General features: G+C 40.3%; 2 protein-coding genes and 1 non-coding gene across 3 annotated transcripts; 1 reads left to right on the top strand and 2 right to left on the bottom strand.

Moving 5' to 3' along the window:
• Positions 1-522: 522 nt before the first annotated feature.
• Positions 523-62,656, bottom strand: OTOP2 (otopetrin 2). Its single transcript, XM_058172894.1, has 7 exons — positions 62,419-62,656; positions 10,424-10,862; positions 9,486-9,619; positions 8,394-8,452; positions 7,410-7,528; positions 4,334-5,220; positions 523-2,720 (listed from the first exon to the last, which is right to left on the bottom strand). Exons 2-7 carry the CDS (start codon positions 10,836-10,838, stop codon positions 2,550-2,552), a joined length of 1,785 nt encoding a protein of 594 aa, XP_058028877.1. The 5' UTR covers positions 10,839-10,862; positions 62,419-62,656; the 3' UTR covers positions 523-2,549.
• LOC131193753 (U6 spliceosomal RNA) lies at positions 9,155-9,257 on the bottom strand. The gene has a single exon (XR_009154011.1). It is a non-coding gene; the product is annotated as a U6 spliceosomal RNA (small nuclear RNA).
• On the top strand, positions 17,127-29,211 carry USH1G (USH1 protein network component sans). Its single transcript, XM_058172895.1, has 2 exons — positions 17,127-17,290; positions 27,966-29,211. Exons 1-2 carry the CDS (start codon positions 17,127-17,129, stop codon positions 29,209-29,211), a joined length of 1,410 nt encoding a protein of 469 aa, XP_058028878.1.
• Positions 62,657-144,179: the final 81,523 nt, after the last annotated feature.

Genomic DNA, 144,179 nt, shown 5'->3' on the forward strand with positions numbered 1-144,179 from the left:
AAGGTTGGAGACCCCTATCATATATGATTATTAGATTTAGGCAATACGTTGTTGCTATAGTTGTTGTAAATGATAAGTTCACAGATTCAGAAATAATTGCGGAGAGATATCAAATAGCAAGCACTTAAATATATTCATGAATTCCATGTCACCCTGACTGTGCTGGTTAATGACCACAATAAAGTCTTTCATTGTTTAGTTTCATTTTTGAAATCAGTCCTTTCCCAATCTCCATGGTGGAAATAGCACCGTTGATCACAAAGACTGTTCCTCAACAGGGTGTTTGAAGGAAAACCAAGACATTGTAACACAAGTAAATAACCTGATTCTAAACCCGTGTAATGGACTACCTTTGCCTTTCTTTTGGCTTTCCTATTCTGATATCTACCTCCTGTCATTATGCCATGCTGACTGCAGCCAGATATTTTTCCTACGGTTCCAAAGCTGCTCAGTGGGAAAAAAAATTATTGAAAGCAGGTTAACGAAACAGAAAAATAATAAATTTCAGAAGCAAATAAGATATGCAGGACAAAGTGGAACAATTTCCTTTTATTCTATCATCTGAGATATTTTAACTTCTGCGGAGCCTGTCATCTTTACTCAAGCCATTTTCCAAAATCACATTTCTTTCCATTGTAAATACAATTTCATAAGAAAAAAATGGGACTCTTAAACAGTGCAATTAAATAACTATTATGATGATCAACTACAGCTCTAGTTAAATTCTTCCACAGATTGAAATATGTCAAAAATTCCTCTCATTAGCACAGTTGTTACCTTTTACACTGGAAAGAATTAGATAAGCTCAGTTTTGGGCCATCATTAAAAAGCGTCAGAATACTTCTAGATACAATCCAGTATCAAAGGGGGATTTTCCACCAGATTGGCTTTACATATGCATAAAGTCAAAGATAGTGCTACTATCCTGCTGTGCATGTCAAAGACTGAATTCAGAAAGTCTAACATTGTGGAGAATCTTCTAGTCCTGTTCAATTAATCACCACATTAATCAAATAAGATCTTCATAATCTGTTATTGAAGCTGGAATAGGGAACTCTAATCTTGAAAATTAGGACCAGCAAAATTTATTTACTTTTTGGGAATGAAAACATGTATTCTATTAATTTCTCCTGTTATCAGTTCTGGTTTATGGTCATAAAAAATTAATCTACATGTTTTAAATTTAATACAAAGATGCACAGAACCTGCTCTACTGGTACATCCAAATTTAAGCCTAGGAGAGATGCCTCAACAGTGGCCAAAAAAAGAGAGGATTTTCTAAAGCTATCCTCTCCAACCTGATTGCCAAAGTTCCCATCGCTCCAGCAACATGTCCAAAACTTTTAACATGAAGATAGAAGGGGACAGAAAATAAGGTTTGATGCATGTAAAGGGATAACAAAATTAAGTAAGGTTATTATAAAGGAATAAACTCCATAGGTTCTCATTGATGGCCAATTTCTCTTTTTAATGCTAGGAGGGCTTAGTAACACAATGATAATCTTAAGTCAATGCAGAAGACCTGGCATTATTTATATGACCATTATCCTAAGATGTGAACTACTGTATATACTAAAAGGTGCATGTGTGTGTTTGTGTATAAGATTTTGTTAAGGAAGCACTATCTAACTAATCTAGCTCTAAACTGAGTTGTAGATACTTCATATCATCATCCTAAAAGAGATCCTCCAATGGGATATGAAGGAGAACAATATACCCCTTGCTACAAACTCTGAGGTGAAGCAGCGGAGGAAGTACCACCTTTGGCAGGCTGCCAGTTAAACACTGCTAGAGGATTAAGCTTGGGCATGCGGGGAAGTGTTTTCCTTACGGTGGTTTTCTGGGGCTTCATTTCCCTTTTAATTATCACAATGAGAATCAATAAATATGTACATTTTATAAAAATAGGCTCATTAAAAAAAATCAAAGTATCGTTAAAAACTAACATTTCTTATTACGCTCCTGACAGAATAACCCTTTAGATGGACTCATACAGTCGTCAGGCCCTGATTCAGGACAGCAAGGAAGTCCCATCGAAACCCAGAATGGCTCCAGGATTCTTCTTATCATGTATGAGCTTTAACAGGATTGTATTCCTGAGGCCTTCATACATCACTGGAAAAGGAATTGAAGGGTCAGGAAGGAATCTTATGAAGCCATCCAAATGACACAAAGGCACAGTTACTTTTAACAGTCTTCAACATTCACAAAATTCTTCTTTCAAGGTGTGACTCCTCAGACAGCTCTACTCAAGTCAAAATGTCCTTTAAAGTGACCAGGAGTGAATCTAAGCCTATACAGGGTCCTTGATGTCTGCATTTGTTTTGATAGAAAACAAAAAATAACTGAAGATGATTATCAAGAAAAGGAGTCATTTAAATAGAAAAAAAAGGGGGATTTTGTTTCAGCTATTGTCAGTGATAATGCCCATCAAACCATTGGGCCTGGCGCCCAAAGGACTTCAACCCCCTCAGTGCAGCTCTTTAGGCTTTCAAATCCTGGGTGGTATGAGAAATGTGGTCTCTTCTAAAAAGTTCTTCATTTCTCCATTAGGACATGACGTAGACTTCTGTTAAGCTAGCAACAGCATGCATGCGGTAGAAGATGCCGAAGGGTAAGCAGATGTCCACAATAGCAGCCCACATGGGGTAGCCATAGAATTCAAGCTCTGTGGTATTATCAAATTGCGGCCGGGCTCCAAATGCAGGCATAATCCAGAGCTGTTCGGGAAAGAGACAAAAGTAACAGCACTGTCAGAAAGTAAAAACAAGGAAGAACGAGACTAGCGAGGCACAGTTCTTGATGCAAGAGATACCTCGATGCAAGATTAAACACAGGACAGTCTGATTTTAAGAGCATCAGAAACTATGACGTCTAAATATAAACATTTAACTGACATGCCTCTGCGTCCCTGAATTCTTAAGGCAATGATAGTGATCCAAAGGAGTGTGAAGTACCCTAGAACAGCGTTTCTCAATCTTGGTGGCTTTAAATTGTGTAGACTGCTGGTTGCCGAATTCCGGGAACTGAATTCTTGAGCAACTCTGGGTAGCTCAGAATAACAGCAAGATTGAGGAACACTGCCCTAGAATTTTGTTAATTTTGATTTACCTCAAATATCTATGCCTAATGGACAAGACCCATAAATCTTCTTGTGCAGTGCCACAATCTACTCCCCCCTCCTTCATGCCAGTTTCCCAGAATTTTTCATGAGTGCTAGATGTATATTTCCATTTCCTTTTCCACCACAGAAAGGGTATTACAGCCTTGTCAGGATAAAAATGATGGATGATCCATTATAACGTGTCTTGAGTTCTCTAGAGAAAAGTTGGAATACAACTGCACAAAATGTAAAAATCAGTAATTTATTCAAACTACTTTGGTGCAGTCAAATATGTATGAAAAGCATCAAGAACTGCAAGGCAGCCTTTCACAAGACGAATTCAGCTTTTCCCTTCGTTTGCAATGTGTGCAGAACAACACACCTAATTGTTGTTTATTACTCAGTCCTGCCTTTCCTCTTGCTGCTTGTGCAGCTCCTTTTATTTTAAAAAAGGTGCCACATTTGTATTTATTTGTACAGCTTTTAAACAATTGAAAAACATCTGGAGGAGGAGAGGGAGATGGCTTTGCACTTACTCCGCTTTCCACCAAAACTCAGAACTAGTTTCTCTTAATATAAAATCTGGGAAACTGAACACCATTAAACAGAATCTAGAGAATATTAATTTACTATAACATAGTTGTCAAGTTATGTGCAATTGCTACTCTCTTTAGAATGCTACTTTTAAGAAGGCCAGGAAGAAGTGGATGGCTCAGCTGATCCTTGGCCTTTTTTTGGGATATAGGCATCACCTATCAGATGATATATTTCATACTTCTCTTCCTCTCCTCTTTGTTATCTACCAGTGATGTGAAGCATAGTAAAGAAAACAATACAATGTCCCATGTTTCATTTCCAAGAAGAAGAAAAAAAAGAGAACTGAAATAGTGGTAGCAGCTCCATGTCTTTTCTATTTTCTAATTTGTTTTTCCTTAGTCTATCCTCCCTTCGTTTTTTACACTACTACTCCCAACATCCCTAACTAACTTGGCTGCAACTCTTGGGCATGTTTGCTAAAGATTGGGTGTGTGTATGTTTGTTGAAGTTATAGTTGAGACAATTCAATAAGATCACAAAGCTTTGTGTTTCAGTGTGAAGGTGTTTTGGTGAAATAACAGGATTGAAGCTAGCTCTACCTTTTACTATTTGACAAGAACAAAGGAATCCTACTCATCTACATACTTTTGCTGACTAATCCAATTTTGGCTCAAATAAAATGGTCCTACTTACAATTACATTACACAAGAGCAGGAATAATGAGCTTTCTTTTAAGAATCTCCTCCGCCAGCTCACTTTCTTGGAGACACCGATGGACCGTGTTATTTCATGAGGAGCCTGGATGGCTAGCCCTGGAGATGTTGCTGATAAAGCGTTTCCATTTTCAGGGATGCGAAGTGATACAGCATTTAAGTTGACAAAAGTGAGACCATAAATGTCCTTCTCCTGATGGTCCACTTTGCTTTCCCCTTTTAAGGGCTGCCGATGGAGGCCTTCAATTACGAAAATGTTCTGGAAAGTGTGCTGGGCAATCATCAGCAAGGAATAGGTCAAGTTGAGGGCATTGATCGTGTCCCTTGGTGAACTGGCCACAGTGGCCACAATAGAATAATAGGAAATGGCATATTGTCCTAAGGCTGCACCCATTAATAAGGCCACATCAAGTGTTCTAGTTGGATTCTTCTCACGGTCCATGTCTCTCTTGTCAAATCTGTAAACAATGGAGCCACCCACAGAGACGAGCGACATCAGGCTCAGGCAGACAATATTGAAAGTGTAGTACATGGTGAGCACTTGATTCTTCACGTTAGCTTTGTTTTTCGAATTGATCTTGATTTCATACACAATCAGGATTGCTATGCCAGATGCCATGATCAAGAGTCCCATTATGAAACCCAAAAAGTAAGTCCTCTTGAAAAGCTTAAACTTGAGGTGATGAATATGGTTGGAATGGTGGTCCATGATGCGGCCAACGTTCTTCCACATTACATAGATCATGGCAGAAGCAAACAGGCTGTACTCAATATTGAAAGGATACAGCCAAAAGTAACCATTTTTGAAGATTTGGCAGATGTTACTTTTGCAACCACAGTTGTCAGAGAAGCCTTCTTTTAGATCAACTGCAGAGAGAGAAGGAAAGCAGGTCAAGATTAGCTCAGGAAGTTTTGTTTTTAATTTTTTTTGATTGAAAATGACATTGATCAAAAATTTTGAATGGTACTGAAATAAGAGGACTATTCTCAGAGCCAACTCTTATGATCTTTCAAAATTCAACCGAAGGAGATTTTTGAATTACTTTTCAATCTCTCCTCTCCTTCAAGGGGGATTAAACCAGGGATGAAATCCAGCAGGTTCTGACAGGTTTTGGAGAACAGGTAGTGGAAATTTTGAGCAGTTCGGAGAACCAGCAGTGGAAATTTTGAGTACCGTATTTTTCGGAGTATAAGACGCACCTTTCCCCCCCAAAAAGAGGGTGAAAATCTGGGTGCGTCTTATACTCTGAATGTAGCCCCTTCCAGCTTCTCAAACGGAGGTTATAGAGGCTGAAAAAAAGCATTAGGAACAGAGCTTCAGAAAAGCAGCCCCCAAACAGAGCTTCAGAGGTTTTTTTTCTGAAGCTGTTTCAGACGCTTTCAGAGTCAGAAAAAAAGCAAGGCACAGAGCTCATAATCAAGGAACCTGTTGCTAAAATTCACCTCTGGAGCAGCTGATTGGAGGTATTCCAGGAGGCAGATCCACCTGCCAATCAGTTTTTTTCTTACTTTCCTCCCCAAAAACTAAGGTGCATCTTATACTCAAAAAAATACTGTAGTTCAGAGAACTGGCAAATGCCACTTCTGACTGGCCCCAGAATGGCGTGGGAATGGAAATTTTGAAGTATCCTTCCCCTGCCACGCCCACCAAGCCACACCATGCCCACCAAGCCACATCTATGTTTCTTCATAGCCACTGATCTATGTTTCTTCATGTATTATTCTTGTGATATGCATTACGCCCACAAGTATCTCTTTTACCAAAATAGAGATTATCTATCTGCCTGGTTCAATAAACTCATGAAGAGATGTCCTGCATTCTTTTTCTTTAATAGATCAAGGAGGAATGGACCTGGAAATCTTTTCTGCAACTGCCCCATCAATAATCTGTATGACCCACACATTCCCATCTCTCTCCAGAACAACAAAAATCTGGCTTTTTAGGAAAGTGGATTTACAGTTTAAATACAGTAATATAGATTGTCTGGAGACTTGAAGTATATTTGGGCCAGCTGATTATATTTTTATTGGTTTATAATATTTATCTTATTCTTTAATGGATTTATTTACATGTTAGCCACCCACTCTGGAGCCATATGGCTAATTATAAAAAGATGAACAAATAAAGGACAGGTAGTCTTCCACTTATAATAATTCATTTAATGACCATTCAAAATTACAATGGCACTGAAATGTGAGACTTATGACCATTTTTCACACTTATGACCTTTGCAGCATCCCCATGGTCACGTGATCAAAATTTGGACACTTGGCAACAGGTTCACATTTATGATGGTTGCACTGTCCTGGGGTCATGTGATCCTCTTTTGCAACTTTCTGACCAGCAAAATCAATGGGGAAGCCAGATTCACTTTACAACTTTGTTACTAACTTAGCAACACTGGTGATTCACTTAACAACTGCGGCAAGAAAGGTTGTAAAATGAGGCAAAACCCACTTAACAAATGTCTCACTTACCAATAGAAACGTTGTGCTCAATTGTGGTCATAAGTCAAGGACTACCTGTATATGTGTTTATTTGGGATCGAGAAAGAGATAAGCCTCGAAGGGTTTGAGCTCTACATTCCTTTATTTTTTTTAATTTACTGCCTCTGTTACTTGTTACCTGTTAGACTGTGTCCCTGTTTGATAATGATCAATGCGAGGAAAGAGAAGAGAGAACCCAACCAAATCCTCCTAACACTGAAAGACAGTTTTCCATAAAGCAGGGGTCCCCAACCATCGGCCCACTACTAGGCTGCAGCCTGTTGAAACTGGGCTGCACGAGTGATGGGCAAGTGTGCATGTGCACACGCATGCAAGGCTCCACTCGCATGAGTGGCGGGCCAGTGGTGAGCAAGCATGCATGCCCGTGTGAAGTTCCATTGTGCTCACATGCTGTGTGGATGGAGTTGTGGATGGAGATGTGCACGGGTACTCCTGCCACTCACACGTTGGGCCTGGTTGCCAAGGAAGAAAGATCGTGGACCTCTGCCTTAAAGTAATGCCCTCTAGGTTCATTTTATCACAATTCTTATGTTTCCCAGTCAACGTACCCATCCGGTGTGATATATTTCCATCTGGTTTTTTTGATTCAGCCTTATGCACTGATTCATCTGTTACAGCTGACATCCACACTGCTAGATTGGTGGTTAAGATGAGCATCAGTCCACATCTATCATAGAAAAATGGAGAATTTTGGTTTAATGAATAAGCTCTGTTCATTCCAAACACCCAACCCATCTCTGGAGACAGAGCAAGTAAACAGTAGTGATCAACCTTAACTGAAATACTTTAAGGATATTAGTAATTTAATTACATTCCAAAATGAGTCTAACTTTTCTGCTTGCAAATATTTCTCAAAAAGCTTCTTCCTTTTGATATAAATTCTTTTCGGTTGGCTAATATAGCATCCTTAGGGCCTGTCGTATTACTCTGTGCACCATGTCATATTACAGAGTAGCAATTGGCAAGTGATTGTTCATTGTACTAAATGAACACAGTAGACTAAACTATAAAGCAGGTTTGATATAATTTTAAAAAACCATGTTAAAACTAGGACACTACCAAAATGTAAAGGAAAATCCTGGCTGTGTTATTATTCATTTTTATTTATTAATGAAATTTATTTGCTGCCCATCCTGTTTTGAAATGAGTATCCCACCCATGGATTAAGGATTTAGGGGCTCTCAAATTTGGTAAACTTGGCTCTCCAAGTTTGCCCACTTTTACTCTAAAGCAAGAAAATACTCTATTCAGAATTATCACCAGCTGTGATATTTAATCTTTTTACATCATATTACCCAATGGAAAAAAATTCAGAAAAGTGAAAAAGACAAGTCCTCCAGAAATCCTTCCCAGATCCAACATGACCCTTGGAAAAGGTCTTTTACTTTCTTTGTTGGACATTATCGCTAATATTACTACAGATAATGCACTGAGATTCTGTCTGCCCAAACCCATCCTATTTTTCATTCAGTCAATGACACCTGCAGCTTAACAAGATTGAAAGACATATTGTTGAATGATCTTGATCTTACCTGGTAAGATCCAAATGTACATGAACACAGTCTTTGGCAGAGACCCACAGAAAATAAGTCTGGAAAGAAAAAAAAATGCAAGTTTTAAATTTGCTTTCTATAGCATCTTGTTATCCTGGGCATGACCAGGATAGAGTTTCCTCGATTTATTGGAACACATTTTGCAAGATTTTGCTATCCAAATACTAAAACACTTATTGTTACTAATTACAACATAGATCCCAGACTTTTTGATATATTTCAAGATTTGTTACATTTTAATTAGCTACCACATCTCACAACCAGATTATAGATTATTTAATGTTGGGAAGCACCAGTCTGGCAGGGAAGAGGGATTAAGCATGGAGCTAGCCTGGAGTCACTGTGCAACTGCAAAAGGGCTGTGATTGAAGCCCCTCCCCTCCTCTTCCCCCCCAAGTTCCTTGAAGCCTTATCTAATTGTTCCCAGAAGTAGGCTGCCAGACTGGGTAGATTTCTGTATTATAGATAGAATCTAATAAAGTAGCTAGTTTAAATCCTGCACATGTGGGTCTGATTGTTTGTGCCTGACATTTAATTATACTTGAAATAGTTATTTATTTATTTATTTAGTTAGTTATTAATTATACTTGAAATATTTATTTATTTATTTCGTCAAGCATGTATAAATTAACAGATATTAACAGATATAAACACGATTATGAATACAGGAAATGGATACAGATAAATGGGGACAGTAGGACAGGGGCAGTAGGCACGTTGGTGCGCTTATGCAAGCCCCTAAAAATATGGAACGCTTCACCAATTTGCGTGTCATCCTTGCACAAGGGCCATGCTAATCTTCTCTGTATCGTTCCAATTTTAGTATATGTGCTGCCGAAGCGCATATATATATTGGTGCACACAAACCAATTGTTTTCCTATGCTTATTCTAAGGAACAAAATATTACTGCAATTCAAGCTACCTCTTAAACTGAATAGCACCCTCCTACCATTTAAAGTCTATTCAAGCTTTATCTAGCTTTTATTTTCTCCCTGCTCTATGCCTCCCCCAACCAATTAGTATTTGATTGCATATAAATATGGTTAAATATATAACAGTTACAAACTCACCTGGACAATTACAAACACAGCCTGCACAATTGGATACATGATTTTGATGACTGGTACGCACTGGTAGTAACTGAAGTATCCTGTCTTGAATATATCCATCACCAATGTGAGGATTGCAAACAAGACCAAGCCACCTGTTTTGGAAAACAAATGTCATTATCTTCCCATAATAAATACACAAGCCAAACTCTTTAATTTAGTTCTATGAAGCTCACAGCCAGGACAAATCTTCCTCATCCCAGGAAAGAAGACAAGGGATGCCCCAATTCTGCCAAAACCCCAAGCCCTATTTTATTGCACTACTAAACTTGTAAAATTGATTGATTAGTCTATAAATCTTCCCTTGAGCAAGTGTGGTGTCCAACTTCAATGTTAGGGTTAAACCTTCTTTTCTACAAATAATGTTTAGGAGCAGCAGCAGTCTTTCAAATCCTTAGGGCTAATTTATTCCAGAAGTAAGCACCATTTCCAACTTTTCACTGAGCCCTGAGAGACTTATGATAGACTTGTTATCATTTTGCTCAGACAAGAGACCTGAGTTGACTGCTCACTTCTATAATTTTCAATCCATACTCCTTGTATGCTTGTCCAGAATACCATATTTAATCGTATCTTAGCTATACACAATCAAGCTTGAAGTGGATCCAAGACCTAGCTTAGGAGCTCCCTGAACATTAGTGAGCTCTAATTAGAGCCTAACTCTCCAGAGCTGTGATCAATTTGATTCACAGTTTCCTTCCGGGTACTCATTTACTCACAAGCATTTAACATTTTGAATCTTATAAATGTGATGGGAGCCACTGAGATTTTTTTTTAAACAAACATGGGTAGGACTGATGCACTGATAAACCCAGCACTCCTCCAGCATGACAATATTGGCTGTGCTTTGCTTTGCCTCTTATCAAATCAAAAGTATGCTTTAACCAGCGTCTCCTTACCTCTTAGCCAGATAGGGCCTGCGTGATTGTCTTTGTAAGGGATGGCAGCCTGCCGCTTGGAGGTACTGAAGATATAGAACAGCATCCAGATGATGCCAATCAGCATCACAATGGTGAGCATGAAAAAGGCATCATAGTCATGCAGTTTGACATTTTTGAATGCCCCACCACTGACAAGAGTGCATGCTAGTAGCATCAGGTTGATGGCTAGCAGGATAGAGAAAACACGCCCGCCTTTTTTCCAAACTTCCTTGGGGCTGTGCGGCAAAGAGATAGAGGAGAATCTATGTATATGTTGGCCAACAGGTGGTAAATGATCAGGACTAAAGCTGCTCTTGTCATCCTTCTGGCCGGAACCCATGATGGAACCTTCACGTTTGATCTCACTGTCTTTCCTTGAAGACACGTTGGTCATGGTTTAACCGACACTAAAATAGAGCTGCCAGCATAAAGGAAAACAGAGAAAGAGAGAATGTGAGAACACTTCAGGACAAAATATATTCTTTTATACCAGAGTCCAGGTTTCTTTCAAGTTTAGGCTAATGGTGATAAAATGGTTTAGACTTGAGTTTAACTCATAGAATCATCTATTACAATGTCCTTCCTGTCAAAGACTACTTCAGCTTCAATTGCAACAATACACGAGCAAAAAATAGATTTAAGCTTAATGTTAACCGCTCCAATCTTGATTGCAGAAAATATGACTTCAGTAACAGAGTTGTTAATGCTTGGAATACACTACCTGACTCTGTGGTCTCTTCTCAAAATCCCCAAAGCTTCAACCAAAAACTATCTACTATTGACCTCACCCTATTCCTAAGAAGTCTGTAAGGGGCGTGCATAAGAGCACCAGCATGCCTACCGTTCCTGTCCTATTGTTTCCTTTCATTATATCCAATTAATATAGTTATTACATACTCATGCTTATATATATGCTTATATATTGTATAGTTATTTCATGCTCATGTTTATATATACTGTGTGACAAAAATAAATAAATAAATAAAATATTAGGCAGATGGAATGGAAAGCTGAATTGCAAAATGTAAGTCTAGATACAACCTGAGTCAGGATTTCTCAATAAAATTTGGATAGAATTTCTTATATAATCCTTTCATTTTGAATGAAAGCCCATTTTGTTGTTCATATCTCATTATGATAGATGTAACGACTTACAATATTTTGGTGAGACTTCTTTTAAATGTATTTATATTTAAAAAACCCTATAGAGGTATTTGTTTTCTTACCTGCTGAGTGAACATTCTCTTTCTCTAACTCTAACAAATCAATTTCCCTTTTGATACCTTATTTGTTGACCAACAATTTAATTAATTTTTGAAATTGAGGCCTCCATTTTCTGAACCCGATTCAAACCACATCATGATCCATCAGTGAAAAGCTGGAACAAACTCTGAGCTTCCATCATCTCTTCTGGAGCTTGTGCCTCCAGATAAGCCTGGCTTATTTCTCAGCTGTAAAGTCAGGCTCATTATTAACACATAACAAATCCACTATGTGCTTAGCAAGCTCCCTTAATTCCTTTTCTGGTCTGCAAGAATTGGGGCAAGCTATTTTGGACTGGAGACTATGGCTCCCAGAAGAACAGAAATCACCATAGACAAAATGCCATACTGCAAACACTTCTTTACACCGAATCAAAAGCAAAACGTATCTCAGGATATGCATTGAGGAAAAACAAACCTCTAATTCAAGCCAATAAGAGATAATAAGGGGTCCTTGGTGCTCTCTGAGCTTGCTTGTTTTCTTGCAGACATTTTATTATCCTAACTAGGTAACATCATCAGTACTAGCACTGATGATGTTACCTAGTTAGAGTAATGAAACTTCTGCAAGAAAACAAGCAAGCTCAGAGAGCACCAAGGACCCCTCATTTCAACCCTGAGCTACAAATATTCTCCTTTAAAGATAGATATTTTTTTAAAAATTTACATTTATATCCCGCCCTTCTCCGAACCATTCAAACTTCTGTTCTGAACCATTCATTTGCATCACCATACATCACCAGTCTATGCATGTCCATTCAGAAGTAAATCCTATTGCAGTCACTATGACTTAGTAGTCCCAAATCACTAGGTTTAAAATTGGGGCTGTATAAAACACGAGTCCCATGGAATGAGAGGGACACAAAATGAAAATAAAAAGTATAAAAGTTAGACCCTTTACTAATATTAATCTCAGCATCTATATAGCTAGGCAGATGAGAACGAGAACCATGGTTTTAGCTGAGCATCATTCCACCAACCTTTCTAACTTCAAGTCGGCTTGTTGTTCTCACCACTTTTGCACAAGCTTCCTTTTTGCCCCAGTTCACAACAGCCCTGAAATTTATATTTGTTCGGATGTCTTTTGATTTACACCATTAGTGAGGTTGACAGGATTGCTTCATAAATGTCTCAGAAAGGCTTACAGGACCCATTTTGTGCCTGAAGTAGGTTTAGGGGGAAAAAAACACCACGTGAGAGATATCGGGATCAAGGTTACTTGATATGAAAATGGGAAGAAATCATCATAAAAAGCCTGCCAACAAAAGCAGAAGTCCAAAAATTTATAAAAAGCTACATGGGAAATTGTTCTTAATTTAGAATCTACCTGTCAATCCTAAAAAAAAAAAAAGGTTCTCTCACGTGACACTTCTGCATGTCATGTTTTCTAAAAGGCAGAAGTCTAAGGTAACAAAAACTTCAGATGCTGATGTTTGTATGTTGAAGGACAACCTTGGACCTTTTTCTATGAGGTGTCAAAGATGTGTGTCCCTTCCCCTCTCCCTTCTGAAACCACATCAAGCCAGACTTTTACACGATGACTTGCTAACTAAGCCATAGAATCTAATTCATACATTTTGTTGAGCCAGTATAAACCCCATATTGGTGTAATGTTATATGTAAACCAGCCATTCTCTGGAATAAGTCACTTCCCAACTGATGTGACATTCAACAAGAGGATGAACATTCAAGAGCTCCCCCCCCCCCCAATTTTGAACACAGTTAGGTTAAGGTAACATCCTTTGCAAATAACCATTGTTTGCATTTGAATACTCTAGACTAAAATGTAATTGCATATTTAATGGGTTTAAGTACTAAGCAAACTTAGGTAATTCAATAAATTACATCACAAAGGTTAGTGTGCTATATAAACAACCATTGTGACTTAATTAAATTCTAGATTAAAGAGTTCTGGATTCAAGTCCCCTGCTTGGACACTACGCTCCCAGATGGACTCTTGGCCTACCTTACATATTTGTTCCAAGAGAAAAGCGCAATGGGAAGAATGCCTAGGGAAAAGGCCCTGAATTCTTATAAAAAAAGGCAGAAAGTAAATCTAAGGATATAAATTCCAAATTAGCAAAGATATGCCTAGCAGTAAACCTAGAAAAGTGGCAGACAGGTCCAGCAGGCATTGGGGAAGATGTTTACATCTATCAGAAGAAAAGCCTCAGCTTGCTGCTCCCTCCCATTGGGGAATTTATAGCCTTCAGACTCCCAGCATTCTCAGACCACACAACCAATGGTGACAAAGGCTGCAAGCTGTAGTTCCGGCAATATTTTGAAGCCTGTAAGTTTCCCATCCAATTAAAATTTGATCTGTGCAAATCACCAACTGAAGCTTTTTGAGATGATGATAGTGATCAACTGCTAAGGCCCACTACTGTTAAAGAGACACTGTTGAAAAAGGGATTGTCTTCCTTCCATTCTTTTTTAGTGCAAGAAACAATTACAGTTGGGAAGTAAATGTATGCTATTTCATTTGAAAGCCTAGTGTTTTTTTTTGTCAGAATTTCACATCTTGGATTACTTGGAAGTTTGTTATTTTTCCAGCAAAAGTCAGGAATAGTGACTGTTCATTAATCAATGTCATGTCACCTTTGCATCTTAAAGGGAAAAAACTTAAAAGTTGTTAAGTTTCCTTAGCTAGTCTTTAACACAGGGCTGTCAAAGTCCCGGCCCATGGGCTGGATGCATCACGCGCTGTCCATGCCCACACCTGGTTCAGCGAAGAAGAAAAGTCATGATATGTCATGTGACACCATCATAACAACGTGAGTTTGACACCCCTGCTTTAACATATCATTAATTCAAAAAGGAAGAAACTATTGGAAGAAATAATGCTTCTGGTAATTAATATTAAAAACAAACATAAGGAAAATGTCCTATAAATAATAAATAGTTTGCCAATTGTCAAAATGCTACAAGAGTTACAAGTTTGCATATTTTGTGTGTGCTGTTGCTCAGTTGTGGAGTTTGGATTTTATTTCTCATAAAAGGTTCCCCATGAATTTTATTTTCCAACTAGAGCAGACATTTTAGCTGCCCATAGCATTACTTCACCGTTAGGATGATATTGGGCAGGTGATGAACAAATACGTCAATAGCTTTCAGGCTCTCAGGAAGTCTGAACCGAATGACTTTTAATGCAATTGTTAATTGATAATATATTTGTAATCTAATCCTATGAATCTTCATTTACTACCTAATCGTTTCCTTCCTTCCCCCACTGACCCATTTAATTTAAATTTTACACAGATCTGATGAAATCAGCTGTAATTCCGGAAAACCCATCCCTATTAATTTAAATTTTACACACATCTGATGAAACAGCTGTAATTCCGGAAAACCTAATGCAACGTATTACTGTACTCTGGAAAGGTATTATCAGACTGTTTCTACTTCTCCTACCAACAGATGGCGATAGAGGACCAACTATTTCCAAAAAGGGCTTTGTCATTCCTGTGTGGAATTCAGTTCGTTAATTTGTATTTAACAGCTAAAGATTCTGTAAATACACAAACTGAAGCACGTTGGAGTAGTGTTTAAGAAAAGGGGAAACCCTGAGTTATAGCCCTGCCTTAGGCAGGAAGCCAGCCAGGTGACCTTAGGCCAGTCATTCTCCTTCAGCCCTAGAAACAAGGCAATCTTGCCTAGTTGCCAGGAGTCAACACTAACTTGAAGGCATATACTCTACCTGCAAAGACAAAAATATATATAAAAAAATACATAAATGCAACAAAGATGTCTTGGATGACGCCCCCAAAATGAAGATTAACTGAAGGCTATTAAATAGTAAATGCTAAGCAGCATCTGCCCAATCTTTTCTGAGCTCAAGAGCTAAGCAGGATTGCCTGGGTAATGCATGGATGTGAGACCATATGACTATACGCTAGACTGAGAGATCATCAAAGAAAGCTAATCATATCCATATTGTTCCAAGAAAGCTATTTGGAGACATCTTTTATTAAGTGTGTGGCAGGAGGCATCTATGTACTACCGGTATATCAACAGGAGTCAAATTTGGCATAGTAGTATATTTTTCCTTTAGTGTCAAGTCCAGATATGTTATTGCTTAATAAATGACATCTCTGATAGAAATTTCATGCAGGCTGATTTGATTTATATTGGTGTAAGGGAAGGGAAACTTAGTTAATTTAGAGCTGATACGCTTTTGTGTCTAATTTTATCTAAACCCACTGCAAAGCTGTGACCAATAAAGGATCTGTGTTCCACACATTTATTTATTTTTCGCATTTCTGAGTATACAGGTGAAATATAAATTATAGTTCCATGCAGATGTGTGTATCTGTATTGTTCCCATTCTCTTCTAGTCTATCATCAATGCATTGACATGCTACTAGAGATTAGACTGCCTTTAGTAGCCCATGTGCAAAGATGGTGGCCTGCCATGCATCTGTTGGATATGAGCTCATACCTGCTGTTGTATAGCTGGGTGTCCAGTGTCAGACTGTCACCTGGATCCATTCTCTAAATGACTTCATAATGCTGGCCTGCATATAATTAATCTTTTGCTAGGCAGAGAGTCAGTATGGTATATTGTTTAAGGTGCATCAGGGTAGAAATCCAGCAACTGTGAGTTTTACTCTTGCCTTGGACACCAAACCAACTGGGTGACTTTGGGCCAGTTCCTCTTTCTGAGCCCTAGGAAGAGGCAGTGGAAAAACATTTCCGGAAATTCTTTTCAAGAAAACTGTGGGGACTTGTCCATGCAATCACCAGGAGTCAACACTGACTTGAAGGCCTGTGCACGCACGCACGCACCCACACACACCAATCACTGGCCAGCAGTAGGTACTACTAATAAGGGATAAGAGAATTTAAAGTCTAAAGTGATTGTGTAATAATTGTGTATCTCTCTTTTCATTCATTCCCCCTAAAGGGGAAAAAAAAAAGGATAGCAGAATTGGTGAATAAACATGGGGAGGTTCCATGTAGAAGGAGATAAATTTCTGAATATTTTCACTCTCTCTGCCAGAATTCTTTGGATGGGACAGAGTAACTCTGGAATAAAACTTGAATCCTGCGCCTGGATGAGTCTAAGTATTCTGAAGTGCTACATTCTTGATTTAGCAACTGTTGCTTTAGCAATTCAAGCCAAGGTTACCAAAAGCACATTCCCAAGCAGATATTCCCACCAGGTAAGTGGCCCAAAGGAGACGTGTCTTCTGCGAGGGGCTAGCTAAGGCAAAGGAGGGAATTTTTAGGACCCAGGGGAATCCACAGCAAATAATATGTCTTCAATATGAGGAGTTTCTGCCCTCTCCGGGCAGGGAATCTCAAGTATCCTGGCAACGGAGCTCCCTCCTCCCTGACAGCTGCTTTCCTAGAACTCTGTTGCCATCTCCGTGCGTGCTGTTCACCCTCCCTGTGACATGGGCAAGCTTTAAGGCTACACCATGAATGACCAGTACCATCGTGCAGCCAGAGATGGCTATCTGGACCTGCTGAAAGAAGCCACCAAGAAGGACTTAAATTCCCCTGATGAAGATGGCATGACCCCAACCCTGTGGGCTGCCTACCATGGCAACTTGGATGCCTTAAGGCTGATAGTTAGCAGAGGGTAAGTCTGATGTTTTGCACTGTTCTGTTTTTGTTTTCACCCAGGCCTCAGGAGGGAAAGTTTCGTTCATCCTTTCTTTCTGGGTATCAAATCCACTGAACCTTGCCGGCCACTGAAGTGACAGCAGCTTTCATTTGTACCTGGTGGCAGGTGAGATGCCCTGAGTTCATTGTTGTTCAGGAAGGGCAGGGTTTCAGGATATGCCCATGTAGGAAGATCTAGATGTATTGACAGTATGGAAAGCAGACAAGCTCTGACTTAGGTCAGTTCCTTTGATATTTTTCCTCCTCACCCTGTCCAAACTTTTAACAGTTGAATGTTTTGCTTACATTGGTTTAGAATGGTCTCCAACACACCCAAAAATTTTTTGCAATCAACTTCAGTACTCCCTTGGATTTTACTGAAAGCTTGGATGGGATGAGCTCCTCGGTGTTCTCTTTTGCTGTTCATGGATTGGCTAAAGAGATACATATCTTAACTGAGGGGAAGAAACTGTTCTGAGCCTTCATTTTCATTACAATCTGAAGAAATATTTCATAGGCTGAAAGTCAAGGCTGGAAAGGATTTTAAACAGCATCTATTCTAATCCCCTGCCCAATCCAGGACTCCGTTTAGCATCTTAAGCATCTCCTTTCCAACATCCATTGAAGGAACTGGAATGATTAGAATTGCCAAGAGAGTTGTGATCAAAGCCAGTTTGGATACACAGTGCATATCTGAAAGTAATCAGACTCTCTTCACTTTTGTCAATTTTGTTATGCTGCAGCCTGAATCTACAGTTGTTGAAATTCATTTTTTCCCCTCATTAATCTAAGTACACCAGAATGATAAAGTGAAAACAGAATTTTAGAAATGTCTATAAAACACCTGCACAGCATGATTCTGCCTCTATCATGCTTCACTGTTGGGTTAATATTGTGCAGGTGATGAGCGGTGCCTGGTTTCCTCCGGTCATAACATTTAGAATTGAGGCCAAACAGTTCAATCTTGGTTTCATCATACCAAAGAATCTTTTTCCGCACAGTCTGACAGTCCTTCAGGTGTTTTTTGCAAACTCAAAGAGGGCTTTCATGTGTTTGGCACTGAAGAATCATGTCCAATCAATTTAATTTACTACAGGTGGACTCCAATCAAACTGTAGAAACATGTCAACAACAATCAAGAGAAGTGGGAGGCACCTAAGCTAAATTTCATGTATTCAAGTATTCAAAGTATCTGAATATTTATGCCAATGAGATATTTCAGTTTTTTCTTTTTAATAAATTTAGACATTTCTAAAATTCTGTTTTCACTTTGCCATTATGGGGTATACTGAGTTAATGAGAAAAAATGAATTTCAACAACTAGAATCAGGCTGCAGCATAACAAAATTGACAAAAGTGAAGGTTTGAATACTTTCTGAATGCATTGTATGCATTTATTGTCTTTGATATAATCAGTGTTTATATTAACTATTGAAAGAGTAATGAAGGGAGGAGAAAAATTCTCTGGAAGGTAACAGAATTATTAGAGGGACTTCTTAGATTGTTCTTCTTGAGGTAGGACCCAAAAGCTGAGTTTTACAAGTGGTAAAAGAGCTGGGTTACTTGTTATGGTATGGGTATAAGTTATACCATACCATAACTCAAGTTATGGCCATTTGTTCAACAACTGAATAAGGGGGATTTATGAACAGTTCCTGGAGTTATGGCCTTTGCAGCATCCCCATGATCATATGATTGTGATCTGAGTGCTTGGCACCTGGCTTGCAATTACAAATCAGAGCAAGACATATTCACAGGATCACGATTTGCAACCTTCCTTGTTGGCTTCCTACAAGCAAAGAGAGTGAGGAAGCTGGCACGGAAGGTTGCAGGTTACAGGTTTAGCTCCTGTAAATTGCTCCCATTGCATTTCCCCCAAGGAGTCCTAGTACAGCATAGAAGATTCCAAGGAATCCTGTACTCTGCAGCACCCTTCTGCTCACCTGTCCTCCATCATGTGTCCCCGCCCACGACATCTCATCCAGACTCCTTATCTGGGATTCCCATTTCTTTTCACTTAATGACCCACGTGTCTTGGGGTTATAGCAGCAACCAGGACTTCCAGAATTGCTGTTGATAAGTGATGCGGTCATGTGATGTTGCGTTTTATGACTGCTTTGCTTAGCAATGGCAATCCCAGTCCTAATTACCATTGTAACCTGAGGAGCACCTGTAATACTTCTGTGTGATACAACTGGTCGTTTTCCCATTTTGTAGTTGAACTAGTAGTAACAAATCAGGGCTTGCCTAAGGCAAATCATTGAGTAATGGCATCTTTTTGAGTTCTTTCCTGTCTAAAATACATTGCAATGGCATCACTGGCCCCCAGATTTGGGGGGCAAAATAAGATTTTCACAAGGCCTTTTAAATTCATGATTTCACAAATAAAATAATAAGCGGAAACAATAAGGATCCTCACACCGAGGATTTTTAAAAATATTATTTTCATGACTGATATTATAACACACATGCTTGTAAGAAATCAATGTTTCTCCTGACTGCCAAGTATGAAAACTATCTCAGATGTGCAGGCCCCTGCGTCTCTGGTTTTTCCATTTATATATTTTCTTGTGTTTTTGGATTTCTGAATTTTGCTGGATTCAGAACCCCATGGTTTTTAAATATGTGTGTACTGGACCGAATCAAATAACAGAATTCTCTTTAAGTGTCACAATTGAGTAAACCAGCATTTTTCCTTTCTTGCTGGAATTCATATCTCTTGCTTCAAAAACACAGCCAAAAGCCGTAGGATGAAGTGGAAACTCAGAAATCCATATAATTCTGCTCCAATGTAAAAGGCATAGAAGTTGGTTTCTGCAGAAAGATGCTCTTAATACATACAAGCTGGAGTAAAATATTTCCAGCAAAGAATCTTCCTCATGGCCTGGCTTATGTTTAATGAACTGAAAAAAACCACGCTTGCTGTCTGTTGAGGAATACAGTACTAAAAATGCTCCTGCCCTTTTGGCTAAGAATCTTATTAGGAAATGATAGATAGTCCTGATGTTTTAAAATAAGCTTCCATCATTGGCTGTGTTTTATTGGGGGAGAAGAAATATTTACAGGAACTTAATTGAAATAAACAAAGAATTTGCAAGAGAGAGGAAGAAAGATTTACTATCTTAAGAAAAGCCAAAGCATTGAAGTTCAACATCAATCAATATTTCCCTTTCTAATTAACAACAGTTTCATTTTCTGTGTGGTCAAAGATGAAATTTGAAGAGAATACGACCTGCGATTCAGAGAACTGTGGGCTCAATTATTGAGAATGCTTTTGCCCTTTGCAAAATTTCTGGGGATTTTTCTGAGTCAAAAACAAGCAGCAGATGTACTATGGGTACAGAGCTAGTGAGAAACCACATGGATCTATCAATCTGGTTTCTTCTTCAAGGCCAGGTCTGCACTTGTACCTAACCATAGCACAAACATATTTTGGCAACATCCTTTTTCTGTCATAGCTTCCATGATCTTGCTTCTATTTCATCCCCAGCCTATAAGCAAGATGGACTTAAGTCATCCTTAACTTTAGCATTATTGAAATAATGTGTTCGCTGGTACTCTGACACCATCCAAGGGCAGCCACCAGATGTGCAAAATATGCCAGGTTTTGCCACCCTTCACCGGTGAATTGAAGCAAGGTGGTAGAGAGTAGAGGGATTGGGAACAAGGGCAACACATTTCATGCTGGGAGATACCCTTTCAAGAATGGATGAATTGTGTATCAGGGTCTCAGCTGGTCTCTTTCTTGTTCTGTACTTTAATCATGGTGGCTCAACTGTATGTTCACAGCCCTTGCCCTACAGGTAAGAAATAGGATGCAATATTCCTGCCCTGTATTACATAACAGATGGATGGCTTGTGTATGTAAAACCCACAGTTGTTTTTCATCCAGCACAGGCACTAGAGGGAGGCAGGATTCTGCCTAGTTCATTAGCTTCACAAAAAGCATCTCTCCTCCTCCTATCGTGCTGTAATGAGGGGCAAAAGTAGAATTAATGAGATGGCTGGAAAAAGGGAGGTGAGTCAGCATTTGCTGAGCAAGATCTCTGTTCTTCACTGCAGGCCGTTGACAGCCTCTTCAGTGGGGTGTCTGTGATGGGAGATACCAAAGCTGATGATTAGCAGAGGTCAGCCAGGAAGGGCTTCAAGAGATGACAGAGAAAAGACAGCCTGTTTTATTGGCAACCTAATTCTCTCTCTTCAGCTCCTCTTGAGTTATTCCTGAATGACAGTTGGGACATTCAGTACTTCAGATATAATCTGTCAAATCTGGCATAGGACACAATTTATATGATTTATATTGATATATTGACCATCATTTGTGTTGTAAATGTTGTACCTTGATGAACGTATCTTTTCTTTTATGTACACTGAAAGCATATGAAATTCCTTGTGTGAAATTCCTTGTGTGTCCAATCACACTTGGCCAATAAAAATTCTATTCTATTCTATTCTATTTGGAAAGAATATGTATTGGATTTGAATCTCATTTGCTCTCTTTGTAGGAGGACGCAAAAACTTATGATAAAATCTGTGGTATGTTTATATTGCAGGCAAAGGAAAATTAAATACTGATGGAAGAAACGATTCAAAGGACAAAAGTGATACTGATGTATAGATAATATGGTATAGACAATCCAGACACACCCTGATACTGATAGAAGTGGGTGTTAATAGATTTGGAGTACATCTTCTTCTGTGTAAGAAGGAAAAGGGAGCAACAACCTGAGACTCACAGAAGAATTTGTGTTTTTTTTTAGGACTGTGTGGCAATTAAGAAATAAGTTGGAGAAAATGCTTTGGGGTTGGTGAGGATATGAACATAACACTGCTTTGCAACTCCTTGAAGCAGCTGCATCTTTTCTCAGGATGACATGACTATCTTATGCTGCTGCCTGGGAAACAAGATGCCTGTCATATTATCTTATACATCAGTATCACTTTTGTCCTTTCAATCATTTCTTCCCATTGGTGTTTAATTTTCCTTTGCATGCAATAGAGTACCACAGATTTCATCATAAATTTATGCATCCTCCTATGAAGAGAGCAAATGATATTCTTTCCAAATTGTAAGAAGTGCCATATTTTCACCAATATACACTCCAAAGTACCTTTTGTGATTGAATGTGAAGATCTGCGTAACCCCATTTCTTTGAAAATTGGAGAAATGAGTGATCTGTTTACATGTTGCTATGTAGATACCATGTATAGAAATAACCATGGCCTAATTTATTGGATAGTATCATATTATCTGTGGTAAGAAATGACCTTAGCATAGTAGCATATACTGTATTACAATAATACTCTTATTATTCTATTAAACAAATGTTTTCATTGACTGGAATATACAGTAAGCCAGTGTAATACAGGACTATCTTTCAACAGTATTTTCCCATTGTTTCCCAATACTTGCTGATTCCTGGTTCGGTTTGTTTTGCAATATAATAATTGCACATAATTATATTTTTTCTTAACCTGATGTACTAGTTGAGTCTATTAGAGCTTCTCTAGAAATGAGGATCTGAAATAAGTGGGAAGGTGATTTGAAGGTTGCTTCCTTTACCACTCCCTTAACCATATGGGACTAATTTGCTCTGTTTTCCATATTCCCTTTTCCCACGCATATGGGGTGATGCTTAAATGCTTCATATCATCATACCAGACAGCGATGGAGGTTGTATAACTGGATGATACCAACCTTGTCCTAGGTCAGAATGAAAGATATTGTGATCTGCCCTGTAACACTGAAACTTGTCCCATTTATGGTACATTGCCTTGCATTTGAAAATTCTTCAGATGGGAAGAAACCAATAAGCTCTCTCCTTCATCACTCCAAGCCTCAGCTTCTAATTCAGAAGCAAGTATTAATTACCTTTCCACTGAGCTCACTGCAGAGTGATTTCTCCCAAAGATTGAGGGGTGGGTGGGAATTACCATTCTGTCTCAAGGAATAGTTTGGCAACATTTCAAAGAAGCAGAGAAAATCTTTTTTCAGATAGGTAAGGTAATCTTCCTGCTTAGGCACTAGATGTTGAGGTTTTATTAAAGAGTGGCAAATACTTTCATTTTCACTATTTACCTATGTTGCCATTCGGGTTTTCTGGAGTAAAAGCTACAGTTGTTTGGATAACCTTGAGTGAATTATGAAGCACAAGGTGGGGACATCAATGCACTATAACCAGTGCGCTCCCATAGAGAGGGTCTCCTCAGGGTGCCGTCAGCCAGGCAATGTCGGCTGGCGACCCCCAGGGGGAGGGCCTTCTCTGTGGGGGCCCCAGCCCTCTGGAACGAACTACCTCCAACGTTGCGCCAACTCTCTGACCTCCGAACCTTCCGGCGTGAGCTGAAGACTTTTATTTCATCGAGCAGGATTAGCCTAATAGTTTTTTAATAGTTTTGACTAATTTTTAATGGGATTTAGCAAATTTTTACAGTTCGGCCAATTTAAAATTAGTTTTTTTTAAAAATTGTTCTTAACTTTTGTATTGCTGTTTTTTACTTGGCTGTAAACCGCCCTGAGTCCTTCGGGAGAAGGGTGGTATAAAAGTCGAAATAAATAAATAAATAAATAATAACTAAATAAATAAATAAATAAATAACTTCTGGTACTGGCACTCTGATCTGAAATGGTATAGGGCCTCCTGCCTGAGCAGGAGGTTGGACTAGAAGACCTTCAAGGTCCCTTCCAACTCTTACTCTTGATTCCGATCAATAGGGATCAGGTATATTAGACCTGTAATATGGAATGGCATTGTGTGTGTAATCTTTTTTTATTGCATGATTTTTGACTGCATGATCAGAATATGATCTCAAGAAAGGGACTCTCCAGATGTAGTATGTCTGCAGAAGAGGCACCACAGCCCAACACTGTATCTCTGTGTCATTCTCTTTCAGCAGCTGGAGTCCAAAGGGATTGGGGGAGGGGGTGTTGGGCTGTTTTCCCATTTTCTCATCCTGCCCCCAGAGCCCTCTATAGACTTCAGAGCAGCTTCAGAGATAGGGTTACTGTGAAGTCTAGACTAGTCCTACCTAAACTCCTCTGGTTACTTTCTGGTCAATTTGTCTACTGTATAAAAATGCTCAGCTTGAATTTCTCTGCTGGTTTAGGCCAGGAGCACCCAGCTATTTATAGAGTACAGTACAGTTGTGAAATCTGAACCAGTTTACTACCGGTTCGCTGGCTGCTATGCCAAATGCGAGGTGCGCGCGTGCGCAGTGCATGCTAAAAGGAGACATGGGGTAAGTAGAACAGCGCGCAGGGGAGTGTGATCAGCTGTGGCACACAATCTTTTTTTTTACTTTTAAAAGCATTTTTTACAACCTATTTGGCCGCAGAGGTTGTAAAAAAAATGCTTTTAAAAGTTAAAAAAAAAGGCCCTGATGATCGCATGGCTCAGCTGGGATCGTCAGAGTCTCTTTTTTTTTACCTTTTAAATGCATTTTTACAATCTATTTGGTTGAATAGGTTGTAAAAAAATGCTTTTAAAAGTAAAAAAAAGGCTCTGACAATCGCATGGCTCAGCTGGGCATGGGCGGGGCTGGGGGGGGCAGGGATTTTTGCTACCGGTTCTCTGAACCACCACCCCTGCCATTGCTACCGGTTTAGCTGATCTGATCTGAACTGGGAGCATTTTACCCCGATACAGTATAATTATACACCCTAACCCTTAGCTCCCTGGGTTTAAATAAGCCTCCCTTCACCTACTCCATAAACATAGATACTAGTGTATACAACCTATGGCCAGGTTTTTAGCTATTGGGAAAATCATCTAACTGTGGAAGAATGGGGCCATGCCATTACTACAGATTTTGTGGGAATTTCTACTTAGGAAAAATGATGTCTTTAGGCAGCAGCTGTTCCTTAGTACTAGCATCAGATATTTTTTTAATAATGAGTTGGCATATGCATGCAGCAGATACAGAAGTCAGTAGATGTGATGTTATTGTGATGTTATTGATTAGCAATTTGTATTCCCTCCCCCCCCCCCCCCAATCCTGCCACAGCAGGGATGACAAGATTTTCCTAACTCCAGGAACTGTCCTAATTCAAAGTTTGGGGCACTGACTGAATGATAGTTTCTCCATTTCCTCCTGGTTGGCCTGTGGGAACATTAATTGGCTCTGAGTATTCCCAGCCTATTCTTAGCATTTCAAGACTGGCAAGTTTAAGAATTAATTAGAATTAAGAGGTACCTAAACAAAATCAGCATCCAAACACCATCCCTCAAGACACATGGCATAAATGTGTATGTGTTTCTTTTTATTTTATTTGCATTTATTGATTACCCCATGACTCTAAGGTACCTCATAGGATATTTGACCACATAGGTCCAGAGGTCAATGCTTATGGTCAAGTAAACAACTACCCTGTACTTCACTGACTATGGTAATCTCATTTTGTCACTCTGCACAGATGACCTCATTTAATGAGCTAATAGTGATGCATGAATTAAATGGTCATGTGGCCGATAATTTTCCTGCTTAATAATAGTGAATCCCAAGTTCAAAAGACTATCATGTCGTAATATGCTTAATATGAATTGCTGAAGGCTGCAGAGGAAAAATCATTTTTGTGGCCTTTTTTCTCTTCTACAGTAAAGAACAGAACTATATAAATCAATGCTAACAAAAGTTGTCTTTTCTTCAAAAGGAACTTCTCATTCTTACTGTGCTTTCATGTTTTGTGGTGCTTATTGTGATGTTGTGGGTGCTGGTGTAGGTTACATTTCCTCCAGAAGTCTGCAACTTCCTTTAACCACCTATGCTTCTGGGGGCGGGGTGGGGGGAATTAACATAGGAAGAATTCCATCATGACTTTCCCTTTGAGAGTTAATTGATGGCTGGAAAATCATGGAGGTTGCAGATGAATGGAAGATAATAAAATACATCAAGTCAGACTGATCTCGCACAAACACCTTACTAAATCTAGTACCTCACGCAGGAAGATTTTATCAAAACGTTCTCCCTAAGTAATGGGAAAAACATTTCTTTTCCACCAAACTGAATATGAAGAATTAAAGAAAACGCGGACAATATTTTTTTCAACCCAGAGCTATTTGGGTTGAAAAGAATTTTCATCCCAGAACTGGGATAAATGTGATATGATGTATTTATATTTATAGGAAATATACAAGGGGTTACAATGCAACAGGAAAAGGGACGAGGGGAGAAAAATGAGTATGATCTGATTCTGTTTTTCTTCTTGCACAAAGACAGGTATGCTCAGTCTAATACACAGGCATTTATTCAGAACATAAAGCCTCCTGTGCCCTGTATCCAAAGCTTAGTAGCTCTGGCATTTTCAGTTTCACGGTCTCTTTAACCACATACCATCAATAATTTATTCCTTGCCTGCAATTCATCAAATATTGATATTTTCCCTCAATTTCCCACTACTGATAGGTCAGTATCAAGGCAAGGGAGAGCGGGTGGGCTGAGCAAGGAGCCCAAATGAACTTGTTGCAGGTCCCAAGTGCTCAGCAGAGAAAGAAACTCTGCTCCCACATTCTGTTGTACAACAACTTCACTTCTTTGGGGTCTTTGCGTTCCCCACACTATCAGTGACTGAGAAATGTCACGGATGTGTTTCAGATGTCAAGATTAGTGTTGAAATTCATGGCATGGTCCCTTTAGCACTTGTTAACATTGGGAAGCTGCCCAAATATCCACACCAAGAAAGAGTCCTATGCCTCCTGTGTTGTCCTATAAATTTCAAAGAGGCTAAGAAGCATTGCAAAAGCCTCATTCTGACTCTACGATTACCACGTTTTTCTCCAAAAGCATCTACGTTCTTTCTCTCTTTCCTATTTTACCTGCAGAGCAATCTTTTCAGGCAGGCTGTGTAGAAAAGTTGTTTAATTTAAGGTTGAAGGAGACCTTGGAGTTAATCTCTCACATCTTAGTGAAAAAGCATAAGACAGGGAATTGGAAATGGGCCAAGTATGTTCCTTAAGCTTCTGAATGAGCAGAATATCAAATAAAATAAATGAACTAGGTAAATATGAAAGTTGCCAAGTGCTATTTTTGCAAAACTATGAGGCTTGATATGTGTGCTATGTGTGCTCCATTGTCTATTTAAAGGTGAAATGCATACAGTATTTCTCTTTTCTCACATACTGTATATACTTCTCAGCTTATAAAGCTATGTTACAAATGAGCACCACTTAAACAAGAGAGGTTTTCCTCCTTCAAAGACTGCTTGAAAAATACAGTTTAACAGTTTAACAGCATAAAGGTGATAAAGTAGTACTAATGAATAACTATCATGTAAAATATTTGTATTTGTTAGCCTTCTTCAACATGTTCTTCAAATGGGATAAAAACTCAGAATTCCCAGCCAGGATGGTAGCTGGTTAAATATTCTGAGACCTGATCTGCTAATGCATTCAGAAGGCACAAAGTAAGGAAAGGCTAGTAGTCTATGCCAGCCTTCTCCAAAATGGGTGTTCTCCAGAGCTATGGACTTTAACTCCTAGAATTCTCCAGCCATCATAACTTCTCTTGTTGAGAATGGGAATTCAAGTCCATACAATTGGAAAGTAACCAACTTATGGGAAATTGATTTATGTATTTCCTTAAGTCTAAAAGAATATCTACAAATGAGATTACAGACCTCTTTGAGAACTTACTGTCTGTTTCTCACACCATTTTAGGGGCGATCCAGACAAATGTGATATCTGGGGGAACACACCTCTTCATCTGGCAGCAGCCAATGGCCACCTGAATTGCCTCTCCTTCCTAGTGTCTTTTGGGGCCAACATCTGGTGTCTGGACAATGACTACCACACGCCACTGGACATGGCAGCCATGAAGGGTCACATGGAGTGTGTGCGTTATTTGGACTCCATTGCTGCTAAGCAAAGCAGCCTCAACCCTAAGCTGGTGAGCAAGTTGAAGGACAAAGCTTTTAAAGATGCAGAGAAACGTATTAAGGACTGTGTAAAGATGCAAAAAAAGCACCACGAAAGGATGGAGAAGCGATACAAGAAAGAGATGTCTGACCGCTCAGACACAATGAGTTTCTCCAGCTACTCCAGTAGCACATTGAGCAGGAGACTTCAACATATGTCCATGATGAATTCCTTGCCATACTCTCAGGCCACCATACAGGGCACAGCCAAGGGCAAGGCAAAAATCCAGAAGAAACTGGAGAAAAAGAAACAGGTGGATGGGACATTCAAAATTTATGAGGATGGGAGGAAAAGTGTGAGGTCCTTGTCTGGCTTACAGCTGGGTAACGATGTCATGTTTGTGAAACAAGGCACCTATGTTAGCCCAAAGGAATGGACCCGGCGAAATGTTAGGGATATGTTTCTGTCTGACGAAGATACTGTCTCCCGTGCCATAAGTGATCCAGGTTTGCACCTGGACAGCACCCATTCTGAGGTCAGTACTGATTCTGGCCATGACTCTTTATTCAATCGGCCTGGACTTGGTACCATGGTTTTCCGGAGGAACTATGTCAGTAGTGGACTATTTGGGATTGGTCAAAGTGATCCCAGTATTTTGGGGGAAGGCAACACAGACAGGATGAGTGTTAAGCTTCACAGCCACCTTCAACGCTCGCCAAGTCTCAACGACAGTATTGGCAGTGCCAACAGCCTGCAGGAGAGGAATCTGGAGGACTTGCCCTGGGATGAAGTGGAACTGGGTCTGGATGATGACATTGAACCTGACACTAGCCCTCTGGAGACCTTCCTGGCTTCTCTGAATATGTTTGAGTTTATTTCTATCCTGAAGAAGGAGAAGATAGATCTGGAAGCTCTGATGTTGTGTTCAGACAATGATCTGAAAAGTATCAACATTCCGCTGGGGCCCAGGAAAAAGATTCTGGATGCAGTTCAAAGAAGGAAACAGACTTTGGACAACCCTGATGTTATAGAAGACACGGATCTGTAAGCAATAGAACTACTCAACTTCATACCTTGGGTGCCCTCAGGTCTTCAATTTATGATGAGCATAACTTAGAAGGGTACTTGTTACGCGCACCTCATCTAAGTATGGAATGTTTAGTAGATCATGGTGTTAGAAGAAACTCTGCCTAAAACCTGATGGGAACTTGCCAACCTAATTGATAGAATTTGAATGATAAAAAGGAGTCTGTATAAATGTTTCAGTAGCTATGCGATGAATAAATAAGAATAGAGGCGCTCACTATATTAATGTAATGTAATATTCTGCAGCTTTCTCAGTTCTATTCTGAATTCTTATTGTCCCTAATCAATATTATCCTATTTTTCCCATTAAACCTATTGGTTACCCTCAGGGGTGGAATTCAAGTAATTTAACAACCGGTTCTCTGCCCTAATGATTTCTTCCATCAACAAATTTGCCAGACTGCTCAGAAACTTAACAACCAGTTCTCCCGAAGTGGTGCAAACTGGCTGAATCCCATTGATGGGCAATCCTATTGAGTTGAAGGGGTGCATTGGCTTTTATGCAATCTTTCAGGTGCCTCACAAACGACCAGTCTTGGCAGGGAGACCCACAACACTCTTGCATTCATATAATGGGGAGTGATCTTGAATAACACAACTGAGAACAGATCAGTGGGGAACAGCCCTGTCAGGAAGACAAAGCATGGCAGGGGATACAGGAGGAGATAAGAACCTGCCTGTAGCAAGTGGCACTTTAACAGACCTGTTTCAGTATGAAGTAGCAATAGTGAGAGCAGCAGGCCGGTCTGTTGATGTCCAGTTTCATACGGGCCTCAGAGCCAGCACTTATGCTGGAGAGAAGTGGCCATCAGTAAGCACATGCCTATCTGGGGCTGATATGATCATAGTGGGGCACATTTTCTGCCCTAGCTATTTTTTTTTTACTACCTATTTTTGGTAGTAAATCCCATGCCCCCACCTTCCCTTCTGACCATGTTACTTATTTTATCCGTGTATAATCTCTCTAGGATCTCTCTCATCTCTCTCTCACTTAAATTTATACAGCTGATTCACTATCACTTATTTACTCCTACATCCGCTTTACCAAGCCTCTCCAAAGCTTTAAACTTAAGTATGGAGATCTAAGCAGCTTGGAAATCTAGAGGAATTGCCAACATGAATGTTTCCAATCTCCACTAAGTAAATCCAATACTGGGTATTGGTAATACAGGAGCTATCAGTTGCTATTGGCATGATCACTCTCCTCTTTAAAGCAAATGCCTTTTATAAAAGAATGCTTATTTCATTCTCAGGTTATGTTTTCAAATCGTTACTTTGCTACAGCATAGCATCCCTATTGTTATAAGGTGTACCAAAAAGCAGGGCTGCCAAGTTACCAGGGCAGCTCTGGAATCCAGCTGGCAGAATTAATGGTTGATTTTACAATGGTTTCCTCTCCCTGCCATTTTATAGCAATAGCACTTAGACTTGTATACTGCTTTTACAGTGCTTTACAGCCCTCTCCAAGCAGTTTTACAGAGTCAGCCTATTGCCCCCAAACAATCTGGGCCCTCATTTTACCCACCTTGGAAGGATGGAAGGCTGAATCAACCTTGAGCCTGGTGAGATTTGAACTGCCAAATTGCAGTCAGCTGGCAGTCAGCAGAAGTAGCCTGCAGTACTGCACTCTAACTCCTGCACCACCATGGCTCATTTTATGCTGTTTCCTTAGTGATTAGTTTCTGTTCATTAATGCAATAGTAATATCATTGTTCATTAACAAAATCTGTTTTCTCCATTACAGATAGCCATGAATGCAAATGAAAACTACTTCTAAGTTGCCAGAAATTATCTCCTAGAGATCTGATCAGTAGGAAACATGAATGCCACAACAAAACGCCTCAATTCTTTCTCAGCTTTCTATTTCTGCTTTACTGTCTGCAGAAGCATGTCTGGTGCTAAACAGCTTTTTTTTAAGCGTGGGAGGGGAGGAACGCAGTTGCATTACACTAAAATATATAATCTATTGGGAGAGCTAATGTGCAAAATAAAGATGATCTAATAAAGATGATTTCTTATTGCATATGTTCTAAGCGTTTAGTAAAATCGAAACTTAACAGGGTAGGAATTTGGAATGTTTTTGTGGAGTAAAGAGTCACAGGTCTGTGAAAAATAAGCAATGAGAAGAGGAATAATTTATGGGAAAGGTAGCAATTAATGCGCACTGATAATATTCGACTTACGATGAATTCCCCAAAAAGGTGGGATTCAACATGATTCCAACAACTGCCCCATCATGTGACCTCATTTAAGCTGCTCAGTAACCAGCCTGTTTTACAGCTGTCTGCGCATCCTGTGATCACGTGACTGCAAATTACAACTAAAACATGATTCATGACGTTTTTGCTGAAAATTGGCATTTACTTCCGGGTTTTGGCAAAAATGCCCCACAACAAACAACAGCTTCTCTTAATGACCACTCCAAAAAAAACCATGAAAAAATCAGGTCAATCACATGATAATTCCCTTTACAACCATCCTGATTTGCTGTTTTATATTCAGCAAGATCCTCAGTCTGTCTGTCTGGCTCCTTTCTCAATAAAAGATCAGCCAAGAAAAACAATAACGTCTTACATTTTTAAAGTCCCATGCAAAAAAAAACATTTTGATTTGTGTCAAACAGAAAGCAAGATTGTCATCAATCTCATACTTTATTCCCTGAGAGGAATTGGTGCCATCTTGTCCTCTCTCTTAGATGTGGGCATTGTCTTCCCACAGTGATGGCACTTGGAGAAGGACACCTCTGAAGCTCTTTCAGTGTAACCAGCACAATGCAGAAATAATTACTCCCCAGTTTACATCTGTTTGCCAAGTTCAAAGGTTGCCAAAACTAATTCTTAATAATTACTACGCACACCCTGGAATCCTTAATATCAATATAGATTATTGGCAAAGATGATACTTCTTCATGCCAACTATCTAAACTGACTATCTAAATTTATAAACTAACTATCTAAACTGACTATCTAAATTTATAAACTAACTATCTAAACTGACTATCTAAATTTATAAACTAACTACCGGTATCTAAAATTATAAACTGGTTTTGAATACATTTCTCCTAAGAGAGCATTTCTCCCTTAGAAATTGCTTAAGGTGAAATGTGTTCATCTTGTGCGTGATTATGCATTATTAATGCTAACGTGCATTGGCACCAGGACTATCTGCTATGCTGGCCCTATTTTGAATGGGACCTTCAGTAGATCTTGTACAAGTTGTGTGTTCTGTTATATATAAGACACGGTTGTCTAATCTTTTGGCTTGCCTGGGATGCATTGAATGAAGAGGAATTGTCTTGATCCATGTGTAAAATATATGATCTAGTTAATGTATATAAATAACCAACTTCCTTTAAAAAAAATTTTTTTATTATCTTGTGGGGGGGGGGTGTCTCATGTGGCCTGTGGATCACAAGTGCCTGTGATCCACAGGCCACTGTGGATCACAGTGCCTGATGTAAGATTTACCTAAGCCCTTACCCTTCTTAACTCTTATGCAAGATGTCATTCTAGAAGACATGATGACGTAGGCGTGCTACATTAATAGCAAACAGATAGGAGCCCTGCCCATTTGTCAAAGTCATTTCTTTCAACCACCTACACACCCCAAGCAGGCAGGAATTTCTTCTGTGTTTATGAACAATAGTTTTGGGAACATAGTACAGTACAGACATATAGCAGGAGAATATATACCACCCTCCTTCAGGGGAGGGGAGGGAGGCATGTTGCCCAGGTATAATCCCTCTTAACTAATCCATTTAACCTCACCCATTATGCAGAAACAATGAGTGACCATTCATCTGTGTGTGTCTTTGCAAACAATGATAGTTTAGCTATGAGCATATGTGTAGGAAATACATAATAGGTAGCTAATAATACTTGTCACATTCAGAGTTTACCTGCCTATGCACACGTCACCAAATGTATCAAAAAGTGTATATGTGTGTCTGTGCGTCTGTGTGTGTTTCTATGTGTATGTGAACTGATTCAATTTCTTCATTGCTAGTTTTTATCTTAATATCACCATGCAATCCATTTTTTTTCACTTTCTACCTTGAGTTTTAAGATAAGGATTTCTTACTATATCTTACTATTTTCTGCCAGTAGAGTGGTGCCATTTTAAACTTAATGATTTTGCTCCCTGTTTTTATTTCAATTGCCAATTATTCTAAATTGTCCCTAGGTATAACTGAATAGAAAAGTGCTAAAGTACAGTCCTGCTATACACCTTTTCCAGTCTTGAACTAGTCTGTATCTCCACAAGATATTTGACAGTGGATTAATTTAAGTGTCCCGGAATGTACGTTTCCCTTGGGTATTTCCGTAATATTTCATGTTTGGTGCAGTTTAAAACTTTGCTATGGCATATAACATTTGAATATGGTTATTCCACAATCCAGTGAATATTTGCAAGGCGCTTTGTCTTCCTCTTCTAAAATCAATCTGTATTGTACGTCAAGCAAGTTCTTTTTCCAATTGTTATATGAGGTTCAACCAAATTTTGCTGGCACATGAATCAGGATTATAGAGCCATATTTAGAGTAGTCATTCTTTTTGAACGGGATGAACCCTGATCTTTCTCAGTCTTTTAGCCATTCATTGGTGTCCCATGTTTTTTGACACAGATTTATAATTGTTGTTCTGATGGCCCAGAAGATTTTCCTTTGGGCAGTTGTTTCAGTGCTACCTCCTTTTTTTAATATATCTAGTATAGATATATCTAATATATCTATAATATATCTTCAGATTACTATTTGTTACATGGTTGGCTGGTTGTTTTTAAAAAAGACTAGTTGTATACAACTCCTCAGTGTCCTCCTGCCGTCTGTGTTTGCTTCTGATCATTCATTCCTTTCCCATCTCTGCTGCTCTCGGTCCTTTGCATGCAGTGAATAGTTTATGGGTTTTCTTGATGAAGACAAAAAGACTCCTAGCATGCTCTTTTCAGTTTCTTTCCTCCTTTTCTTTACAATGCGCCTTCTATAATGTTGTCATTTTAAAATTTATTATTAAAATTCTGCATTTAGCTGACTTGTTTCATTTCTGTCACCAAGACTTTATCCTTCCTTTTCTGCTCAAGAGTTTGGATGGTTCTTCTGATAGCCATTTGCTTATTTGTATGCATATTTATTTTTTTGCTGTGACTATGGTCTCTTTTGCTGTTCATGCTTTTCATTTCTTTCCATAGTTCATCCAAATATTTTCTAGGGAAATTAAATGTCGAATGTGGTTCCTCGCTAGGATTGCATGTGGAGGTGAACTTTTGTCAATATTTTACTTCCTTGGAGCAATGTTCTTTTTTGATGTTGCAGAAATTGAACCTAAAACAGATTTTGGCTAGTTTGGCTGTTGTACAGTCCATTTGGAGATGTCATATCTACAAATGTCTTTTAGGACAAATAAACACTGCATTAGTGATCCTGATTTTCTTGACAGGACTGCAACAAGCTTTCTTCTAAATCAAATCTATCAATTATTTTGGCTTCTTTTTCTCCAATTTTGCTTCTGAAACCTTCCATGATGGCTTTTAAATTTTTGGGGTGGTTGTTTTAACCCTTAAATCTTAAATGGTGATTGAAAAGGGTTTCATTCCTCCTTCAGATGGATCTGTGGTTGCTGCATATATTAGGAGAATTGTGACGTTCAGAGATTGAACTTGGATCTGAATAGTCATTATTCTGTCATAATGACAGCTTTCACCTGATTTGCTGGCTTTCTTGTCTGTAATCAGTGGTAGTCCATTCTTTCTGATGTTGTCCTAGCCAATATTGTCAACTCATCTGACTGAAAGTAGCCATCTCCAATCCAATTCATCTATTTTGGTCTGTCCTTCTCATTTCCTTCTAGATGGTTTGTTCTTCTCATCTTTCACATGCCAATCTTGTTCATTTTCTTCCAGTGGAATCCATTCCTTTTCTCACAGATTTCATCAGTTTTCAGGATCTCCAAGGGGATTTCTTCCCTTCCCACACCTTAATTTCTTAGAGTGCCTACAGCAGGTCATTGCTCTCCCTTAGTAGCATGTTTAATATTTTCTTTCCTGCATGTCCCACTTTCTGGTTCTGTTTTTGACCTTTTCTTCGCAAACTTTTCCGTTAGAGCTTTGTGACTGAGTACTGAATAAGTCGCCAACCCTTTCTCCATTCCTCCCCATTTATCCTGGCTTAGGACTGGCCTATAGATGAGTTACCAGCCAGATGGTTGGGTTTTGTTGTACCATCTATGCAGTCACGTGGTGGTAATATTGGGTTCTGTGCTAAAGCTATTCCATATTGGCAGCCCAGGACTTGTTCTTGCAAATGTTTTCAGGTTTGGACATTGCTGCTGACCTGTACCATCCTAAAAACTTCCCAAACGTTAGCAAGGCCAATAATTGATTATATAGCAGGTACAGTCATGAAATGACATTTGCGGTCACATGGATTAACCTTGTGATTATACCTGTAGTGGTAGGGTCTAGCCACTGCAGGTATAATCACAAGGTTAGTCCATGTGCCCACAAATGACATCTCATGACTGTACCTGCTTTGTAATCAATTATTTCCACTAAATCATTGCTAAGATAATTACTCTTCCCTAGCATAATATTAAAGTGAAAATTATGGATATTTTTTTTAAGGACGATGAAGGCATAAGATGGCAACTACTGACATCTTGGATGCAGCTAACCTTTATCTATTCATTTCAAATGGCACTGTCAGTTTAGAGAAAAAAAGCCAACATTCAAAAATACAAAACACAACAATGCTCCTAAATGATCCTATTGGTGTATTAAAAGAAATGGGATATACAGTCTTTACATGACAATGGGGATAAATGCCACAGCAGACATGATGGGGGGAAAATCCACTAAAATCCTAGTGCAGGCTACACTCTACTAGATACCATCTAGAACAGGGGTGTCAAACTCAAGGCCCGTGGGTCGGATTCGGCCCACGGGATGTTTAGATCTGGCCTGTGGGGCCTCCTTGGAAACAGTGGTCTGCAGTGCTTCTGCCAGCAAAAATGGAGCTCGTGGCCCTCCCCAACTCCCTTTTAGCTGGCAGAGGTTTACAGGAGGCTGTTGCAGCCGAAAACGGAGCTCGGGAGCCCATTTTTGCTGGCAGAGCTCTTGGGCCACCACAGCTGCCCCCAACATGAGTGATATTGAGCTTCCCCCCCGAGGTCAAACACAACCCTGATACGGCCCTTAATGAAATCAAGTTTGACACCCCTGAGGATGGGGACTACAATTCTCACAGTCCCAAGTATGGGATGGGGACTACAATTCTCACAGTCCCAAGTATCACTGTAAAGGCTACCCATCTTAAAAATGACAAGTTGGGGAAGCTTGTTTGAGAAGAGAGAGAAAAGCCATCTTCTATATAGGAGCAAGTCCTCAACACTGCAGTAGTTCTGAGCTCAGTTAATACCTTAGAGGAAAAAGTGACCAAGAGTTTTTGATACACTTGCAGAGAAACTTTACAGCGTAAACTTCCAGACTCACAGACTCAGCATGAACAACTGCACAAATCCTGATTCTCCGTTGGTAAATGCACAGATTTAGCAAACAACATGGCAACATAGGTATCAAATAGCCATAAAATGCAATATGCGTGTAAAGTAATCAGGTGTATTAAAACCTACAGAAATGTTTTTCATTCTTGGTTTTTCTATCCCATGGCTCTTGGGATGATTGCATTCATTTTCTGCTGTCATAATATGGTTTATTATTTTTGCTTAATAGATATAAATACATGGTTTATGTCACAACAGCTCTGTGCATCTCATCCCAATGCTGGTTCAGGCCTAGCATAAATTTCATTGGTCTTTAAGCTTCATTACGGGTCTAGGATTAGTGATGCAATTGCTCCCTCTGCTGGTAAAGCAATGACTAATAAGAGATCACATCCCTGTTAGGACTGCATCCATTTACAGCAGTGGTTCCCAACCAGTGTGCCGCGGCACTAAGGGGTGCCGTGAGATCTTTTGAGGGTGCCGGGAACTTTTGAGCTACGGAGATTTTAAATATCTATTTCCTTATAAGGGTGCCGGGAACTTTTGAAAGGCTTTCCAAGGGTGCCTCAAACAAGAAAAGGTTGTGCCTCAAACAAGAAAAGGTTGGGAACCACTGATTTACAGTATAGGTAGTCCTCGACTTGTTTAGTGACCGTGCAAAGTTATAACAGCACTGAAATTATGACCATTTTTTCAGTTACGACCTTTGTAGCACCTCCATGGTCACGTGATCAAAACTCATATTTATGACCTTTGCAGTGTCCCAAGATCATGTGATTCCCCCTTTTGCGACCTTCTGACAAGCAAAGTCAATGGGGAAGCCAGATTCACTTAACAACCGGGTAACTTACCAACTGCAATGATTCACTTAACAAATGTGGCAAGAAAGGTGGTAAAATGGGGCAAAACTCACTTAACAAATGTCTCTCTTAACAACTGAAATTTTGGGCTCAATTGCGGTCATAAGTCAAGGATTACCTGTACTTCAGCGACGTGCAAAAACATTCCTGACTAGAATCCCATCCCCGTTCCCTCTCCTTCCTCTGCAAGTTATCTTGTTTGTGCCACATTGAAAGTGAATCCCCCCCACAACTGTACTCAAAGTATTTCCATTCAAATATATTTGAATCCCTAGCTATTTCAGAAGAACTGCCCACAAGGCTGGAACCTGGTCAACGCCATAAATATATCAAGAAAGCATCTATCTCCCTATGCCATATTGAACAATTTACTATTCTATGGTTAAATTTGGATGAATTAAAGTATGATATTGGTAATGACTAAAAAAATAATAATAATATGAGATTTCCCCCAGATCCTGGTCATTTTCAGAAAAGGGAAAGCTCAAGGTTATTTCTGTATAGCAGCCGGCACCCTCCAGGTATGCTGGGGCTACAATGTTCATGTCCCCCAGATAGCACAGCGAGAAAGAATTATAATTATGGTTTAGGATTTGTCGGATTATCTCCTTTGAAGGGCACATGACTGATGGAAGCCTCCTGTTGAGCTTCTCTGTGCCATCCCATAATTGATTCTGTGACACGACTGTGACATCTCTGCCTTCCTCCCAAACACAATCAGCTGAAACCAAAACTGAGCAGTTACTTCCACCCAGCAGGATCCTCTTAAATTAAGGAAGTAGTTGAAATCTCATCTGACAGGGTAAGATAATAAACAGCATAATGACGTGGTGTAATACAAAAGGAAGCTGCGCCCATCGAATGCAGCATTTAGAAAGCTTTGGAGGTGTATGCCTGCACCATGAGTCAATTCTTGCCACCCGAGGAAAGCAGACATTCCTGCATAATTCAAAAATATGTGCAACTCTGCTGTTTGGGACCCGATGGCCATCTGTAATAGCAAGAAAAGTGGAGTTTATCAACCATGTCCTCCAGACCAGGCTGGCTGAGGGACTCTGAGAGTTGAAGTCCACAAGTCTTAAAGGGACCAAGGTTGGAGACCCCTGCTCCAGATCGTTCCTGCCAGGAAGAGTCTAGCAAAGTCAGCATGCTAACATCTTATGTTTGAGGTTTTCATTTGGCCACCTGACTGTCTGTCTATCTGACATTCACCGGAAACAGAATTGTGCATTTGTGTGATGGTGCGCATGATTCTGAAATCAAGAGATGCAGGTAGTCCTCAGCTTTACAACCGGTAACTTTAAGGATCAAAGTTACAATGGCACTGGAAAAAAGTGACCCATAACCGGCCCTTGCACATACGACCATCACAGCAACGCCACAGTCATGTGATCAAAATTCAGGCACTTGGCAACTGGCATGTATCTACAACAGTTGCAGTGTCCTGGTGCCTTGTGATTGCTGTTTGCAGCTTCCCAGCTGGCTTCTAACAAGCAAAGTCAATGGGGGAAGCTGGAGTCTCTTAACAACCATGTGATTCACTTAACAATTGCAGTGATTTGCTTAACAACCATGGCAAAAAAGGTCATAAAATCCGGTGTGGCTCACTCAACAATTGCCTTGCTTAGCAGTGAAAAATATGGTCCCAATTGCAGTCTGAAGAACAGTCAAGGTAAATATTCATCTGATTTGGTTCAAAGCTTCCACGATTAACAGATACAGTTGCCTAAATATAGGCTAAACGGGGCTTTTTCTTCCCACTTCTCCTTGTACAGCTTGCTCAGCTTCATGAAGAAGAAGACATATTTAAAATAGCAAGTAAAAAGACAAGCTATTACCGGAGTTGATATAATTAGTTCATATAATTCCAGTGAACAAAATTCAAAGCTTATGGCAGGTCTTGTCCATGAATATTACACATTTTAGGACACCTCCTAGTCTACTCCATATTCTTTCCCATTGCTATCAACCTTACTATCTGTGGCTGTGATCTGCAAGTAACTTCACTTAGCGCTCACAGTCAATCAGTCTCCAGCTTGAGCTAACCAATGTCTGAGGACCAAGAACATAAAACTTGCTAACTACTGTTCCTTTGTGCTGTTCCTGTTCCAGGGCATACTATCTCAAGTATTCCCCCAACTCAGGGGTGAAATCTAGCAGGTTCTGATAGGTTCTGGAGAACCAGTAGCGGAAATTTTGAGCAGTTCGGAGAACTGGCAAATACCACCTCTGACTGGCCCCAGAGTGGGGTGGGAATGGAGATTTTGCAGTATCCTTCCCCTGCCATGCCCACCAAGCCGCGTCCACCAAGCCACACTACGCCCACCACGTCCACAGAACCGGTAGTAAAAAAAATTGGATTTCACCACTGCCCCAACTCCTCTCAAAAATAAAACCCCCAAAGTTATTAACAGCAAACACATGCAGAACAACTCCTGTGATTTTTGCAATTAGAGTGATGGCTTTTTTCTAGGTTGGGTAAAAGAAGGGCCCCTAAGCAATTGATTTGAAGGATGGGCAGAACATAAGTCTGAGAAATAAATAAATAAAGTAATTGCAATACACACACACCCCCTTCGATTAAATTAAGGCCCCGACTCCCTGTTCGGCATTTCTTAAGGCCTCAAAAACCTTGTTTTGTAGCTGAGCCTGTGGCTCTGGTGTGTTGGTTTAGAGCCTGTCACCCGGTTGTGTGGATGATCGGTTACCTTATGCCTGGCTGCTTATATATGTTTTTATTTTACGTTGTGTGTTTTATGCGTTTTATTGTAAGTCACCTAGAGATATAAAAAAGAGCTAGGCTGCTGTATGATAAATGAACAAATAAACAAATAAAAGCTGACCTCTGTTGGTTAGAATTGCAAATTGATCCGCCTGATGGGTTAAAAAACCCACATGGTTGTTTTCAGAAATGAGGAAAATGGAGGATCTGTACCCTTTTCCCCCTCTCCTCCATTTTATGATTTTGCTTTGCTATATGTCTGTACCATCTTTGGACACGTCTCTAGTGCTATGAGCTGGATTGTCCACATTTGTGGTAGACCACAATGCTAGAAATGTTCTCCTCTTGAACCATTTACTGTCAAACCAGTTCAGCTCCTTCATGCAGGGGAGCTAATTTTCACAGCTGAGGAGCTTTGAAGCAGCAGAATAACCTCTTTCTGTTCAGCCCCTGTTCAGAATATTTGCAATCATTTTTCCAGGAGGTCTTGACTGCCTTCTTGAATTTCTTATTTTAGAACAGAGGTCTCCTACCTGGGTCCCTTTAAGACTTATGGACTTCAACTCCCGGAGTCCCTCAGCCAGCAAAGCTGGGAGTTGAAGTCCATAAGTCTTAAAGGGACCCAGATTGGAGACAACTGTTTTAGAAGATAACCTCCTGACCTGCCCCGATCAGATGAACTAATGAAAGCCCTGCCGCCTTGTAATCCATCTGATGTATGTATGAAACTGTTACTACAATCAGCAAACCAAGATCACCTGGAAAATCTATCCTGAGTTATAGTTAGTAAAATTTATGATACCATTGCTCTTTTGTATTTTCTGCCTTTATCTTTCTTTTCTTTAGGGTTAATTCAGAGAAGGCCCTTGTCCTGCAATTGCCCTGGTGACATCATTCATAGAATTTTACTGGGAAACCGGGTATTGTTAAGATGTAAATGTATCTTTTCTGCCCACCGCTACCCTCATGTGAAGCAGAATACAATAAAAAAAAGAAAGACTTTTGGTTCTAGTGTTAAGACCGCTCTGTCTGAAGAATTTAGAGGTCATACAGTTAAACCGGGTGTTCATTTTAGGCCAAAGGGAATCAAGAACACTTATATTCTTAAATGTGCAATAAATTAGTTTACAGTTTATTTTAGAAGTAGGTACCAAAACTGATAAAAGCAATTAATCAATCAACCAAAAATAAATTGCAAATCAAGACATATTCAAAATTGTCCACAAATCTGAGCTTTTATTGTGTGTGTGTGTGTGTGTGTGTGTGTGTGTGTGTGTGGTTGAATGTGGGTGTGGGGAAGGATGGTAGATAAAATTCTGGGGACAAAAATAGCTGGTTTTTTTCATGGAGGCCTTTCTTAGGACTTTCACAGAGAGCATCTGCTGTTATTAGTGAAAAGAGATTTGTTAGATCTGGTGCACCATTGATCCAAATTCTGCATAGTCCAGAGTTCCCATGTTCTATATTTCTTTGACTATATTGTTAAATGTTAAATCCCTCCCCCCAGCTTGTTGAAAGCAACAATTTCTCTTGACTCAACAGAGTTGGATCAGCTGAATATACTAATTACATGCCTAGACTTTATAGCAAGATCAGATTCCTTTTGGAAAAGCTTTTGTGAAACCACTGCCGGGTTTTACCCCTTCAAATGTTAGTCAACATTCAGCCCTTAGGGCAGAAACTACTGCAGGTGATGGGAAGCTTCTTTTCCTCAGCTCTCCTTCTAACCATGGGGAAATAGCTCTTTTGTCTTACAGGCCTGCTTCTCTTTCAATCTGATCACTTTTTTAAAACTTTTTTTTTTTTTAAAAAAAGTTGCCTTGTAGCCTCATCTTAACTAATATGTTTATTCACCAGACTGATTTATTTTACTGGAAAAGGGAAAAAGGGGCACCTAAGGCTGCAGTTGGATGTGCTTTACAATCCTTGTATCCCCTTCCCCTTCTCTGATGTGGTTTGACAGCTGAGGCGCTGCTTTGAGACAAGACTTTTATCATGAAATGTCTTACTTCCTTCATAGATTGCACAGGGACTTAAGTGATTGTGTTCTATTTGCAATTCACCCTCTGCTTCAGGGGTCTTTCTTTATCAAAAAACAGCCATTAAGAAGTTAAAGGATGGAATCATCCTTTAACTTCTTAATGGCTGTTTTTTGATAAAGAAAGACCCCTGAAGCAGAGGGTGAATTGCAATCAGACCACAAGGCTTTTTCATTGATAGTCCTAGGAGCCTTTCATCTGTAAGTAGACTTGGGTTCACCCAAAAACTAGTTTTGATTGTCCTTGAAGGTTAGTTGATACATAGATGCTTCCTTCTGCAACCCCGTGTGCATAACTCCAGGGCATGGACATAGCAGAAAGTAAATGATAAAAAGTGTGATGTAGGGAACAGGATTATTAGCTGACTGCCAGGTTTCTCAACATTGCAATTTTGTTTTCCGACAGACTTAATTGATACTTAGATTTAGAAAATAGAATAGAATTTTTTTTTAATTGGCCAAGTGTGATTGGACACACAAAGAATATGCTATTTGATTTCAACTGCAAGAAAGTATTCCATTCAAGGACTTTTCAATGTATATAAAAAGTGACATTCTATCTTAGTTCAGTGTGTACAGCTGTTGAATAAGGTGAGGGAAATGCCATCAGGACGTCATTTAAATAGAGATTCATTTTTCACAGGAAGTATTTGCAAACTACAGGAACAAAAATTTGAATAGTGGTTTTTCCATCATTTGTTTGTGCCCATTAGTTTTGCTTTGATCATTTCTTTCCTTCACCTCTCTTAAATCAGAATATTACACAACATGATAAATATCAAGGGGTACCCAAATAGAGCAATTAATTATTTCCCCTCCTGTCAATGTCAGATATTTGCCTAAGTGCTATGAAGAAGCTGAATTTTTATTCCATTGGCAATGCAATTTGCTCCATGAAAATAAGCCTTCTACTGTCAATTCCTATTTAATTGTTTCAGATTGCTTTTGATTTTAATAAGCAAAAACGGTCTCTCTCTCTCTCTCTTTTGCTAATTCATACCACTGGTAAAAATACCACATTCTTTGTATTTTAGTATTATGAATCTTTATACTTGCCATAACGGTTGAAAAACTATATGGAATGAGTCGGTCTTGGAGCTAGGATTACCATATTAAATTAACGCCCTCTATCAAACTGAGATGTCAGCTAAATCTTTCTGGCTTCTTTAAATAATAACATGTATAAAATTGCTAAATCCTCTACTACAAGGCTTGCAAACTCCCAGCCCGCGGGCAGGATGCATCATGTACTGGCCACACCCATGCCCAGTTTACTGAAGGGGGAAAAAGTCCTGATACATCACGTGACGCCGCCATGACAATATGAGTTTGACACCCTGGTCTGTTACGTCAAGCAAGTTGGGAAGAAACCCCCATCATAAAGAAAAAAACAAATTCTGGCAACTCAAGATGCTTATACAGGTAGTCCTTACAATCACAACTGAGCCCAAAATTCTTGCTGCTAAGCAAGACAGTTGTTAAGTGAGTTTTGCCCCATTTTATGACCTTTCTTAACCTTGTTAAGTAAATCCCTGTAGTTAAGTTAGTAACATGGTTGTTAAGTGCCTCTGGCTTCCCCATTGACTTCACTTGTCAGAAGGTCACAAAAAATGATCACATGACCTCCGGGACACTGCAACCGTCATGAATGTGAATCAGTTGCCAAGAGTCTGAATTATGATCAGATGACCATGGGGATGCTGCACTGGTGGTACGTGTGAAAAATGGTCATAAGTCACTTTTTTTAAAGTGCTGTTACACCTTCAAACAGTCACTAAACGAACTGTTGTAAGTTGAGGTCTAGCTAAACTTTTCTGAAATTGAGCAATTTTGGTTTACCATGGAAACCACGCCAGTTTCAATAAATGATTTGTTCCTGTCTCCAATATTGTGCAACTTTATAGGCGTATAACAAGACTGCAGGGAGTCTACTCCCGGAAGATTCTTACTGTGATTCAAGAGTAACTCTAAAATATATGAAAGCCACTTCCCAACCACAAGTATATGAAGACTGGGGACTTGGATATGAAAAGTGAATAAACGTTGTGAAACAGTTAGGGAAAGGATTATGTATGGGCAGAAAAATCTACAGAAAAAAATAGAATTGCTACCCCAGCTGTGAGAGACAATGGGTTTAGAATTCAGCTGCGCAGATCTCATCAAATAAAGCCATGGTTTGTTTTAACAAAAGTTTGTTGAACTAGCGGTAATGACTGAGTTCAGACATCCTACTAAGAAGGGCGATTTTATTATGGAATTATCTTAATTTAATATTTTAACTCATGTGTGTGTGTGTGTGTGTGTGTGTGTGTGTGTGTGTGTGTGTGTATGTGTATATAATAACCGAATAACCGAATAACCAAAGATCTACATATATATATATGAGTTAAAATATTAAATTAAGATACATGTATGTGTGTGTGTTATTATTTATATATAAATATACACACACACATACATACAGTATGTATTGATGCTTTACTTAAATTTATATTTGTGTTTGTGTGTATAATGTGCTTTATTAGTGTTGTACATCAGTGATTGCATGAGCTCTGTAGATGCATAAACAAACAAACAAACAAAAATCCCACTAAGAAAATCCACTTATGAACTCCACAACTGGTTTTCATTGGCAGGAAAGAGCAGCCCACGAAGGCTTAATTAGAGGAAATAGCCAGATGTTAGAAGCATGGTGCCAGGTAATGCAAGTGCAATAACTGTAAAAGGAATGGCTTCAGCTAACTTTTTTTTCCCCCACATCTAAACCAGACCAACAAGTTCTAGGAGGGACATGGGAACATCAACGTTGGCAGCTTCTCAATTTGCCTCACCTTGATGTAATGCTAAGTGAAGGAAAAATATGTGCTGGATTTTGGAAAGGGCTTGAAAAATTCCAACACATTCTTTGGATGAGATCCTCTCTTTCGTGATTTTTTCAATCAGAAGCAGTTCAGCCACCATGAAGGATGCTAAATTAGAATGATAGACTTGATAGCCATCACTAACATTGCCGCCTCCACAAGGGCTCTTTACATATAAGAGAGGTATGGGTTTCTAGTCAGGCATTCAAAAAATAAAATAAAAATAAAAATAAAAAAGAAAGGAAAGTAAAACCAACTACCCTCCCTACCAACACAACACATTTAAATTAACTTAGTTATTTTTTTTATCCCACCTTTATTATTTTTGTAAATAGGGCAAGATGGCAAATAAACCTAATACTACTGCTTTGTCCTATTTTCCTCACAACAACAACCCTGTGAGGTGGGTGGGGCTGAAAGAGAGTGACTGTCCCAAAGTCACCCAGAAGCCTTTCATGCCCAAGGCAGGACTGGAACTCAGCGTCTCCTGGTTTCTAGCCTAGTACCGTCTGTTTGGCTGTCTGTCATGAAATATTTGTTAAAGAGCTAGGACACTGCATGTATTTCTCTGAGGCTGACGTGGCTGGCTGGGATTCAGACAACTGGTAGCCCAAACATGGGTAAGGGAAGCTGGGTTTGTTCACTCTGGGGCCAAGTGGGCCACAGAGTCTTAAAAACAAAAGGGCAGATGTTAGGTTCTGGAAGTAACGAGGCTGGAGACCAGGATAGTGACAACAGCTCTTTAATATAGGGTGAACCCAGCAATAGGCTGGGGGAAAAACCTCTCCTTTTATACAGTTCTGCTGGAGGCTTCGTCCAATCAGCAACGTGCTGATTTCCCGCTCAAATATTTAAAGGTACAACTGTTAATACATAACACTCCTCCCCTCCCAGAAAACACTTTGTCTCTATTTACATATTTATTTACATGTTATTTTTCGACGTAGTCACGCAAATAACCTGGGCGTCTCCTAGTTCTTTCTGACCTGCGCGGTTCAGTTCTGGGTGGTGTTTTGAGCTGGTCGGAGGGGCTGTTTTCTCCTCCCAGCTCTTTCTCTGGGCCATCGGGCTCCGGATTATTGGCCGACTCTTTTTCTTGGCCATCCGGCCTTGGATTAATTTTTGAATTTTCCTGCTGCTTCCCTCGGGGACCTGATGGCGTCGCTGGAACTCTGGGCCTCAGCTAAGTCTTGCGCCTCCCCCGGGTCATTGTCAGCTGTGGATTCAAAGTGGTATTGGTCATTACCTGTCTCTATTGGTTTGGTTTGGTCAGTTATTCGTTTCCTTAACTGATCTATGTGGCGCCGCCACACTCGGTTGTCTGGTAGCTCTACCACGTACGATTTTGGGCCTGTTATCTTTGTTACTTGTCCTGCGACCCAACTCGGGCCGTCCCCATAGTTTCGGGCCCACACCCGGTCGCCTATGCTCATTTCCCTTGTCTTTTCTAGTTCCCCCTTGTAACCCTCGGTGTGTAATGGGGTTCAAACGGTCAAGTGGGCACCGGAGTTTCCGTCCCATTAGCAATTCGCTGGGCTTTTCCCAGTGGCTGTGCTTGGGGTTCTGTGCTGGACGGCTAGGAAAAGTCTATTTTGTTTGCCAGTCACCTGGCTTGAGCCTGACACGCCTCCTTAGCGCCCGGACGGAACGCCTGCAAGGCCATTCGACGAGGGTGGAAAGGCGCAGAGAGGGCATGTCGGATGCCTTCCTCTGCCAGGTACTCTTCAAACTGGGCTGCCGTGAATTGGGGCTCATTGTCGGACACCAGAGTGTCCGCAACCCGTGAGTTGCGAATAGGTGGCGAGGGTTGCGATTACTGCCTCGGCCGTGGTGGACTTCATGAGTATGATCTCCAACCATTTGGAAAATGCGTCCACCACCACTAGGAACGTTTGGCCGTGAAAGGGCCAGCAAAGTCAATGTGGATTCTTGACCAAGGCCCTTGGGGCTTTTCCCATTCTCTGACTGGGGCTGTTGGGGTAGCGGTCTGGACTCTTGGCAAGCTTGGCATTTCCCTACCCTCTCAGCAATCTCTGCGTCCATGAGTGGCCACCATACATAGCTTCTAGCTAACCCTTCATCCTTACGATGCCTGGGTGACCTCGTGGAGGAGGTCCAATACCTTGCCCTTAACTTAACAGGAATTATTACACGATCACCCCATAACAGGCACCCCTTGAGCCGAGAGCTCATCTCGTTTCTTAACAAATTCTTTGAACCGTTCGCCCGGCGCAGCGGCCACCCTCTCTGTACCCAACCGAGTACAGTCCTTAACACAATGTCGGTATGATGCCCGAGCCACTTCCTTGATGTGACTGGGCCAGAGTCCAACGAGTCAATAAGGAGGATGGGTGTCCCGGAGTGGGGCCTTCGGTCGCCCCTGGCAGTGGGCATCGGCTCAACGTGCCTGCATGCCCCACTTCCTTTCCCGGTCGATGCTGCAGCTTGTACGAATAAGCGGCTAAGAATATAGTCCATCGGGTCAAGCGTGGCGAAAGTGCCACAGGCGTTGGGCGGTCGCCAGCCAGTAATCCTAGTAGCGGTCTGTGGTCAGTCACGATTTCAAAATTCCGCCCAAAGACATACTCATGGAATTTTTTGACCCCTGATACAATGGCTAGTGCTTCTTTGTCTAATTGGCTGTAGTTCCTCTCTGGGGAGGACATCGTTCTAGAGTAGAACGCTATAGGGGCTTCTGTGCCGTTTGGAAGTCTATGGCTGAGTACAGCCCCCACCCCATAAGGGGATGCATCGCAAACCAGCACTAGGGGTAGTGAGTCGTGATATTGGATGAGCAGGCTATCACTTGAGAGCAGGTTCTTTACTGCTTCAAAAGCCCTATTTTCTGACTTTCCCCAAGACCAAACAGTATTTTTCCCTAAGAGCCTATGCAGCGGTTCCATAGCAGTTGCTTTGTTCTTTAAAAGACCGCGTAAAAATTAACCAATCCCAGGAATGCCTGCAGCTCTGCTTTGTTTTTGGGCGCTGGAGCCTTCCTAATTGCCTTAACCTTGCTCTCAGTAGGGTGAATTCCTTTCTTGTCTATCCGGTAGCCCAAGAAATCGACCGATTCGACCCCTATCTGGCATTTGTTTGTCTTGACTTTTAATCCGGCTGTCCGGAAAATGCTCAAGACCTTTCTTAAACGCCTCCCAATTCCTCCATGTTTTCCCTGAAATTAGGACATCATCAGTAGGAACTACCCTGGGAGCCCTTGCAGTAGTCGTTCCATCAGGTTTTGGAACAGCCCTGGTGCCACACTAACCCCAAATTGCAATCGGGTGCACTTGAAGGCCCCCTGTGTCACAATCGTTTGGGCTTCAGCTGTGCGGGCGTCTACTGGCAGTTGTTGGTAGGCTTGGGCCAAGTCTAACTTTGCAAAGACTTGCCCTTGCCCCAAAGAGTGCAATAAGTGTTGCACCACGGAACCGGTAAGCGCTTTTCTGTAAGGCTTTGTTAAGCGTCGCCTTGTAGTCAGCGCAAATTCTAATTGACCCGTCCGGTTTGATGGGGTGACGATTGGCGTCTCCCACTTTGCGTGATCGACTGGCACCAAAATCCCTGATTTATGAGCTTGTCCAGCTCCTTATCGATTTTTGGTTTTAGGGCAAAGGACTCTCCTCGCCTTAAGCCTAATGGGGCTACCTGGGGTCTAAGTTGAAGGAAATAGGGGTCCCTTGTACTTGCCCAGGCAGTCCTTGAAGACATCTTGAACTCGTTAAAGAGAATGTCCTTCAAGTTGCAGTCACTTCTGTAGATGCCAGTCACTCCCATGCCCAGGGCACGAAACCAGTCTAGTCCCAACAGACTGGGCAGAGTTCCTTCGACGATCGTGATGGGCAGGGTCTTCTTGTGAGGGCCGTACTCGACTCGGACGGAGGGGGGTCCTCGAACAGGGATGCGATTCCCCTGGTAGTCGTGGACTCGTAGTCGTTGTGCTTGCAGGTGGCGCTTCGCGACGGACGGCAGCGACTTCGCCAAAGTGTCCCAGGACATGATGGTGATCGCTGATCCCGTGTCCACTTCAAGCCGGCACCGCACTCCCTCTATTTTTGGCCTGGTGAAGATCTTCTTCTCCACTTTGGTCGAGGCGCGGCCTATGACCACCGTTGTTTGGTTGGAATCCGCGCCTTTTTTGTTTGAGCCAATCGCGGGTCGCCTTGCCGATTCCGCGCTCTGATTGGCGATTTGAATTTTCGGCGGGAAGGTTGGGCCGCTCGACAAACTTGAGCTAGGTGCCCTTTCTTCCCACACCGCCGACATATCGCATCTTTAAATTTGCAGCGTTGCCGCTGGTGTTGACCCCCGCAGCTTCCGCATTCATCTCGGTCCCCTTTGTCGCGCTTTTCGGTGCGGCAGACCGCTTCCTCGTCTTCACCGTCGGATTCGGTCTGAACCTCCTCCTGGTGCACGGGGTTGCCTTCGCCGCCTTTGTGGGACCGGCTTCTGCAGCGTCTCTGCCGCTTGGGATGACATTTCATGTGCTCTGGCTTCGCCCAGAGCGTTGGCCAGCGTTAGGTTGCTCTTTGCTAGCAGCCGTCGCCGTAAGCGGATGTCTTTGACCATCAGTGATTGCATGAGCTCTGTAGATGCATAAACAAACAAACAAAAATCCCACTAAGAAAATCCACTTATGAACTCCACAACTGGTTTTCATTGGCAGGAAAGAGCAGCCCACGAAGGCTTAATTAGAGGAAATAGCCAGATGTTAGAAGCATGGTGCCAGGTAATGCAAGTGCAATAACTGTAAAAGGAATGGCTTCAGCTAACTTTTTTTTCCCCCACATCTAAACCAGACCAACAAGTTCTAGGAGGGACATGGGAACATCAACGTTGGCAGCTTCTCAATTTGCCTCACCTTGATGTAATGCTAAGTGAAGGAAAAATATGTGCTGGATTTTGGAAAGGGCTTGAAAAATTCCAACACATTCTTTGGATGAGATCCTCTCTTTCGTGATTTTTTCAATCAGAGGCAGTTCAGCCACCATGAAGGATGCTAAATTAGAATGATAGACTTGATAGCCATCACTAACATTGCCGCCTCCACAAGGGCTCTTTACATATAAGAGAGGTATGGGTTTCTAGTCAGGCATTCAAAAAATAAAATAAAAATAAAAATAAAAAAGAAAGTAAAGTAAAACCAACTACCCTCCCTACCAACACAACACATTTAAATTAACTTAGTTATTTTTTTTATCCCACCTTTATTATTTTTGTAAATAGGGCAAGATGGCAAATAAACCTAATACTACTGCTTCGTCCTATTTTCCTCACAACAACAAACCTGTGAGGTGGGTGGGGCTGAAAGAGAGTGACTGTCCCAAAGTCACCCAAAAGCCTTTCATGCCCAAGGCAGGACTGGAACTCAGCGTCTCCTGGTTTCTAGCCTAGTACCGTCTGTTTGGCTGTCTGTCATGAAATATTTGTTAAGGAGCTAGGACACTGCATGTATTTCTCTGAGGCTGATGTGGCTGGCTGGGATTCAGACAATTGGTGGCCCAAACATGGGTAAGGGAAGCTGGGTTTGTTCACTCTGGGGCCAAGTGGGCCACAGAGTCTTAAAAACAAAAGGGCAGAAATAGCAAACATTCCTGGGCTCTGAAAGAAGTAGGCTAAATGCTTCCATTTGAGAAAGTCTTTCTTTAGCATCTGCTTATTTTGAATTCCCTTGAAACCCTATCACTCATAAAGGGTTTGTTTTTCCTGACCTATTTTGCTTTAAGGCACCACCTGAACCTATAAGGTAACAGGAGGTGGCTGGATTCTGGAGGATATAACACCCAATGGCATCTTCAACCCACTCCTAACCTGTCACAAAGGCAACCACCATCCACCTCTCTTAGCTGTTCTGCAAAAGGCCTGATCCCCAGACTCTGACAGCACATATGGGGTTCAGCTGTCCACCTCCTCCCCCCTCCCCCCGCCCCCTTTCCTAATAAGCAAGGCCTCTGCTCTGTCCTAACTGGGGGACAGGGAGGGTGCTGTTATTGCGCTTTGCATTTTGGTCAATGGTTGCTGCTTAGGGTGACATGGGAAATCAGCTTGTTAGTTTCCCCTTTCCCCTTTCCCCTTTCCCTTCCTTTCCTTTCCTTTCTTTTCCTTTCCGCCTCTTGCAGAAATTCCATTAAAATAGGGATAGGAAGGAAAGTTTCTGTATATGTGTGGTTGGGTGTGAGTGTGTCTATGTACTCCTGCAGGTGACTGAAGCAAGAGAGCCCTAACCTCTTGGCAATTATAAAGGAGAGAAGGAAAAAAAAACCCGTTCCAATTCCACCTTTTCCTCCAGGAAAATTGGGAAGAGTGCAGACGCTCTTCCAGTTCGCCTGGACTAGAACTGAGAAATGTTTTTGATCTGTTGAACTTCTCCTAAGGGTCTTGCAAAGGCAACCCTTAGGAGAAAGCATCTCTTAGAAAGGCTGGAGTGAAATTGAGAAGGTTATACAGGATCCCTTTCTAACTCAAGGAACTGCAGGAACAGTGAAGTGAAATGATCATGTACAATCATTGATTTACAAGCATTCATTTAGTGATTGTTTGCAGTTACAACAGCACTGGAAAAAAAATGCCTTATGACCATTTTTCACACTTACAACCATTGCAACATCCCAATGATCATATGGTCAAAATTCAGGCACTTGGCAACTGGCATGTATATTTATGATGGTAGCAGGCCCCCAAGGTCATTGCTCCCCTTTGGCGAACTTCTGACAAATAAAATCAATGGGGAAGCAAGATTCCCTTAACAACTGTGTCATTAACTTAACAAATGCAGTGATTCATTTAACAACTGTGGCAAGGAAGGTCATAAAATGGGGCAAAAAAATCCTTAAGTGTCTTGCTTAGCAGTGGAAACTTTGGGCTTAATTGTGGTTGTAAATTGAGGACCTGTCATAAGTTGAGAGCCTGTTCCTATACCATACTGTGAAACGGTCTAGTGAATGAGCAAATCTTGCACTTACTAAAAGTGCTGGACTAGATGACCTTTAATGTACCTTCCAACAGTATGATTCTTTGATGTCTGGATCTTCATGCAAATGAAAGCCGCATGTTTCAAAGTCTCACCCTTGAATAGGAAAGTGATTGTTATTTGCTTTCCTGACATGGTTTGTAGAGGTCAAGAATCAGGGAGAGTACACAAGAGCACTTCTAGCCAAATACCTGACCAGAATCATTGTCAAAGCTAGAAATCCAGATAGCAATTTTTAAAGGCAGCTTCATTTTCAGCTGGTATCAGCAGGAAAGGTAAGTGGTTTAAATCTGCCATTCAGAATTTTCCTACATTTGATTGGTTTATGTGAAACCATGACTCATTAAAAATGATTTATTAAAAAGTATCCAAATACCTGGATTCATACAACACCTACCCAGTAATTCTCACCTGAAAATTTCCAGGGATACAAATTTCAACTCCCGAAGTTTTCTGCAATCCCAGTGCAGCCTGGGAGCTGAAATCCACACAAGTGAGAATTGCTGAGTTTGGGAAACATTTCCCTAAACCGAAACCTCTGATAGGGGAGAGGTATCCTCTGGGCTGATCCTTCCTTCTTCCTTCTTCCTCTTCCTACCTGTATATCCTGTCTCCACATATGCTATATGCTTATGTGAACAAACAACCAGGCTTGCCAACTCAACAATCACACATGTCTCCATTCCATTTGATATCTCTGGGATGCTGAGTGGAGGTGACACCAACTATTACACACGCCTCAGAAGCAGCTGAGAAGCATCTTTGCTTTTCTAGGGATATTCAATCAGTTCAAAATCCACCTGGCTTTCAGTTCCCTCCCTTGTTTATCTCTGGCTTCATTACACAAAGTTTTGCTGTTTTATTGTCAGAACAAATGGCTTTGGGCATCTCCAACAGGGGAGGAACAAAACAAGTATTTCATCCAGGGGATTAGCTTCTTTAGGAGACACTCAGATGCCTTCTTAAATGGGCCATTTGGCTCTTCATTACATAACTGTTGTTCTGACAGGAGCCTTTGCAGATCAATGAAGCAGAACTGCTCCCTCCGAAAAAGGCTGGTCTGCTGGGATGAACTTCAGTTCACTCATCTGAGCCTGTGTGGGTGAGCGGGTGTGCACATGCGTGTGCGCATGAGATCTCTCCCTCAATATCCAGCCGGCAAATAATGGGAGCCTTTTGTATGGTGCACCCAGTAATCAAATTGTTCCAACTTCAGATGCAACTGAAGTGCTGAGGTTAAAAACCTGACCTAGAATAGGTGGAGGCCAATAAGGGCAGCTTAAGAAGGTTGATCTCTGTGACAAAATAAATACATGAAAATAAAATCAAAATCCTCTCCACTTGTTCTACTTATAGAAATAGAGTGCTTGCCAAAGGCAATAGGACTGAACCCTTCACTGGTATAGGGGCAACTTTTTAGGGGGGCAGGACCTTCCCATTTGAAGGTTTACTGATGCCTCCCCTGGCAGCTGCCATCTGACCAGTCATTCAGCTTCATCTAGTGGTAGAACGTGTCCTGAAACCAGGATATCTGGAGCATCTCCAGATGAAGTTAGGTTCTCCTCCATTCCTCCTTCTCTTTTCAGTCATGGCCCCATGGTGCCAAAATCCACTTATGGGGGAGGTACACGTAGCCCTCCCTCGGGATGAAAGGTCTGTGAAAATCTATGATGTTTTACTGCCTATTTTAGTGAGGCAGGGCTTGCCAGAAAAAGGATTTCATCAGATCAATTTCGTGACCTGCAGTACTTGATGATGATTGAGAGGTTTCAGATAAGTATCATTGATAATGACGGCCTGCTTTATCTACTGAACATATGGCCCTTGTTCTTTCTTTCATTGTTTTGTTGTTGGTTGTACTTTGATCACTATAGATCCCAGAAAAATTTATGGAGATTCTCCCCCCCTCCCCCGCTTCTAGACATCTCACCCTATCTAGCTCTTTGTGAATTGGACCGAGGAAGTGGCAAATAATGTGGTTCCAATCATGCTGCAAGTCAGCCTTTCCCCATGTACAACCCCCTCCAGATAGGATGTGGTTTCACATCCCAGAAAACCCCAGCCAGCATTCTTGCAGCAGAACCCGGAGAATTGCCCTCCAAATACATTTTGGAGCCCAGCCAACTAGAGATGGCTGAACCCTAACAGTACGGCTGCCAGACTTGGTAGCTGGTTGCATGTTTCATGATATCATGAATCATTTTATGTAATAACTGGCAAGTAAGAAATCACATGTCCAGGTCTGGCACGAAACATGATACCTTCCAAAAGCCAAATGTATCAGATATATAGAGCAAAAGTGCAACTCAGGTTTATGGCAGGGGTCCCCAACCAGGGGTGAAATGCTCCCGGTTCGGACCAGATCGCCACCAGTAGTGATGGTGGCGGGTGGTTCAGAGAACCGGTAGCAAAAATCCCTGCCCCCCAGCCCCAGCTGAGCTACATGATCATCAGAGGGTTTTTTTCTTTTTCTTCAGCCAAAAAAATGCTTTTAAAAGTAAAAAAAAAGCCTCTGATGATCGCATGGCTCAGCTGGGATCGTCAGAACCCTTTAAAAGCATTTTTTCTACAACTTCTTCGGCTGAAGAGGTTGTAAAAAAAAAAGCTTTTAAAAAGATCTTCTGGCGATCCCAGCTGAGTTCCTGATCGCCAGAACCTTTTATAAGCATTTTTTTACAACCTCTTCGAAAAAATGCTTAAAAAAAAAAGTTGGTCATGCCCACCCAGTCACATTACCCCCCCCTCAAGCCACACCCAGAGAACCGTTAGTAACAAATTTTACATTTCACCCCTGTCCCCAATCCCTGGTCCGTGGACTGACACTGGTACACGGCATGCCAGAAACCGATCTGCGCAAACAAGCGAAACCCCATCTACAGGACTCAGTCAGTACACAAAACCATACCCCCTCTGGTCCATGGAAAAACTTCTCTCCACGGAATTGGCCCCCGGTGCTCAAAAGGTTGTGGGGGAGAGCACTGGTTTTTAGAATGGCAAGCCTTTCTTACTGCAAAGCTCCCCTCCCCCAATGCACCTTTAATCCCTTAGCTAACCTAATTCAAGGCAGATCCTTTAAGAAGACTGGAAAAATTAGCAAATTGTGCCACTTCCTTGGAGCTTGCTAGTTGTCTGGATGGCTGGATGGCTCAAGCAAAATGGAGGTGGAACTCAGGGAGCTTGCCTGCATTTCTCAGCTCCTTGCACTTAATTTCTTTGTGACTTTGGGCAAAGCACAGAATTGCCTCTTGTTGTTTCCTCACTTATAGAGTGAAAAATTGCAGAGATGGAATCCTGATGATTAATTATGTGGTGTGTCTATCCATGGTTGAGATATTGCAGTCATGAGATCAATGTGGTTACCATCAATGAGCTACTGGATAGTGGGTTTGCACAGGACAAAAAAAAAAAGGGCCCCAATCTAAAATATCAATAGAAGGGTTAATGCTTAAGTTGGAAGGAATGTAGACTGTTTTGGAAGGAAAGTGTGGGAAGAACATGATCTTTGTTAGATGATAATTCATATCACCTTTATGATTTGCTTGTCATCAACAAGGTGTGGTAGCAACTCTGCTATTATCTTACCAACCTGAAGTTAAGAGAAAGTAAAAAGGAAGTTAGGAAGAGAATATGACTCAAAAGAGTATGGGGCTTGAACCCAATCACCCCAGTCTACATTGTCTTTGAATGACTGCTGTTTCTAGAATATGATATGGAGGATTGGTTGGTATGACAATTAAACAAAAATGTGAGACTATAATTTCACTTCTGAGTAGCACACCAAGAGCAATGCTACAAAATGTGGGTAAGGCCAGAACAAACCTAAGTGCCAAGGCAGAATCTAAATTTGGATCTGATTTACAGATTAAATTAAGTGCTATTGAATTGAATGATATAAATCAATGAATATAACTATTCCAGAGGATGATTTTCTCTGTCTTATGAAAAAAAGACAGCTTGGTGGCAACATTTGGAATGTCTGTGAAAGTGTAGTAAAATTTTGAGAAACATCGTAGAATTGGAGCACCATAAATGGGCTCCAAAATCTGGATAACCATCAGATGGTAGCAAAGAGTGAAAAGTTTGCTGGATCTTGGCACTGCCTTCAAGAGTCGCCCTAACAGGCTAGTTTGGGGGTCTCAGTGGGTCCACCTTTCCCATACAGTTATAATTTCCAGCGGTGCAGGGTGACATTTGCTTTTCTCTTCCCAAGGAATCAACGGAGGTGATGTCACGCCTTTGGTAGTTCATAAACATTCTACCATCTCTCAGTTAGTAGGACACGGTTGCCTTAATGTGTAGTGGAGCAACATTAACCAGTGCCCATCCCTTGGATATCAAAAGGTTTATTGCATTGCTATTAAATACACAAATCAGTCAAGGCGCTATATATTTTCTATCCTCCACCTCCAACCTGTGACATATCTCACAAGTCAGTTGAAAGTATAGTACATTATGTTTTTGGAAATTGATCAAAACTATGGAATTCCATCGGCTCCAAAATATTTGGGGAAATGGTTATAAAACTGACTTTCAGTGAGAAAAAGCTATTTCCTTTCTGAAAGGAAGGGTTTAAATGGATATGTACAGTTAGTTCTATGAGATTTGGCATATACCTTCCCAAATGCTGTCATAATCTTGTGTGACAACAGATGGTGCTCTCTCTCTCTATGATTTTATGCAAATTATATTGCTTGGGTATGTTTTCTCACTTTGCTTTAACTTATCGGACACTCCTAAGTAGAGGCAATTCAGGACCATAAGCTTTTGCCACTGAAAACCTTAATCACTGGGATTTCTGAAATTTCCCCAGACCTATACTTCCTCATTTTTGGTTTTTCTTGGCAGTCATAAAAGCTGTGTATTTTTTTCCCAGTTTTCTTTCTTTTTAATAAAATCTGGTTTGACCATACGTGCCACTCAGTTCTGTGGAACTGAGGAGATATCCCAGACTCAAGAGTAAATAATTGCATTAAAACAAGAGAGCAACTTAGAAGCATGAACAAGAAAGTATGTTTCTTAGTTGGGTGAGTGAAATATTTTCATAACACTGCCTTTCACCTAAGTAACTATGAACCTCATAAGAAATGATTCCATGAAGATCAATATCAGCATTTTTAGCAAGTTATCACCCCCTTGCTTTGATTACATTTTGTAACAACCTTCCATTTTACTCTGTGAGGGCAATGAGCAGTTTCAAAATTTGATAAATAAATAAAAATAAATTTCTATAAGGTTTACCTTTTAAGTCTGACATGAGCTTCTGTTGCCATATCATTGTCCCACACTTGGAGCAAAATCTAGAGTAATGTTATAGTAAAAGAGTTTGCCTTTGATATTGCTACATTCATTTTATGGGCCAACAGTATTCGAAAGATCCTTTGATAAGGGAATTAGATTGCTTAGAGGTCAAATATAAAGCTTTAGGATCTCACACCGATCTCAGTCTTGGAGAGAAGCACCCCAGAATTTGATGTAATTGGAAGATTTTAAAATCTTGTTTTCCTTCTGCTTTCCAGTTTTCAGTTATCGGTGACAAGCAGATCAAACCATGTTAACAGCAGCCAATTACGGCAGTTTGAATATCTGATACAGTTTTGGTTGGCCTCGTGTCGTGACTTTGTAGGTTCAATTGTCAAATATTGCTAGTCCCAAACTTGGATTATGGAATGTTCTCCCTTCTCATAGATTAAAAACAAACCCCAGCATGGAATAAATTGCCCAAATCTGGAGAGAAAGGTATTTCCATGTGGATCTACGTAGCAATCTGGCATCTGCTCTGGCCCTGCCCATTCTCATCATGTCACCTGAATCCATTTATCACCAGCTCCTTTAAGATCTATGCTAGCAAAATCTGTCTTCTCAAATACCAGCTCTGCAGGACTTCAAGATCGTTGATTCCCCCTATTCTCTTATACCTCACTCTACATTTCAAAATCAACAACCATGAAGTCAATTGCAAGGAAGTGGAAAGGGTGGCACATAGAGGTCCTTTGAGGTCAGATATTTGAAGCCCACCATCTGAAATCAGAATGAATAAACTGTTGTATCCAGCTCTGTATAAATCAGGGCTGTCAAACTCTCAGCCTGTGGACTGGATGCCTCATGCACTGGCCACGCCCACGCCCGATTTAGTGAAGGGGGAAAAAGTATAAATAAAAAAAAAATGTTATGTGACACTGCTGTGACGATGTGAGTTTGACACCCCTGGTATAAATACTGCAGCAGAGATGGGTAGACTTTGCAGCTGTATTCTTAGCTGTTGGAGGATGTGAGCCAATGAATGGATGGGATTAAGACAGGGATCTAGAATTAAATAGAATTGTTCACCTTTTCCCCTTTCTATTTGTGATATCCCATTTATTTCTTGTCTTTCTGAGGCTCTCGTCACTCTCTTGTTGTTGTCCGCCAAGGAAAGAATAGGGCAGAGCACGGAAATATTTTTTTGGAGGAAACCTTTGAAATTCAGGAGAAAGCAAGAAGATACTTTCAGATTGCAAACCACCCTCAACACAAAAGGAATGGGTTTGGGAAATCTACCCATCGATTTCTTTTTGCCTTCGTGCAGAGCAATGCCAGACATTTATTCAGAAGAAAGACTTGTTGAATTTAGTGGGATTTGGCTCTGACATCTCGGTGATTTAAGATTGTCTAAGGATTGTGCAGCAGACTTGACAGATACCATGTTGCCTATTCCTGTAGAACTGCATAGATTATGAGAATGCAAAACTAGCCACGAACAACGAATTATATAGCATTAAGAGATGGAAGTATGCCAAAACTGTGTTCCTTTGCTCTTTAAAGAAATGTACTGTAAGTTGTTCTTGGCATCCCAGCTAGTGTCATTCCATGTGCTTTGCCAGTCATTTCAGTGTTCCCTCCCTCTGACTCAGCCCTCAAAAAGATCTAGCAACAGAGAGTGCTACTAAATTAATTACACACGGTACCACTAAAAGTATGCCTGGCGATGCTGCAAGAGATCTTTCGGTCATCTAGAAACGGCAATGGAGTTCATTCGTCTGTTCTTTATCGGAGTCTTTAATAGCCAGGGAGTTAAACCACAGATAACAGTTAACTCTGAGATTCCCTTGCTCCGGAGAATGGTAAAAAATTATAAATTGGGTATAAATTGTATAAATAATCCAAACCGCATTAGTGCCGACCTCTGAAAATTATAATTCGTCCAAGTTTTTTGTCAGTGTTATAGTTCCTTACTGGAACCTGAGAAGATATTCTGGACACTATGTAGAGTAAATTTCTTCTTGTTGTTGCATAGAACTTTCTTTCTTTCTTCTTGTGCGGATACACACACACACACACACACACACACACACACACACACTGAAACCAGTGTGCCATGATTGTAAAATACATACATAGGTACATACACATCTACATCCTTAATTTTTCTATAACTTTAGAAATAACCTAGTTTTGATAAAATGTTTTATGACTATAATTATATCGTAGCATCTTCTTTCAATCCAACAGCTGTTAATCCCCAACTTCCTTCTTTAAAATTGCAAAAGTCCTGGTAGATGTGCATGTTTCAGCAATCAGTCTGCTCCCAGGACAGGACTCTTCATATACTAATGAGTTTCTCAGCCTTACCATAAGTCATTGAACATAGCCTAAAATACAAACCTTGTCATGGTGCTTTAAGGCTTAAAACAAACAAAACATGGATCTGGTTGACTCAGATGGGGACTTAATGGCTAGGTTCATACATCACTTCAGGACTTACTTATTTTAACTACTGTTTATTGGATAAGTCTAAATGATTGAATTCACCCACTATGCCTTCCTGTAAACTGCTGTCTGATCTTTTAGTAAGCATGCCTAGAAGGACAGCTTTGAATTTCATACTTCTGGGTTCTCACATTATGTGAATATGAAGTAGTTTAATTTTAATTTAGCGTCATGCCTACAATATTGGCACCAACCTCGATGGCGTTAGAATGAGATTGGAAAAATTCATGGAGGATAGGACTAACAATGACAACGAATCATTAGTAACCTATTATCTCATGTTGCTAAAGATCATGAGCAAGGAGGCACTGTTGAGTTCACATCCTGCTGTGGGCACACCATGTGTGAAGAAAATGTACATTACATCAGCTTTCCTAAACGTGGGTGACTTCCAGTTGTATGGATTTCAACTCCTAGAATTCCCCATCAAGCAGACTACTGCTAAAACCTATAAGATACCATATGCATCAAATGCTGGTCTTAAATAAACCTTACCATAAGCTACTATGGTTGCAGCCCTGGACCACCTATGTACACAAACACACTTCTTGCCTCTTGGTCATCTGATTTACAAGACAAAATAGGGGAGGAAAGGAAACTCTATACGATACATATTGGCTGCAGTTCCAGCACATAATTTAAAATGTTAATATTTACTAGCAACAAAACAAAGACATCTATGATACATGCATATACTAGATTAAGCACGCTGCACTGCTGACACGAGATCTTCCCCGGTACTCAAGATGAAAGAACTATTGTGATGCTCTTTGTAAAAGGCAGTGAAGGAGACAAGGATATAAGCCTTTCTGCCTGACATTCTGAAAGACCCATCAAACAACATGGAACAGAATTAACGTCTAAATTCTAACTGGCAATGTGCATATCATTTTGAGTGTAGGCGAAAACAAAAGTGACCAAATCATTGTTTCAGGGAGTAGCATACTCTTTCCAATTGAAAATTGGCCTTTTCAGAATGATGATAGCAAAGAAATTTTCCCCTTCCCATCCCTGATGATCAATGAAACCTAGCAATAGTTTTAATCATAAAGCTGCAAACTTTTTCAGTTCCCCCTGCAACCATCGGTGCTGGAATAGTTAAATCCTGTGAAGTTCGGTAAAATAGCCCAGTTTCTACCACATGGAGCTTCTGATTCTGCTGCTCCACCTTTCAGTCCTCTGCTGTTGTACCAAGAGTTTGGCCACAGAGCAGCATTCTCAATTTGTTTTTCCTTCACCATTTGGGCAGGTATCTACTTGAGCCCCAGAGAAAAAAAAAATGGGATACCAACTGAAAATAGTCTGTTCAAGTCTTCTTCCAACCCCAAAGCAATGTAGTTTCACAAACATTATCTGGTGCCCCTTCAGGGTCAACAAATTCAGTTCAACATCTTACATCTTAAGTTAGCTTGGATTCAACTGCAACATATCTTGTCAGGGAAAACTTAAGGGCCATTAAAGATATGTTCGAATGCATACACTGCAGTTAGAACAAATCAACTCAATTTCTATCCATGCCGCTTGATGTTACACTTGTTCAAATCTATCCCATCCTGATTCCATAGTTCTGTGAGAAATCTGCACAAAAATTAACATTTAGTTATCTATAAAACCGTTTAACACGTTTTCACAACCAATGTAGATTTATAGCTTGTTTTCATCAACATAAGCAGATTTCTAATCATAAGTTATCCTAATGTACACATCTTTAAAAATAACTTTTACACTGCAAATTCAGAGATATAAGATTCAAAGAATACTGTAATTTTGTTCGTTTAAGAGCTCAGGTGAGCTCATACTGAAGTTTCTTAGAATACTTATTGAGAGGATCAAATTCCTGAGGTCTCTCTATGTACGTCACCTGTGATATACTTATCACTCCACCCAGTCTCTGTACATCCCCACATAAATGCCTGCCTAAGAATTTGATTTCATTTTTTTCTGAGCAAAAAACAAACAAACCCAAAAAACATTTAAGATGTGTGTCCAGGAGCTCTACAGTGGGCTTCTATCAAGTTGCAACTTGCAGATAGAAATGCTTCAAAACCATTATTGCAGGATGAAGCCTGATTTGACCATGTGATGAAGTAGCTGGATGACTCTATTCTGCTTTGGCTGCCACTAATGTTCAGTAATCTTTCTGAGCGGTTAGGCAGAATTTAGGTGACGTGAATCATCCAGTTCAAAGCCAAAGGCAAGGAAAGCCTTCAGACGGGACAAGAGCTACAGCTAGGAAGAGGAACTTACTGTAGCACCATCCAGAAAGCAACTGCTGTGACTATGGCATGTAACTCAGCACCTCGTGATTCTTATTGATACTCAGTCCTCACCAACCCGAAAAGGTAAAACCAGGAAAAGCTCCCGAAGCACAAGCAGTTACATCAAAGCACTCTTTTCAGTCAATCACCCTCCTGAATATTCCTTTCAAAAGAATAAAGAGAAAGGAGGAGAACACAAAGAAGAATCGTGTTTCACTGACCTTGCTCCATCACTTGTTTCTCTTGTGGACGGTAGGTGTGATGCTGAGAAATGATGCAGGGTTGTTTCAGGCTGTCAGTGGGAAGAAGAAGAAGAAGAAGAAGAAGGAAGCCCAAGTGACTGTTTTCATTCCAGGCTGACTAGAAGATCCAGGTTCTTCTGTCTGATGATGAAACACCTGGCAGGTTAAGCAGAAACACTCAGAAGCCAGTGACTCGGACAGGTGTTTCTATACACTCTTGGTCCTCATTAGATTCCCTGCCTCCTCAGCTACTGCCCCGCCCCTTTCCAGGTCCGCCTAAAACTCCGCTCCTAAACTCTGCCTTTCAGTTCAGTTTGGTAGTGATTGGGCAAGACTTGCTGCATTCTTCTTCTTCTTCTTCTTCTTCTTCTTCTTCTTCTTCTTCTTCTTCTTCTTCTTCTTCTTCTTCTTCTTCTTCTTCTTCTTCTTCTTCTTCTTCTTCATCTTCATCTTCATCTTCATCTTCTTCTCCTCCTCCTCCTCTTCCTCCTCCTCCTCTTTTCAAATGGAGATCATTTCGAATAGGAAGCACTTCAAAAGAAAATAAGGCATGCCAGGGTTACAGGAAAGCAAAGCCAGTTGGTTGTCACTGAGAGCAAAGCATTTCCTTATCGTGGGAAGTAATGCTAAAGTAAAGCATACTCGTCTGGACAGGCACATGCTACCTCTCAATTTGTGCTGCTTACAATATGGAATGGATACCTGTGATGAATGCGTGTATATTTGTATGTATTCACATATGTGCATACCATACAACATTTGAACATAGTTGAGGTCTGAACATATGCTGAATTTTTCCTTTAAGCCATTTTGGATATAACCTTCATTTAAAAATGCAGTATAATACATTTTAACATCCCAATAAATTTTAAACTACACTGAGCTCTTCATCAAGGAAACATGCAATGAAATGCATATGTTGTAGGGTTCCATGTAATTAAGACCAATCTGATTTATTTGTTGTCTGGTTCCATATAACTAAGACCACTCTGCTGCTCCCCATGGTTTTGGGGGAAGTTGCTTGCTGGGGAGGTGGTTCTTCAATATTGTCCTGGGGAGGACAATATTGTCCTACAATAGAGGAAAAACAATATCTTCATTAATCTGATTGTCTGCTATGAGGAAATCAAAGGGTTTTTTATATGTCCTTTTGATATTAAGCAACGAAACTAGCCTTTCTTAATTTTTAACTAGGCAAGTGTTTGTTTTGACCTCAAAATAAAAAGCTGCATACCTGAAATATCTATATAACTCAAACCACAGATCTGCCCAGTCTTGTCCTCTGCCTTCACAATATACAGCAGAAGCTGCATTGCTCTTAAACCTTTACTTTGTCTCCAGAGTGCTCATTTAATACCACTTGGGGAATTAAATTACCACTCCTTTTGGTTGCCTTGTACCACTAGGGGTCAGTAGGGGGACTGAACTTTGCCAGGTCTTAGGGGTAGTAAGACTCGGAATCTGCTCATGAGATCAGGATAAAATTGAGCCATAAAATGGGACATAATGATTACACAAAACCCTGACCACTGCCAGGATGCTGTATCTTTCTTCTGTGTATTTTAACAGCTTATTGGAATAGGTACGGGGGCCCTCGGGCACCATGCCACTGGAGGGCCTTTCCCACTGCTGAGCTGAACTCCTCTCCACCCATCCTTAATTCAGGAGAAAACAATACCGGCATGTAATTTGCTCTCCCATTCCTGATCCTTATCCTGCCTCTATTGCCTCTGTTCCCAGTCATTGCACTCATCTGATTTCAATGGTGTCCACAAGAAGCCAAGAGGATTTCAAAACGATGACATGTGTATTATGATGTCAGCACGCAAGCCGCCAGATTATGTAATGACATCATGGCTGACGCAAGTCTGCATGTCACGCCATCATGGGCATGTCATTTTGCCCCCGTTGCACCTTGAGGAAATCCATGCCTACCTTCCCCCCACAAGATAATACCTAATAAATTTTACACAGTTTGAGGCTTCCTCGGACAGTATCAGAATAAAGTGGCAAAACCTGCTTTAACGCTGAAGCAGTCAAGGACTTAAACCAGTCTGGTGGTGGTGGATGAGGAGAAGGCGAAGTCATGAGGGCATAACAGAAAAAATAAATACTATCAAGTCATGTTGAGAGGCCCAGTGGCTCAGTGTCTTAAAACATACTGGTCTGGAGAAGGTCTATACTCTGGCAGTTTGAGCCCTACCATGTGTGATGGAGTGAGCTCCCGTCACGTGCTTCATCTCCTGCCAATCTAGCAGTTCGAAAGCATGTAAATGAGAGGAGATACTTCCCATTTTAGGTGGGAAGGTAACAGTGCTCCATGTTTCACTGCACACTCTGTGCTGTGCCGTGATGTCATGTTGGCCACATGACTGAGGAAATGTCTTCAAATAGTGGTGGCTCAATGGACTAGAAATGGAGATGAGCGCCATCCCTAAAGTTGGCTATGACTAGCAGAGCAAAACACATAGGGACTCCTTTTTGCTTTATTTTTTACTCAAATCATGTTGGTGCAAGTGGGGAAAAACCAGAGATGAGAACTGATAAAGCTGATCCTTTTGGATGTTCTGTAGAAAGACACCATGTCAGGGTAGGCCTTTTTTAATTTAATTTTTAATGTTCAGCCTTACTCACTTTTGGAACTAGCCCATGTTCTTGGCTTGGCTAAATATTTACATATATATTTAGTGACCATTCATAGACCCTGAAAAAGGTATTTATGACCCAGATTTGAAGTTCTGACAGCTCCTCCCTCCCAGTTGTGTGATTGCATTTTGGGCGCTTGGCAAATTGCCTGCATTTACAGCCGTTTGTGGAATCCTATGGTCATGTCACTGCAATTTATGATGCTTTTGATGGGAACTGGCCACCGGAAATTTCCTGTTTCCAGTAAAAAAACATCTATAGTATACAGTGGGTTTCCTTAACGACCGCCACAAAAAAGGTTGTAAAACTGGTCATGGTCATGTGATGACCTGCTTAATGACCATTGTGATTTACCACTGTAATTGTGGGCTCAATTATGGTCATACATTGAGGACTACTTATACATATTTGAAATTGCAGGCAATAACTGTATATATGCAATGAGAAATCCTTGGTTTCCCATTTTTAAGGGAGCAGACTGGGAGAGATGACAAAGATTTCAGTCACACTACTATGCCTTATTCAGGTTCTCACCTTTTCCGGTCCAAGGAACAAATCTGAAATTTCATCCTAGTTTAAGTCTGGCTTTCCTTCTTGAGACGTGAATATATTTCCAAACTAAACTGATCTGATCTAAACTGACTGATCAGGATGGAAGCAGTATTTTGAGATGGGTTGGTCAAATAGAGAGAATGAACAAATCACAATACAGGTAGTCCTCGACTTACAACAGTTCATTTAGCGAACGTTCCAAGTTACAACAGCACTGAAAAAAGTGACGTACGACCGTATTTCACATTTACGACCTTTGTGGCAGCCCCCTGATCATGTGATCAAAATTCACAGGCTTGGCAACTGGTTCATACTTATGACTGCTGCTGTGTCCCAAGGTCATGTGAACACCTTTTGCCAGATTCACTTAACAACTCGGTTACTAAATGTATAGGCTCAGAAATGTTGGGCTCAGTTATGGTCGTAAGTCGAGGACTACATGTACAAATATAAGAAGGAAAGTCAAAGAGGTTGAAAGGAAGGGGAGGACCGAGAAAGTTATGACTGGATGAAACTGATCAGGTCTTCCAAAACAGAAAGGTGAGAACTTTAAATAATGTATGGATACGGGGGAAACAAGACTGGTTGATCTTGGAGGATAGAGACGAACAAAGAACAGTGAATGGTTAAATGTCTATGCAGATTCTCAGTCATCCAGCTCATAGTTGTCCGCAAAGTGTTTTTTAAAAAGGCAACTAGACTTTGTTTTTCCTTGAAAACGTTTTGCTTCTCACCCAAGAAGCTTCTTCAGTTATTGGAATAAATATCATTTTATCTCTGTTTTCTTTTCTCTTATCTCATACCTTTAATTTCTTTTGCTCACTATTTCTTAATCCATTTCTGCATCCTGCTTTACAATACTTATCCTGGAACAGAATAATGTGACAGTATGGTTATCTATAGCACTGAACTGCAGCCATCCGCCATTTTCTTTTCTAAGATGGCGTACTCTAGTAAATAAAGATGAGGGCAAAATTTACATTGTTATTGTGACTCAGGCCCAAGCAGGTAGTAGGAAACTCAGTCAGTGAAAAAACAAACAAATTTTATTCGAACAGCTGAGAATTACTTCATTCTCAGTGTAGTTCAACTAAATTAAAGCAAATTCCTCCCAACACAAATTCCTCAGTCCTATCACAAACCTTGGTCCAATTAGGCAAACTGCCAAAGGCCTTTCTTGGCAAACGTTTAGAAGACACCGATACAAAAATAAATGCAAGAAGATGAAGCTATCAGTGTTGTTTTTCAGCAAAGCCCAAACGCCATTGCTGGTCTTTTTAAAGCCTTATGGGAGGGGCCAATAATCTCTTGGCCCTACTCCCGAGCTGTCCTCTTTGCTTGAGCTGCTCTTGCCTTCTGGCAGCTCTTCTCTTGCATGCATTAGGAACAGGCTCCTCCTGTTCCTCTGCCTCACTACTGTCAGTCTCTGGAGGCTCTGGAGTCTGCACATCACTCCCCAATGGCCTTGGCGTCATCTCTGCCTCTGACACAGAGCCCTCATCTGGGCCTTCCCCAGCCTCCAGGACTAGCCCACATTCTTCCTCAGCCTCATCACTGTCCGATTCCATTGCCAGCTCTGCAGACTGCTGGCGGACCACAAAAATTGTTACTACTTCCCTAGTTTTAGGCAGAGAGCTTGATGAGAATGAATTGCGTTCCCTTCTTAAATGAGAAATCTAGAGCTGATTTTGCCTTGGGAAGAGCAGAGCCTTAAAGTACTCCCTTGCTATTTTGTGTGTGTGTGTATTTTTTAATTATAAAGGTGCTGTGCCTTTTCCTTCTCAAAGATCTGAGGTGTACTTGAGCATGGGCAATATTTGAGGAGTCAGGGGGTTGTAGTTTGATCATCTGATGTCAAAAGGGTTTGAGGAAATCTTCTGGATGTCGCCAAGGGTGATTTTTTTCAACATGTGTTTTTTTTCCAACCTGTGTTTTATTGCAATTGGAAGTTGGGTTGGAAACTTTTGGAAGGAAATAATTCCCATCCCAACATACCATCTATCCCACTCTTCAGAATTAGAACATTTGCCATTGAATATTGTCAATATAATCTGTGGCTATTTAGGAGATCTGAACTGAGTCATATCTGTCTTCGTGTGGACCAGCAATCAATCATTTGCGTTTCTATTTTCATTTTGACTTGATGCAATTCCTAGGCTGGCTTGTGAGAACCAGCTTTTAATTGTTTGTCAGTCGCCACATCATTACATTCCCATGCTAACACATTATCACATAGACTGGGCCTGGTGATATTGATTGCACCATTTTAAACAACACAGGCAGAACCATATTTTAGAATGAATATGGGCCACATGCCAAGCTCAGGAATAGGGCTTGTTTTTCCCCCCTTGGTCACACTTGTTATGTCACCTATAAATGAATTTATTTGCTTACCTCTTCTAATTTGTCTTCTCAAGCTGAAAGGGATAGATCCAGGAAAACAGCATAATAACTGAGGCTGAATCAAGAAATCACCACCAGAAACACTAGTTAATCTCAGATTTATTTTCATAATTCTATTGATTCATAAGCTTTTCTTTTCCATTAGAGTAATCAGAAGGATTACCTTTTCTGTGGCTACGTACATATATTTTAAATATTTAAATATGCACATAGCCACAAAAAAGGCAATCCTTCTAACCACTCTAATGGAAAAGAAAGGACAGGTGATATCCATTTATTGAAAGTGTTGTAGCTTCAAACCACAAACCACGCTAGAGAAAAATAAAACAAAACCAGCCAAGTAGCTCCGCATTCATGGTTCTTTTGCTGTCAAGAGTTCTGCAAAATTCAAGGAGAGCTTTTGACTTCCTGAACTGGTGAAATAGTCAACAGATTTCCTATGATCTCTTTTATAGCCTGGCAATGTTGAGAAATCGAGAATACATATTGCCTCAGTGTTTTTTTTTTCTGGAGGGCTTGGAAGTTCCTTCTGGAATAGGCGGAATGTCAGTATATTTTTGCTTAGGTTTCTGCCTAGATTATCATGGAACAATAATATTATCATGGAACAATAAATTTCTGGATAACCAAGGCTCTTACATGGAATATTAAACAGTTTTTGAAAATAAAATAGTGGTCTGGAAAATGAAGCCCTTGATCAGAGTAAGCCTAACCCACCCACTCCTAAGCCTAGATCAAACTCAAGGCCCGGGGAACAGATCCGGCCTGCGAGATGCTTAGATCTGATCAGCAGGGCTGCCCTGGAAACAGCAAAGGACTGGCCCGCGGTGCTTCTGCCAGTGAAAACGGAGCTCAGAAGGGCTGCCCGTGGCTCTCCCGAGCTCTGTTTTCACTGGCAGAGGGTTGCAGGAGGCCATCGCAGCCAAAAACGGAGCTCGGGACCCTGGTTTTGTTGGCAAAACACTTGGGACACCACAGGTGCCCCAGACACGAGTGATGTTGTGCTGGCCACGCCCACCTGGCCATGCCTTCCTGAAGTCAAACACAACCCTGATGCGGCCCTCAATGAAATAGAGTTTGACACCCCTGCCCTAGACGATGCCGCATCTTTGAGGGCCTTACGGCCAATAGTTCTGAATATAAATACCAGCCCTCCCAGCTCCCCTCTCATGAGGCTGCCTCATCTTGATGCTAGTGAGCGCAGGGAGGACGTCTCCTGTTCACCTGCTGGATACTCACTTTGCTGCTATGGCTGTATTGCACACCTTGTAATAAGAGAAAGAAAGTCAGTGCTGTGTAACAGTTAAGGCACCAGGCTAGAAAGCGGGAGACCATGAGTTGTAGTCCCACCCGTGCACAAAGCCAGCTGGGTTATCTTGGGCCCGATGCTCTCGCTTAGCCCTAGGAAGGAGGCAATGGCAAACCGCTTCCGAAATCTCATCAAAAAGACCTGCAGAGGTCTTGCCCAGGCAGTCACAAGAAGTCAACGCTGAATCAAAGGCACATGCAGAAAAAGAGTGGCATACAGATAGTCCTTGACTTACAACAGTTTGCTTAGTGACTGTTCAAAGTTACAACGCACATTGAAAACAGTGGCTTATGGCAATTTATTACATTTATGACCATTGCAGCATCCCTATGGCCACGTGATCAAAATTCAGATGCTCGGCTGCTGGTTCATATTTATGACGGTTGCAGTGTCCCGGGGTCATGTGATCCCCTTCTGATAAGCAAAGCCAGTGGGGAAGCCAGATTCATTTAACAACCTTGTTACTAATTTAACAACTGCAGTGATTCACTTAACTGCAGTAATTCACTTAACAACTTCTTGACTGTGTCAAGAAAGGTCATAAAATGGGGCAAAGCTCACTTAAATATCTTACTTAACAACATACATTTTGGGCTCAATTGTGGTCGTAAGTTGAGGACTACCTGAATTAGCAAAAGTGATGGCAGAAGAAATACCAAGGGGGGAAATTTTTATTTGGGTTTTATTTCTTACTTCCTTCTCTGCTGTTAACTAACAAACAAACAGGATTTCCTGGAATGGACAGGAAGAGCCCCCTCAAAATGTGGCTTTCTAAAAAAAACAGAGATAACAGACCAGGATCAATAGAAAACAAAGGAAACAAAGCACCTTTTAAAACTAGACTATTAGCATAGCAGTGAGTAATGTTTCAGTCTGATTTGCGAGATGTGTCTTAAAAGAAGGTGCCCAATTCATAGCCTGAAGTGCTACCATCCGGTCTGCTGTTGTAGCATTCTGCCTCCTTGCATGTGGACCGTCTGGACTGGAATCTCTTTTGTTTTTTGAGAATACCCAGCCAGAAGAGTTAATAAATTCAAGGTATTCACACATATCAAGTCTGAAATCACTTAAACTACAGATTAAAAGTTAAAAAAGGAAAGAAGGGAGGAAGAAGGAAGGAAATGCAGGTTTACATCACTGAAAGTGTGGGAGGTTTTTTTTTTTAAATGGAATGAGGAAAAGATGACAGCCTCAATGGGGGATTTTCTTTCTGGTACCCATAAAAATGTGTTGTGAAAAAAGGGGGAAATGGTATGCAAAGAAGAGAGGATGACTGGCTGCTTAAGATTTCCTCTGCTGTAACGTTGGTTTAACTAATCAATTTCTTTCATGGGAACTGAGTCTGAAAGGATATGATGGCATCTTAAAGTATTGATTGATAATTGCAATTGATGTTGGTATTACATCACAGTAATATAATCCAATGCATATTTATTTAGAACAGGGAATCTTACGTGGATTAAAATGGATGATTGCCAAAGGGAAATGCATCACAGGCTGAGCAAATGATGGATGATCTTTCTCCCAGATGTCTTCAGAAGTGTTAACAGTAATTAATTCTACCAACGGTTTACACAAATCATTTTCTCACTTTCAAGAACATGCAGGACCATCTCCTCCCTCCCCAATCAAATGTTTGTTGAACGAGAATGGGTGGCGCTCTTTCTTGAATATAAGAGCTTTCTAGTCACACTGAGATTGGTTTATTTACCTAAAATAGCTATAATCCACTCCATTACCATGGGCCACATAGAGCAGGGCTGTCAAACTCAATTTCACGGACGGCCGTATCAGAGTTGTATTTGACCTTGGGGGGCGGGGCATGGTCAGGGTATGCGTGGCCAGCTCAATGTCACTCATGCTGGGGGCACCTGTGGTAGCCAAGTGCTAAGACAGGACTTCCCTCAGACCCTCCTTCCCTCTCATTATAATTCCCTCCCTCCCTCCCTCCCTCTTCATTCTTTCTTCTTCCTTCCCCTCTTTCCTTATTTTTCCTTCCATGCTCTCTTCCCATCCTTCCTTCTTTTTCTTTGTCTGCCCTCTTTCCCTTTCTCCTTTCCTGTCCCTTCTTGGATGCTCAAATGTAAAAGGGGAAACATTGCTCCTTTTCCTTTTTTTTAGTTTGTTTTGCTAGCCCTCTGCCAGCGAAAACAGAGCCCGGGGGGGTGGGTGTATGAAGCCCCTGGGCCCCATTTTAGCCTGCTATGGCCTCTTGCAGCCCTCTGTAGGAAGTTAGCACCCCCCCCCGGAAGAATGAAATATTTTAGAAAATATTAAAAAGGCAGGATATATTTCCCTGGATGAGAGAAATGGAGAAACATGTTTTAAGGACAAAGCAGCTCCCTGCAGCTTCCTGCCTCCCCCCACACCTTTGTCAATGGGCTATTAAGACCTCAGCCAAGCTCACTCATTCCCCCCACCTTTGTCAATGGGCCATCATCTGCAACACAATAGGACCCATCTAGCAACAGAAACTCACCACATGATACCTGGGAAGATTACATCAGCCAACAAGGCAAGCTAAGACCCCCACCCGCTGGGAGTCTGACAACCAATCAGGACACTCTTCCTGTGCCCCCCCCCCCAGAAGTTCAAAGTTTAGAGAGAGCATAAAGTCAGGGCGCGCACAGCACCTCGCCTCTTTTTTCTGTTCAGGAGCTCAAGCCATGTGAACCTGACCACCACTAAACCATCTTTCCAAGCAGTCTCCGTGTTTCCAGTGTCTTTATCCCCATTTGGAACAGAACCCAGATGGATATTTCCAACACCTCTGCCAGTGAAAATGGAGCTCGGGGTGTGTGCATACAGCCCCACCCCGAGGAACAGTTTAGCTGGCAGAGGCACCACTGGCAGATCCTTTGCTATTTCCATGGGCTGAAATTGGTCCTTGTGTTTGACACTCCTGATACAGCGCAATAAAATAAAATCAGCTGAATAGCTACAAAGTTAGAATTTAAGTACACAAAATGCACACCTTCCCTTAAAACTGCTAGGGCCAAAGGCTTGCTGCAAACTATATAGTCTAATTAATGCCTCAACGGCATTTGCTGGAAAAAGAGTTAGTGAAGAGAAAACAGTCATTGGTTCTAGCAGTGGACAAGCTGAGCCTAGATCATCCCACTGAGCCATAGAAGCCAGGCTTATGGTGTAGCTTAAACAGATGGACTCACACTTGCAACACAGAAAAGCTATAGGAGGTCCAACCTCATTCACATTAGAAGACTGCTTGGTCTTCCCACAGGTATGCATCCACTTGATACGGTTGTCTCCTGAGCAACACAAGGCATAGAATTCTGCCAGGGACTAATAGCAATGCTATGCCCCTCCAGTTGTTACACTCACTAAAGTTCCCCTTCTTTCTTCTTCTAACAATTAATCCCCATCTCCAATCTTCTGGTACACGTTCCTGACATCAACAGTTGTTTAATAAAATGGTGAGCTCTTGCACCAAACAATCTCCACCATGTTTTAGGAACGCTACGGATATCTCATCTAAGCCAGCTGCTTTGCCATTTTTTAGCAATAGTCCTGTGTTCTGAACTTCAGTAGTTGGAACTGGTTCCATATTGACCTGAAGTGGTGCAATGTTGGCAAAATCGTAAGCCGTTGATGGGCTAGGTTGGTTCAATATCATGTTAAAATGTTCAGCCCAATGTCTGTCTTGTTCTTCTTCACTAAAGAGCATGTTCCCATATTAATCTTTAATTGGGACGTTGGAGTTGGTTTGAGTTCCCATTAGTTCACAGGCAAGGTGATATAGTGTCTTAACATCGTTCTTTGCTGATGAATCTTGTGTCACAGCTGCTTTTCAAAACCACTTGCTTTTGTCATGTGCTACATTATATTGGAAATTTAAGGATGATATTAGTGTTTCAAACATTTCCCTGCTTGGAATGACAGGAAACTGCAGCTCCAGTGCTCAATGATTATGATTTACCCACTGCTGGGTAAAGCAGTGTTTCCCAACCTTGTCAAATTGAAGGCAAGTGGACTTCAACTCCCAGGGTTCTCAGCAATGGCTATGCTGGCTGTGGAATTGTGGGAGTTGAAGTCAATATATCTGGAAAACCTTGGCATAAAGAAAGTGAGAAAATTGCTAAAGACAAACTTTAACAATGGAAACACCATCAAAGCCATCGATATCTGGGCCATGTGTGTGATAAGATGCACTGCTGGAATTATTAATTGGACATAAGCTGAACTGGGAACAGTTTGGACCAAACAACAGCAACAACAACAACAAAACTGGATGACTTCAGGTAGTCCTCAACTTATGACTGTAATAGAGCCCAGAATTTCCATCCTAAGTCCTGATGGTTGTAAGTCAAGGCACCCACATAACTGACCTGAGAGTCAAGTGCATTACTAGGGACATTTTTTTGCTGGAAATCAGTCAAAAGGCTAGTTTCCAGCAAAAATGTTGTAAATTGCATCACATGACTATGGAACAGTGCAACCAGCTGTAAAGGAGGGCTGGTTGCCAAGCACCTGAAATGCTGTCATGTTACTGTGGTAGGGTGCTGTTGTCAAAACTCTGTTTGGTTGTAAGTATCTTTTGGGGAGTGTCCATTGTAAGGTTGAACAATCGCTAAGCAACTGGTCATTAAGAGAGGTCTACCTGAATTTTTTATGTGTTATATTCCCATTGCTATATTGATAGATTATAATTGTCCCACAGAAATGGAGGCAGAGTTTTACTTCAAGTCAAACTCACTGAAAAGAAAGAAAGATAAAAAAAGCATGAATTGGCTGATTATGTAAAAGACAGTCAAGAACAAGCATTGATGCAAATTAAAAATTGGAACTTCCTGAAGGAACGGGAAACAAAACATGAATATCGAAATAAAAGTAATACAAACACAAAAAGTCTCCTGGTAAGGAAAAGCATTATATAGTCAATTTCTATGAAAGATTGAGGTGAAAATTGATAAGATCTGAAAACTGAAGTTGAAAGATTACGGCATATACTAGCTGTGGTACTCCCAGTGATTATTGAAGCAGTGGGTACCATAATAAAAAGTATTGGATAGCACTTAGCTGTGCATTGATAAAATTTCCACCTGTCAATTGTATAAGACCACACAGTTTGAACCGGCATACATACTATGCTGATCCATTAGGACATCTTTGGGGAAGAATGTGATGCAAATGAAGGCCAACACCAGCTAAAGAACTGGCACCTGTAGTTGAACAGATATTGTAATTTCCCTGTATTGAAATTCTATAATTTGTTGTATTGAATTTTAAATAGAATATTCTCGAAAGATCTTATGTAAGAAAGACTTGGGGGGAAAATTATATGGTTATAGAAGTTATAAGGGAGATATTCTCTGAATTGGATTGGATTTTTATGCTTTAGCTGGTTTTAAATATTTTAGGATTAATTTGTTCTACTGATCTATATATTTTATTACTGTTTATTGTTAATTTTTTGAAGGATTTTGGTTATGTAAGGAGGAAGTCAGAGCTAGAGAGGGAGAATTGGTATAATAGTTTTGGGAAAAATTTTTTTTTAGCATATGGTTGTTTTATTTTTAACTATACCTTGTGTTTGTTCCGGGAAGCCGGGGGGGGAGGGGGGAGGGGGTTTGTGAAGGGAGAGGGGTTGGGGGGAAAGGGGGAAAAAATTTTTTTGGTAAAACTTTTTGAATAAAAAAAAAAAAAAAAGAACTGGCACCTGTGATTTCACACGGCTGTGTATAATATAATAAAAATAATTTTTACCAAAAAAAAAAAAATACCCTGCATGGAACTGTTATCCTCAGATGCTGCCTTAATTCTTAGAAACTTGGTTAGGACTTGAATTATTAAGTTTCTATCAGTCCCTGTGAATCTAAATGCAGATTGCCATGTAATGGTACATATAATGGTTGCTGTATGTCATTCAGAGTTACTTTCATATATATATATGGGCAGCTATATAAATATGACAAATAAATCATTTATATTTATTTTTAAGATATTGGAAGAAAGCCAACAGCCAATTTATTATCTGCCCCATCAAGTTTTATGGCTGTGGCTATTTAAGTAATAAAATCTATTTATTACTTTATCATGGTTGCTTTATTCTTGTCACTACTATGGATGAAGAGATAGATACTAATGGTATAGGAATGAAGTAAACACATTCAAAGATATAAATTCTTATATAATCTGTACATCATGCTCCTGAGTTCTGCTCCATCTGTGATAATCTTCTTTTCCTGTTTAATAATTTCAGCCTGCAGGTTCACAATGCTTACATACATGACATACTGTTTGCCCTCACAAGTTTTGGTTTCTTTTAATCTGAAATATCCTTGCAGATAGCAGCAGAAAAACGAAATGATGACAGGAAAGGGAAGTTGTTTGGCTGCCTTTTCTTTCTGTTGTTAGTATGCTCAGGCCCACCCATTCCTGTTTTCCCACTCTCTTCCCAAGAGGGAAAGCAACAGAGAAGAGGAAAAGGCAAGACCAAAGAACAGGAAGAGAAAGTGCAGTGTCCTGCTCTGAATCAGTATTTAGTGACTGTCTCAGTTGTGGTTCCAGCTTTGGCTCTGGGTATGTCTGCCCCCTCCTCTCCACCCAAAGGAACAGACCTACGATTTGGGAATGCTTTTGGACTCTGAGTTCCTGCTTAGAGTTGATTGGCCAATTGTGTATATTTGAGGATTTAGAGGCCCTATGATAATGACTCATCCCCTCATAGTCTGAGGTGATACAGCTGCTGTTGAAGATGACTTAAAAGCTGAAATTGGCCTGAAATGAGCAAATGGCCTGTCTGCTAATCAGGATTTAGAAAATTAGTCTAAATTAGTCTAAATTTGTCTGAGTTGGTCTAAAATGTGCAATGGTCTGTCTGCTAAACAAAATTTAGCAGCATAACCACCATCCTTCAATAGCTGCATTGGCTGCTAATTTGCCCCCAAGCTCAATCATAGCATTGGCAATTACCTATTACTCTCTGCATGGCTTGGTTCCAGGGTACATGTAGGGCTATCTCTTCCCAGAGGGTTCAACCCTACTTGTGTATCTTTTCAGCAAGCAGATGCATGGGTCACAACAACCTATGTGAGGGGAAGGGGTTAGAGGCCCTCCCAGTAATTGCCCCCCTGTCTGGAGCAACTTGTCTCCTGGGCCTCTAACAGTTTAGCCTTTCATTAGCCTTTTATTCCACAGGGCATATGGGTACCAAAAGGCTAGCACTGCTTTACCATTTTTTGTTAACTGCATTTTGTTTAATTTATATTATCGCACTTTGTTCCTGCTGTATTATCACCCACTGAGTCTTCTGAAATGGGTAGCAAAGACCAATTTTCATCTATTAATTCATTTCTGTCATTTATGTCTGCCTAGTTACCAAGTGCACCACTCCCTCCTGTGATTTCCCCCCCCTAAAACTATAAGCTACCACCCTGAGGCAGATTGTATAAAAGGAGAGCCCGTGGCTCCAAATCAACTCCTGAATTCCTTGGGGGAGAATGGATTTTGGTTCTCTTATCCTAAAGGGCATTTAAATAATAGCATCTGATTGACGTGTGTAAAAAAAGAAACCTTCCCAGGTTTTTGCAGGGAAGATGCATGTCAGTTTGAAGCTTAAATTCATCTGGTTAAAACTAGCAAGAAGGTCAATTATATTTGCAACTTGCAACTGTCTTCCTTCAGATAATGTTTTCAGCTTTGTATCACTGCTGATTTATAACCCATAGATTCACAGAAGTGTGGGACAGGATCTGTTGGGAATTGCCTAGCCAGACAGGGAGAAGAATCAAGTGGGGAATTAGCCATGAATTGTTAGCGCAGCCACAAGAGTTCCAGGACTGATCTCTACTAAACTGAATGAATCCTTGTCTGTCTACTCCCAAGGGAAGACAAGCAGTGTGGGTGATTCCTGTATTATAGACAGAATACAATGAAGTAGCTAGTTTGAACTCTACAAGTGTGAATCTGGTGCTTGAGCCTGATAGATCTCTCTCAAGGCTTTCCTCTGTTTCAGTATTTTAGTACCAGCTTTTATACATGTTTTGGACATAAACTTTAATTTAATAGGAAAATGCAAAGGACAGAAGGTCAGAAACAATGACAAAGGGAACAATCTGATGAGCTTTAGTGTTTGTTGAGTTATTAACAGCAGTTAAGAATAGTTCTAGATGCAAGGACTTATAATACTAATAGAGATTTAGTCACTAACGAAGGTCTTACTAACCTGGATGAATTTTAATGAACATGTGTTTGTGGTCAGATAAAGGTCAGGCTTACCTGAGCTCCAATGAAGAGTTAATCTCTTCAGTGGTGGGGAGAAAATTCAGTAATGTTGAGGATTTGTTGGAATAATAAGAGAAAAGCAGGGAAGGAAGAAAATGTGGAGGCAGGGTTATACCTTGCTAAACCCAAGATGGCCATGAGTAAGGAATAAAGAAGAGGCTTTTCTTCTTAAAGCTACAGTAGCATAAATAATAGAATCATAGGATATATATCATAATTATTCCCCCCTTTATATAGAAGTTTAAATCTTCTTACACAATTAGAAGATTACTAGGATGAGTATTAGGATAATTATTAGGAGATTTCAGGGAAAACAATTCAAGGAGATTGGGAAACTCTGAAAAATGAGATTATAAAAGCCCAGTTTACCACAATACTTTAACTGAAAAAGAAAAACAAGAGATCCCAGAAGAAACCTGCATGCTTACATAAATAACTCTGATAAACTGAAAGACAAACAGGATAAGTATAAAAAAAATGGAAAGAGAGACACATAACTAAGGCAGAATACGAGTATATGATGATGATGTTAGGAAAGCTAAGACTCCGAATGAACTTTTGAAGGAGCTGGCAGACATGATCCAGGAACCACTGAACAATATCTCTCAAAGAGCCTGGAGTACTGGGGAACTACCAGAAAACTGGAAAAGAGTTGATGTGGTTGCCTTCAAAAATGGGAAAAAAGTGAATCCAGGAAACTATACACCAATCACCCTGACATCAATGCTTGGGAAGATCCTGAAAAAAAATAATCAAATAACAGATGTGTGAATATCTAGGAACAAGCAAAACTATAACTAGAAGCCAACATGAATTTGTCAAAAACAGATCATGCCAAACAATCCTTCCTTGTGTAGGAATTTAGCACCCACCCCCCTCCTAGAAGAATGAAATATTCTAGGAAATATTTTAAAAAGCAGAATATTATACCTTCCTGGATGAGAAAAGGAGAAACATGCTCTTGGAAAGCGGCCCCCACCTTTGTTAATAGCCCCAGAAAGACAAAAGACATCTTATCTACAACACAGAAGACCTTCAGCTCCAGGGTGATGGGATTAAGACATGGCCCTCAGGACATGATAGGATTAGCCTCTACCCATCTCACCACATGGCACCTGGGAAGATTACATCAGCCAGCAAGACTCAGGCAAGCTTGAGGGACAACCTACATTGTTAGCTAAGACTCCCACCCCCTGGGAGTCTGACAGCCAATCAGGATACTCTTCCTGTGCCCCAGAAAGGTCAAAGCTCAGAAAAAGCATAAAGCCAGGGAGCACACAGGATCTCGGCCCTTTTTCTGTTCAGGATCTCAAGCCATGTGATCCTGACCACCATTAAACCATCTTTCCAAGCAGCCTCCATGTTTCCAGTGTCTTTGTCCCCACTTGGAACTGAACCCAGATGGATATTTCTTCCAACACTTGTATTATTTGACAAAATTAGTGGACCAGCAAAATGCTGTGAACATATTATACTTGGATTTTAATAAGGTATTTGAGAAAGTAGACCACAATCTACTTCTTGGTAAGATAGAAAAATATGGGATAGATGGCATCACCATTAGATGGATTTGTAACTGGCTGACCAACTGCACTCAAAGCGTAGTTCTCAATGGAACTGCATCTACATGAAGGGAAGCACGCAGTAGGGTACCCCAAGTTTCTGTCTCAGGACCAATATTCTTTAACATCTCCATTAAACAATTTAGGTGAGGGGAACTCATCAAATTTTCAGATGACATCAAGCTGGGGGGAATAGGTAACAATTTAGAAGATAGGTTCAAGATCCAGAAGGATCTTGACACACTTGAACATTGAGCCCTATCCAATAAAATGTAATTCAATAGTGAGAAAAATAAGGTTTTACACTTAGGCAAGAAAACCCAAATGCACAGGTATAGAATAGGAAGTATGTGACTCAACAACAGCAACTGTGAGAGGGATGTAGGAGTCCTAGTGGATAACCATTAAATAGGAGGCATCAGCCATTTAGCAGCTAAAGCCATGTGCTTTAACTGCTAAAAAAGCCAATGCAGTTCAAAGCTGCATCAACAGAAGGATAGAATTGAGGTTACGTGAATTGTTATACTGCTTCAGTAAGAGCACACTTAGAATATTGTGTCCAGTTTTGGTCACCACAATTAAAAAAAAAGATGCTGAGAATATAGAAAGAATGCAGAAAAATGCAAGAAAGATGATTGGGGTTGGAGGCCAAAAAATATGATTAATGGTTGCAGGAACTGGGTATGTCTAGTCTAATGAAGAGAAGGACTGGGGTGACATAATAGCAGTGTTCCAATATTTGAGAGCCTTTCATAGAGAAGAGAGGGTCAACCTATTCTCCAAAGCTCCTGAGGGCAGGACAAGAAGTATTGGATGGAAACTTATCAAGGAGAGATCTAACCTAGAAAAGGACAAATTTTCTGATGGTGAGAACAATTCACCAATGGAACACCTTGCATCCCAGAATTGTAAGTGCTTTATTACTATATTTTTTCAAGAAGAGATTGGTCAGCCATTTGTCTGGAATGGTATAGGGTTTCCTGCTTGAGTAGGATATTAGACTAGAACAGGGATGTCAAGGCCCATGGAGTGCTTAAATCTGGCTCGCAGGGCTGACCTGGAAATAGCAAAGGACACGCCTGCGGTGCCTCTGGCAGCCAAAACTGTGCCCCATTTTTGGGCTGGACGGCCTCGTGTAGTACCCTGCTGGCCAAAACGGGGTGTGGGGGAGCCACGTGCGGTCCCCCGTGTCCCGTTTTGGCCAGCAGGGTGCCACAAGAGGTCCTGTCTGCCCCCCCAGGCAGCCCGCAGAGGAGAACTACAATGCTGGTCTGGCCCTCGAAGAAATCCAGTTTGACACTCCTGGATTAGAAGGTCTCTAATATCCCTTTCAACTCCGTTATTTTGCATTCTAGTCTTAAATCATATTCCACATTCCTGAGTCTTTGAATTTTTCATTTTGAACATCATCCATAATTAGTTGTTGCAGGGGAGAATTGCAATGTTTTCTTCAGTACTTTTAAAGTTGTTGGAAGAAATGTCCACCTGGCTTCAGTTCCAAGTGGGGATAAAGACACTGGAAACATGGAGACTGCTTGGAAAGATGGTTTAATGGTGGTCAGGTTCACATGGCTTGAGTCCCTCAACAGAAAAAGGGATGAGATCTTGTGCGCTCCCTGGCTTTATCCTTTTTCTGAGCTTTGAGCTTTCTGGGGCACAGGAAGAGTATCCTGATTGGTTGTCAGACTCCCAGGGGTTGGGGGTCTTAGCTAGCCTTGCTGGCTGATGTAATCTTCCCAGGTGTCATGTGGTGAGTTTCTGTTGCTAGGTGGGTCCTATTGTGTTGCAGATGATGGTCCCATTGACAAAGGTGGGGAGAATGAGTTTCTGTCTCTGACCCATTGACAAAGGTGGGGGGAGGCAGGAAGCTGCTTTGTCTTTGAAACATGTTTCTCCATTTCTTATCCGAGGAAATATAATCTTCTGCCCTTTTTAATATTTTCTAAAATATTTCATTTTTCTAGGAGAGGGGTGGGTGCTAACTTCCTACAACTGAAATTAAAATTGAAAACAAACTGTAGTGCAAAACTAGAAGGCAAACTACATTATGAATGAAAGCTAAAAGTAATTGTCCATTTATAGTATATTTTACCAAAATTCCCAACCAGGAAAATATTCTCCATGAAATCGTAGAATCCTGATAACTTTGTAAGCATAGTTTGAATTTCTTTGCCATGATTAGGGATATAGATACAGCATTCTGTCCCACCTATTGCAGAGGCAACGCCTTTAGCTGCTGGGATCTGACCTAAAGCTGACCTATTCTATAAAAACATTTGTCTGAATACTGAAATTTCTGCAGTTAAGGAGCCTCTTGCTCTGTGTTATTTGTTACTTCTTCCAATACACTTGACACATGTTTTAATTCACAGATTTTCTGTCCAATGGCATTTGTCAGAAACATAATTGCAAAGTTGTATGTTGTTGAGTAGTGGCTTAGTACATCCTTATTGTGCATAATGGCTGGTACTAAAAAGACAAAAAATAGGACTCACAAAGCAAGTTGGAAAATATTAATAAGCCTGCTCTTTTTAGCCCTTCAAGGTAGGCTAGGTCAGGAAATAGACACTGCAAGGATTCCAGGAATGCTATTTTATTATTGTAGAGCACAGTTACAAAATCTTGCAAGCTTGTCAGAGTTTTTCTTCCCCATCTTATATTAAGCAGAATCAAGGCGGGGTTATTTTGAATTTCTTTCTCACACTTTCCACTTTCCCAGGACTGCATAATTGTTTTTCTTCTCTTAATGGCTCACACATTCCTCCCTTAAAGTTATCTTTAGATTCCTTTACAGTTGCTCACAAACAAAATAATGCCCAACTAAAGCTGACAGCCCATTCTTGCAGGTCCTACCTAGAGTATATGTAAGGTGGAGAGGAATGGTTGTTCTGGAATGCCAAAGATGGCATAATCAACTTAGTTAGAGTGGCCTTCAATGGTTATATTAAAAGTCAACTTCCCTACATAAAATCCTGTGCCATTATATTGAAGGCAAACTGCTGCAAAGGGAGTGGCTGAGGTTATGATATATTAGATATTTTCCTTCTATTAATAGCCCAGGTCTCACTTGACCTTAAGATTACTTCCCTGGCCCATCACTTCAGTAGGGTTCAAAAGATGGACTATTATGCCAATTCTTCTCCGCTGGAGGTGCACAAAGGGTCCACATGGTGATGAGGGATGGGTTTTCTGAACTTCTATTGAGCATCTTGGGTTGTGTACAATGAAGAAACAGGACTGAGAACAAGGATGCTAATTACATTTAGAAAGACAAGAAGAGAAAGCTCATAGCTGGTTAAACCTGAAGGAGAAAGCCTTCCAATTTGGCTTTTGAGCCCGAGAGAAACCAAGAGTTTGTTGAGCAGCTTTAAGAGGCTGATGGGCCAAGACAAGGGATGCTGAAATGTCTGCGGAATAAGAAGCAGCAGCAGCCATCACTGCCTGCAAATGTGGAGGAAAGCAGCAGCAACACAACCTACAGTTTAGCCGTAATGAATCTGTTTTGTTCTGGCACCTTCATCTGGTCTCCAAGACACATTTAAGACTTAACTCATCCTTAGTTGTATCAGTGCTAAAGTAGTGTTTCTTCCTTGTCCATTCTCCCCCTTGTCCTTGTCAATTCTCATGCTGGTTGTTGAACCTGTTGCCATTAATTTGATGTCCTTTATATTTAATTTTAGGCCGATTTTTACTCTGTTCCTTAACTTGTATTAATTACCAAAACCTACAGATCATCCTTGTTTTCAGTTTAGTTTAGTTTAGTTTAGTTTATTAAATTTCTATACCGCCCTTGTCCCGAAGGACTCAGGGCGGTTTACAGCCAGCATAAAACAATATACATAAATGGATTAAAAAACACTATAAAAATCTAATTCAAATTTGGCTAAACTTTAAAACTATTAAAAATCAATAATTAAACCCCAATTAAAAACCAAAACCCATTAGGCCAGCCCCGCGCGATGGAATAAAAGGGTCTTGAGATCGCGTCGGAAGGTCCGGAGGTCGGGGAGTGATCGTAACCCCGGAGGAAGCTTGTTCCAGAGGGTAGGTGCCCCCACAGAGAAGGCTCTCCCCCGGGGGTCACCAGCTGGCGTTGTTTGGCTGACGGCCCCCTGAGGAGACCCTCCCTGTGGGAGCGCACAGGTCGATGGGAGGCTATCGGTGGCAGCAGGCGGTCCCGTAAGTTTAAAGAGTAGTATAATTAATATAGTGGAGATTATACTGTTTCTTCCTCCAGTTTTAAAACTACACCCTTCTTCTAGTCTGGTTTCTTTTAATATTTATTTAGCACATAGGCTGAACAAATAAGGGGAAAGGATTCATCCTTGCCATCCTAAAGTGGATGTTGTTAGCTTTGAAAGCCATACTAGGCCGGAAGCTTCCCTGCTGCCACTTTCTCACGTGTGGGAAAGTAGGAGGGGGATTTAGTAGAGGGGCCCTTTAGACACAATAACATTCTTTCTGCCAGTCAAGGTCAGGCTGGTCCTGCATCTGGAGAAGGAGTGGTCGGAGTGATGTATTGAGATGGGACGGTTGGCAATTGAAGCATGTGATTGGCAGAAGAATCGGGGGTGGTTTGGGGTTTTTGATTTACTGAGGGAAAGCCCGGATCTCTCAGATTCTGATTTTCCCAGATGTGCCAGTTTACCTATCCTAGTAAAAGAACTTTGAAAGATGCGTGCTTCGGAGTTTTTACTTGGCGAGGGGTTTTTCTGGAACGCTGACATATGTTTCACCATGTTCCTTACAAACTTTGGCTTTCTGTCCTGTATACAGTTTCACACGAGGACAATGAGATGTTCTGAGAATCCCAGTTTCATAAGCATGACCACAGCTTGACATAATCAAAGGCCTTTTTATAATTCAGCACAAACTGACTTCTTTTTTTTTTTTGTATTCTTTGGTTTTCTCAATTTATTCAGGGAATATCAGTGATAATGTGTCATGTTCCACATCTGGAATCTCCTTTTCTGTGGAAAGCTCTAATCTGCATTGGATGTTCGTAAGCACTATGGTATTTTATTAGCACGTGAAATTAAAGATATTATACCAATTGTTTGCGCCAAGTCTCCTTTCCTTGCTATTGATATGTAGACTGGTCTCTTCCAGTCTTTTGGACACTGTCCTTTTTAAGGTTTGTTGACTTCTTTATTTAGAATAATAATCAATGAACTAACAAACAGCTAAGGAATAGAATAGAATAGAATAGAATAGAATAGAATAGAATAGAATAGAATAGAATAGAATAGAATAGAATAGAATTTTTTATTGGCCAAGTGTGATTGGACACACAAGGAATTTGTCTTGGTGCTCTCAGTATACATAAAAGAGAAGATACATTCGTCAAGAATCATAAGGTACAACATTTAATGATAGTCATAGGGTACAAATAAGCAATCAAATCGTATTAGGAAACAGCCAATATAAATTGTATGGATACAAGCAACAAAGTTACAGTCATATAGTCATAAGTGGGAGGAGATGGGTGATGGGAACTATGAGAAGATTAATAGTAGTGCAGACTTAGTAAATAGTTTGACAGTGTTGAAGGAATTATTTGTTTAGCAGAGTGATGGCATTCGGGAAAAACCTGTTCTTGTGTCTAGTTATTCTGGTGTGCAGTGCTCTATAGCATCATTTTGAGGGTAGGAGGTGAAACAGTTTATGTCCAGGATGTGAGGGGTCTGTGAATATTTTCACAGCTCTCTTTTTGACTCATGCAGTATACAGGTCCTCAATGGAAGGCAGGTTGGTAGCAATTGGTGTTTTTTTTTGCAGTTTTAATTATCCTCTGAAGTCTGTGTCTGTCTTGTTGGGCTGCAGAACCAAATATAAATCTGTGATGCATAGTACAAAAGAAATCCATTTAATGTAATGTATGTAGTCCAGGGTTGAACTGTGGTCCTTGGTGCTCTCTGAGCTTGGTTGTTTGCTTGCAGATGTTTCAATACCTGAATAGGTAACTTCATCAGTGCTAGGATTTGAAGCCTCTGAATTAGCCACCTCATAAAACCCATTACCGCAAATGACCCTAGATCTTTCTTGGTAGTGTATTTCCATCTGATCTGAGGAGCCATCATCTGGCACCATATTCTGACTCACTTTATATTATCTATCCATGTGTTTTTCTGTTTTTAAAGCAGAGGAGTGATTGCCCATTGCCTTCTCCCACTCAATATGCAATATTTATTTATTATTAAATTTGTTTACTACCCCTCTCACTGCAAGGCAACTCCTTGCCATTGCCATTATTACTAAAGTGATCATTTGCCTCCATATCGCTACTGCTTGGTATAGATGCCTGTTGGCTTTAGCTAGGCAGCTAGGATACTTTTCACACTTACTGTGAGGTAGTATATACTCCCTGTTGCTCCCACTTATCCAATGGGAATATATATTCTTACAACACACACCCAGAGTGTTTCGCTCATCCATCCCAGGGACATATTCCTCCATTACAATGGGACAACGTATCATGTTTTTTTAATGGATTTCTTGGACCTAAACTTTAATTAAGTAAGGAAATTATAGGAAACAATGGTAGAGAGAGCATTGAGCTATGAAAATACTGTTAGGCTTTATCTCCATTACCTTTGGAAGGAAGTTGGATGGTGGAAATGGCAGGGAATAGAGGCAACAGAAAACAATTAGAGATTAGCAACACATTTCCGTTGTTTGATAAAAGATTTGAGTGCATCTCAGTTCAGCAGTGGGGAAAGTCAGACAAAGACATGGCTGGAATGAGCAGGGTAATTGGGAAATAAAGTTTCCAGGGTAAAACAGGCATAACTTGCTTAGTTTCTTAATGTTTTACATGCAGACACAGAGACACATGGCATATGAGACACAAAACCCAAAACTGAACAAAAGTTCCTCCACTGAAAATTGGCTACTGAATTTCACTGGCGTGATGATGGAGGGCCTCAGAACCTATGAAGATGGGACTGTGAGATGCATGTTCCCTCTTCCCTCTGAGATAAAACGACGTTTGCCTTCAACGTATACAGCCCCAGGTTAATTTTTAATCAGGTTACTAAAACAAATTGCTGATTGCCTAATAAGAGCTGGATGAGAGTGAAACAGTGTCTAAAACTTGTTTTTATTCCTTCATAGAAGGAACCGAAATACAGTACCCTATTACTGCCGCCAGATCACTTTCCCGGTGTAGCCAAGTCTGATTTCTTTGATCTGGGGTGTATCTAAATGCAAATGAGTAATTGGCATTTGGCATTTTGTCATTCTGACATTTTGTGGGGGTGTGAGTTTAAGCCCATCATCTTTTTCCGGGAACAGGAGACGTCCTATTCTTGCCTCACTCTATCTCCCTGGCCAGAAATCTGAGCTCTCCAGAAGATTTCATAGGCAGTCTTATCAACCAACCAGATCTTAATCTTCTACTCAGTTTCTAGGCATTCACAGTCCTGGAAAACAACTATATTTCCCCGTTTACATAACCAACCTGTAGCAAAATCTTGCCTTAACTACTCCTATCTCTATCCTCAGGCTCAAGGAAGCCTTTTCACCCCACCCCCACCCTTGCCCCAATCCCCACAAGGTGGTCCAAAAAATGCATATTTTTTTCTGCTGCATCCCTGTGGTGGTCCCTGCATCTCATTCCCACCTTCTGAGCGAGGAGGGTTTAAATCATCTTCAGGGGTACCAATGTTGAAATTGTTACCCTTATGCTGAAGGGGAAGCCAGGGTCTAGCCTCCTGGAGTGAAAACGGGCCGCAGGGGGGTTGCGGCACCCCCGGCGCCCCGTTTTGGGCCTAGTAGGCCTCCCTGCACTTACATGGGAGCCAAAATGGGGCATATGGGTCCAGCTAGCAATTTAACTACCCGAACTGGCTGAATCCCACCACTGTGTAAAAGGAGAGGCAAAAAAGCTTAGGCAAAAAAGCTGTGTAAGAGGAGAGGCAAAAAAGCTTAGAGACAAAGAATGTTTTACTAGAAGAGTTCTTCGCTACTCCGAAAACAACAAAATACCTTATACTAGCAGGCTAGAAATACTGGGACTAGAAAACTTAGAACTCTGCCGACTTCGACATGACCTGTGTTTAACACACAAAATCATCTACTGCAATATCCTTCCTGTAAAAGACTACTTCAGCTTCAATCGCAATAATACAAGAGCAAACAATAGATTCAAACTTAATGTCAACCGCTTCAAACTTGATTGCAGAAAATATGACTTCTGTAACAGAGTTGTTAACGCTTGGAACTCACTACCTGACTCCATAGTCTCTATTCAAAATCCCAAAATCTTCAACCAAAAACTGTCTACTATTGACCTCACCCCATTCCTAAGAGGACTATAAGGGGCGTGCATAAGAGCACAAAAGTGCCTACTGTTCCTGTCCTATTGTTCCCTTCATTATATCAAATTAACATAGCTGTTGCATGCTTTTACTTATATATACATATTTTTCTTTCATGATATCTTGTTTTTTTATTTATGACGATGTTTGTGTATACTGTTGTGACAAAAAAAAAAAAAAGAAAAGAAAAGAAAAGAATGGAATACTGTTGCAGATCTGTTTTATTCCTGCTTTGGTGCTGTGATTGGTGGATGTATTTCCTACCAGCTAATGAGGAAAAGAACAGGGAAGAGAGCAATGCTGGAAGAATCAACCAATGACTTTATTTGTCACATGCTGCACTTCCAAAATCTGGACAGCACCATTCAGCACTCAATCAAACTGTAGCAGAAGGATAGTGATTGACAAAGAGGTAGGACATTACATGCCAGTACAATCAGCAGTTGTCTTCAAGATGGGTAGTTAGCACTTTCATTCAATGGGGGAAACGAGTTGAGAGATTCCACAGTGTGACCTACAGCCACTGTTGTCACCATTGGGAAGGTCAACCTGGTTGCCAAATGAGAATACTGGGTCATTAGCATAACTTTCAGTGGGAATCTGTATGCAGGAATAACAATGTCTTGATAGTAGGGAAAATTTGTTCAGACAAATGCCCATAGACAAAAGCTATCAGCAGCCGGTAGCTTAGGGCATAGAATTGTAATTGGAATAGGGATAAGGAGTCAGGGTAGTGCTGACTATTTTATTTTTAACTCTAGGAGTTTGCTGAAATTAAGGAGGGAGGACAGGACTGACAGCTATAATTTCGGCACTCTTTTGTTGGTCAGCTAGAAGAACACTAATTACTCATAATGTTCCTGCTTGTTCTCGGCATTCTGGATTGACAGCAGTGAAGAAAATTACACCTCCAACTTCAATAAGTTTTATAGAGGAAAGGATCTAGAAATAGTTCCATACCAAAGCACTCTTATAGTGTGGAGGTGAGCACAAAGTCCAACAAACGCAGCTATGCTCTGTTGCAAGATGGTGGCATATACAATTGTTTTGTATTACCAAGACCATGTCCCTTGCTATGACTTTAATTATTCCTTGGGATGTTTCTTTTAAAACATCCATTGGGCATCTTAAAACTTATTAAGCAAAACGTTGGTCACCCAAGTCAGAAAAACCATAAGCATACAAACTAAAATGAGTTCCAGTACCCTCCCTCCACTCAGTGGCTTGCCACACCTGTCAATTATTTTTTGAAAGCCCTAAAGAGGGAAAGCACCATGCAGGAAGTAATGGGATTAAAAAATGGCAGATAAACAATATTCAGCCCATTTATTTATTTAGCAATAAATTTTCCTGGAAGGGAAAAATTCAGTTTAAAAAGCATCCCTCCAATTCTTCATTTTCATTGACATTTTGAGAAACACCTCCTTGAAAATTGGTCTTTAAACCAGAATTTTGTTAGAGAAAGTTACACCAATTTGTTTTACTTTTCTTAGTAATTAGGCCACTGTTTGACGTACAAGATAATATTTGCATCTTCTTTGCCAGCACTATATTGTACGTAATCTTAAAGAGTTTGATTAGAACTAAACAACAATGTTTTGGATTAGTTTTGAATTTAATTTAATTAAACTATTGTCTGTTTGGGGAAGCTAAATTGATGTTTCTGATTCTGATCTAGTTCACAACAAATTGCAGCCGAGCTGCAAATTTCATTGAAACCATGGTGACTCTACAGACATTTTGTACAGCTGTTGTCCCCACGAGGGGAATTCTTGCTTCATACTGCCCAAGTGTTACTCTACTGCATGGCAACATGGTCAAACCATAATTGCAACATTTGTCTGTGTTCCACCTTCACTGGAATGGTAAAATACAACTGAGGAATAGTTTCCAGGTGGCCACTTCTGATTTCCTTCAATCTTCTTTTTTTCAATAGTTGGCCTTCCCGTCTATAACTTCCAATGATGGCACATGCTTAGAAGGAAAGACAATGGATATGGATTGGTTCGTGGCAGATCACATGGTGTTTGTGTTTTGAGGTAGCCAAGAATGAAGAGGCTGCAGGACATGTTTGAACTGCTTTGTCAAGATTCACGGATGGAAACACTGATGAGGTTACCTCACATGGCTACATGACTGAAGAGGATATAACTCTGATCTTCTGGTCCCAAAGACCAATTTTTTGATAACAGAAGGCCCATAAATATCTTTTCCTTTGCTGTGGGAGACTGGTTTCTTTTGTTTCAGGGGGAACTTTGTCTCCAGCTTTATTTCTCCTGTTCAACAATTTGCAATGCTGTTATGGGCAAAGATGTGACTTACTTTGTTCCTATTTTTGACCTCATCTTGCTAGTATTTTACTAGTGTCTTCCTAGAAGAATTTTACTTTTACCACTGCTTTATTCCCTTTCTGATGGTTATCTTTTCATCTCTTTCTTGCGATAGTAATCCCATATTACATCTCACACAGTATTTTTCCTTACTCTTACCTAGCCAGATAATTATTCATTCCTTGCGTATATCATTTATTCTGATTATTTTTTTCAACAAATTTAATCTGGCTATCTCATTTTTTTCCTGCCATGTCCCTTGCCTACAACGCATCCCCAGCCCACATTTTAGCCACATTGATGTGAAGGGAGTGCATTCCCTCTTAAAACACCAAGGTTTGGGCCAGTCACAAGGTATGTAAAATCTGTTTCACGCCACTCAGTACAGGGGCATTGAGATGACCAGTAGTGGATGGGATCAGAACAGTTGGCCGTTGTTGAATATTCAATGCTGGCACTCCCCTGCTTTCCAATTCCTGGTCAGCCTCCAGGCTGTTATTGTCTTTCTAAAGTTTAATGGCAGGCTGAAATGGCACAGTAGCAAAATGGCACAATGCTGAAATGACAATGCTCCCCCCACCCACCTCAAAAACAGAGCTGAGAAAAGTCCAAAAGTAGCATTTATTGCTTAGGTATACAAAGGCAATGAATAAGAGAGAACTCGTAAATAAATCTTTTCTGACTTTAATCTGCTTTTTCTTTATTGAGCCTGAAGTTATGACAGAAGGAGGACACAGGGATTTGACTGATTCATGATATTGAGCTTATAGTGCTTAGCATTATAGGTCACAGTGTTCGCTCACCTGATGACATTCTTACTTTCTTTCTCCAGGACCTCGTATTAATTCAGTTTCTTTGCTTGTCACAGCCAAGCCTTGTTCAAATGTTCTATTTTGAGAAGGAGCTACCTGTTCCCCCTTTACCTGATGCAATTCTGACTGAGCACTGTCAATGCTCTGAGCAATTCATTGAAAAGAGCAACTTTATGCTTGGGGAACATTTTTTCTCTCTCTTTGGGTGAATTCTGTTGTCTGGTTTATTTGTATTATCTGTAAAAATAAATAAATAACATGGCTCCATTTTTCCACTTATATATAAACGTCCATCTTATAATTTGGCTGTTTGTAGGGGTGACCCTATGTGCTGGCTTTGGGAGGTGAAACAAAATATAATTTTTAGGAAATATTTGGAACATTACATCCGTGCATTATTTCTACATGCTGGAAGAGAATTCTTGGCTCAATGGCACATTTTTCTCCCCCTAAACACTGTCTGGGAAATCTCACGAAACAGCTAGCCCATTTTGAATTGAGTCAAGGGAAATGTACCAAATGCTCCTCTTTTCTTTCTTGCTTTTTATCAGTCTCAGTTGAAGACTTCAAGCCCTGACTGTCCTGGATGAAAGGTTGCTACACTTTGCCTTGTTATGCCTCCCTTGTGCTGGAATCAGGCAAGCAGGGCAGTGTGGGAGACACAAATATAGGGCTTAGTCTAAGCCATCTCCAGGCTCAATGGCATTCTTCCCTTCTGCCCTCTCACCAACTCCTACTGCTTGTGCTACTTTGCCTATTTATTTCTCTGAACATCACCACCTGGAAACAAATCCAGGACAAAGCAGGAGGTCAAGAGAACAGTCACTCTTCTCCAAAGGTTGGGTTGCTGAGAAGAGCTCAAAAGAAAATGGAGAGAAACATCCCATCGTATTACTGGCAAGCTTAGTGGAAAATCTGAGTTTACTGAAGTGTGGTCAGGATTATAATTTCAAGGCAATTTAAACTTCAACAAATGTAAATGGCTGCCCATCTACCAATGGAACTCTGGGCAATTAACAAAAGAATAAAAGCATCATGCAAAAAAAAATAAATGTCAAAGGACTTACAACAAAATCCTCGTCCGTATATTTCACACAACCTTGCTGGGTTCCATTAATAGTCTTGCTCAAGTACCTGAGAGAAAAGCTAGGTCTTCACAGCCTGTCAGAAGACTGACAAGCTCAGGACCAGAGCTGGGTTTCAGCAGGTTCTGACCAGTTCTGGAGAACCGGTAGCGGAAATTTTGAGTAGCTCGGAGAACCGGTAGTAAAAATTCTGACTGGCCCCTCCTCCATCTAGTCTTTGCCTCCCGAGTCCCTGCTGATCGGGAGGAAATAGAGATTTTTCAGTAACATTCCCATGGAGTGGGATGGGAATGGAGATTTTACAGTATCCTTCCCTGCCATGCCTACCAAGCCACACCCACAGAACCGGTAGTAAAAATTTTTGAAACCCACCACTGCTCAGGGCCATATGAATCTCCAGGAAGAAGGTGTTCCATTTCATTGAACTTGGGCCATGAAAAGGAAGACATTACTTCCTGGAACTCACCAAATGGCACTGTTTCACAGAGGGGATCTGAAGCCAAATCAAGCCCAACCAGAGCCCCGTGAGTTGAGTGGCTTTGCCCAGTCAACAAAGTTGCAAGTAAGATGTAGCTGCCATCACAAAAGGGCTGGGATTCTGTAAGAGCATAGTTTCTTTCTGTCTCATTTTATGCTCATGAATTATGGAGAGAATCTTCTGGCATGTGACCTCCTGTGGTAGTCCTCATTTAGCGGCCACAATTAGGATCAGCAACTTGGTCATTAAGCTAGGTGGTTGCTAATTGAAACCATAAGTGTTCTTTCGAACCTACTTCAGCTTTCCTTTGCTTTATTCACCAGTGGAAGTCATATGTGTAATATAAAGTTACTTTGTCATCATCGCTGTAATTGCAAATGATCACTAAATGAAACACTTGCTCAACCAGGTCTACCTATAGGATAGCTAGATTGCAAATATCCACCTGGCCACTAAATAGCAGCAGAGAAGTGAGAATTTTCTGTATACCTTTGCTGCCATCTGCTGTCAGATGGATCTTTGCAGTTTAAAATGGTTGCCACCACTTCCCACGTCAAAAGGACATACCAAGAAAGAACTGAGGAGTTGGGAGGAAATAGAAAACAAGAAAAAAAAATCCTTGCCACTTCTCATAGAAGAAGCTGGCGTTCTCCAAAGTAAACAACATCATGTATTTGTGTGCACTTTTAAAAAATGGTATAACTAAGAAATATGAGAGATGAGTAATCTGAGAGAAACCTATTTTAAATTCATGGTCTCTCATTGTTTTTGTCAAGGAAATGGAAACACCGGAATATGGTCAGGTTTCTCTTTACTGGGAAATACCATCAAGTGCTTGCCCAACCTTTCAAGACAGGAGCGTCTAGGAATACCAAAGCTTTGAGACTCGATACTTTAAAACACAGCTGGCTTCTTGCTTCATTTGAGGATGTGCAAGAAAGCTGCCAGCCTGTGTTAGCAAGGTCAAGTATATTTACAGCTTGCCCTATACAAACATACTGTATGGGCTACGTGGGCTATATATTGTGCTTTTCTGCATAATAACCATCCACGCATGCTAATTTTATAGGCACGGAGAAACTCTTCTGCCCAGCTCCTCCTAGGCTCAAAACCAGCTTCAAAAGGTTACAGTGCTTCAGTGGATCCTCTTTTATATTTATCAAACAAGAAATAAAACCCTTTGCGGATTTGGAAGCACCGAAAGACTGAGGTGTAGACAAGGTCCGTGCAGATTGAAACAAAGGCTTGGTGACAGGGGATCCAAATCTCTTCCTTGTGAGTCAAATGTGGAACTGCTTTGGTAGAATGTTCACAGTGCACGTGGTACATGTTACAGCTCCGGTATTATCACTCAGCATCTCATGTGAGAGTAAGGCTGCCACTGTTAACCAGGAAGCGTTATGCGGTACCAACTTGCTCATTGAACAATCAGCTTGGCGCTAAGAATTATTATTATTATGCCTGAAAATCCCCAGAATAAATTAAGATACGGATCTACAAAAGACTTCTATAAGAACCTACACATTTTATCGAAACAAGGTGTAGAGGCTTTCTTGCACGTACCAACAGACCAGTTCTATCCAGTTCGGGCGAACCAGTAGCAGCAGCTGTGGGAGGTTCCACCTGCCCGCCCGGATGTCATCACGTCCCATTTTTGATGCTCTGCGCATGCGCGGAAGATTCTATGCATGCACATTTGCAAACCAGTAGCAAAGGTAAGTGAATACCACCCCTGCAACAGACTGAAATTGATTCGATTTGAATTAGGCCATTTCCATGGCTGGGTTTCTACACCACAGCTTCCTTCTGTGCCACTGCTGATATATCTATCTATCTATCTACGTACGTACCTTGATGAACATATCTTTTCTTTTATGTACACTGAGAGCATACGCACCAAGACAAATTCCTTGTGTGTCCAATCACACTTGGCCAATAAAATTCTATTCTATTCTATTCTATTCTATCTGTAGCTGGCTTTGATCTTATGTTTGCTGTCCAGAGTTGTAATTGTGAGATAGGGGGAATATATCAGCACATTGTATCAATCAATCAATTAATCAACATCTTCTTCACTGGCAACCTTTGGGAAGTTGATGAAGACCTTTTTTACATGGACTTTCGATAGATAAGTTTGTAGCTTTAAGAAAAAACAAAGGGAAGGGAAGGGAAGATATAAATGTTCTAAATAAGCAAATGGCCCACCTATCCAGTCTCTGCTTAGCATTATCAAACCCTGGGAGATGGGTCGGAAAGCAACTTTTAAAGAACCCCTGGGTATAAGCAGGCTATGATTAATTCAAGATAGAGTTACATTTATTCACATTTCTCATCCTGAGCTATTGGATTATTATCCACTTTACTAGATATCTTCACTAATGACTTATTCATTTTATCATCTACAGTATATATTACACATTATAAAAGCTTGTACTGTTAAAAAATAAATTTCAGTACACAATGGGAATCTAAACATAGGATTTTGTTCTATGTTTAGATGAATTTTTTTTACTGAAATTATTTTTCTTTTCTTTCTGCAGGAGGAATACATATATGTAGCCAGAAAGTCTCTTGATTTAGTAATGACAATTACATGTTCAAATGATGAAAGGTTTTTTTTACGGGGGTGGGTCAAATTGCCAAAGCTGATCATAGTATTTATTAATGAGTAAACCGACAAACATTTAAGCTATTCTGCTAGATATTTGGAAAGGAATGAAGGATTAAGCAGGTCTTTAACATAATAAACCATCAGCAGTGTCAATGCAGCAAATTTCATGACGTAAAGAAGTCCAAGATAAACCCTAAAGTTTAAGCAGAGCATAGCCATTATTGCCACATTAAATTTGCAGATGTCGTAAGAATCTGTCTTTGCACTTGCAGTCACCAATTAACATGGGGATTTGATTATATGGTTGTGAGCCTCCATCTTGATTTTTTTTACTCCCTTCATTGGGTAGGAGAGCCCATACGGGAAGAGGTGTGTAAACTCATTGATATGAGCAGATGTGATGCTGCCTACGCACGCTGTCTATATTTCAAGTGACTACCTGTGCATTTGTTCATCATCATCCAGAAACAAGCATGTAGGATAGATGAAAGTAAATATGATGAGCAAGAAGCAGGAGAAACTTATGGAAGATGACCATGCTGAGCCTGAGGAAGGAGTCAAACATTTATTTTTTATTTTTATTTTATTTTATTTGTCAAGTACGTATTAGCTAATATATATAAGTATAAGCATGAATACAATTAAAGGGAACAATAGGGCAGGGACGGTAGGCATGCTGGTGCTCTTATGCACATGTCATCATGTCTCGAGTTCCTTCACGTCCACAAGAAATCTAAGTCCTGCCCACCTTGAATTCTGTTGACTCTTCTCTACCACCAACTCGCTTTGACCATTAGTAGCTCAGATTCTTGTAGAGATGCTTAGTATACAGAAAATTCCTATATATTCAATAGAATTGCCTGGACTGCTGATTTCCTGCACTGGACAAATTTCTCTGTAAAACAAGAATAAAAAAAGATAATAAAACTAGGTGCTGCCTAGGTTAGAAAAATGATAAGTATATAGAGAAAATGATCAAATGAAAGAGAATTGTACTTAATGTAGACAGAGCTTTTATCTTTCTTTTAAAACACTAGAATATGGACCATTGTGGCCACAAAATTTTAAGTACATATATTGTAGTTGTTGTTTGAGTGAGAGTTTCTGACTCTCTGGCTTTATTGTACAGCTTCATATAGATCTTTGGAGGTTGTTCATTATTTATTTACTGAAATAGCTTAACAACTGCAATTTTGCCCTCTGTTCCCAATTTGCTCTTTTCTCTGAAAAGGAGACTCAAGACAAGAATTCATTATTCTGATGCTTTTTGTCCTACCATAATAAACTCTGGATTTTGCTAAGGGTCCCTCCAGCAGAAAAATTTAAACTTTCCATTGGAGAAGTAACTTCTGTCAGTTTAGATTCTGTCAGTTTATAGTCTTTTTTCTTTTAGGCTGGTTGATTATCTCTTTTGCATAGTCTACAGATGTTATTAATGTCTACGTGTCTAAAGAGATACCCCAATCAAAAAACTGCCACAGAGCCATCAGTAAACAGCCCAACCAAAGAATCTCTAAGACTGCCCCCACCCACACAGACAGGGAAGATACCAGAATATAGACTGGCAGCAAATAGGACTCCTTAATAGCACTGATGATGTTACCTACTTAGGGTAATGAAACGTTTGCAAGAAAACAAGCAAGCTCAGGGAGCACCAAGGACGCCTCATTTCAACCCCGAGCTGCAAAAGTTTTCCTTTATTAGTAACTTCTGTCTGAATAGATCCCTTTGGTACTTGAATAGATCCCTTTAGGCTATAAGGTAAAATCCCAAGCAAGCCAACAGCTGTGTATTCGGACTGTTCAACTAGCATCTTCAAAATAAACATTTGTTAATCTAGATGGGCTCTGACATCCATTTGCTCTCCTATCTAAGTTATGCTTGAGGCAGACATCTTTATTTCTCCAACTGTAGGAACCCTGCAATTGTGGGCCCTGTGAGGGCAGCCTACCTCCTGGCTTTATCGGGCAGCTTCACATAGACCAGTGATGGCAAACCTTTTCAGACCCGAGTGCCCAAACCAGAATGTGTGTGCATGCGTGCACACTGGAGCACCAGAAACCTGAAGACTAGCTGGCCATCGCAGGCATACCTGTTTTTTGGGCATTTTTGGCTGTTTTTTGGGCCTTTTTCAGGCCATTTTTCGTCCCTTTTTGGGCCAGCTGGTCTTCGGATTTCTGGCACTCCAGCGTACACAGATGCACACGCATGCACGCCCGTTCCGGTTTGAACACCCAGTGCCGAAAAGGTTCGCCATCACTGGTCTATATGAAGCAGCACGATATGATATACCATATGCTAATTAATTTCATCTTTTAGTACCAGAGGTTCTTATAAGTAGAGAATTGTCAGGCATGAAAGATCAGGTGGCAATAAATCAGTTTAATCAGACCTTCACATGTGGACCTGATCTTTTGTACCTGAGATTAATATTATCAATTAACAGTTAGCACCTGCCAGGAGTTAGATAAGGGTCAACAGAATACAAGGGGTGAGGGGGTTGGAATTAGTTTGCTTGCAGCTATGTAGAGATTCTAGGCCAGTGATGGCTAATCTTTTCCGGACCGAGTGCCCAAAGTGCACAACCAAACCCTCAAAATGCAATGTGCACACCCCCTACATGCGCCCAGCCTCCCACACATGCATGTGCCCCCTATATGGGCCCACCCCTGTGCATGCGCAGACCCCCCACATGCATCCCACCCCAGTGCGGCAGAGACCCAACGACCAGTTTGCTGGCGGGAGTCATGAGTGCTTGAGTGGTGGAGTTGAACTGGGTTGACGGCTCACGTGCCCACAGAGAGGGTGCTGGGTGTCACCATCACGGTTCTAGGCTGATGCCTCTTTTAACCCCGCCCCCAGGTTCTGCCACTCCTTCTCCTACAAGAATATGGCTGCTGACTAGGTTCTGAATAGAATTTCAGCATACTCTCCTTCCATTTTTGTTTGATCTTCTCAGAATAAGTTGCTATGTGTTCTTTTGCATAATAATTTGCGGTTTGAATCTTTTTCTGAGTCCATGAATATTTTTGACAAATTTCTTTGTTTTTCCATATCTCTTCCCACGTTCAATGTCTTTACAGATGTTGTTGTAATGCTGCTTCATGTCTCTTCTCTCGGAAATTCTGTGTGAATTTGCTTCCTGCGATCTTCACTTTGATTTCTCTTCTTTTCTCTTCTCTTCTTGGCAATTTCTGCCATTTCTTCTGACATCCAATTTGCTTTCTTTTATTTCTTGTTCTTTGGCAGTCTATTATATTTATCTGTAATAGTCTTGATTTCATTTCACAGTTCTTCTGATTCCCTGTCAATGAGTCTGTGGATTGTAGATTTCAAAGTGATTCTTGATGAGTTTTCTGAAAACAGTGGTATATGGTTAAGGTCATATCATGAAAGTTGTACATGAACAGTTAAATGACCAGTTCAACAGTTGTGGTTTCTGTGACTTCATCTGGTGATGACCATGAATATAGGTGTCATTTTAATTATTGGAAGACTGTGTTAGCAATTAAGGAATCATTGGACTGGTAGAAATGGATAACGTATTCTCCTGCATCATTCTCAGTAGATGGACCAGATCAGAATGATAATAAGAACTATCCCAGATTCCACAATAAAGCTGCAATAAAGATGAACATAGTGCCGAAGATACTTTTTTAAAATTCCAAGCAATACCAATAAAACTAGAGAAAAAAATATTTTGAGGATTTGAATAAAATAATGTTGAAATTCATTTGGCAAGGAAAAAAACCGAGAATTAAACTGAAACTACTGCAAGAGTCAAAAGGGAAAGGAAGTTTTGGTCTGCCTGACTGGGAATTGTACTACCAAGCAGCTGCACTCACGTGGGTGAAAGAGTGGATAACATTGAGGAATAGAAGATTATTATTACTGGAGGGTCACGACCTTCAACTAGGGTAGCATGTGTTTCTCTGGTACGGGAGAAACACAGCACATCGATACCTCAAAAGGCATTATGTAAGAAACACGTTGTTATCAGTGTGGGACAAAATTAAATAACAAAACTATGGGGAAATACCCGTCTGGCTCTCCACCTTAGAAGCATTTGTACACCCAATCTTATAAATATGGAAAAAAATGTTTCTTATTAGGATATACTGAATGAGAATGGTGAATTGAAAACCAGATTAGAACTAAAAGACCAAGGGATGGCATTAGAGTGGTGGTCGTACCTGCAGATACAATCATGTTATGTGAAAGATCTGAAAACATGGATTTTTTATAGAGAACTAACAAGTTATTAGTGGGGACTGATGACAAATTGATAAGGATACTATACAATTATTTATTAAGTTACAAAATGGAAGAAGAACAAAATGGAAGAAGAACAAGTTAAAGAGATGATGATTGGTAGATATGGAAAGAGATACTATGTATGTAGAAGGACTAGGGGAGACATGATAGCTGTGTTCCAATATCTCAGGGGCTGCCACAAAGAAGAGGGAGTCGGGCTGTTCTCCAAAGCACCTGAGGGTAGAACAAGAAGCAATGGGTGGAACTGATCAAAGAAAGAAGCAACTATGAAAGAAGCAACTTAGAACTAAGGAGAAATTTCCTGACAGTTAGAACAATTAATAAGTGGAACGACTTGCCTTCAGAAGTTGTGAATGCTCCAACACTGGAAATTTTTAAGAAAATGTTGGATAACCATCTGACTGAGATGGTGTAGGGTTTCCTGCCTGGGCAGGGGGTTGGACTAGAAGGCCTCCAAGGTCCCTTCCAACTCTGATGTTATGTTATGTTATGTTATGTATGTATTAGAATGTAGGTATTAGAATCAGGGGTGCTATTCAGCAGGCTCTGAGCAGATTCTGGAGAACCAGTAGTGGAAATTTTGAGTAGTTCAGAGAACCGGCAAATACCCCATCTGGCTGGTCTCAGAGTGGGGTAGTAATGGAGATTTTGCAATATCCTTCCCTCAGGAGTGGGGTGGGAATGGGGATTTTGCAGTATCCTTCCCCTGCCATTCCCACCAAGCCACGCCACAGAACCAGTAGTAAAAAAATTTGAATTCCACCACTGATTAGAATGATAGATTAGTTGACACTCTAGAATATGATGGTCAAAAATAACTGTACAACACTAGCACTGTTTAAAATAGTATAGAAGTTATTTGTTTTTATCTTTGTTTCACGACAAGTGGAATGCCAGGACAATTACACTGTATTCAATATATTTATATGTAAACAATAAAAATTAAATTTAAAAAAAAAGAACTATCCCAGATTCTTTGGAAGGACTCGATATGTGGATTCCAATTCTGGTCTAAACATTCCGTTGGCTGTGATGATGTTGATGACAAGCATTAGCAAAGGATGATGGTTACAAATACCTAGGCATATTGGAAGCAGATAACATATTGAATGGAAAAGTCAAAAGTCAACGCAAAAGGACTACATCAGGAGGGTCCGCAAAATATTAAAATCAAAAGCTGAATGCTGAAAATATAATTAAAGCCATTAATACATGGGCAGTTCCAGTGATATGCTACCCAGCTGGAATCATCAATTGGGCTTGCAGTTGATGATTCCATCATCATGATATTTGCAGACCCCTCGCATCCTGGACATAAACTGTTTCAACTCCTACCCTCAAAACGACGCTGTAGAGCACTGCACACCAGAACAACTAGACACAAGAACAGTTTTTTCCCGAAGGCCATCACTCTGCTAAACAAATAATTCCCTCAACACTGTCAGACTATTTACTGAATCTGCACTACTATTAATCGTTTCATAGTTCCCATCACCAATCTCTTTCCACTTATGACTGTATGACTATAACTTGTTGCTGGCAATCCTTATGATTTATATTGATATATTGATCATCAATTGTGTTGTAAATGTTGTACCTTGATGAACGTATCTTTTCTTTTATGTACACTGAGAGCATATGCACCAAGACAAATTCCTTGTGTGTCCAATCACACTTGGCCAATAAAAAATTCTATTCTATTCTATTCTTTGGCTGAAATGGAAAACGTAGACCGGAAAAGGCGTACACTTTTGAATATGTACCACACTTTACATCCACGAAGTGACATCAATAGGTTGTACCTGCCAAGAAGAATAGGGGGCAGAGGGCTATTGCAAATCCATCAAACTGTAGAAGAACAATCCTGAAGATATTAATGTGTTTCATCTTTCCCCTTTCCCATATTCATGCTTCTTACATTCCACATTTCCGCTATAATTCTGTCTTTGCAGTTTCAGATTTTCTTCTGAGTGGCAACCATCAGCTATTAGACATCCCATGAGCATTAATCTAGTCATATCACGAACACGGCTAGTATTCCAAAAGAACCTCAGCTCTTCTTCAGTATAGCATGTTGACTGCCATCTGCCCTATCATCCAGCACAATACTCTGAATCAGTTTCACGAAAGAAATGAAATGAAAATGTTGAACATGGTAAAGCAGCAGGTTCAGATGGTCTCTCTGGAGACATTTTTAAATATTCTGTGGCTTAGCTATGGAGCAAGTGTGCAACTTCTTCAATGTCTGTATCAAGACTGAACTTGTCCTTGAGGATTTGAAGATTGCCATTATTGTTCCCCTTTTCAAGAGGAGAAAAGGTAGCAAGAGAAAATGCAAAAAACTGTAATTCGAGGACCAAAATTTATTTGCTTGTTTAGACGTAGTCCTTATCAACTTTCTTGTTTAGTGATCATCTAAAATTAGGATGGCGAAAACAACAACAACTTTTTAACAAACCTTTGCATTTACGGCTGTGATAGCTTCTTCCCAGTCATGTGATTGAGATTTGGGCACTTTAGTGCCAACTTCTGATAAACCTAAGGGAGAAGGCAGCAGTAAAATTGCATGTGATATTTTGCTTGATGATCTGCTCTGATTTGTTTAATGACAGAAGCAGAAGTGATGTCATAAGTCTGGTATTGTCATGTGATTTTTCATTTAGCAACCACAGCACTTAGCTGTGACGAGTTGCTAGTCCCAATTGTGATTGATAAATGAAGAGTACCTGTATAAGACGTCTATAGCTACTTATCTTAAAAGACACAACTCCGGGTGGCTCACAGAACTGGTGCAAAACCAAAACACCATAAAAACAGCAAAACCGGAAAGCTATAAAGGTTTTTGCTCCTCAGCTGGTCATTGAGAAATCTTCTCACGTGAGAAAGTTTATTGTACTTTTGCTGATCCTGAAGAAGATAAAATGAATAGACTTGGTTTGTGCAAATATAGAGTTGAAAGTTGACTGTTGAAAGTGATAAGGATGGCATACAGTAAAAATAAAGCTTGGACAGGAATAAATAGAATGCTTGATGAATTGTTTGATATTGAACATTGTATGCCCTGCGTAATGCGTAATGTGTCGTGAATGTGGTGGTTATTTAATGTATTTATGGAATGCTTGTGGTGATATTAAAGGTATATTGGTTAGGCAGATGTACTTTTGTATGCATATGTTGCTGAACTGTTGGCTGAGAATGAATGCAGAAATGTTAGATGATATGACGCAATAATGAATTTAAAAATAGTACATTGAAGCCCAAACTTGCTGTAGTTGACAGGGAAATGTACTGAGCAATTGCAAATTTACACAAAATTAGAGCAAGCAGTTGACAATTATGTAATTTGTTTCCAAGCTTCAACTAAAGCACAACAATAAATCCCTATCTAGAAACTCAACCAGCACTCAAGATCCACCAGCAGAAGAAGGATGAGCATCAGTCTGCAGAAATTTGTCAAAATGACTAAATATGCATTGTGATGTCATAAGGCAAGCTGTGCTCTTACACTGCTTGCTTGTAAAATCACAGTGTAGGTGCAGAATGTGTGAGTTTATGTTGCAACATTATAAACATAATTTCTTCATTGCTCCCCCCACCGCACCTCCCCTGCCTTAATATCTTTTATGGACGCCGATTGAAAGAGTGAAGTACTAAACTTAGAAAGATAAGATACTGTTACTGCAGACACAAGAGTGCACTGATAGAAGAGAATAATTGTAGCTCATCGTTGAACTGAGGAGTCCTTGGTGCTCTCTGAACTTGGGTGCTTTCTTGCAGATGTTTCATTACCAAACTAGGTAACATCATCAGTGCACATGAGTGTACTGTACTGTAAAAATGAATAATCTAGTTTGCTGTACATAACAGCCCCAGGGCTTAAATCCTAGGGCTTAGTCTACACTACCTGGTTGCCCTGTCATCAAAACAAGCAGGCTACCATTTCTAAAGAGATGAATGATGTTTCTCTATTAATCCCATATTCACCTTCAAAGCAATCTCAAGGCATATTTGTCTGCTCCATTTTCCTCTTATGTCGTCTCTGATGCTCTTGCCTTTATGAGCTAGAAAGCTTTAATTTGCTATTGGCTAACCTCAGTAGGTCATTGAAAACTTTGTAGAGGTACCACCATCTCTTTCATGCTTTCAAATGTTTCTCTCCTTTACTAGCACAGCTAACATGACACGGTGGTTAAGTTCTTCATTTGTCATAGAGATAGTTTCTTGGTTGAAATCAAAGAGAAAAAAAATACGATTTTTCTTTTCCTGAATAGGTAATTAGTCCAAACTTTTCCTCCCCCCACTTATTTCTTGAGGTGTAGGAAGCCATGGGATGATGACCTATTCAGAAACTGTTAACAACAGGCGCCTAAACATGCTTTGAACCAAGGGTGAAGGGAAGGTATTAGAAAGAGAGACAGACAGCTTCCCGCTTCCAAGGGTATAAGAGAGAAGGAAAATGAGAAGACTTTAACTTCCCACTCCTTTGTTGTGAGCTGGGAGTGTCTTCTAACCCAAATGACCAAAGAAATGGCACAATCTTGGACTTTTTCAAAAAGAAAACAGACAGGGAAAAAGTTACCTAGTCAAAGGAAAAATCCTAATTAAAGAAACCCTTCCGTTGAGTTTCTCCATGCTAATTAAAGATCTTCTGTATGCAAAGCAAAGTTCTTAACCACTCTGCTATTTCGGCAATCCTGATTCAAAAGAAGTAAAGCAATACAAGAGCACAGGCTGCAATCAAGGCATTGTTTAAAATCTGCTTGTGGCCTGCATGTATATGGATGCACTTACATACACATACACAAAGGCATATATGTTCAGGAAGACTTACGCACAAGAAGGAATGCAACTGATCACTGCTTTCTCAAAAGGAAAAGACGGGATGACACAGCAACCGAGAAATTTCCAATGAAAGCCTGCAGTTGAGATAGAAAATCTTTCAACTGTTCTCAAAGTGTCTCAGTCTTGACAAGATTTTCTTAAATTGTCCTAAAGGCAAGCTGGCCTGAGCACAAGAGAGAGACACCTTAAATGGTAGGCGTGACTACACCTAACCTTTTCTTCTGCTCTTATATGGTAAGCAACTTCTTGCTGCTTCTTCCTTGGTGTGGGTGTTACTATATTTCTGACATGAGTCTGGTCTTCTGCCCTTTGCAGGTTCATCCTTTATACCTTGATAAGGTATTTATGAAATACAAGAATATGGAGGGAGTAACTTTAAAATATGCAAATGCTGTTAATCGTGTGTAATATAGAATAGAATAGAATAGAATAGAATAGAATAGAATAGAATTTTTTATTGGCCAAGTGTGATTGGACACACAAGGAATTTGTCTTTGGTGCATATGCTCTCAGGGTACATAAAAAGACAAGATACATTCGTCAAGAACCGTAAGGTACAACACTTAATGATAGTCATACGGTGCAAATAAGCAATCAAATCATACTAGGAAACAATCAATATAAATGCTGTTAATCGTGTGTAATATAGAATAGGATTTATTTATTTATTTATTTATTTTGTCACAACATCATACAAAAAGATTATATAGTATATACACATATAAACATATATAGGAAGAAGAAAAGAAAAACAATAGGACAGGAACGGTAGGCACATTTGTGCGCTTATGCACGCCCCTTATGGTCCTCTTAGGAATGGGGTGAGGTCAATAGTAGAAAGTTTTTGGTTAAAGCTTTTAGGATTATGGGAAGAGACCACAGAGTCAGGTAAAGTATTCCAAGCACTGATGATTCTGTTGCAGAAGTCATATTTTCTGCAATCTAGATTAAAGCGGTTTACATTAAGTTTAAATCTATTGGTTGCCCTTGTATTATTGCAATTAAAGCTGAAGTAGTCTTTGACAGGAAGGACATTACAATAGATGATTCTGTGAGTTAACAAGCAACAAAGTTACAGTCATATAGTCATAAGTGCAAGGAGATGGGTGATGGGAACGATGAAAAGATTAATAGTAATGCAGACTTAGTGAATAGTTTGACAGTATTGAAGGAATTATTTGTTTAGCAGAGTGATGGCATTCGGGAAGAAACTGTTCTTGTGTCTAGTTGTTCCAGTGTGCAGTGCTCTGTAGCGTCGTTTTAAGGGTAGGAGTTGAAATATTTTATGTCCAGGATGTGAGGGGTCTGTAAATATTTTCACAGCCCTTTTTTTGACTCATGCAGTATACAGGTACCAATAGTTGGTAGCTATTGTTTATACTTTATATATTGTATATACTATAAGGAATTAATGTTTTTTAAAAAATGGCTTATGCTTATGTCCACTTTATTATATGGAAGTGGGAGCTGACTACATCAAGAGAAACAGAAAATAAAGAGGAAGGCAGTGGGAAGGGGATATTTTAAATGTATGTGATAAAATAAGTGACAGGTTCATAAGTGTGAACTGGAAGAACTTCAGTGATGTACTTTTGTTATCCCCAACTAGGAGTGAGATGTGTCTTTTCACACAATCTCACTTTCCTTATTCATGCCTTATCTTGTGCCTATGGAGATTTTCAGTTGTCCAGTACATGGAGGTCGCAAAGGTGCTTTGTTTTAAAAGGCCTTTTGAAAGAAAGCACCTTTAGGACCTTATCCTGTGATAACTTCAGTTGCTTTACCCCTAGAAATCCATTTTCCTACTTTAACAAGGAGCTTGCCAGCATTTCATGCTCTGGGAACACCTCCCTACATTTAAGTACTTTAATTTGCCAACAGATTATATTTGGAGATCACTTCTTGGCCTATCCACATTTGGTACTGAGGTCTGTTACTGGATTGCACTCAGAGATTGTCCCTTTACTACTTGTATTTAGGTGCTAAATTTGTCACTCAATTGTCAACTCCGGGCATATTTCTTCCAGGTATTCTGCATGTCTTTATAACAATCATCCATTTCAATCTCTAAAACATGGCCACTTTCTCCATTGGCCTATCAGTCAGTTAAGCTGTATTAGGTGTGTCTTGGGTACTCTACATCAATATTTCTCAACCTTTGTTGGGAAATTCTGGGAGTTAAAGTCCATATTTCTTAAAACTCCTGAGGTTGAGAAACACTGCACAGATTATCGATGTTATGTACCTTGTATATATGGGTTTTTTTTTAAATAGAAAGGCTTGCTTTTTCAGCCATTCTTGCTTCTCCCTTTCATTAGCTTGTAGGATACCATACAACTGATTACATTTGGAGTTGGGTAAGGATTAGCACAACACAGTCTATGGGGAAGGATACACTCACAAGCATATTAGAATTTGGCTAAGCGCCCTTCTTTTCATCACTTTCTACAGCACTTATTGGATTAGCAGGTTCACACAAAACTCTGAATCCTTAACTGAACCTCTAGTTACAACTATGCAAAACATGTCTTTTTTTCCCTTTTAATGTTTCTTTGAGTAAATTCTGAACATAACCTTTAAGAATCAAGCAAAATTAAACTCTTTTTAATTGGTTAAATGAGTGGTTATGATTAAGGATTAAACCCAAGTCATAATTATGAAATTTGGCATCCTAAAGGGAGAAAGAAGGGAGAAAGGAGACAATGGGAAAATTCAGTGAAGCTCAAGGACTTTTTTTTAAAGCTCAAGATATCTGACAATGCAATATCATCTCAAGAGTTTCTCCTTCTAATTGGTCCACTCGTACCAATTCTTAATCTATAGCCAAGCCAATTTATTGTTGTGATTGTCTAACTTTCCATTTGTCTGAACCATCACAAATTAAACTATTCACATAATGAATGTACTTTAATTCTCAGTTTTCAATGTCACTCTTTTTGATCTTTTGTCAAGAGCATCTGGATTGAAGCTGCATTAATTATTTGCAAGATCTGATAAAGGATAGAAGGGGAAAGAAAAGAAAGAGTTAAAATTATCTGCAGTTTTTCATTATGGTGTATCTGGCAAAAACAGCCTTTTTGGCCTCTCAGTTTGGTTGTAAAGAGAGAATGAAAAGTAACCTAATTGCAGAACAAGTCCATGAAGGCTGAGTGAATGGTTTGAGAAGGAAATCTGTAAAAGCCATGGTTGGATTGAGTTGATTAAATCTTCAAAAAGAGAAAGCAGTTTTTTTTTAAAGGCAGTATACATGATTGAAGCAAGGACAGTTTGCAAAGACAAAAAAATATGAAGATTATTATTATTATTTTATTTATTTGTCAAGCATATATAAGATAACAGGTAAAAGTACAAACATAATTTGAATACATGAAAAGAGTATGAGTAAAAAGGAATATTAGGACAGGGACAGTAGGCACGCTGGTGCTCTTATGTATGCCCCTTACAGACCTTTTAGGAATGGGGTGAGGTCAACAGTAGATAGTTTAAGTTTTGGGGGTTTGGGGAAGAAACCGCAGAGTCAGGTAGTGCATTCCAGGCATTGACCACTCTATTGTTGAAGTCATATTTTCTGCAATCAAATTTGGAGCAGTTTACCTTGAGTTTGTATCTATTATTTGCTCGTGTATTGTTGTGGTTGAAGCTGAAGTAGTCATTGACAGGTAGGACATTGTGGCAGATAATTTTATGTACTACGCTTAGGTCAGAGGAATAGAAAAAGAAAGAGAAAAATGTTATTAGGTGAAGTTCTGCCTTCCGTTTAGCAGTGAGAATATTGACCATCACCTAGACTTGCACTTGGTTGATAGTCTCGTCTCCAACCCCCATCCGAAAGACTGCACAAATGAGGTAAATGAATCTGTTCCTCTCCAGCTATAGCTAAAGTGGCCAATGAGTCACAGAGCCCTGCAGCCAGATGGGAAAGTTTGTCCCTCAGCTCAACTACAAGGCCAATTGGCACCCAGCTGACTGCTGAGTTTTGAAGGCTTCTCTTCCCTATGCCCTAGAACAGTAATGGTTAACCTTTTGGGCTTACCATATCAAAAATTTGGAAAATGCCTAACTTGGCTTTGCTGATGTGCCACCTCCCACAACCCTCCCCCCCAAATTATTTATATGTTCATTTGTTTTTTTAAAAAAATACAGCCCAATCATATGTGCAATCCCAGGACCTGCTGCATGCCCCTTACCTTTAAACAATGTTCTTCTTATGATGACAAGCTCCTGCAGCCTATCCAAGGTAGCTCTGGGTTGCAGAGCCTTTGTTCTTGAAGAAGTTTTGGAGAATACTTTTTCCTGGTCTTTGCAGCCTCTGAAAGCCACACAAAAGCAGGCCCCCATTCTCCTATGATTTTTGGAGGCTCCGAGGCTGAGGCCATGCAGCTGCATACTCCATTCATGTGTGGCCTCTGCAGCTTTGAAAATCATGTGAGAACCAGGCATGTTTTTGAGATCAGTTGTTGTTGGGTATTGGTGAATGCTGAAGTCTCACCCCAAAGGTTCTGGTGTGTCACTTTTGACATTTTTGCTGTAGGTTTTCTGTTGCTGGCCTAGAAGGTCCACGTAGAACATCCTGGGTTGCGTTATCACTGAAAACACTACTTTTGTGGTGTGATGCTCTAGACCAGCTTCAATCTGCTTCAGTGGTAGGTTGGCAAGAATGAGACAGTGGCAACGGTCGCAAGAGCAGGCCCTTGAGAAATGGAGATAACAATATTTCGTTTTTAAAATGTTCTACCTTTAATTTCTTTGGCTCTTTCTTGCTTCTTTTCTGTGGCTTCTATAACATTACTTACCCCAAGAGAAAATAGCAAGGTGAGTAAATACATATTTAGGTAAAAATATTACAACACAATTATGAGATTAGTTCAGTATAATCTTGATATTTTAATTACATTACATTTGGTCTGATTAAAGTGAGATTAATGTCCCAGTAAGTAAATATACCTAAAGTTATTTCTTAAAATAAAAAAAAAGTTATATTTGTACAGTTATTGCCTAAAGATGCTATTTGCCCTAGGTGTTCTGTTTCAAGGTTGCTGATATACATACACAGGTATTCAAAGCTGACAGATTTATTACAGTTTTAGGCAGATAACAGGAGACATGTTTTGAGTCACTTGCTTAGCACAAAAGCTTGCCAGAAAGGAGCCCAATACAGTCCAAGAAACAAAAGCTTAGTCCAAATACGTCCTAAGAGTGGCAGGATGCAAATAGGGTAGTCAGCTGGTCCAAAGGCCAAGAATCATGAACAAGATGCAAGGGCTAAAAAGTCAATTGGTTGTCTCTAGAAAGCAAAAGGGCTAACTAATTCTCTAACTAACTAATTGTCTCTAGAAAGCAAAAGGGCTAACTAAGCTGGCTGCAACTGCACTTGTCTCCTGTTTTGCCTAATGAGGAGTCTCATTGAGGAACATTGGTTTGGTCACCTCTGGATTTGCCTAGACTAGGGGCTTGAGTGTTGCACCTCTTCATCTAACTGCTCCAGCTGAACAGGGGATGCTTGTGGCTGATCAGCCTAGACCAGGGTCCCAACCAGCAAAGCTGGCTGAGGGACTCTAGGAGTTGAAGTCCACAAGTCTTAAAGGGACCAAGGTTGGAGACCTCTGGCCTAGACCGAATCCTGGTTTCTTGTTTCCTGAGGCTGACCATCTTGAAGTACAGGCTGAACTGGAGCAACGTTGTCAGATTCCAGGTTAGAGTCAGACTGTGAATCATGGCTTATAACACTACGTTCAAAATTGCAATCGGATGAGTTGTGGTTTTCGGGTAGAAAAATGGTACGGAGAAGGAGAAAGAGTTTACTGTTCCTCTTCCTATCTTACTCATCTGTCTCTGTTATTTTGTTCTTTCATCTGCTGTTTTTTTTAAAAAACAAAGTGGAGTGAGCTTCTTAGGAATGAGTGAATTGTGCATTTAAAAACATATTTATTTAGTTTGCACATTCTCAGCCTTGATCCTGAACTTTCTGCAACTTTGTGCAATCCACAGGTAGACCTTGGGTGATGATAGCAATTGGGACTGTCATTTCCCAAGTTCTACAGCATGATGTTATGTTACTACATCATTTATTGATGGCAATCTCTGTAGTTCCCATTGCTTTTTTTTTTGTATTTTGTTTTACACAAACACATAATACATCAGTCCTTCCATGTGTCATCTCAGTGTTTCTTCAATAACTTCTTCTTTTTGGTTACTCCACCTATCTTCATTTCTTCCCTTATAGTTTCCATTTCTCTATTACAATACTTCCCCCCCAAATACAATACATTTACTATAATGTTCTCTTATTAAAATATCAAAATCTTTATCTATTTCTCTCTTCTAACCAATCATAAAATTTCCTCTTATCTTAAAATATTGCGTATCTTCTCTCTCTTTAATCATCAAGGTTAACCTACTCATTTCTGTGCAGTCCAAATTTTTTTAAATTTTTTCCCCTTCCAAAAGAATTTTCTTTGCTTTCCATCTTTGTGCAAATACTATCCTCGCTGCAGTTATTATATAATAACTGAGTTGGAAGGGACCTTGGAGGTCTTCTAGTCGAACCCCCCAGGCAGGAAACCCTACACCATTTCAGACAAATGGTTATCCAACATTTTCTTAAAAATTTCCAGTGTTGGAGTATTCACAACTTCTGCAGGCAAGTTATTCCACTTATTGATTGTTCTGTCAGGAAATTTATCCTTAGTTCTAAGTTGCTTCTCTCCTTGATTAGTTTCCACCCATTACTTCTTGTTCTACCCTCAGGTGCTTTGGAGAATAGTTTGACTCCCTCTTCTTTGTGGCAACCCCTGAGATATTGGAACACTGCTATCCTGTCTCCCCTAGTCCTTCTTTTCATTAAACTAGACATACTCAGTTCCTGCAGCCGTTCTTCATATGTTTTAGCCTCCAGTCCCCTAATCATCTTTGTTGCTCTTCTCTGCACTCTTTCTAGAGTCTCAACATCTTTTTGTTCTGTCCCCACACCTCAGTCCAGGAGGCATGAGAAATGACTCAATTAGCCGGCAATTGAGTCCACGGCAGCTATCAGCTCTGGCAGCAACCCAGCAAGTGTCTGCCAAGGTTTTTCTGTTATCTTTCTTGATGCCGGCGTGTCAACCAGGAAGTCAGGGATAAACAGCACTTCAGCTCAAGTTCTCTCCAGGCGGTTGGATTTGTTCGTCATGAAGCAGTATAGCAGCCCCTCCTGCTTTTATACCTGTGGGGTGTGGCTCCGTGACTCAGCCCTTTCTAGGCCTGCCCCACCCCTGCTTCTGTTGTTCCCGCCTCTCTCGTCTACGAAACCTGGGATCTAACCAGGACTGATTGTCCTCAGCTGGGTCTGGAAGCATTTCCTGGACGGGGGGAGATACAGGAGACAGAGGCCTCGCCACCTCTTCCACCTGGCCTGCCTCTGGCTCCTGGAGCTGAACCAGAGAGGCCGGCCCTGCAGAAGGGAGCCCTGAAAGCCCTTCCCCCTCACTCTCTGAGTCACTCTCTGGCAGAGGGCCAGGCCTGGGCCGGGGGGACTGGAGCCACAACACTTTTTTACATCATGGCGACCAAAACTGAATGCAATATTCCAAGTGTGGCCTTACTAAGGCATTATAAAGTGGTATTAACACTTCACGTGATCTTGATTCTGTCCCTCCGTTTATGCAGTCCAGAACTGTGTTGTCTTTTTTGGCAGTTGCTGCACACTGCTGGCTCATATCTAAATGGTTGTCCACTACGACTCCAAGATCCCTCTCACAGTTACTACTATTGAGCAAGGTACCACATATCCAGTATCTGTGCATTTTGTTTTTTTAGCCTAAATGTAGAACCTTACTTTTTTCACTGTTGAATTTCATTTTGTTAGATAGCGCCTAATGTTCAAGTCTGTCAAGATCCTTCTGTATCTTGAGCCTATCTTCTGGAGTGTTGGCTATTCCTGTCAGCTTGGTGTCATCTGCAAATTTGATGAGTTCCCCATCTATCCCCTCGTCCAAGTCATTGATGAAGATGTTGAAGAGTACTGGGCCTAAAACAGAGCCTTGGGGTACTCCACTGCATACCTCCCTCCATGTGGATGTAGTTCCGTTGAGGACTACACGTTGAGTGCGGTTGGTCAGCCGGTTACGAATCCATCTGGTGTGGTGCTGTCTAATCCACATTTTTCTACTTTATCTTGTAGTAGGTTATGGTCTACTTTATCAAATGCTTTGCTGAAGTCCAAGTAAATTATATCGACAGCATTCCTCTTGTCCACTAATTTTGTCATTTTGTCAAAGAATGCAATAAGGTTAGTCTGGCATGAACTGTTTTTGACAAACCCATGTTAACTTTTGGTTATTTGTTTGCTTCTAGGTGCTTGCTGATTTGTTGCTTGATTATCTTTTCCAAAAACTTCCCTGGTATTGAGGTCAGGCTGATAGGTCTGTAGTTTCCTGGATCTATTTTTTCCCATTTTTTGAAGAAGGGAACTACATCAGCTCTTTTCAGTCCTCTGGCAGTTCCCCGGTGCTTCAGGATCTTTGAAAGTTATAGTTCAGTGGTTCTGAGATCTCGTCTGCCAGTGTTGTGGCTCCAGCCCCACCCCACCCCCAGGCCTGGCCCCCTGCCAGAAAGTGACTCAGAGAGTGAGGGGGAAGGGCCATCAGGGCTGCCCTCTGCAGGGCCGGCCTCTCTGGCTCAGCTCCAGGAGCCAGAAGCAGGCCAGGTGGAGGAGGTGATGAGACCTCTGTCTCCTGTATCTCCCCCTGCCCAGGTAATGGTTCCAGACCCAGCTGTGGACAATCAGTCCTGGTTAGATCCCAGGTTTTGTAGACAAGAGAGGCGGGAACAACAAAAGAAGGGGTGGGACAGGCCTAGAGAGTGCTGAGTCATGGAGCCACACCCCACAGGGTATAAAAGCAGGAGAGGCTGCTCTACTACTTTGTGACGGACAAAATAAACTGACTGGAGAAAACTTGAGCTGAACTATTTGACTGAGCATTTGGCCTGGATTGCTGTTTGTTCCTGACTTCCTGGTTGCTCCAGTAACGAGCTTCTGTGACACCGGCATCAGGGAAGATAAAGAAAACCTTGGCAGACGATCGCTGGTTTGCTGCCAGAGCTGATAGCTGCCATGGACTAAATTGCTGGCTAATTGAGTCAGTTCACGTGTCTCCCGGACTGAGATGTGGGGGACAGAACAGCCAGTTCCTTCAGAACCTTGGGGTGTAATCCATCCAGTCCTGGTGATTTGAACTCGTCTAGGGTAGAACTCGTCTAGGGTAGATGATATATGAATAATCAAATACCTGTATACATTTTCTTTATTAATTTTCTCTGGTAGGATACCCAGTAGGAACAGCTCTGGTTTTAAATCAATAAGTTGTTGGGTCATTTCCTCTAGCCAACTCTTAATTCTATTCCAATAGACTCTAGCTTCTGAACATGTCCACCACATATGATAATAAGATCCTTGTATTTGATGACATTTCCAACATTTAGCTGATTTGTCTTTAAATATTTTTGCCAATTTTTCAGGAGGCATATGCCATCTATAAAACATTTTATATTGATTCTTTTTATAAGCTGTCAACATTGTTAATTTATAATTCTTTCCCATAACTGTTGCCATCTATCAAGTTCAATTGAGTATCCACATTTTTTTACCCAAGCAATCATTGTTTCCTTTTCTTGTTCTTCTTCCAATTCCATACTAAGTAAAAAATTGTAATTTTTAAAAATTATTTTCTCCTCTGTTCCCATGAGTATCCTATCCAACTCTGTCATTTCTAAGTAAAAATCATATAATCTTAAATCTTTTTCATAACTTGCTTGAATTTGCATATACATATACCAGTCTATCATGATCCCTTGTTCTTCCAGTTCTTGTTTTTCTTTCAGCTCTCCCTTATCCGTAAATATAGCTTTATATCTAAAAATCTTTCCAAAATTAACCATATTTGGGTGTATCAATGCTTCTATTGTTATTTATTTATTTATTTATTTTATTTATTTGCATTTATATCCCGCCCTTCTCCGAAGACTCAGGGCGGCTTACACTATGTTAAGCAATAGTCTTCATTCTATTTGTATATTTATATACAAAGTCAACTTATTGCCCCCCCAACAATCTGGGTCCTCATTTTACCTACCTTATAAAGGATGGAAGGCTGAGTCAACCTTGGGCCTGGTGGGACTTGAACCTGCAGTAATTGCAAGCAGCTGTGTTAATAACAGACTGTCTTACCAGTCTGAGCCACCAGAGGTTATGGTTGATAACCATTTTGGAATTTCCCATTGCTTTTGTTAAGCAGGAATGTGAGTTGTTAAGCAAAGACTGGTGGGAAGGTGCAGGAGTCCAGGCAATCATGGCTGTGGCTGAGTGCTACAAACGGGGTACCACAGGTGAGTACACTACCAAGTGCAGGTGTTGGGTGCTACGGAATGCAGGTGGGTGAGTAAGTGCCTTGCAGGTGCTGTGGGCAGATAGGCAGACAGTTGAAAAAGTGGCAGGATTAGAAGTGATTTGTGTGATGATTTGTCACCCCCTGCCAAAATCCCAAATGATTTTGACTGCAGGGAAGGTCACAAATGGTGATCACATGACGGCATGATGGTCAACTGTTATAGCAATAGCACTTAGCACTAAGACTTATATACAGCTTCACAGTGCTTTACAGCCCTCTCTAATCGGTTTACAGAGTCAGCTTATTGCCCCAAACAATTTGGGTCCTCATTTTACCCATCTCGGAAGGATGGAAGGCTGAGTCACCCTTGAGCCTGGTGAGATTCGATCTGCCAAATTGTAGTCAGCCGGCAGTCAGCAGAAGTAGCCTGCAGTACTGCACGCTAACCACTGCACCACCGAGGCTTGTAATTGCAAGCTGGTTGCCAAGGGTCTAAATCAGGGGTGTCCAAACTTGGCCCCTTGAAGAGTGGTGGACTTCAACTCCCAGAATTCCCCAGCCAGCATGAGCTATAAATATGAGCAAGTTGCTGGCTGGGGAATTCTGGGAGTTGAAGTCCACCACTCTTCAAGGGGCCAAGTTTGGACATCCCTGGTCTAAATCATGATCACGGGTATGCAGTGACAGATGGAACTTCAAGAACTGGGCATAAATTCTCCTTGCTCAATGTCATTATAACTTTAAATGGTAGCTGAATGAGTGGTCATAACAGGAGGACTTCTTGTATTTCTTATTCCACTGGTTTGAAAAGGCCTTGAATCCACAAAAGCTACTGGGAGGAGGGCTTGGCTAAAAGTACTCTAGCTTTGTCAACATACTTGGCTACTGTCTCTTCTCCAATGTAATTCACATAACTTCTTGAGCATCTGCACCTGGTCGGTTGGTGGATTTTGCCAAATACTTTGCCACAGCAAAGTTCGTGCATAGTTTTGTGGATTCAAGGGCAGTGAACACACAAATGAGGGAGATGCTGAATGGATTGATTGAATGCAGCAAAGCAGAAGAATAAAAATCTTAATAGCAAGTAAAATCTACATGAAGGGTCACAGACAGGACATTAACATTCAGTAGAGGAAAGTAAATCCAAAATACGATCTCACTTTTTTCTGCTGTTGAAAATTCTATTCTTTCCAAAGTCAAGAGTAACATTTCATTCCCCTGGGTTTGTTTTGGCAAATGTGTAATTTATTTATTTATTTATTTTATTTTATTCAATTTTTATACCGCCCTTCTCCCGAAGGACTCAGGGCGGTGTACAGCCAAGTAAAAAATCACAATATCAATATTAAAAGAAATTAAAACAAGCATATTATAAAATGGCCAGATTTAAAACGAATTAAAATATTAAAATATAAATAACCCAATAAAATTTTAACCCAATAAAATTTTAGGCCAGTCCCGCTTGAATAAATAAGTGCGTTTTCAGCTCACGGCGAAAGGTCCGAAGATCAGGTACTTGACGTAAACCAGGGGGAAGCTCATTCCAGAGCGTGGGAGCTCCCACAGAGAAGGCCCTGCCCCTGGGGGCCGCCAGCCGACATTGTTTGGCGGACGGCACCCTGAGAAGGCCCTCTCTGTGAGAGCGTACGGGTCGGTGGGAGGCAAACGGTAACAGCAGGCGGTCCCGTAAGTACCCGGGTCCTAAGCCATGGAGCGCTTTAAAGGTGGTGACCAAAATCTTAAAGCGCACCCGGAAGACCACAGGAAGCCAGTGCAGACTGCGCAGGAGTGGTGTTACATGGGAGCAACGAGTTGCTCCCACTATTACCCGCGCAGCTGCATTCTGGACTAACTGCAGCCTCCGGGTGCACTTCAAGGGCAGCCCCATGTAGAGAGCATTGCAATAATCCAGGCGGGAAGTTACGAGGGCATGAGTGACCGTGCATAAGGCATCCCGGTCAAGGAAGGGGCGCAACTGGCGCACCAAGCGTACTTGGTGGAAGGCCCTCTTGGAGACGGCCGCCAAATGATCGTCAAACGACAGCCGCCCATCCAAGAGGACACCCAAGTTGCGCACCCTCTCCGTTGGGGCCAATAACTCGCCCCCCGGGGTGCCGGCATCCACAGCCACTCCATCTTGGAGGGATTGAGCTTGAGTCTGTTTCTCCCCATCCAGACCCGTAATACACTCCAAATTGCTTGACAGCGAGATGGGTGCCGTATAAATTTAATAAATAAAATCCCAAGGGAAGAACAGAGGAAAATGGTGTACGCCATCTAGATTTCCTCACCATTACAACTATTTTCCTCAATGGGACCACATCCTTGCCACTAGATTTAAATTTGGGTAAGGGAATTTTCTGCTTATACTTATATATTTTCTTGATGAGTGTGTACAGGAACTCCTCAGTTTATGACCTCAACTGAGCCCAAAATTTATGTTGCTAAGCAAGACATTTGTTAAGTGAGTTTTGCCCCATTTTATGACTTTTTTTGCCACTGTTGTTAAGTGAATCATTGCAGTTAGGTTAGTAACACAGTTGTTAAGTGAAACTGATTTCCCCATTGGTTTTGATTGTCAAAAGGCTGCAAAAGGTGATCACATTATCCTGGAACACTGCAACGATCATAAATATGAGTCAATTTCCAATTGTCTGAATTTTGATAATATGACTATGGGGATGCTACAACGATTGTGTGAAAAATGGTCATAAATCACTTTTTTCAGTGATGTTGTAACTTTGAATAGTCATTAAATGAACTGTTGTAAGTCGAAGACTCCTGTATACTTCAAGTCACTAACAGGTAGTCCTCAACTTGCAACCACAACTGAACTGAAAATGTCCATTGCTAAGAGAGACAGTTGTTAAATGATCCCACCCCCATTTTACAATCTTTCTTTCCACAGTTGTTAAGTGAATTGCTGCATTTGTTAAGTTACTAACACGGTTGTAAAGTGAATATGGTTTCCCCATTGACTTTGCTTGTCGGAAGGTCACAAAAGAGGATCACATGACCCCAGGACACTGCAACGGTCATAAGTATGAGCCAGTTGCCAAATGTCCAAATTTTCATCGTGTCACCATGGGAATGCTGCAACAGTTGTAAGTGTGAAAGACAATCACAAGCCACATTTTCCAAAGCTGTTGTAACTTCCAACGGTCACTAAATGAACGGTTGTAAGTCAAGGATTACCCTTAACAGGATTCAGTCAGATTGTGTGAGCCACTGCTACGATACACCTAACTCTGAAGTTTCTAAGGACAACTATCGCCATGTCGCTCAAAGCACATTGGAATAGGAAAGTCTACATTTAGCTTTTCTAGGGATTCAGTATGACTCATGATAGCTAGGTCAAAAGACCTTCAATCATCATTTGAGCATTCATCCCACCAGAACTCTGTCACAAGCAATCGTTCAGCACTCATAATTACCATTAAGTGTTGGGGCGTATTTTGTCCAAGGCAGGTTATATAATTTGATTATGTAAGAGTCAAGAGAAGCGAGAGAGTTTATCCCATGTTCTTCCCGGAGGCTGGTTTCACCCTGTAACTTTAAATACATTAACATAACATAAGACACACCGATGACCCACTGGACTACCTGTGAATTTACAGAAATCCTTTTCAAACCTCTCAGAAGGTATCTGCTCTGAGCCTGGGGGAAGGCAAAGGCGTATCATAGGATGTATCAGAGGGAGAATGAGTGACAGACCCTCTCAAAATTAGCTTTGGAAACAGGTTTATTAGGTGACAGAGACTGATAGTTTTTCACCAGCATTCTCCAAGCCAGGGGTCTCCAACCTTGGTCCCTTTAAGAGTCCCTCAACTCCCAGAGTCCCTCAGACAGCAAAGTTGGCTGAGGAACACTGGGAGCTGAAGTCCACAAATCTTAAAGGGACCAAGGTTGGAGACCCCTGCTCCAAGCAGTCACCTTTGGGGGCGTGGAACTGCTACTTCCCCAATTCCTGGCTAGTGTTCATTTAGCCTTCTGGCCTAGAAAGTCTGAAGTTGCAATCTCAAGGCATCTGTAAGCCATTGTGCTCAAATCCCATGGATTCCCCGCCCCCCCAAAATGAGAACAGACATCCATAAAACAAATATTAAAATAAACTTCAAAATTCACAGGTGACAGTTTAATTTTTTATTTTAGGAACTGGAATGATGAGGACTAGGAGCCTGGATAGTCGCAGTTCAAATTCCACCTCATTGTCAACTGATGGCCATAGGCTGGCTACTATATCTCTGACTTAATTCCTTATCTACAGTATGGACTGGTTATTGAGCAAACTGACATCATGAAGTTAAATATACTAAAGCACTATGCCAATTTTAAATATGAAAATGTTAAGGTAAACACACTCTACAAAGTACCCTTCAATTCGGTTGAGGTAAAAAAAAAAAGCAACGCAAAATTTGTTCATTAAATAATCTTGTTTGTTCAGCAGTGTTTGGGAATGGTTTAATGATTCCTTCATTTCTCAGAACATTCTTATAGTTAAATGTAGATAGCCATAGTTACTGGCAATCAGTTTAAACAGTTTTAAATTCTGAATCTTTTGACCTGGCTTTAATACCAAGCGGAAGTACATTACCTGCATGGCTTAAATCCTGCTAGCCTAGAGGCTGTGGCATAATTGGCAAACTGTAATTCTAGGTAAGGAAAATTACCAGAGAGACAACAACACACTTCTGAAAAGGATTAGAAGTTCTTGGAAAGAAGAAAAATCATCTTTTTTTCCCAGGCTTTTCTTTTTAAAGTACAAGATTGGAAAGTCACGTGACATTTGGTCACTCTTGAGAAATGCTTTTCAAACTTTTCAACAACAAAAAAAGAAGAAGACATGAGATGAAGAAGATTGTACTTTTTACAGGGAGAACTAAATGGCCTCCAGCTAATGACACCATCTGTCACTTCTTCAACTTTTCCGAAAACTATTGCACACTCTTTTCATGTTTATCCTGTTGGGGAACTGGAGAACATAGGCAGAGCAAGCCACGTGTACTTTTTGCATTTTAATATTCATTTTCTCTTTTATTTTAATTCTGCCCACATGCAGTTTTATGTTTCAAGATAGAAATGTATTATGCAAATTTATTTATTTTTATTTATTTAATTTTGTCATAACAATATACACAAGCATAACACAAAAGATTATATAATATATAAACATATGTATGAGGAGAAACAAGGTAGTATAAACATATATATATATAGGGGAAGAAACAAAAGGACAGGAACGGTAGGCACGTTTGTGCTCTTATGCACGCCCCTTAGAGTCCTCTTAGAAATGTGGTGCGGTCAACAGTGGATAGATTTTGAATAAAGCTTTTGGGGTTATGAGAAGAGACCACAAACAGTCAAACAAACAAACAAATAAACAACAAAGGGGAATATTTATAGCTCAGGGTTGAAATGAGGGGTCCTTGGTGCTCTCTGAGCTTGCTTGTTTTCTTGCAGATGTTTCATTATCCAAACTAGGTAACATTGTCAGTGCTAGTAAGGAGGGCTGTTTCTATCAGTTTACATTCTAGTAACTAGCCTGCCAGTGTTGGTGAGGTTGGTTTTAGAAGTTCTTTGGTTGGGCGGTTTACTGTTGGCTTGTTTGGCAGTTCCTTAATTGGGGTATTGTTTACTTGATTGTTGGTTTGATGTTAATCTTGGAGTTAAGCTATGCTCACCTGGATGCCAATTGCTGGTGGAGAGGTGTTTTGATTTTTTTATTCCTTTTCTGACTTGTTGATTGTCTCTTTCACATAGTACATAGATATCGTTTATGTCTATGTTTCTATTGATGGCTAATTTATCAGAGTCCCATGTAAATGCATAATTACATTTAAATATAAGAATGTTCTGGGAAATGAAGGAATCATTAATTCCCTAGCGCTTTTGGACTTGGCTTGGTCTAAGATGGTCATAGCATCCCAACTGAAACTATGGTTAAATGTGTCCATATGTTGTGAAATTAAAAAGTTTTCAAAAAACTTTTTTTTCATTTGATGTCACAGCCCTGTTCACATCCATAGATTCAGAATTAGCCAAAGCATCTATGGCCACATTGCTCCATCACACATCTGACTTAACCAAATACATTGAAACACCCAGGATTATGGATCTCATAAATCATTGCCTGACCACATACTTCCAATTTGATAGACAAACTTATCAACAAATTAAAGGCACACCTATGGTATTATCACTTTCTGGACTTATAGCGGTCTATTATGCAACGTCTAGAAACCATAGCACTTCCACAAATACAAACAAAAATATGGATCAAATATGCAGATGACACCTTCACTATAATAAAGAAGGACCAATTAGAGAACACCCACAGAACCATCAACAGCATCTTCAAAGGAATCCAGTTTACTAGACGAGAAGAAGAAAACAACAACTCACTACTCTTCCTGGACATCCTGGTAAGCAGAGACCACAGTGGCAAACTAAAAACACAAGTGGGCAGGAAAACCACTCACACCAACCAAGTGCTCCACTACCAAAGCAATAACCTAATCCCCCTCAAAAGAAGCTGTGTAAGAACTTTGTTTAGATGAGCACAACTCACTGCAGCAACCCTGAATAGCAGAAAAAGGGAACAGAGCAGTGGTGAAATCCAATTTTTTTTACTACTGGTTCTGTGGGCATGGCTTGGTGGGCGTGGTGTGGCTTGGTGGGCGTGGCAGGGGAAGGATACTGCAAAATCTCCATTCCCACCCCACTCCAGGGGAAGGATACTGCAAAATCCCCATTCCCTCCCCACTCCTGGGGGAAGGATATTGCAAAATCTTCATTCCCTCCCCACTCTAGGGTCAGCCAGAGGTGGTACTTGCCGGTTCTCCAAACTACTCAAAATGTCCGCTACCAGTTCTCCATAACCTGTCAGAACCTGCTGGATTTCACCCCTGGAACAGAGCATCTATACAACATATTCCAACAAAATGGATATCCATGCAACTTTATCAAAAAGTGCCTGACCACTCAACCCAATACAGTACAATCAACAGAAGCCCAAAAAGAATAATACTGCCATACATCAAGAACATCTCAAAAACCACCAACAGATTACTACAACCACATGGAATCAGTGTAGCACACAAGCCAACTAAAATCCTTCAAAACATCCTAGGTAAACCAAAAGACCCAGCAGCCCCAGGGGGAAAAAAACGGGAGTCATCTACAATGTACAGTGTAATGACTGCAACAACCAGACATAGGACAAACAGGAAGAAGACTGGCAGAATGCATCAATGAACACCAACTAGCGGTCAGAGGACATGGTGAAAACTCTCTAATTTCACAACATATGGACAGACTTAAAAACAGTTTCAATTGGGAAACTGTGACCATCCTGGACCAAGCCAAGTCCAAAAATGCTAGGAAATTTCTAGAAGCCTGGCACCCTGACAAATCAGCCATCAATAGACACATAGACATAACCAACCACCAATCAGCAGCCAGATCAGGGGTGGGTTCTAAATTTTTTTACTACCGGTTCTGTGGGCATGGCTTATTTTGTGGGCGTGGCTTGGCGGTCATGTGACTGGGAGAGAGTGGCCAATAACAATAAATAATAAAAATAATAAACAAAGTATACAAAACAATAAGAGGTACCAAAAACCAACTTTCACACTTTACACACACACACAACACAACACAACACAACTGACTCACATACAATGTAAAAGCAGCTGCACTTCACCCAAAATGGCCCCTCCAACAAGCAGGAACCTCACACAGCCACAAAAAGCTCAAAAACAACTTTCACACTTCACACACACACAACACAACACAACACAACACAACTGACTCACACAGAACGTAAAAGCAGCTGCCCCTCACCCAAAATGGCCCCTGCAACAAGCAGGAACCTCATACAGCCACAAAAAGCTCAAAAACCAACTTTCACACTTTACACACAAACACAACACAACACAACAGACACACACACACACACACAAAATGCCACATACAGCTTTGTGAGATTTTGTGTGTTTGTGTAGTTAGAGTGAAACACTACAGAAACACACCAAATCTCAGAAAGCTGCACAAATATTTTATTTTATTATTTTATTTTATTTATATTTTTTAGATCAGGGGTCTCCAACCTTAGTAACTTTAAGGTTTGCGGACTTCAACTCCTAGAGTTCCTCAGCCAGGAAAGCTGGCTGAGGAACTCTGGGAGTTGAAGTCCACAAGTCTTAAAGTTGCCAAGGTTGGAGACCCCTGCTTTAAAGACACGAATATGCTTTTCCAGTTCAATATGCTTTACTGACAGTGGCAGGGAGCCTCCCTTAACTTTAAATTGCTGTCTAAAAAAACCCAACTCCTTAAAAAAAACCCAATTAACTATTTTTTAATAGTTTACTTACCCAATGGAGGCAGGCAGATTGAGTTGCTAGCTGATGCTACTGATTGCAGCAGCTGAAGCAAGGCTTTGTGAAGCCGAAAGGAGCAGCAATTATAAGCAAGTAGGGATGGGCGATTGGGTGGGCATGGATGGGGGCTGTTGTAAGAGGTTGTAAAAAAGTGATTTTAAAAGCCTGTGATGATGAGGCAACTCAGTTGCGATCGCCAGAGGAAAAAAAGATTTTAAAAGCCTCCTCTGACGATCCCAGCTGAAGTTGCTTGATCGCAGCCCAGAACCTCTTAAAAGGATTATTTTAACAACCTCTTCGGCCAATGAGCTTGTAGAAAATATGTTTTTTAAAGGTTCAGGTGATCAGGCAACTCAGCTGGGATTGCCACTGAGCAGAGGAGCCTTTTAAAACCTTTTTTTTACAACCTCGTCAGCCAAGGGAACCAGTTTGGGGGCGTGGCCAGCTGGGCATGGTTACCAGTTCTGCGAACTTGGCCAGATTTTTTCCAACGGTTCTCGCGAACCAGTCCGAACCGGTAGCAACCCACCACTGACCCACATGAGCATAAATTAACTCAAGATTAACATCAGACCAACAATCAAGAAGTAAACAAAACCCCAATCAGGAAACTGCTAAACAAGCCAACAGTAAACAGCCCAACCAAAGAACCTCTAAGACCATCCACACCAATACTGACAGGGCAAGCCATTAGAATATAAACTTAGAGCAAACCCCACTCCTTACTAGCACTGATGATGTTATCTAGTTTGGGTGATGAAACGTCTGCAAGAAAACAAGCAAAGAAAAAAACAATAGGACAGGAACGGTAGGCACGCTTTGTGCGCTATGCACGCCTTATGGTCCTCTTAGGAATGGGGTGAGGTCAATAGTAGAAAGTTTTTGGTTGAAGCTTTTAGGATTATGGGAAGAGACCACAGAGTCAGGTAAAGTATTCCAAGCACTGATGATTCTGTTACAGAAGTCATATTTTCTGCAATCTAGATTAAAGCGGTTAACATTAAGTTTAAATCTGTTGGTTACTCTTGTATTGTTGCAATTAAAGCTGAAGTAGTCTTTAACAGGAAGGACATTAAATAGATGATTCTATGAGTTAAACTATGCAGATTCTATGAGTTAACCTCTGCAAAAGATGCAGAGGTAAGTGAAAAGCTTAAAGCAGAGTTGATCGTTGAAAAAGACAACAATGTGTAGCATCAGAGCAGTAGAACTTTAATTACTACCCCAAAGAATTTTATTCAGTGAAAGTGATGGTACCCAGGAAAGACAGTAGAAAGATCTTAGTTTTATTGGGAATAGATGCACAAATTATCTATACTATACCCGGTGCTGGCTAGGGAATTCTGAGAGTTAAAATCCATGCATCTTAAAGTTGCCAAAATGAGAAACAGTGATTCTATACGGTGGGCCTTAAGTAAGGAGGGACTCAATGTGACTGAAGAAATTTGGGAAGGGGAGGAAATGATGCTTTCATGAATTATTTATAAATAAAGGATATGAGTGAAAATATGAAAGTAACATTGTTGCATTAGCGAAACAGGACTTTTTAAAATGTTTTGTACTAATTGATCACTTATTAGAGGAATAAGATTTTTCTTTGCCCTGGGTTTCACAGTGATTTGTTGCTTGCTTGAAAGCTGCCGGAAGTGAGGCTGTGAGAGCTGTAATGAATCTAATTGGTCTTTCAGAGGCCTGCAGCAGTATCTAGAGGACCTTACTCCTGTTGTTTGTTCTTCTCCTAGTTCACAAATAAATGTATGAATAGATGATATCAATTTTTTCAATAACAAAGCAAGGCATCGAGAGATCTGAACCTAATGTGCTACCATTTTTACTTCCTGCAGGCTTCGGGCCATTTTTCACCTCAGAGAAGTTTCTCCTGTCATCAAAATTAGGCTGGATGAAATAAATGGTATTTCTGATTAGTAGTTCAGAAGGTCAATCTTTTCACCTTTTTAGTGTGTGCAAGGTAAATCTCTCTACCTCCAGCTGTATATGAGGTCAAAGAAATGCATGAACAAGCACAGCTATTATATTGAATCTCTTTTGGCTCTGAGTGTCAGAAACAAAAAGTCCCTGCAATCAAAAATTAAATTTTGATGACTTGTCACAAATATCTATTGTTCTTGCAGGGTGATAATATAATATTCTCCTAGAAAAGTTCAAACAAATCATTCCAAAACTAATACATTAAGAAAAAAAGATTGATATCTGAGATTACCTTCCATTACTTTTTCTATGGCACACGAAGTCCCAAACCAGAGACTTTGATAAAGGGGGACTTTCTAGATAGTCTCCAAGGGCATTTCTATGAAAAATTTAAATTTTAATCCATACAGTATTCTATGAGGAAGACCATCTTAACTGCCTTGTATTTTAGTTAAGACTGTCATCGGTGGACCAGCTGGAGCCAAGCAGAGGCTTTCCAGGATACAGCTTCCACCTGATGTTTGAATAGGAGCTATGAGTCCAGGAGGACTCCCAATTTGTGAGCCAAATTCTCCATGCCTGAGCCCCAGCCCATGAAATGTTAAACGAAGTATAAATCTAGAATCAGAGGGCTTACGAAGAAATACTGTAACTACTATCTTGCTAGGTTTGAATGTGAGTCTTTTTCTCCTTATCCCGATCCTGGCAATCTCCAGACACCGGGTTAGGAGTTCAAATTCTTCCTCAATTTACAGTTGGGTATCATGAGTATATTGCTGATACATTATCCTAAATGGATGGATGACTTCTCCTAGAGCCGTGATGGCAAACCATCACTGTCCTAGATGCTTCATATGGAAGTTAAACAGGATGGGGGAGAGGACTGAGCCCTGGGCACCCTATAAGGAAATACCTGAGGATCAGTTCAGGGGTGAAATCTAAAAATTTTCCCTACCGGTTCTGTGGGCTTAATTGGTGGGCATGGCTTGGTGGTCAGATGACTGGGTGGGTGTGGCCAATAATAATAAAGTATAAAAATAATAAAGTATAAAAAACAATAAGAGGTACAAAAACCGTCTTTCACACTTTACACACATACAACACAACTGACACACACACAATGTAAAAGCAGCTGCACTTCACACTTCACACACTTCACACAGCCACAAAAAGCTCAAAAACCAACTTTCACACTTTACACACATACAACACAAAACAACACAACTGACTCACACACAATGTAAAAGCAGCTGCACTTCACCCAAAATGGCCCCTGCAACAAGCAGGAACCTCACACAGCCACAAAAAGCTCAAAAACCAACTTTCACACTTTACACACACACAACACAACACAACACAACTGACACACACACACACACACAAAATGCCACATGCAGCTGTGTGAAACTACAGAAACACACCAAATCTCAGAAAGCTGCACAAATATTTTATTTTATTATTTTATTTTATTTTATTTCTATTTTTTAGATCAGGGGTCTCCAACCTTAGTAACTTTAAGGTTTGTGGACTTCAATTCCCAGAGTTCCTCAGCCAGCAAAACAGGCAGTTTCAGTTGCTAGCAGATTCAGGCAGATGGATTTTACACAGGCATATTTTTTTGCTGATGCTTTGCCAGCCGGAAAGGAGCAGGAATAAGGTAAGTGGGGAAGGGGCGATTGGGTGGGCATGGGCTGTTGAAAGAGGTTGTTACAAATGATTTTAAAAGCCTGTGAGGATCAGGAAACTTCTCTGACGATCCCATGAGGCTTGCCTTGTGGCCTCAAAGGCCTTTTTTTTACTTTTAAAGGCATATTTTCGGCTGAAGAAAAACTGCTTTTAAAAGTTTAAAAAAAAAACCCTCTGCTGATGGTGCGGCTCAGCAGAGGCAGGGGGGGCGGGACCAGGGATTTTTGCTACCGGTTCTCCAAACCAGCAGCCACCATTGCTACCTGATCGGGGGAGCCGGTCCGAACCGGGAGCATTTCACCCCTGGACCAGTTGTCTTCCCCTGGGTGACCACCAGCTGGATTCTCCCATTCACAAAAGAACAGAACCTTTGTCCTATGGTTCCACCAGTTCCTAACTGGTTGCTTTAAAAATTGCTAGCATCAACAGGCATCTTTCGTAAATAGGATGAGGATGGTTATGCTCCTTCCTTCCCTCCAAGTCTTACTGCAAGTCATTTGTGAGGCAAGTAGAGTAGTTTCAGTTCCACTTGATTGCCGTGAATCCAGATAATTGTTTCTTTAAGAACCCCTGTAACTATCAACCCCCTGCATTCTCCTCAACCTTGCTACAGAGGAGAGGTTGGGTATAGGACAATTTTTGTCCAATACAAGTGTGTCCAAGGCAAGCCTCTACAGCTTTCAAACCTGCTGGTATCACCCTCTCCTACAACAAGGCATTGACTCTTGCCTAGATTGCTCCTTCCCTGGTCATTTTAATCACGTGGGGGGGGGGCAGAGGTGAAACCTACAGGTGGTAAATTTAAGGGTACAGAGACTCAAAAGCTTCCCAGTTAACATACATCATGAGACAACGTCCCTGTCATCTCATCAGAAGCTCTCCACATGGATCCAAACTCAGAACAAATGTGAGCAATTTGATCAGCCCGGCAATCACACTCATTACCTCTTCTATTTTTCCCAAGAAGTGAACGGGTCACTTTAACCGATACTCTTGAATGACAGTCTGCAGATGCAACAAGGGTGGAGAAATAATTCCTCTTCACCACCCTTATTGCCCCAGAGTAGGTTTGAATTTGATCCTATACTCATATCCAATCATAAGTGCTTCTTGTCTTTTGCCACTGTCATTCCTGGTGTTTCTTCACCCACCGCCTTTCCTGGAACTTCTCACAGACCCACCCAGGATTAATGGGTGCAAAGAAGATATTATGTATTCTAAATGATAATTAGGAGTTCAGAACTACCCTCTAGCTTACTGAGAAATTTACCAAGTCAAATGCTTGCTGCAGGCCATTCAAATTGGTCTATCCGCCCTTTGAAGCTTACCAGTGATCTTAGTCAATTTGATGATCAGATTAGAAGAAACTGATTTGTCCATGAAAAGGAATTGATGGGAATGTTCTCTATCAGAGCATGTTGTACTTGCTCCCTGGGCAACGTTTGGCCAGCTCTGTAGATCGGATACATGGTGACTGGTGGCCACACATTCTTGAGCCACCTCCAACCCTGGAGGGAAAGGCTAAAATCATCAAAGACTAATAGCTTGAGTGACTATATAAACACCCCTGCAATAAGATCAAATAGCTTGGAAAAGATACTGCAGTACAGCTGAGAGGAAAGTACAATAGTTACCCGCAACCTCAGGCCTCACCTCACAAATACAAACTCATACCCAGCTATCTACAAAACTGGTAGCTGATGCACAACCCAAAAACTGGATGGAAAAAAATTCAGTGAAAGATACTCTCTCCTCCTTGTCCAATCAGGTTTCAGTGATCCCTGGAGGTCTGCCCTTCCACCCCAAATTTCATGGAGGACGAGGCTGAATTTATAAGAGACAGATCCGGCATTGAAAATAGCTTACAAAGGTGTGGGATAAGAGGACTGAGACGGGATTTCCCATCTCGCTTTCCCTAGAGGGAGCCAACCCCCGCTTCACCAACATATCTCCCCTTTCCCATTGTGAATTTAACCCCACCACCACCCTGATTTCCCCCCCTATTGGGCAATCACAGAGGTCAGCGATATCCCTGGATTTGAGAGTTATATTCATTTAAACCGAATCCAATCCCAGCCTTTCCCAATCTCAACCTTCCTGCACCTGCATCCACCTTTTCCCTCCTTCCTGCTGCCCACTGGGCTGTCGCCCTGTCTAGGGACTCAGTGGGCATGGGCAGAGTATCCCCTCAGTTGTTCTTTCAGCTCAAGGAGGGGGGCCTCTGGTGGCTCAACAGACTAATGCAGTCTGTTATTAACACAGCTGCTTGCAATTACTGCAGGTTCAAGTCCCACCAGGCCCAAGGTTGACTCAGCCTTCCATCCTTTATAATGTAGGTAAAATGAGGACCCAGATTGTTGGGGGGCAATAAGTTGACTTTGTATATAAATATACAAATAGGATGAAAACTATTGCTAACATAGTGTAAGCCGCCCTGAGTCTTCGGAGAAGGGCGGGATATAAATGCAAATAAATAATAATAATAATAAAAACTAACAACAAGACACTTCCAAGTGTTCTTTTCTCTCTTTTTCTTCCTCTTTTTGACTTTTGGGGCCCAGACCTGGCAATAGCTACTTTAGCTTTTGGTGTTCTTCCATATACTCTCCTTAGTAGAGGGTATGCAAGGGGCCATGGCTTCTGAAGCTCCTACATTTTCCCTTAAGTGAACTTCAGCAACCGCTCAACATCAGTCTTTGAGTCCAGATGAGACTATAGCTTTTGTGTGTGTGTGTAGAATGTGGGATCTTAGGGCACTGTTTAAACAAACGTCACAATGTAAAATGTGACTCTTTTCCTTTCCTTTTTCTTCCATTGCTCTGAACAAGTTATCTTTCAAGTTCAACTTAACCTTCCAACTTCTTCCCCTTCCCTTATTTTTTTCCTTTTTCTTTCTTCCAAACATAGTTTATCATTCTTATTATTCTACTAATAATTAATTTCCAATTTCTCAGACACCGTCCTACATTATTGTCTCTTGCAGTTGGAAAAAAACAACTGGGGGAAATGAAAAGAAGAAAAGTCAGAGCAACTCTTATCATGAAAAGGTTACTCACTTCTACAGTAAAGGAAACAAAGCAAATTCAAACTAGATGTGCAATGAGTTTGTATACAGCAACTTCCCTCAGTCTGATCCCTTCTAGATGTGTTGGGTTTGGAATTTTAGGAGCTGTGGTCCAATATATATGGAGGGTAATTTTATGAAAATTGTACATCCTCTTGGGAAATTATTGGTATATCTGAATCAAATGAATCCCTCCTCAATATATAAAATGAATGAATTCTTTTTAGCTAAGGTAGCTTTGATGACAGCATTGTATGGTTCTTTTTTTATTTCACACATAACACATAATATTTTTTGCAGAGGTCTTGTATTTCAGGGAGATGCAGCAAGTCATGAAAAAGAAAGGAATTTACTATGCTATCCATCCTATCAAATTTCTGAAATCTCCAATACACTTTCCAGTTATCTGCATATTTTCCTTTCCATAATATGGTAAAGGACACAGACATAGGTTTTATCTATTTTACTAGACCAGTGAAGGAAGGCAGACCGACCTTCCTTCCTTCCTTCCTTCCTTCCTTCCTTCCTTCCTTCCTTCCTTCCTTCCTTCCTTCCTTCCTTCCTTCCTTCCTTGTAGATAAACAAGACCATTTTTGAACCTCTTGAAAGAAGGAGTTGTCCAAAGCATTAGGACACAATAGGACTAGACTATGTATTAAGTGCCTCTGATGCAACTTTATGGGCTTTAACCCACATAGTCAGGATGATGCTAAGATCTGGGTCAAAACCTGTCCCTGCTATGCAGTTCTATGAGATCTAGAGGGATTTGTACATATCACTGGGTCAGGTCAAGCCCTAACCTATTTTAATTCAAGACATCTGGAACACAAAAGCAAACTTTGTGTCAGCTCCGGCATGCCAGGTGGCCCGGAGCTGCCATTTGGGAGAGAGACGAACATCGTGACACACAAGGAGGCCAGGGGCTGCATGCTACATCGTTGACCTGCTGGAGACTGGGATGAGCGACGGCGAGGCATCCCATTGTACACGGCGGTCCGCCATGCCTAGGAGGAGCCGCGCAACCGCCGAACAGCTAAGAAGCGGTCGTGCAGCGATGACATCAGCAGGGGAGCGCCAGAGGCAGATGGAGTTGCCTCCTGTCTCCCTGTCCCATTTTAAGCACTGTTGTCGATGCCCTGCTCTAGCTATTGCAGGGGACTGACCAGTGCAGTGACTGGCTCCTCTCCCCAACAAATCCAGCTCAGCAGCCTGAGATTGGGAGGCATGAAACAGACTGGACACCAATGAGTATTACAAATTGCAAACACTTCCAGGTCACATGAGAGGCATTGACGTTCAGGATTGGGTAATAGGGATGATTGCACAGGTGCAAAGTATAAATGGTGATGGGAAGTACGGGCAGGTAACCCTAACATTACTTTCTTTTGGATGGTCAGTAAGTGCCATAAATAAAAGGCAGCAGTAGCAAACCAGGTTTGTTTTGTTTGTGTCCTTTATTCTTGTTCTGGAACCTGAGACTTTGCTCTTTCAAATTGATTTCTCAAATAAACTTGCCTTGATCTAGAAAGTTCAGGACTGGATATATGTAGAACAGTTAGATATGGGAAATACCATGCAGTTTAACACTAGGCTTCTAAAAATCTGCTGCACTTCACAAGTCTTGATCCCTTAGATATCCTTGTGTTATTTAATTAATTAATTTAATTTATTTATTTATTTGTCACAACAATATATATAAGCATCACACAAAAAGATTATATAGTATATAAACATATATATGAAAAAATATAAGGAAGTATAAGCATATATATATATATATATATATAAGAAGAAAAAAAGAAAAACAATAGGACAGGAATGGTAGGCACATTTGTGCTCTTATGCACGCCCCTTATGGTCCTCTTAGGAATGGGGTGAGGTCAATAGTAGAAAGTTTTGGGTTAAAGCTTTTGGGATTATGGGAAGAGACTACAGAGTCAGGTACAGTGTTCCAAGCACTGATGATTCTGTTACAGAAGTCATATTTTCTGCAATCTAGATTAAAGCGGTTAACATTAAGTTTAAATCTATATGTGTTAAGTCATCATATTCATTGCTGGTACGATTTGGGAATTTAGGATATGTGTCATCACTGTTAACAAAAACTGAGCCAAACAATATGTTGAAGAGGTTTGCTTTAACTGTTTCGTCATTTCATTCTTTGCCGTTAGAATCTTTTAGTGGTGAGATGGATCTTGAGTCTTTAAGTTTATTGTTCACAAAATTATAAAAGGCACGATTGGAATTTGTGCGCAGAAGGTCCTCTTCTTGCTTGGTGTGGTAATTTGTACGTTCAGTTTTTATTTGGTTGCATATATTTCTGTAGTGGTTTTTGAAATTTGCTACATAGCCTTTTTTGTTTCTTCTCCAGAGGGATTTTTTTTTTTGATTGAAGCTTTTTTATTGATATGGGTAGTTTGCTTTTCCTGATCTTGGTGGTCGTTTGTGGTACGTATAGTTTAATGATTCTATTGATTTCAAGTAGGAAACTCTATAGTGGTCTTCAGCAGTTATACAGGTTGTGAACAGATTTTGCCACTCCAGAGATGAGAGATCGTTGTTTATAAGGTCATAGTTGGCTTTTTTGAAGTTGTAGTTAGGAATACTATTGTTATGACGATTTATGTAAGGGCGTATATTGAGACAAAAGTCAATCATGCAGTGGTCGCTGTTGGAAAAGGGTTCTTTAATTTGTAGTCCATAAATTGAGTTTGTGTTGTTGCAGAAGATGAGGTCAAGGAAATTGTTGAGTCTTGTATTGTTAGTTACAAGTTGTTTAAGACCTAGGTTTATAACAGCGTTGTATAGTATAGTATGGATTGGATCAGTTGTACATTCATTAGTTATCCAGTTAATAAGAGGTAGATTTAGGTCACCCAGGAAGATGAGAGGATATGGGCAAGAGGTAGCCCATGTTAGCAGTGAGGTTAACATATTTGCATGAGTAATGTCATAGTCAGGGGCTCTGTAGCATAGTAAGAATCGAAGTGTGGTATTAAGGGATAGGTCACATACAATAGTTTCAGGAAGAGAAAGTTTATGTGCAACTTGAATGTTTTTTAGATTCAGTGACTTTTTGTAAAAGATAGCCACTCCACCACCTCTTCGGTTTTCACGATCTGATCGATAAACTTGATATTCTTTGTTTGAAACAATGGAGTCAGGAAGGGATGAGTTCAGCCATGTTTCACAAACAAATATGATATCAAATGTACCACTGTTTAACAAGAGGATAAATTCAGGTAATTTGTTAACAATGCTTCTTGCATTTATCAATTTGCATTTGAGATCTGTAGTGATTGGTGTTGAAGAGGTAAGGGGCGTGCATACCTAGTTTTGGATGTTAGTTGGTTGAGGGTTATGTACAACAGGTGGTTGTATAGGTGGTTGGATGGGTGGATGGATGTTTTGGGAGGTGAGTGTTTGGATGCTGGGTACTTGACTGTTGAGATGGTTGGTTGGATGGTTGGTTGGATGGCTGGTTGGATGGTAGTTTGGATGGTTGGTTGGATGGCTGGTTGGATGGCTGTTTGGGTGGATTGTTGGATGGCTGTTTGGATGGATGTTTGGATGGTTGTTTGAAAGGCTGGTTGGATGGTTTGTTGGATAGCTGTTTGGATGGCTGTTTGGATGGCTGTTTGGATGGCTAGTTGGGTGATGGGTACTTGATTGAATATTGGGATGGCTGGTTGGTTGTTTTGGGTGATGGGGGGTTTGGAGGTGATTTTTTGATTGTAGGTTTTATTTTTTATGCAATCAGCATGGTAGTGAATGTCTAGGTTGGATTTACCATTGTCTTGTCTTCATTTAAGTTCTGTGCGGAATTCACGAGAACATATCCGTTGCAGAAAAGATAGATCAGGATGTGATCTAAGTTTACTGTAAGCAGGGTTGGTTTTAGCAATTGAGTTTATAGTATAAATGAACTTACGTTTGCTGTCCTCATTTATGCATATGACTCTACAGAATCTTGGTGCTATTGATCCATCACTGTATTTATATTCTGATCCATCTCTGGAGACTGCAATTATTTCACTTGGGGAGATGGTTGATGAATTATAATTCCCAATGATGTTGTGAATCTTAATGATATCAGGTTCGTTAGTGTTTTCTAATCCAAATAATATTGCATTATTTATTTTTTGTCCTCTCTCCATGGCATCTCTAATTAATTGGTTAGTAGTTATTTGTTGTCTAGGTTGTGTTGTAGTTATTTGTTGTCTAAGTTGTGTTGTAAGTTGTGTATTATGTAATGCTAGATGAGTTGGGAAGAGATTTAGATCATTTGAGTTTTCCTTTTTTTGTGTTGTAATTTGTTTTACCAGATTTGTGAAACTTTGTTCAATAACTGTTAGAATTTTTTTCTCTAAGTTTTGCTCAATAGCTAGTATTCTTTTTTCTAAGTTTTGTTCAATAGCTAGTATTCTTTTTTCTAAGCTTTGTTCAATAGCTATTATTCTTGTTTCTAAGTTTTTATCAGCATCAGTGGTTGATCTGTTGGATTTTTTGGCTGGCATAATGATATTTTTTGAGTTTTTATGTAATTAGTATTAAAGCAGTATCTTTCTTATTTCTTTTGTTTTATTTCACACTCTTTTCAATTTCAGTACTGAAGAAGTATCTCCCACTTAATCAATCTTCCTCAATTTCTATCTCTCCCTCTTTCACTTTCTCTGGCAATCACTATGGTAACGGTGAAGATTCGGCGGGAAATTTAAAATGATGAAACCGGGCAGTTGAAGTCCTTTAATGAACCTAAACAAGGGGGTCTGATTGCATTATGCATTTCTATCCAAACAGAGCTGCATAAAAACTCAGTTGTTGCCATTAGGTACAGGCTTCAAAAGGCAATTTGGCTACTTCAGAGATGCAAATCTAAATCCAGAGGCAATCTGGATTTCTTTGACTGAGCAGATCAAATACTTGTGTGTGTGTGTGTGTGTGTGTGAAGGGCGCTGTGATGCCAATTGCTGACTTGTGTCTCTTCCTTGCCCAAGCATTTGCAATGCAAATTCCACTGACATCCAAATGGTGACAAACCAGAGGAAAACCAACCCATACTCAGCTTGAAATTATCCTTTGCATCATCTTTGAAATATCTGTTTTCTTCAAATGCCAATGTTTGAAGCAAAAGGAGTGCGGGCCAAGACATCAAACAATTCTGTGATCATATTTCTCTATTGTTGCTATAAATAGTGTGCTTCAAATAGTTTAGGGGGTGGTTTGGATTGTGGCAGGAGATTTTTTTCTTTCGTTCTTTTTTGTTAAAGCACTGAGGCTTTGTCCTGATTAATACTTATTCAATATCTACCGTACTTTGCAGTGCCATGCATGCTGTACATAGCAAACTGTATAAATACACCGTGATCAAAGTATTGAAAAGACTTCTCCATGGTATCTTTGATTGGCCCGGACATGAATGATGGTGCCAAAACACGCGTTTAGTTTGATAACGCAATCTTTCAGAGTTTTACTGCAGCAGGCTATAATTGTTTCCCTCTTCCCACAGGAGGGGTTAAACTCCATGCAGGCAGGTACATGTTGGGGTGGTGATTGTTAAATATTGTGAATATAAAAGCATAATGTAACCTTTCTGGTACCTTATCATGCATTTTGCATTTTTTTCCTCATGAAAAAAAATAATCAGTGGGTCATGTTAACATTTAATATTCAAATGATCCTAAAAACTATCGTATCTATGAAAGCATAATACAACTATTATTAACAAAGCATTTTTAACAGCACATGACTATGTATTTTGCTTTTTCTTTACCACTCCCTGAATTCAGTATACATTTAAAAACTTCAGATAAAGAAGTTCTCGTAAACCTACCTATCAGATTTCGCTGGGGTTCGTTTGCATTCACAGGAGATTTTACAAAGAACCGCCATCACACAATGTCTTTAACTGTCCTTTTTTCCCACTATAGGTACAGCAGTCCTCGACTTGCAACAGTTCATTTAGTGACTGTTCGAAGTTATAGCTGCACTGAAAAAAGTGAGTTGTCAAACCGTTTTTCATGCTTACAGCCATTGCATGGTCACGTGATCAAAATTCAGACGCTTGGCAATTGGCTCATACTTAGGACGGTCGCAGTGTCCCGGGGTTATGTGATCACCTTTTTGTGTCCTTCTAACGAGCAAACTCAATGGGGAAATCAGATTCACTTAACAACTGTGGCAAGAAAGGTCGCCGAAGGTGGCAAAAGTCACTTAACAATTGTCTCATTTGGCCACAGAAACTTTGGGCTTAGTTGGACTACCTCTATGTGGAAAGTGAAGGTTATGTTGGAACCTAAAATACACAATATTTTGGATGTTTTCGTCAACTTCTCTTCCAGGATTTCAGAGTCTCTCCATATACCCTGGGCTGGTCCTGGATCAGCACCGGATCTGTTTCTCCATATGATGACAGCTTGTTTTGAGGAGTGAGTCAGATTGAGTATGGCTATGTACAGGTTTTTCTGAAACTAGAGCAAAGCCAGGTTTTCTTTTTTGCAATACCGGTGCTTCAGGCCATTTGGCTTTTGTATTAGATTTGTTCTTGCTCCATCGTCCCTTCTGGGCCCTGGATGCCAACAGAGTCTTGCATGGTGACGCTTGCTGTGATTTAACTCTGCAAGGGAAGAATTGCAAGCGATTGCAGCAGCAAACTTCATTTTAATCTGCTGTTCTCAGATTTGAACCAATTGCACCTCTGTGAAAAACGCCTGAAGTACTTTTTATTTTATTTATTAAACCTACACTACTATTAATCTTCTCATCGTTTTCATCACCAATCTCTTCCCACTTATGACTGTATGTCTGTAACTTTTTGTTGCTATCATTAAGGGTTAAATTGCAGCCTATGACCATCATTTGTGTTGTAAATGTACCTTTGATGTATTTTTTCTTTTTTCTTTTTCTTTTATGTACACTGAGAGCATATGCACCAGGACAAATTCCTTGTGTGTCCAATCACACTTGGCCAATAAAATTCTATTCTATTCTATTCTATTCTATTCTATTCTATTCTATTCTATTCTATTCTATATTCTATAAGGAAACTGCACCATCCTGTTTGTGAAATTTCTGCTTGTGCAATTCCAGAGTTGAATTTGGAAGCCATGATTCTGTTCCCGCTCCTAGCCCTCCTCCACATTCATAGATGTATAGATTGCACTCTGCAACATGAATCCAGCTACACGATTATGAACTGTTTGCAAAAGCTTAGCCATGCTTTACTTGTGGATGGAAGCAAACTAAAAACAGTTATGCGGAAGTGTCCTCCTTCTTAAAAAAAGAAAAAGAAAAGATAAGTCGTGCACAGAATATTATTGCGAACATTTGAATCAACCAAAAATCTCATTTTGCTTAATCTATGATCTCACTCCTTAATTTGGGTGGTTAAAAACCAGCCTACACTCCAGAGAAATTAGCAGCTTTGTGAGTCTTTGGGGAAGGCTGTATTTTAGCCAGCTCATAGTTTGTGGAACAACAATTAAGATTGTCCTTGAAATCTTCAGACTTGATGCATGCCTTGTAGCATAGTTGTAGCAACCTAATTGTTGTTCAAGAATTCAGGAAGTAAGACTAAAGGGCCCATACTTTGCTGGATTTATGAGACCTTTTAAAATAGTTTAAAAATAGAACATAAGTGCAGATTCCATTGGTGCAAACTTCATAAAGCCTCAGGCTCCCCCCCCCCGCCTCTTTCCCCCTTTTGGAGTAAGGAAATTCTGGCCCATATATTGTTACATCAAAAGAAGAAATCTGCAATGTAACAACAAGATGTAAACAAGATAATAATTTATTAAAAGCTCTTCCAGGGAATCCAGTCTTAGCTTTTCAAGGTCAAAATTGGACAGCTTATCCCTTTATTCCTATATTGTTACCGCAAGTTTTATTCATCTCATTAAGATACGATCTCAGAATAAATTTTTGGCTGTGGTTAGGCTGAAGTGGAAAAAGACATCAAAGTGAAATGGTTTTCTGAAAATTGATTAACACCCTGCAGAAGCAAATGAAACAATGATGGAAGCGGAATTAATCACGGTATCTGAACAGTTCATCATGGTCTGTGCACCAGAGTAATGATTTCTTCAGGACTTTGAATGGACTCCAGTAAGTGGCCATCAACTACATGTGGTCATGGTTTATTTCACAGAGTAATAGGATACATCCAGGTTCTCTTTGTTCTATCACTTAATGTTTCTGTTTCGCCCGCTACTCCAGAACTAAATTTGGAGCAAACAGATTGAAATCAGTGCAGACCTGTTAACCTTCATTGATTTCAATCTCTTTATCCTAAAAATGACTGGATTCAAGCCATTATACAATTACATGGCTTGTGTTTTACATTATAATTTGATATTTTGTGTTTTACTATATTGTGGGTTATTTTGAGAGGGTGATTAATAAATGATTCAATCATCTTTTTGTCTCTCCGATCATCTTTGGGTGCCATCAGATTCTTAAAATGCAGATCAAACATTTGCTACAGTTTGTCACAAGCATTATACAAAAGATGTTGATGGAGGGAGAATATCTTGCAGTAATGTCATGAAATGGTTGGTTCAGAAGTCTTAAACTTCTGTTTAAACAAAATAAGCAGGAAAGATAGAGAAACATGAAGCTGTAAAGCAGGGGTGTCAAACTCAATTTCACTGAGGACTGCATCAGAGTTGTGTTTGACCTTGTGGGGTATGGGGGCATGGCTAGGATAGGCGTGGCCAGCTGGACATCACTCATGTTGGGATTGCCTGTGGTGGCCGAGTGCTTTGACAGTGAAAACAGGCTCCCAAGCTCCATTTTTGGCTGGAATGACCTCCTGAAGCCCTCTGCTAGCAAAAATGGAGATTGCGAGGGCCATCCGTGGCCCTCCCAAGCTCCGTTTTCCCTGGCAGAGGCACCGAAGGCTGGTCCTTCGCTGTTTCCAGGATGGATCCGCAGGCCAGATCTAAGGACCCACGGGCTGGATCCAGGCCCCGGGCCTTGAGTTTGACACCCCTGCTGTAAAGATTCAAATGAGCAAAGAGAGGGAGAGACTGTGATACTGATTGAAAAATAATATAACAATGCCTAGGATTCGACACTTTTCATTCTTGAGTTGCAAAAATCCTGAGTAAGGTAAATCTGATTTTAGAGAATGCAGCATAAGAATGGCTGCCATCATGTTTGTACATGCAAAAATGAAGGCAAACAGGTTCCCCCCTTGTGCAAATCAACAACTGCCAGGTTTGCACATGAGTGCATGGCACACCACGCAAAGTGTGCAAAATTCGGGAAACGGAAGGGTTACCTGAAGAGATGCAAGATCACAGGGAAGAGAAAATTGGTATGGGGCATCTCTATTATATATAGAATGAATCAAACTTTGCACTTCAGTACAAAGATGGTGTATATTACTTAGTAGTCAACTAAATGGACACGTTTAAATTTTTAAATAACTTTTATGGATCTAATTTTTTTTTGCCTTATGAAAAGTTTCCACAAACACTTGAAACTAATTTGTAAGATTTCAGTTGACCAAATTAATGTATTCATTCAATATGGATTTCGTTTTCTTCCTGTTTTGGTTTTTATGTGATTTGGGAATTATTTAATGTTAGAGGAGCAGCCATTGTGCAGGAATATGTTCTATTACTAATTTAATTTAAAAAAAAAACACATTTCAATTAAACAAATACAGCAAGGTTGACCCTAGTTCTTCTTAAAATTGTACCATTTTTGAAGCTATCTAGAAAACATTGATAAGATAACCATCAACATGCTGAGAAATTAGTTGGATATTAGTTATGTGAAATAATATTTATATCTACATATTCTTAGAGAATCAAATACAGTATGTTTTAATAGATTCTGGCATTGGAAATTCTCTCTCTGTGTGTCTTAAAACCTTTCATAATATATAAAGTATGTAGATGTCTCCCTCTAATGGTGAGTCTCTTTTTGATAGATATACTGCGATGTTGGTGGTTTCAAGTATGACAAAGTATTTTTCTTACCACTACAGTAGCATGTAGTTTTGGGAAGAATGCTTCAGCTACTATGTACATGGGCTATTCATGCATTTGAAGCAGTAATTTATTAAAATAGCAAATTACATCTAATACATACCCTAGAGCAAATTCACAAGATGTGACTTGCAGTGAGTAGTTGCCTGTTAAATTGGATGCCTCATTACATTTTATGTTAGTACATCATGTGAATTGGCAGGATGCACGGCTATTGTAACATCACCAGGATTTTCCAAGATCACAGATGGAATGGGAAGTGGCTCATGCAGCTCTAAGTCTAGTGGTAGAGTGGCTAAAAGGCAGAGCAACATATCTGGAGTGCCTCCATTCATTTCTTGTCTGTGAACTCACTAGAGCAGTGATCACTAACCAGTGTTCCGTGGACCACTGGTGGTCCATGAGAAAGTTTTGGTGGTCCGCAGAAAAATTATTTGTATTTTTTATATTGCACTAAATACTATTTATCTTTTTTAAAAAGTTCATATTAGAGGTCCGTGGGATTTAAAATTAGGAATTTAGTGGTCCCTGAGGTCCGAAAGGTTGGTGACCCCTGCACTAGAGGGTCTTTGACAAGAACAACAGCTCTTCTCATGGAGTTGTTGCTGCCAACTTTGATGGATCAATGGGCAATTCAAAAAAGCTGTGTACCTTCCTTGATAGCCATCTCATCTTCCCTTAGTCCAGGGGTGTCAAACTCAAGGTCCGCAGGACGGATCCATCCCATGTAGTGCTTAGATCTGGCCCACAGGGCTGCCCTGGAAAAGGAAAGGACCGGCCTGCCAGGACTGCCAGAGACCAGCCTGTCTCTGCCAGCAAAAACGGAGCTTGTGTGTCATTTTCGCTGGCAGAGGGTTGCAGGAGACCATCCCGGCTGAAAATGGGATCCAGGGAGGCTGTGCACACCCTGAGCTCCATTTTTGCTGGCAGCGGGCTAGCAAGACAAACAAAACAAAATAAAAGGAGAAATATTTCCCTTTTTGCATTTGAGCATGCAAGAAGGGACAGGAAAGGAGAAAGGGAAAGAGGAAAGACAAAGAAGGAAAGATGGGAAGAGAGCAAGGAAAGAAAAATAAGGAAAGAGGGGAAGGAAGAAGAAAGAAGGAAGAAGGAAAGAAAAAGAAGACAAGGAAGGAAGGAAGGAAGGAAGGAAGGAAGGAAGGAAGGAAGGAAGGAAGGAAGGAAGGAAGGAGGGAGATTATAATGAAAGTCAGGAAGGGTCTGAGGAAAGTCCTGCCTTAATATTTGGTCACCACAGATACCCCCGACATGAGTGATATCGAGCTGGCCACATCCACCCCGACCCCCCAAGGTCAAACACAACCCTGATGTGGCCCTCAATGAAATTGAGTTTTGATACCCCTACCTTAGTCAAATAAATATTTTGAAATAAATAATGCTAGAAGACTGAAAAGACCATCTTATAAATTAGAGGGGGATTTTGGAGCTTCAGAATAGGTTGATTTGATACATATCAACCCAGAGATCATATGTTCCAGTTTTATAGACAAATCAGGAACAAAATGTAAAATCCAAATCAACCAAACACTAAACTATTCTTTGGTAGCCTTGCACGGGGAATATCCACATAGCTATAAATTTTCTTTTTTAGCTGGATGGGATGACATTTGCAAGCAAACATCGCATTTTATGAGCTAACAAAAATAGAATAGAATAGAACATAATTTTTTATTGGCCAAGTGTGATTGGATACACAAGGAATTTGTCTTGGTGCATAAGCTTTCAGTGTACATAAAAGAAAAGATACGCTCATCAAGAATCCTAAGGTACAACACTTAATGATAGTCATAGGGTACAAATAAGCAATCAGGAACCAATCAATATCAATATATATCGTAAGGATAAAAGCAACAAGGTTACAGTCATACAGTCATAAGTGGAAAGAGATTGGTGATGGGAACGATGAGAAGATTAATAGTAGTGCAGACTTAGTAAATAGTTTGACAGTGTTGAGGCAATTACTTGTTTAGCAGAGTGATAGTGTTCGGGAAAAAATGGGAAAAAATGTGCCAAATTTTACAGAAATGGGAAGAGGGAAATTCTGAATATGCTCACTTTAAATATGATTTTGTGGTTCTTGCAACTTGGATGTTTGAGAACAGACTACAATGCAATTTACAGAGATAGTTCACCTTGTGATCGTTTCAAGCAAAATAATGGTTCATTAAAATATTATAATTCTCTGAGTATGAGAATGCTGTTTGTCACAGGATGGGCAGAAATATAACTGATTGATTGATCGATCATGTATTTTTTCCTGGTGCTAGAACCAATACACTTGCATCAAGTCATTGGACTTGATGGTTATCTTTCTTTCTTTCTTTCTTTCTTTCTTTCTTTCTTTCTTTCTTTCTTTCTTCCCCTCCCTCCCTCCCTCCCTCCCTTCATCTAAATGTTTCAAAGTTCATCAATTTCCAAGTGTTCATGAATTATGCCCTCTTTTGACTGTTCTTTGAATTTGTCTCTCAACAACAAAATAATTTTTAACAAAGAGGTTGGATCTCATTTTGGGGAGATGACCTTTATTCAGCCTACGCTTCTTCCAACTTCCAATTTTGTAATACATTACACCTAATTGGACTTTGGAATCCCATAGAGTCCAATAAAATAATTTTAAAGCTTGAAATGAATATATACATGCTTTCTAGTAGAACAATCAGGCCAATAGGCAAGAGATCCTGTAATAGATGATATACTTATCTGGTGCAGTTGATTCCAGTTATTATTATAAATGTTTGAAAACTAGGTAACTAATCACATAATAATATCTCTATTACTACAAAGCTCATTGTAGTAATATCTTGGGATAGAACTCATTTTTGTTCTTCCTTTTCTTTTTTTCATAAATGGGCTTTTGAAACAAGTATATATATGACTTATTCACATATATCTCTTTATAGCAGCACAATAAGCATGAAGAAAACTAATAATACTTAATCACGTACATCATTAATTAGCTTTGACAACATATTGATGTTAATAACCTTTGCCCTAATTCTCTGGAACAAAATGATTTGACCGTGCAATACAGCTGAATAAAAGCCAAAGGTAATTAAAAGCAGGAGAGTATGCACTCCCCAAGTTTTGAACATGAAATGTGTTCATCAAAAACAAGCATTAGGTTGGAATCAATATTACGACACGTAGCAGAGGACATTGTTAGCGTAGTGAGCATCCTAACTTTACAGTGGACAGTATATAGTGTAATAGAGCCTTAGTACTTTATTCTTTTTTTTTAAGCAGGTTGGAAAAAACCAGCAAGAGATTGCTGTGAGATGCCCAGAGATGCCCTTCTTACCTGTCCTGTAATGTAATGACATTTATCTCGAGACTGGAGAATGAAAACAAGAAAATATTTATTATAATTTTTAATATGCTCTGTCTGATAGCTATCTTTGAAGACTATGTATTTTGCAATTTAAACATTGCAAAACAAATTATTTTGCAATTTATGTTTGCCTATGTTTCCCTTTTCTTTATTCCATTAAAAAGATCTCACGTGTGATGGAATTTTTTTACCCAAGGGTAGGTGCTCCTACTCATATTGCTTTATCTTGTAAATCTCCCAAACCCCCATATGTTGGTTCCATCCCTCCCCACCTTCAGAAGTGAAAAAACTTCTTGTATGATAAGTGAAATATTTTCAAAGGAAAAAAAACCCAACCAAGAAAGTCCAATTGCCTTTTGAAAAACACCTTTGAGACAACAATGACCTGGATGATTAAGAATCTCCGTAGACTTATTTTTTAAACTCTTCTTAACTTGAAAAGTCATTTTAAATTGTAATGGAATCACAATATAATGTCAGAAATATAGGTTCAAAAGATTTCACCCAGACCTTTTGCAAGGATGACTGATGCTCCTTTCTTCTTTTTGTTCTCCTTTTGTTTTCTTTGCCATTGTTATATTTTGTGCTGTTTTTTGTATGTGGTTTTATTGATATTGATTTTTGTTCTTAAATGTTTTTAACAATTGTAAACCACCCAGAGTCACTGGGAGGCAGGCTGCATATACACTCATCCAAATGTTTTGACTGGATTTGGCATTTTTATCCATCTACGGAGTCCTTCCCAAAGACCTGGCATAAGTGGATGTTGTGGTTAGATGGAGCTAAATGTATCATTGCAAATTGTAAGCTGTTGAAAGTAAAGCCGTTTTTGCAATTGACTGATGGTGCTTTTGTCAATGCCAATGGTTTTCAAGTGGCGCTCCAGATGTTATTATTATTATTATTATTATTATTATTATTATTATTATTATTATTATTATTATTATTACCATCATCATTATCATTATTTACTTTATTCATTAAACATAAAACTCAGTCAACTGAACATTCAAAAATGCATCACAAATACCATTGACTGGTGCTAATGGTTGACACAGGTTGCTGCCAGTGTTGTAGGTATCAACCAAATACCAAATGATGGTCTGTCTATGTTCGAAAGTCCCAAAAGATCTTCACCTTCTCATTTTTGACAACTTTTTCTACTTTATGTTCCCATGACTTTTTGGATACAGGTAAGTCATATTTTTTTACATAATGACCAATGGATTAATTTACCAACTCAGTCATTTCTAGCTTTGTAATCAGTTTATGCGATTTTGCTGCACTCACATATTAAATATAGATAAAGTAGAAAAATGTGAGTTAGATAGCACCACCACCAGATGGATTCGTAACTGGCTGACCAACCGCACTCAACGTGTAGTCCTCAATGGAACTACATCCACATGGAGGGAAGTATGCAGTGGAGTACCCCAAGGCTCTGTTTTAGACCCAGTACTCTTCAACATCTTCATCAATGACTTGGACAAGGGGATAGATGGGGAACT

This window comes from Ahaetulla prasina, chromosome 2 (assembly GCF_028640845.1).
Source record: "Ahaetulla prasina isolate Xishuangbanna chromosome 2, ASM2864084v1, whole genome shotgun sequence".
NCBI lineage: Eukaryota > Metazoa > Chordata > Lepidosauria > Squamata > Colubridae > Ahaetulla > Ahaetulla prasina.

Bases quoted from the DNA above. Each gene is read 5' to 3' on its own strand.
- OTOP2 (XM_058172894.1), bottom strand. From the start codon at position 10,838: ATGACCAACGTGTCTTCAAGGAAAGACAGTGAGATCAAACGTGAAGGT. The intron at 8,453-9,485 runs GTGAGTTTGTAA...TTTTCTTTCCAG, and splicing joins CTGTGTTTGTAATTGTCCAG to ACTTATTTTCTGTGGGTCTC. The intron at 2,721-4,333 runs GTAAGTAGGACC...TTTCCCGAACAG, and splicing joins TGCTCTTGTGTAATGTAATT to CTCTGGATTATGCCTGCATT.
- USH1G (XM_058172895.1), top strand. From the start codon at position 17,127: ATGAATGACCAGTACCATCGTGCAGCCAGAGATGGCTATCTGGACCTG. The intron at 17,291-27,965 runs GTAAGTCTGATG...ACACCATTTTAG, and splicing joins AGGCTGATAGTTAGCAGAGG to GGGCGATCCAGACAAATGTG.